The sequence below is a fragment of the Canis lupus genome, chromosome 7 (genome assembly GCF_003254725.2).
Source record: "Canis lupus dingo isolate Sandy chromosome 7, ASM325472v2, whole genome shotgun sequence".
Classification (NCBI taxonomy): Eukaryota; Metazoa; Chordata; class Mammalia; order Carnivora; family Canidae; genus Canis; species Canis lupus.
Window position 1 is genome coordinate 77,383,854 of NC_064249.1, and position 137,373 is coordinate 77,521,226.

General features: G+C 47.2%; 2 protein-coding genes, 2 long non-coding RNA genes and 1 pseudogene across 6 annotated transcripts; 3 read left to right on the top strand and 2 right to left on the bottom strand.

Annotated features, from left to right (window-relative positions):
* Positions 1 to 4,577: 4,577 nt before the first annotated feature.
* On the bottom strand, positions 4,578 to 11,502 carry LOC112648096 (uncharacterized). The gene is made up of 3 exons (XR_003128745.3): positions 9,957 to 11,502; positions 9,522 to 9,598; positions 4,578 to 4,945 (listed from the first exon to the last, which is right to left on the bottom strand). It is a non-coding gene; the product is annotated as an uncharacterized LOC112648096 (long non-coding RNA).
* Positions 11,503 to 12,282: 780 nt separating this feature from the next.
* IMPA2 (inositol monophosphatase 2) lies at positions 12,283 to 57,764 on the top strand. 3 transcript variants are annotated; one of them, XM_025429561.3, is made up of 8 exons: positions 12,283 to 12,562; positions 29,475 to 29,608; positions 36,466 to 36,570; positions 39,749 to 39,794; positions 41,920 to 42,028; positions 54,786 to 54,894; positions 55,637 to 55,788; positions 57,215 to 57,764. In XM_025429561.3, the coding sequence occupies exons 1-8, from the start codon at positions 12,467 to 12,469 to the stop codon at positions 57,328 to 57,330; spliced, it is 867 nt and encodes a 288-aa protein (XP_025285346.1). In that variant the 5' UTR covers positions 12,283 to 12,466; the 3' UTR covers positions 57,331 to 57,764. The 3 variants fall into 3 exon arrangements, with proteins under 3 accessions (XP_025285346.1, XP_025285347.1, XP_025285345.1); XM_025429562.2 differs by lacking the exon at positions 12,283 to 12,562 and adding an exon at positions 13,738 to 13,764; XM_025429560.2 differs by lacking the exon at positions 12,283 to 12,562 and adding an exon at positions 25,452 to 25,586.
* LOC125755355 (uncharacterized) lies at positions 36,685 to 39,216 on the top strand. Its single transcript, XR_007411681.1, has 2 exons — positions 36,685 to 36,894; positions 37,131 to 39,216. It is a non-coding gene; the product is annotated as an uncharacterized LOC125755355 (long non-coding RNA).
* A 4,963-nt stretch (positions 57,765 to 62,727) lies between the features above and the next one.
* LOC112648098 (T-complex protein 1 subunit zeta-like) lies at positions 62,728 to 64,648 on the bottom strand (annotated as a pseudogene).
* A 31,806-nt stretch (positions 64,649 to 96,454) lies between these two features.
* On the top strand, positions 96,455 to 114,326 carry CIDEA (cell death inducing DFFA like effector a). Its single transcript, XM_025429563.3, has 5 exons — positions 96,455 to 96,596; positions 104,915 to 105,059; positions 105,874 to 106,020; positions 111,660 to 111,841; positions 113,725 to 114,326. The coding sequence occupies exons 1-5, from the start codon at positions 96,559 to 96,561 to the stop codon at positions 113,870 to 113,872; spliced, it is 660 nt and encodes a 219-aa protein (XP_025285348.1). The 5' UTR covers positions 96,455 to 96,558; the 3' UTR covers positions 113,873 to 114,326.
* The last annotated feature ends 23,047 nt before the right edge of the window (positions 114,327 to 137,373 follow it).

Genomic DNA, 137,373 nt, shown 5'->3' on the forward strand with positions numbered 1-137,373 from the left:
ACATAGACAATAGGGCATTTGAACAGAGAGCAGAGAAGGTTTGGAAATGTCAGTGAAGTGGGGGAGGAAAAGCACTGCTGAGCAACACCGATGTTGAGGAAATGCGAAGGAGCAGCCAACACTTACTGAGCACCTACTATGTGCCAGGTCTTTTAGACGTTACTTCATTTACTTCTCAAGACTGCCTTCTGAAGTTGGTATGATATCCACTTTATAGATGACCAAGTGAAGACTGAAAGAGGTTAGGTTGTCAGGTAAAGAAAAGCCTCCCCTGATGTCCTAGCCAGTGGCACACCTGGAATTTGAACTCAGGTTGGTCTGAAGTCGTATCCTTTCCAGTCTTCCACTCCTGGAGGTATCGGGACAGTTAAGGCAGTGTGAACAGGTGCAGGAGAGAAAGAAGTATGGACAGTTGAGACAGGGAGTGGAATATGGGAATGGATTGCAGAGGGGCCTAAGAGCCAGGCCAAGATGGCATGCGCGGGAGCCTGGGGAGCTGGGTGGGGATGGGCAGTAAAACACATTGGAGGCAGGAGATCAAGAACCTCTGAGTCTAGGGCGTGCAGTCATTCTTTAAAGGTTGACAAAATCAGGGCACCTGGGTGGCTCAGCAGTTGAGGGTCTGCCTTTGGCTCAGGGCGTGATCCCGGGGTCCCAGGATCTAGTCCCACATCGGGCTCCCCACAGGGAGCCTGCTTCTCTCTCTGCCTCTCTCTCTGCCTCTCTCTGTGTGTGTCTCTCATGAATAAATAAATAAAATAGTAAAAAAAAAAAATAAAGGTTGGCAAAATCTAGAGAACTGGGAAAGGTAGAGGTGGGGTTAAATGACTGTCATCCTGGAGACAGACTCTGAGGACAGTGAAGTGAACACTCCAAGGTTGGTGAAGTTGCTGTGTGGCAAAGATCTCCCAGGAGTTGGGGTCTGGCCTGAAGTCAGAAGAGTGAGGTGTGAAATGTGAAGGGATGAGGGAACACTAACTCCTTCTCCCCACTCCCATCCCTCCATCCTCACATGCCTCAGGCCCTGGGGATGTAGAAGATCTTCCAGAAGGGGTGCTTTATTGCTAGAGACAGCCAGGTTCCATTTGGGACCAAAAGAGAGAGGAAGAGCTTTCTGTGAAGATGTTGAGTATGTGTGTGTTGGGGGCAGGGATCTAACAGAGGAGTGGGTATGGGGAGCCTGGTACCCTATCAGCAATGGGAGGGGGTGCATGAGAAACGAGGATGGGCTCAAAGTGCAGAAAGCAAACAGCCTTCTACTGTGTTTTTGCTCTCAGGGCTGCTCTAAGCCTTGGACAGTACTGACCGTGAGGAGCTCAGACACAAAGCACCTCGTCCACACCCTTGTCTTCCTTTCATATGTACATGCACCATTTTTACCACTAATTGCTCTACCTAAGAACAAACATACTAAAGAGAAGTTACCCAAGCCCCATCCAAATACTTTGAAGTTTTAGAATAATTTATCACATTTATATCCAATTCGTCAACATCCTGAATCACTCTAAGAGGAACAATACTGTTTGCTGGATAAATCACATCTCTAGAAAGATTCTTTACGTTCTCTTCCCCCTCCCAGGCTTCATAGGGTATTTCTTCTAAAGACATTTGATTCTTAGTGATCTTAGAAGGTAGGGAAGCTATGAACCATTTTTGCTGCTGCCGTGTTCTGAGTACTGAGCAAATATTTCTCTCCCTGCCTCAGCCTTTTCCACAGAGACAATGTGGCAACAACTGAACAGAAAGACAAGCTGCCTGCACTGAGGGGAGCTAGGAATCACTCAAAGGGTCTCTTGTGCCATGAAGAGCCTGGATCATGATTTGAGTTCCTGGAAGTTGATAAGCAAGTCTGAGTTGACCCTGCTGTCCCATTTACCTTCCTTTCTTGCCTTCCTCTCCTGACAGTAAGCAAACCCACTGGAAGTCCCATTAGCCTTAGGGCAAGGTTGAGATCACACTTTCATAAAAAATCTGATCCTATCCTCTATCCTTGCTCTGTATACTTCCTTCATCTGCATTTTGCGCAGCACACCATTTGATCCAGAATACTTTGGTTAAAAACTAGTTAATCCAAAACAGTAATTTCATTTACACAAAAAAATATCATCTAATATTTTTTTTCAGTTTACTGAGGTATAATTGACAAAATTGTAGGATATTTAGAGGATACAACGTGATAGTTTGATACATGTACACATTGCGAAAGAGTTCCTCTTATTGAGTTAATTAACACATACATCACCTCATATACTTATCCCATTCCTTTTTTTTTTTTTTTTGGTGAGAATATTGAAATTTTACTCTCTTAACAAACTTCATTTCTTTCTTTCTTTCTTTTTCTTTTTTCTTTTTTTTTTAAGTAGGCTTCATGGCCAGTGTAGAGCCTAACATGGGGCTTGAACTCATGATCAGAGCTGAGATCAAGAGTCAGATGCTCAGGGACACCTGGGTGGATCAGCAGTTGAGCTTCTGCCTTCGACTCAGGGCGTGATCTCCAGTCCAGGGATCAAGTCCCACATCGGATTCCCTGCATGGGGCCTGCTTCTCCCTCTGCCTGTGTCTCTGCCTCTCTCTCTGTGCCTCTCATAAATAAATAAATAAAATCTTAAAAAAAAAAAAAAAGTCAGATGCTCAACCAACTGAACCCAGGCACCCCTTAACAAACTTCACTCCTATAATATAGTCTCATTAGCTATATTCACCACCTTATATATTAGATCCTCTGATCTTATTCATTTTATAGCTGAAAGCTTGTAACCTTTTACCAACGTCGCCCTATTTCTCCCAACCCCCAGTCCCCTGGCACCACTTTATCACTCTCTGTTTCTATGAGTTCAACTTTATTTTTTAGGTTCCACATATAAGTGATACCATGCTTTCTCTTTCTGGCTTATTTCACTTAGCATAATACCCTCCAGGTTCATCCATGTTATCAGAAATGACAGGATTTCCTTCATTTTAAAAGCTGAACAATATTCCATTCTGTGTGTGGCTATATATATATATATATCCACATTTCTTTATCACATTTTCTTTATCCATTCATCTGTCAATAGCGCTTAGGTTATTCACGCACTATTGTGAATAATGCTGCATTATTTTTAAAATTTCTTATTTGGATTCTTTTTTACCATTTTAAGCTAATTAGAATCTATGTTTTTGATAGTGTCTTCACAAATCTTTTAATTTTGAAAATCTGTTGAAAACAAATGTTTCTAATCATCTGTTCATGTTTGCATAATTTTTTTCTGCACAGTGGGGAGAGGAGTATTATATTTAGAAATGTTTATTTTTTTTGAAGATTTATTTATTTATTTGTTCATGACAGACATAGAGAGAGAGAGAGAGAGAGAGAGAGAGAGAGAGACAGAAGCAGGCTCCATGCCAGGAGCCCGACGTGGGACTCGATCCCGGGACTCCAGGACCACGCCCTGGGCCAAAGGCAGGCGCTAAACCACTGAGCCACCCAGGGATCCTGTATTCAGAAATGTTTAAAGCCATTGTGACAAAGACAGGTGGCGCAGGCTTAAGTTGACAGTCCAGTAAAGCCAAGAAAAGGAGATAGAAACTCCTTGACCCAGTTGGACTTCTGCTTATCCTGTGCTGGGCAAATTTCAGAATCCTTTTGGGTTACTTATTTTCTATGTGCTCACATTGCAAAATTAGGAATGTGCTCTCCTTGGCCCTGCTTGAATCTGGAGCCTGCCACAAACATGTACATTCTTCCAGAGGGTAGCTCAAGAGTGGCTGCCCAGGAGCCTGTGCTCTGCAGTAGCTCTGAGACCGGAGGCTTCAGGTTGGCCCTAACATCGCCCTTACTGTGGGTGGGATCCTGCAAAACCTAGGTAGTCAAAACCTGGCTTAACCTTAACAATGTGGCCTCAGAATGTGTCTCCTTGTTTCTGATTCTAAGACTTAGGGAGCAGTGGGTGGTCCCTCTTTCTCTTTTTTTGCACTATTTCCAGAAGACTTCCTCTTTAATCACAAAACTATTTGGAATCCTGCAGAAATACACTCTCATGTTAAATAAACCCATTTTATAGGACACAAAGTTAATACAACAGTCCACTGATGTGAAATAAGAAGCCTAGAACCCTAGTAACATGAGATTTGAAGTATGTCACTTGTTACAAATGTTAGAAAGCATTGCAAATAGCAAACAAAAGGCCAATTAAGTTCTGGAATGCGGATGACATGAGAACAATGTTCATGATATAAATATGAACACTTTTTTCCCCCCTAAGTAATGAAAAGTAGGATTGTCTTTGTAGAAGTTAACTTTAACAACTCCACGAGAGCTCTCTAATATGGGAATAAAAGAAATACCTTTGTTTTACTTTGTTTTCTGTGTCTGGTCTCAGTGATGGTCCTCCCACAACCATCATCACCTCCAAGAGAAATATGCTTGGAAGAGAGAATCATATGAGTCAGTGAATTCTTTAGTGTCCTCGAGGATGGTATTTGTGCAGATGAAAGGGGTGGCTTTGGTCCTAAGAATTAATATTTATTATGAAGTTTCTAGTTCAGCATAATTCATTTTCTGTTCAGCAAATTTAAACAATCACTTTTAAAAGAGCTTTTTATTATAATATTGTTGTTTTATTAAGTGCATTTAGTCATATTAGATTACATTTATGCATACAATACACACATATTCACAGATAATCCCTTAGTATGGAGATACTGCTGTTATGAGTTTGGTTCTCTTGAGTATTTCTTCACTTGATTCTACATCCTGCTACAGCTAATAGATGTTCATCCACTGAGGAACAATTCTCAACCCAACTCTAGGAAGACAAGGTGTCCACTTCAGGCTTTTGAACCTGATGGAATTCTGCATCATCTTCACATTCTTCCTACTGCTGGGACCACAGCTCTCACTGATTGACAGTGACAATGACAGCTGATTGAATTCTGCATCTGCCTCCTGGATTTTTGTATGATGCTACAAACCAAGTTCCAAAGACAATCTAATGACAATCTGTTGCTACATTCATCCACCAGTCCTGCCATCCTCTCTTGAACCCTCCTTAATGTATTTTCCCCCATGCAAAGACATTCCCAACTCAGTTCTAGACCCTCAGTCTGTTCTAGACCCCCGGTCTAGGGAGTCTAGAACCTTCCATGTGCTGCCTTCCATGTGCAAGGCCACCAACTGAAATAACTGGTAATACAGAACCCTAAATCACCCTCTCTTCTCATTGCCCCAACCCTCAAGAGCCCATACGCAATGCAGAAATACCTGTTGAATAAATGAATGCATGAATGAATAAACAAATGTATATGAGGATAAATCCACAGAAAAATATGAAATTTACCTTTGTTTTGCTTCCCCCTTAAATTGGTTTCCTCTCTTGGCAGAAAAGATTCAAATGTTAATGCTGATCAACATTCCTTTTTGTGACAGACAAGTAGAATGCATGTGTCTTATTTAGATCCCATATTCATCCTTCCAGGTTAAAAATATTCTAGTTTAATAGCAGTGGCTGCCTTAGAAATGGAAATTATTTTTTTTTAAGATTTTATTTATTTATTCATGAGAGACACAGGGAGAGAGAGAGAGAGGCAGAGACATAGGCAGAGTGAGAAGTCGGTTCCATGCAGGGAGCCCGATGTGGGACTTGATCCCTGGTCTCCAGGATCAGATCCCAGGTCTCCAGGATCACTCCCTGGGTTAAAGGCGGTGCTAAACTGCTGAGCCACCCAGGCTGCCCAGAAATGGAATTCTTAGTGCAATGCTATATTATTTTTTTAATTTTTATTTATTTATGATAGTCACAGAGAGAGAGAGAGGCAGAGACACAGGCAGAGGGAGAAGCAGGCTCCATGCACCGGGAGCCCGACTGGGATTCGATCCCGGGTCTCCAGGATCGCGCCCTGGGCTAAAGGCAGGCACCAAACCGCTGTGCCACCCAGGGATCCCTGCAATGCTATGTCAGCTAGCTTTCTTCTGTCAGCTATATATTATTCCCCAAAGGTGATGTGCTCTCTCTGTCTTCATGTGTGTATACACAAACACATATAAAGACACACATATATTCATCTATACTAAAAAGTGCTTTCTATGTTTAAGTTCCAAATAGACTTCTTTTTCTCCGAATAGATTTCTTAAAGCCTAAAATAAAACATTGCCTTAATGAAAACATGACTGATTTTGATAATTGCCAGAAACTCCATCTGCTTTCCAAAGGCTTGTGAACTTCTTAAAGGGCTCCTTGCAACAGAGCTGGTTCAGGAAGCTTGTTTATTTATTGTTTGTTTAACTCTAAGGATGGGAGTTGATGCAGACTATTAGGACTAAAGAGGGAGTATTTTAAACGAAGAAGGGGCACCTGGGTGGCTCATGGTTGAGCCTCTGCCTTTCGCTCAGGTCATGATCCTGGGGTCCTGGGATCCAGTCCTGCTCGGGCTCCCCGCGGGGAGCCTGCTTCTCCCTCCGCTTTGTCTCTGTGTCTCTCAGGAGTAAATAAATAAAATCTTTTTAAAAAATAAACAAAGAAGAAGGATATGTGAAAAAATGGAGAACTGTCAGGTGAAGAAAGGTCTGGGAGGACTGAGCACATTCATTGACTTCCCCCTTTCTGCAGTTATCAAAACAACCTGAAAAAGAAAGTGCAAGTATCAACACTTTCAAAAGCCAGTGTCTGTGTAATGAAGACATAAAGCTTCAAGATGAATTTCCTTCATTCGGGGCTGGTCATTGTTCCATCCACTTCAAAATGTCAAGTGTCTCAATAATTGAATTAAAGGCAGCAGAATCTCACTGTATCTTCCTCTCAAATGCTATTAATAACTTTGTAGCATTTTGTATGAACCAACAAACAAACTTTCTCCACCATAATGTAACAATGCTTTTTTAGGTTTAAAAAAAAACAAAACTTTGCAAATGGAACATAAGCTTTCAATAAAAAGGCAGAGAAACGTTTCCCTTAAAGCAATCCAGTTTTAAAATATAGGCAGATGGAAGAGTTTTTAGTAAGGTGGCTCCTCTCCATCCATTTTCAACCCCAAGAACCTCCCCCATCCAGCAGTGAGATCAGAGGGTGAATTACCCTAAGCCAAGAGTGGGGGGTATTCTCAGGAGAGCTCAGAACAAAGCTTACCCATTTGGTCAGTGAGGACAAAAAATAAATAAAATTTTTGAAAAAGATATGATAAGGCCGAGGCTGTGTCCCTCCCAACCCCAGTAGATGGAGATGGGGGAGGAGCGCTGTAAAGAAAGAGTTAATGTTTTAAGGCCACCCACTCTGCCCCCTCCTGCAGAAAGGCGGAGCTGGGGGTAGTTGGAGAGGAGGTCTTTTCCTGGAAAACTTTAGGAAGCTTGGGCCTCTTCCTGGCAAGACCTGGGAAGCAAGCACGACCTGATTTCCTTCCATAGGACACCAGCTTGGGGGAGGGTGAGCCAGCAAAGGAGAAAACGCCCAAGCTGGAAATACCAGGCTGGGAACCTCCCCTGGGGAGCATTCACTATCTGCAGTGCCCCAGAGAGGGGGTGCCCGAGCCCCGAGGGGGCCTAGGGGTCAAAGCGAAAGCCAGTAGGGCCTATTAGTACCCCATATCAGGATGGCCAAGGCTGTCAAAGGAAGGAATGACCATAGTGGCCTGGACGGGGCAGGTCCCACGTCAGCATCCTGCAGGTATAAGACAGACCAAGGATCAAGGGGCAGGTGTCTTCCCCCGGGGCTGAGCTCCCTTTGATTGGACCTACCTAGGGAAAAGGGCGACAACCCAAAGCCGAATTAATTGAATTTTGAACTTGAAAAGTCTGAAAACTCACTGACATATCTGAGTTGTCCTAGAAGGAAGTTTTCTGCCACTGACAGGAGGGGAAGCTAGAAAGAGAATCCAGTTATGGGGAAATAGAGAGAGTTGCAAGTAGTACCTCAGAGTCTATGGATTGCAAAATACGATCTGCTCTGCTAGTATCATTAATTTCATGACCTTCCTCATGAAGAATTTCTGATGCATGGAACTAGAAATATTGGGAATTTATTTTACAGAACTGAGGTCTTGCAGGTTACGTTAACAGAATGAATCATCAATGATTGAAGTATAATTTCATTGTCTCCAGGATCTACGATGGTGGAATCCACAGACATAGAATCCAGGTAAGCAGTGAGTGAAGAAAATAGGAAAGAAGAAATAGAGTCCCAGGAGAACTTTGAAAAATTCTGAATGCCAGGGACGCCTGGGTGGCTCAGCGGTTGAGCCTCTTGTCTTTGGTTCAGGGCGTGATCCCAGGGTCCCGGATCCCTCTCTCAATCCCTCATCATACTCCCTGAGGGGAGCCTGCTTCTCCCTCTGCCTGTGTCTCTCTCTGCCTCTCTCTCAGCATCTCTCATGAATAAATAAATAAAATCTTAAAAAAAAATTCTGAAAGCACACCAGGTGAATTCTAGGGAATTATCTGGTACAAGGTCATACTCAGCAGGAGGCATAATGCCCACCACTTTGCATTAACCCCTTCCTCAATGAGAATAACGACTTGGGAGGTTTTTCCAGAGTAGGAAAAAGCATCTCTAGTTTTACAGTGGAAGTAAATGAGGAGAAATAACCTTTGGAGAATTTTTTTTATAGAGAATTCCACTGGAGCAGAGCTTTGCAAGGACTCCTAGAATTGTTGTTTGTTGGGTGATCTTTAAATACAGAGCATTTTTTGGTAATCACCTGTCTGACTTAATTTAGTGAGAATGTGGTGATGTCTGACTCGATTATTGCATAAGTGATCCCCCCCCACACACACACACAGCTTGGCAGGGAGCTGGGTGGTGGGCAGAAGGGTTGGCTCTGTTGTTCCATCCTGGAGACCCAGGCTCCCTACTGCCTGCTACAAGGCCTCTTGGCTGAGAAAAGCTCCTTATAACCCTAAGTGTAGTGATGCACAGGCAACCCTCTTTGGCTCCCAACTGTATCAGTTTGCCAAAGCTGCTATGATAAAGTACCCCAGACTGGGTGGCTTAAAAACAGAAATGTATTTTCTCACAGTTCTGGAGGCAAGAAATCAAAGGTCAACGTATCCAAAAGTTTGGTTTCCTGTGAGGCCTCTCTTCTTTCTTTGTAGCTGACCTTCTCCCTCTTTATGCGTGTGCCCAAATTCCTTTTCTCTTTTTCTTTCTTTTTTAAGATTTATTTATTTGAGAGAGAGAGAGAGAGTGTGTGTGCACAAGAGGAGAGGGGAGGGAGAGAATCTCAAATAGACTGCCCACTGAGCACTGAGCCCTGAGGCTCCATCTCATGACCCTGAGATCATGATCTGAGCCAAAACCAAGTCAGACGCTCAGCTGAGTCACCCAGGCACCCCCAAATTCCCTTTTCTTAAAAAGACATCAGTCATATTCGATTAGGGCTCACCCTAAGAACCTCATTTTAGCATAATTACCTATTTAAAGGCCCTATCTCTGGTTACAGTCACATTCTGAGGTCTAGAAGTTAGGACTTCAACATAAGAACTTCAAGGGCAACAGAATTCAGCCCGTAAGACCAACTTTCCACACCTGAGGCTAAGAATGGTCAAATGTTACCTGGGGCCTACTTCTGGGGATTCAGATGAGATGAAACAACAAAGCTCTTCAAATGTCCCAATCAGTGAGTCTTGGCCCTGGAGAATAAGATCAGATTTCAGGGTAATCTGGGAAGCTAGAAAAGTGGGTAGAATAGAAAAACTTTGTTGACAATTTATTTAGACTTTGCTTTTTCCAGAAAGGATATGAGAAGGGACTCCCAGATTAATAAGGATATAAAGGGCAAGGCAAAAAGGAGATAATCTGTCCTTAATGCCCTTCTACCTTCTCACTGACTCCGACCCCACCCTCTCTTCTTTGGCTCCCTGTGCAGTCACCTTACATTCTACCTCCTGGTGACCAGAGCGCCCACTGAGGCTGTACCCTCAGGGTGGGGTATATGGGACAGTGAAGAAGTAGTTTTTCAAGACAGAACACTGTATTCTAGGGGCTTACCAAAGCAAATGTGATTTCCCAGGGCCTCTGAAAGAGATAACAACCAGAGTAGCATACAGGTCATCATGGTGAAGAACTATGTTGTTTCCATGGAGGATTGTCAGTAAAGCATGAGAAACTTGGATGATCTGTTAGACAAAGTTGATTTCAATATTGAATGATTAACAGGTAATTATTAAACACCTATTACGTGCCAAGCAATATGCTGATCACTTCAGGGTACACGAATAAGTCAGTCATTAATAATAGTAGCAAACACAAAACTGCCAAACACATGTATACTAACCCATATAATACTTAACAAAAAACAAAAATAAAAATTAAAAAAACACCATTTTTTGAGGAACAATTAAAACTGAAGCAAAGAAGGTTATTTGTAAGTTGCTCAAATCCACACAGCAAGGAAGAAATGAGGCCAATATTCTCACTTAGGAAAATCTGGCTGGCTCTAAACTTTGTACTGGCAAAAACCACATGATTCTACCTTAAGATACTTGAGAGTTAAGCAATGAAGTTATGAAGTCTTTTTCTCTAGATATTTAGATAAGCTAAACACAAGAGCTTATCTAAATATATAATTGAGCTCCTAGATGGATCCAGGACAGGGAGTAGGGGGGAGATATGTTCAGAAAGGGAAGCTAAGAAGGCACCAAAGAGAAATGTTCTAACTTCCTAATCTTGCTTGGTGTTGGAAGGGACCTCTAATGAAAACCTGCCATGAAGGTCAACAATTGGCTGCATTTAATTTTAAAGTGAAGCATTCAGAACATAGTCTTAAGTATGGAGTCTGAAGTCCAACTCCATAGCCTGAAAACCAAAAAGAATAGGAACAGAAAAGATGGAGCAGAGCATGTCTTTAACTGCCCCCAAATGGCCCTTGTGGGAGATGGGGCAATTCTTGGCCTAGTTTTCTGAGGGCAAGGCTAGAGTGCGAGACTAAAGCCCTGCCCAGCTCTGGCTTCCTAATTCCTCCTTATTGTTTGCAATTTTCATCTCTTACACCGTAGACCTAAATTTTCTTTACAAGATATTTCAACATTGAGCGCTCACAGATACAAAATCTAAAAACATTTAACCCCATCGTTAGGTTAACTGTGTAAAGGACGTCCCAAAGTTCTGGTACAAACTCCCACTGTTCTCCCAGACTAAGAAGTGACACTCCAGAATCAGTTTCTATGGGTCAGCATATTTTGTAAAGGAGCAGGCACAACAGCTTATGAAATTAAACTCCTGGACACTAGAGACACCCTCTCAGGAAGAGCCTTGTATTTGTGTTTAGGCGGTTGGTGCCAGTGTGCAGCAGCTCTAAAGAATCCAAGGTCTAAAAGGTCACGCCTCCTGACAAAGAGTAGTCACAGTTTGGGCTGCACATCGGAGTTCTGAGCACAGGCAGTTTGCAAGACCAACTGTCATCGTAGCGTGTGGTTTTTGCTGGGGTGAAGGCTTCTTTTTTTTGTTTGTTTTTTCTTGTGGGGGGGTGAAGGCTTCTCCTTTGCATCCGGACTTTCAGGAACACAGGCGCTTTGTGAAGACGGGCCCCCGCGAGCAACCCGAGCAACCCGAGCAACCCGTCAGCCGCTGAAGGCAGCTCCTCGGCCCCGCCACACCCGGCCCTGTGCGCGCCGACCGCCTGGCTGGGGCGAGAGGGCCGGGGGCACCCCCAGCTGGGGCAGATCCTGTGCCCGCTGGAGCCGGGGCCACGGCCGCGCACCGCCCCCGCCCCGGGGCCTTGCTCCAGTCCCGTTCCAGGCTTCCGTCCCAGGCCCACAGTCCCCAGCACTCCTTTCTCGTCCCGGGAGAGCGCAGGGCCGGGTCAGCGCGGAGCAGGCGGGGCGGGGGGGGCCGGACGGGAGCTGGGCTCCGCGCGCGCCGGAGTCCTCGCCGGGAGGGGCGGGGCCTGGGAGGGCGGTGGGGGCGGGGCTCGGGCGGGGGCGTGGCCCTGCGGGGCGGGGCCAACCTCAGGGGGGATCTGGAGGAGCGAGAGGCGCGGCTCGGAGGGGGCGGGGCCAGAGGCCGGGAGCTGGGCTCCGCGCGCGCGCGAGTCCTCGCCGGGAGGGGCGGGGCCTGGGAGGGCGGTGGGGGCGGGGCTCGGGGCGGGGGCGGGGCCCTGCGGGGCGGGGCCAACCTCAGGGGTGGTCTGGAGGAGCGAGGAGCGAGAGGCGCGGCTCGGAGGGGGCGGGGCCAGAGGCCGGGAGCTGGGCTCCGCGCGCGCCCGAGTCCTCGCCGGGAGGGGCGGGGCCCCGGAGGGGTGGGGGCGGGCCCGGGGCGGGGCCGGGGCGGGGCGCGGGCAGGGCCGGGGCGGGGGGCGGGGCGCGGGACGCACCGCGCGGCTCCCGGGGCCACGGCCCGCTCCCTGCCCTTCCCGCGGGCGCAGCTGTGGGGCGGGCGGAGGCCGAGACGCCGAGTGGCGGGACGAGGAGAAAGCGGTGCGGAGCCTGGCGTCCGGGCGGCGGGAGCCGGTGGGGGCCCGGCGAGCAGGGCCGGAGGTGGCGGGGCCCGGCGAGGCCACGATGAAGCCGAACGGCGAGGACGAGGCGCCGCCCGCCGGGGGCCCCTGGGAGGAGTGCTTCGAGGCGGCGGTGCAGCTGGCGCTGCGGGCGGGACAGGTGAGCCCGCGGGCCCCTCCCGGACGGCGCGGTCCTGCGAGCGCAGCCCCGGAGGGCCGGGCCGGGCGCCCCTCGAAACTTGGCAGAGTCCGCGCAGACTCCCGTGGACGGAGGAAGCCCTCCGGGGCTGGGGGAGCGAGCAGCTAGACGCGCGGGGCTGCGGACCGGGCGGGGCGGCCCGGGGTGCGGGGAGGCCCCCGTCCGGGGTCGGCGGCTGGGGGTGAACGAAGCCGTTGTTGGTGCGGCGCAGGAGCCGTCCAGGAGCCGGGGGCTGAGCGGGGCCGCCACCCCGGAAGCACGCCCCACGCGGCCCCTGTCCTGTGTCGGTGCGATGTCTAACTGTGGGTGACTTGACCCTTGCGTCGGAGGCCGGAGGCCCGAGGTTAGAGCGCATTGGCTGCGCGGACCAGTGCCGGGATTTAAAAAGCCCCCCGGGCATTGGGCTTGAATGCCGCGGCAGCTGTTTGTGTTTAAGGACCTTTGAGAAGAGCCTGCGGCCGGGACGTGGGTGCGCTTCCCCCACGTTGACACCCCTGGCGCAGGAGCTCTTGGCCCGCTTGCTGTTTGATGGTCTTCCCTCCAGCATCCTGAATCTGGACCTGGAGGGACTTGGTACACTGACCAGAGGAAGGATGAAAATCAAGCAGCAGAGCGAGAACGTGTGACTCGAGTTTGAAAAGGGAGTGCAGTTCGACTTTTCTCACTTTCAGTTTTGCGTGTGGTTACTACCCACCTTCTCCTCAGTACCCCAGTCAGTGCCTGGCGCATTGTAGGCTCCAAGTCCTTGCAGTGAAGGAGCCCTGGTGGTTGTCCCAGGACCATCATGGCCCGTGGGACTGGGAAGATGGCTTACTCCTGCCTGGCTTGTCAAGGCATACGATGCTTCCGGTGATTTGGAGGGTCGGAAGGACAGAAGCAGCACTGTGAGCAGATTGACTTTTTCTATCCAAGCATCATTTTCTTCTTCAGGTCTAGCAGTATGAAAATGCTCTGCAGGTTTTCCCGGGGTGTTCAAGTCAGGCTCTTACCCACCCTGAATTTGTCACGTGCTCAGGGGACAGTGCTTCACCTTGGTGTGAATCCTCTAATCCCCTTTAGAAGTTCATTTCGACACTGAGCAGACCCATTTTGTGTTGGAGGGCCCTCCTTCTGTGGTTTTAAAGATGCAAGATTCAGCCTGTAGGGAAGGCATGACTGAAAAGGTGGGTTGTGAAACTTCATCCTGTGGCTCTGTCACCTTTCCTTCCTATGGGAGGAGGACTCCAAACTTTGAGAGCTAGAATGCTGAGGTTTGTAGTTACGGGGCAAACATTCCTACTGGAAAGCAGATCCACTACGTGCAGGGAGCACTTGCTCTCGCCCTCCTCCCTCGCTCTGAGGCCCCTCACTTCCTTTCCAGAGTGAGCATCATCAGGATATTTAGTAACTTTTAGGTTCCACCATAAAACTCTTCTTCCTTGAGACTTTAAGGAGAAGCCAGCTTAGGATTCTGATACTACACTGTAAACCCTGGTGAGTTGTGATGGCTTTCTATGGTTTTTCAAATTGAAATCCTTGAAGACACAGAAGTGTCTTTAAAACCTTTATTTTATTGAACAGATGCTTATACAGAACTTGTAATATGGCAGGCACAATTCTAAAGGCCTTATTAAGAGATATCTTAAGTTTTCTCAACTTGCCAACAACAAAAAAACTTTTTGAGAGTGGGAGAGGGATAAAATAAAGATTCTGCTATTAGGAGTCCGATCAGGGAGCCCAGAGTCCTGGGCATTATGTGATGCTTCCTGCCTGCTGGGCAGTGGAGGGAAGAGTGGCCGGAATGGTCTATGCCTGGAACAAACAGAAGCCACACAAGGTCATTGCAACCTGTGTAAAAGTGGGACAGATCGTCTTAATAATGTTCTCACAGGAATCGAGTGCTGATTGGAAAAAAATCTGGTCTTTAGCCAGATACCCCAAAGAGGGATGAAAAGGTAGTTAGTGCTGATCCATTTCTGAATCCTCCTTAGCTAAGGAGTATTTGGCAGAGTTACAGTGGCCCTGTGGCCCAACATGCCCACCCCCTCACCAGTACCCAAAGTTCTATTTTATTAAGTTTGTTCCTCTCAGCTGCTCCTGGGACAGTTGTGTGTGCTGAATTCCTGAGTCTGGGTTCTATATGCTGAAAGTAGTGTTGTGGGTCTGGGGGGGTGGGGAGAGACCTCCGAAGAGATGAATGTCTCTGCCCTTCACCTTTCAGACATAGGTTTGGGATCAGGGCAGCCCTGCACACTTTGCTGCCACCTCCCCTTTACCCCATCCTGAGAGGTCTCTCTAAAAGCCACTTGCCCCAAAGTGCTGCCCTGTCCACAGTGGCTGCCCGGCTCCTCCTCCCTTCTTCCTCGCGTCTCCCCAACCCATTCCTTTTTTTTTTTTAAGATTTTATTATTTATTCATGAGACACACACACACACACACACACACAGAGGCAGAGACATGGGCAGAGGGAGAAGCAGGCTTCACACAGGGAGCCCGATGTGGGACTCCATCCTGGGACGCGGGGATCACACCCTGTGCTGAAGGCAGGCACTAAACCTCTGAGCCACCCAGGGATTCCCCCCCACCGCAACCCATTCCTGCAGGGCCCAACCACTCATGCTGGTGCTACGCAGCAGTGCGTCCCTGGCTGTGGGGCTTCAGGGGGAAGACAGTGGCTTTAGTTCCACCGCTGTCACCACCACAAATACAAATAGTAATATTCACTGAAATGGGTGCTTATTATCTTTGATGTATGAACAGAAGTATCTCAGAAAACTACTTCTTTTAATTGTCCCATAGAGTAGATCCAGGTTTTGTTGGACCTGAAGCTTAGACAATTTAGGAGCCTTCTTTAAGAAAAAAAATGCAAAATTACAAATTGAAAATTAGGTATAAACACTGTTTAGAATAAGAAAAATCACAACAGTATACATTTTTTAAAAAAAGATCTTATTTATTTGACAGAGCACACAAGCAGGGGGAGTGGCAGGCAGAGGGAGGGGGAGACAGAAGGCAGAGAGAGGCAGAGGGAGAAGCAGGGTCCCTGGTGAGCAGGGAACCCAATGTGGGGTTTGATCCCAAGACCCTGGGACCTGAACTAAAGACAGGTACTTAATTGACTGAGCCACTCAGGTGCCCCACAACAGTATAAATTTTAAGATGCTAACAAATATAACAAAATGCATAAAAATAATTCTTTTTTTAAAAAAAGGTTGTATTTATTCATGAGATACACATAGAGAAGCAGGCTCCCTGTGGAGAGCCGGATGCAGGACTTGCTCCTAGGACCCCAGGATCATGACTTGAGCCAAAGGCAGAGGTTCAACCACTGAGCCACCCAGGCACCGCATAAAAATAATTCTTTAGCTGCTTCTCAATCTTCTGTAATACTTTTTTCTCACATTTTTGGCTTCATATTTATGCCTTTGAATGACAAGGATTTTGTGGTATTTTTAAAAATATTTTATTTATTTATTCATGAGAGACACAAAGAGAGAGTCAGAGACACAGGCAGAGGGAGAAGCAGGCTCCATGCCGGGAGCCCAATGCGGGACTCAATCCCAGGACCCCGGGATCATGACCTGAGCTGAAGGCAGAGGCTCAACCATGGAACCACCCAGGCACCCCGATTTTGTGGTATTTTGAATGGAGCCAATAGATAAGTCCAGGTTTTCCTGTAGCATGACTAATTGAAATTGATTACTGATAGTCTAAACAAGTTTATTTAGGCTTCAAACTTATTATTGGTAGGATTATTGGTAGGATCCTATAAATTTTTAGGATTGCCGTCAAATTTGAGAATCCCGTCAATTTTCTTCTATATGTTAGTTGTAAGACATGGAAGAATTTTCTGCAGACTTCTAGTTCCATGTGGTTGCCTGTTTCTTTCCACCATCCCACGTGCCAGTTTGCACAGCACACACGCGCATGCTCCTCTGGCCCTGCCTGCCAGGTCCCCAGGCCAAGTCAGTCAGCGTGGTGGACAGTAGAAGCATTTCTGGAAGCCATTCCTCCACAGGATGGCTAATAATAACTTACAGACAGGTGTGCTGCAAACCCCACAGATCGTTCCAGTCAGGCCCAAAGTAAATTTCATGTCCACTCAACTTGCCTTTAGCCAAGTACGCCAGGACCCACTCCAGTGCCACCTGACACACAATTATAATGGAGGTCACGGCGGAAAGAGACAGTGCTTCCATCTGCAGTTAGAAAGCTGACTTTTGCAAACTTGCAAAAGGTGTTCATGTGCGCCCTGGTGAAGGCTGTGCTAAGGGCCCTCACTGAGCCTCAGGGTGGGCCCGAGCCTTGGAGCCTCAGCTTCATTAGCCTCACAGTAAATTCACCTCTGTTTGCGGTAATAGAATTTCGGGACAAGGCAGAAAAAGCAAAGCGCAGGACCCACCCTTGCTCAGTGCTGCAGGCCTCCGGCTCTCCGGCGGCCTCGTGTAGCTGCGGGTGCTGCTTCCCGAAGCCCAGTCCCGGGAAGCCGGGCTGCTGTCCCCACGGCCCCTGGGTGGAGCAGCCCTTTGGCTGTCCAGACTGAACTATCTGGCATTTTCAAAACACACATTGCATTTTCCTGCCTCTCTCATGCTCCTTGAAATCTATACTCTCCTTCCAGGGTTTGGTTCCGGACCCTTTCCTTCACACACCTCCCCGTGTGACCTTCCCGGTCATTCCTGCGCTTCCTCCCAGCCTTGTTTGTCCCCGGTCTGGTCAGGACCAGAAGGTGCTCTTCTGCCCACGTGCCTCCCCAGGGCAGGGAAAGCACGTCGGCAGGCTCTGGCTCCAGGGAACCCCCTTGTCTGGCTGGCCTTGCCACCACCGCGAGGTTTTTGATTCGTGATTTTAATTTTTATCAGTGATTCACACAGGGAATGTGACTGAGGGAATACTCCTGAGAGGACTGTGATGAAAACAGCAATGCCCCGTCCCACAACATCCTCATCCTGCTCCCTAGACATCTCTTTTTTTTCTGATCGTTGTGCCTGTCTTCTAAATCACAGGCTTCCACTGCTCATTCTGGAGCCTGTTGTAGACGTTGTGCTTGTTATGTTGTTGTTATGTTGTGTGGCTGCATTACCTGATTGGTCCCATCCCTGTCTGTGCTCACTTTCCAGTGACCGTACAGTTGTAATGCACGGTCGAGCCAGGTATATGGTGGTATTACATATTTTCTTTCTTACGCAACTTGTATTTTCCTTTAAAAAAAAAGGCATTTTTTTTTAATTTGCTTATTAGCTTTCTGTGTACCCATCAACAGTCATCAGCCCAACTTCCTGACAGAATTTTTCACAATCTCCTCAGTGTGGTCAAACTCATTGGGTCCATTGCTGCGGGGATGGGGTCCTCACACACTCACATGCATCCGAAGTACCTGGAATGCTTGTTAGGGTAGACTCTGTCCCATCCCCAGGGTTTCCGATCCACTAGGTAAGGAGTGGGCTGCGAACTGGTGTTCCTACCAAGTTCCCAGCTGATGCTTCTGATCTGGAGACGGCACACTTTGAGAACCACTGCTGTATTTTGTTATGTGTTAAATGACTGTTTATCCAGCTCTTGAGGAGAGGTTGGATCATGTCCAGTTTGGAGTTAACATGGACAATGTTGCTATGAAGATTCTTGCACGTGTCTTTTGGTTATGTATGTGTGCGTTTCTGCTGGGAATATTTTAATAATAGGAGTGGAGTTATTGCTGTGTCATCAGGTGTGAAAAGCTGCCAGGTAGTGTTCTAAGTGCATGTAACAATTCCCACTGCTACCAGCGTGTAGGCTTAGGGTTCCTGTTGCTCCACATCTTGGACAACACTTGGTGTTGTCTGTCTTTTCCATTGTAGACAGTTTTATGGGTTTGAGGTGTTGTTCTAATTTGCTTGTCCCATATGATTAAGGAACCTAAGGGCCTTTTTGTGTGTTCCTTGGCTTGGCTATCCCTGTTTTTATGATGGTGGTACTAAAACATCGATTAGAAATGTATTCATCCACCGAACAAATACTGAGTAACTCTGGAAAGGACTGTACCTTTACTCAGTGTGATAATGAGGCCCGGGCCGTCCTATCTGGGGCCCTACAGGGCAGTAGGGAGCCCGCCCTGGCTGCTGTGTGGGGCCCTGCAGCTCCACAGGGGACCAGAACTGGATATCTGAAAGGAAGCTGTTCACGTGGTACAATGAAAAATGAGGGTGAATTGACTGGGCTGTGGTGAAGAAGGTGGTAGAAAAGCTGCATTTCCAGGGCTAGGCTGCCAAGCTTGCTGTTGGCTGGGAGGCGGGGGGCGGTGTGGGGAGAGCAGGGATGCCTTCCAGGGTGTGCGCCTGCAAAACTGGTTGAATGGACTTGCCATCTCCCAAGGCGGGGAAACGGCAGGAGGAACAGGTTTGGAGGTGGAAATCAAGTGTGTTTCCAGCACATCAGGCTTGACTTGCCAGTGGGTTTCTAAGTGGACGTGTAGAGTTTGCATCCACAGTTCAGGGGAGAAGTTGATGGTGGCCACACCAATTTGGGAGCCCTTGGCCTGGGGTGGGACTTAAGGCCAGGTCCTTGGACCAGGAGAGAGCCAGTTTGTCCACCTATGGGCTCCACTTTAGTATGATCCCAAGCCAAGCTCCTGGATGTTCTCTGGGAGATTCCCAGATGTCAGTATGTGGAGGCCTCAGGTCACTCATTTCCTTCCGAAGAGACTTCCTGTTCCTCTCCCACCTGGGCTCAGTGTGCCCAGCTGCTGGAGGAAGGGAGGTGGTGGGTGGCTTCCTCGCCTCCGCTGGCCCCATGCTGCATTTTGTGCCCCAGGTCCAGGCCTTCTGTGTCTGCTTAGCTCCGCAGTGGTGGGGCGGGGGGGGGGGGGGCAGCCAGCACTTACAGTTGTAAAACCTTTGCCAACATTTGAAACCTCAGCCAAGAGAGGACTCCTGAGAGACAACTGGCAAGCGCAGAGTAGCAGCTGCCCTTGGTAGGGCACACGTGGTCCCAGTGTCCAGGGCCCACCCCTCCCTGACCTGTGTTTGAGGCCAACTGCCATTTTCCTGTATGCCACTGTAAGGAGAGAGGCTTGTTTCTTATGCCCACTCTTTGAACAGGAGCTGGGGTAGGGGGTGAGAAGGAGCGCTTTGTTTCAGGGGCATTTGCATCTGCACTGGCAGCAGGAGCTGTGAAATCCTGCACCGGACTAAAGGGCTTGAAGCAAAGGCTGGTGTCACTCCCACACGGAGGCGAATCGGCCCCTGCAGCCCTGAGAGATTTCCTTGCTAACCTAAACACAGCGCTCATTCGCGGAGGTTCCAGTCATTGGGGCTGAGGGGAGAGTAGGCTGAAATCTTGCCACTTAGCTAGAGAATGGAAGTGATGCTACTGAGTTCCAGCACCCCCCCACTTCCCCAACCCCCGGCCTAGCCCTAGAAGTTGCAGGGGGCTGGCTGGAGGAGCTCCGCCCTGAGACCCTGAGGGGCAGAGAGAGAAGGGGACTTTTTTCCCCCAAGAAACTGTTAAAGAAAACTTTTAATATTAAAATAATTATAAATTCACAGGTAATTGGAGAAATAGTACAGAAAGGTCTAGTTTCTGATTTCATCCAGTTTCTCCTGATGGTTATATTTTTACATCATGGAATATTACATAAGACTAAAAAAGGAGGAACTATTGATGCACCCAACAACGTGGATGGCTCTCTGAGTGAAAAAAAATCAGGTTTCAAAAGGTTGACTAATGTCATAGAAAATTCATATAACATTCCCCAAACAACATAATTACGAAGATGGAAAAGTGGTTATAAAGTGGTTGCTGGTGATTAGGGATCCCATGAGGAAGGTGGCAGGGTGAGGAGTGTGACTATAGCAGGAGGGAGATCTTTGTGTTGATGGAATGAATGGAATGGTTCTCAGTCTTGCTTGGGTGGTGGTTACATGAATCAACACATGCAGTAAAATGGTGTCCAGCTACAACACCCATTTTACCAACAGCAGTTTTTAAATTCTGTTATACTATGGTTATCTAAAGTAACTTCTCCATGAGAAGGGAACTTGAGCACCCAAGCTCCTCTCTCTCTTGGCCTCATGAGGCTGGAACCGAAGGCTGGCTGCTTACATTTTTCTCCTATGGGAGGTGAGGGAAGAATTCAGCTGAGGGGCAGTGATGTACCCAGGTGTTAAGCCAGTTTCAGGGTCTCCGTATCCACTGTCCCAGCTCCCAACCCCAGGGGGCCAGGCCAGTGCTTGGGCTACCTTCTGGTGCACTCAGCATGAAGCAGGGATTGCAGCCCCATCCCCCACCTTGGCCTCTTGGGACAGAAGCCTAAGCCATTAATCACCATAGAACATGGGGTGGCTGTGGCAGCCAACTTCCCGGAGCCACCTTCCTGGGAGGATCCATACCTGCACCATGACTCTCAAAGGAAAAGCAGGATTCACTGGAGAAGTTGGGGGACACGCTGGGGAGGGGAAGGGGAGGTAAGGGGCTCAGGGCAGAGAGAGAAGATGGACACCCTGAGGGGAGAAAGCCAAGGGCATCACTCAGGAATGCCAAGAAAGGCATCTTGGCTAAAGCTGAAGATAGAAGAGAAAAGTCAGGCCAGTGGGTGGGTGGGCTTGGGGGGCACAAGGAGGCCCTCAGTGGGGGGTAAGGTTTCAGGGGGGTCTCATGCTCAGACTGACCAAGGTGAGTCTCAATGGTGTGCTGGGCAGCCTTGGCCATGGACTGTCAGGTGACGGAGACCTTGTTGTGGAGAGCCCCTGGCTTCCTGGCTCCAGCTGGGTGAATTCCAGTGCTGGAGAACTCCACACCATGAGGGAACTAGGGAGTCCTAGGGTGCTGCCTCCAGGCAACAAGGCAAGATTTGGAGTGCTTGTTGTGGAACCTCTTTACCTGTACTCACAGCTGTGACCATGGGTCACTTTCCTCATTTCTTTGTGCCTCATTGTCCTCATCCTTCACATGAGAAGATCATTATTACCGTCAGTTATTGTGAGAGTCACTGGTTGGTATGTGTGACTGCTTGGAATGGTGCCGGGACAGAGTGAGCCCTCAGCAGGTGTGAGTGCCAGCAGGGTGATGGCCCGGCCATGGGCCAGTAGGTGGGGGCCAGGGACCAGTGAGCTCTTGGACACTTGTAGGGAACGGTCTGAAGTGGAGAGAGTCAGACAACACAGAAAAGGCCGCTGAGGCATGGGTGAGGGTGTCCTCAGGATATGACACACGAGGTGGCCAGGTGCCTGATGGAGCTTGTTCAGAGTCATGATGGGGTGCAAGGAGGACCATGGACAGCGGGGTGACGGGAGTGTAGAAAGTAGAAATGGCAAGTTGCAGGAAACTTAGCCGTGAAGCTAGAGAGGGAGGCAGTTACATGGAGAGCTTTGAGATTCGCTGGCCTGGGACCCCAGGAGAATCTGATGTCCATGGCCCTCCTCTGCTTTAACCAGCTCCTCCTCCTTCCCATGGCTAAAGGTCATTTGTGAGGTATTAGCAGATGTTACCTGCTGCCCCCTGTACCATGTGATAGCCAGGCAGGATTCACTTTGTAGGTTTTACTGATTGTCCTGTGTGTTAGGGTTCTCCAGGGGAACCGATGTTGCAGATGAAGTCCAACGGCATTTGGCGGGAGAGTTCTCTCGCAGAGCAGCAGCATCAGTCTCCCTCTGCTCAGGCCTGCAACCGATTGCATGAGACCTACCCACATTACAAAGGTCAATCAGCTTTACTGGTTAAGATGTTAACCTACCCAAAAACACCCTTGCAGAAAAACCCAGACAACCATTTGACAGAATACTTTGGGTACCCTGTGGCCCAGTCAAGTTGACGCACAAAATGAGCCATCACATCACACTCACTTGTGCTCAGATCTGTCTAGAACCTGAAGTGTAGGGACACCTGGGTGGCTCAGTGGTTGAGCATCTGCCTTGGGCCAGGACCCTGGGATCAAGTCCCAGGCTGGGCTCCCTGCATGGAGCCTGCTTCTCCCTCTGCCTGTGTCTCTGCCTCTCTCTGTCATGTGTCTCTCATGAAGAAGTAAATAAAATCTTAAAAAAAAAAAAAAGAACCTGAAGTGTACAGTCAGTATCACTAGGACTACGCCTCCAGTAGCCGCCTTTTCCCAGCCCAGCAGAGGAAAGACCCGTTGCATGTTAGAAGCCCCACTTCCGGCAGAGTTCTTCAGGGGTGCTGTTCTGTGGCTTCTGGAGCACACACAGGTTGCTCTGTAGTTCTGGGTACTTGCTGTACTGGGTACTTGTGTTACTGCTGGGGGCAGTAATACAAAGTCAGGACGGAGTGCAGGCAAGAAGGAGGATCAGGACAGGACCGTGTGTGATGCCTCTGACACTGTAGCTGGGGGCGACCCTTCCTTTAGTTTTGAAATGCAGGTGTCAGTGACTAAAGGCCCGTATTTTATGTATTACACAGTAATGGAATGTTATCTGGAGGGAAAGACCCAGGCCAGGAGGTCTATGAAGCATGCTTCATTAGTGAGCTGCTGAAAAAACATTAATTAAATAACAGCACATGCTGACTTACTGCTGGCAGAGTGAGAAAGTTTAAGTTCCCTAAGAGCAAAAATAGCTGTAGTAAAGGGCTTTAGCAGGGCCTGTCCCAGCAGCCCCGTGGGCCTTCCCCGGCAGATGGGCCTGTGGCCAGAGGCCCGGCCGCTTGAGTCTACTGGTGATTTATTGAGAAAGCACAGCACTCTCTCACCACCATTCCTTGCAGTGTAGAAACGTTCATGAATTACACTTTTCTTAACCCAGCATTTTGTCATCCCACCTGAGATCTGTACATTGTGCACAGGCTTTTGTTTTTTTTGTTGTAAGTCATGAAGGTCTGGCAGGATTTGCTCTCAGGAACATCAGGGCGGCACAGAACTTTGCAGGTGTGTATGTCATTTTGTGTTCGAGACCATTACCTAGGAGTCCTCTTTTCCTGCCTGCAACCTCCTGGTGTCTGAGGTGAGGCTGTTACTGCAGAGGAGGGCACTAGGGCTCCCAGGAGCTCAGTGACAATTCCCCGCCTTGGTCTCCCAAGTGGAGCTGGAATTCAGACCTGCGTGATTCCAAACTGTAGGGGCACCGTCTGTTCTCCCTACTGATGTTATGAGATGGGCCCAAGTAGGAATTGCATTCCATACAGGAATTTCTCACGTGCAGTTCCTCCCCGAAGAACTAGAGCTTCCGAGTCCTGGGCCACTGAAAGGAGGCTAGTTTACACAGCTTCCCCACACCTGGGAATCCGCTTGAGTGTAGAAGTCCCATTACGATGCCTTTTGCCTTGTTGGGCCTGGGGCCTGAGGGGCGGGGCAGGACCTGTCCGGTGTCCCCAGGGGCGCTCAGGTGGTAGGCAGAGCCCTCCTGCCCTCCAGAAGTGTCCAGTGGATGAGCCTCGGCAGTGCCTCCCCGTGATGGTGTGTGTGGTGACTGGGATGTGTCAGGTGCTGCGGGAACCCCTGAGCTGAGCAGAAGGGCCTCACCCGGGCTGAGAGGGTTGAGGGCTCCAGGGGCGGCTTCCTGGAGTAGTGGGCTGCGAGCAGGTCCTCAGGAAAGACGGGGTCAGCCACTACAGGAGGAAGGGACATCGCGTCCAAAGACAAAACTGTGGAAGGGAGAACTAAGAGTGACAAGGGGGATGAGTGCTGTGCAGACTGGCCACAGAGGTTCTCCCCAAAGGACACGGGCCTGCCGTCCTCTTGGGGGGCCCAACAACGCGCAGGGGGTTCCAGGACATAGAGCTGCTGTGCTTGAGGTGGACAGCGCTTCAAAGGAGCAAGACAGAGAAGGTGGGGAAGCAGAGCAACGTGGGCAGGTGATACAGGCAGTGCGGGAAGGTCAGCATAGTTTGGGGATGTCACTCAGAAATGGGATCTCGGGGCTCAGTCGGTGAAGCATCTGCTTCATCTCTGGTCATGATCTCAGGGTGCTGGGATGGAGCCCCACGTCGGGCTCCCTGCTCAGCGGGGCATCTGCTTCTCCCTCTCTCCTCACCCTGCTCGTGCTCTCTCTCTCTCTCACACTCACAGTCCTTCTCTCTCTGTCTCAAATAAATAAACAAACAAATACATAAATAAATCTTTTTTAAAAAAAATGGAATCTACATCCTTGAGTGTGTAACTGGATGAGAGGGAGGAATTAAGGTGTCCCAGTGGGTGGGATCCAGGCCCTGAAGGAGCAGCAGCCAGTGCGACAGGGCTGGCCCCAGCACCTGCAAGTTGCCGGGGAGCAGGGTAGGCGGTGTGGCCTGCTGTGCTGTGAGGGGACATGGGCGTATGGAAGCTCCGTGACACGTGCCCACATTGAAACAATCAGAGCACAGGAGTAGTAAACATTAATAGACCTGATCCTGGAGACCCAGGATCGAGTCCCACATCGGGCTCCCTGCATGGAGCCTGCTTCTCCCTCTGCCTGTGTCTCTGCCTCTCTCCGTGTCTCTCATGAATAAGTAAATAAAATCTTAAAAAAAAAAAAAAAAAAGAACATGATTAGAGACTCTCCTCCCAAATGCATAAATCTCCCCTTCCCCGATGTGATCTGTAGTGAGGGGCCTGGGTCCGCCGTGCCCAGATGACATCGGACACTGCCCACACTGCCTACACAGGCCCCTGAGCACGTGTCTCCTCCACACAACAGAGCCGGGTGTCTTCAGGATGGGGAAGACCAAACGCGTAAACACCAAGGCTGTTAGATACGGCTTCTAGAGCGCACTTGCTGAAGTCTTCAGCTTTCCTTACCTGTGAGCTCAGTGTGTAGCAGCTGAGAAATCGTCATTCAGATGTTTCCCAAGACCTAGCCCCTCCCTAGGCTGCAAAATCTACTTGGGGGAGGTGGATGCAGGGGCCAGGCGGGGCTCCTTCACCCGTGTGGACGGCTGCGGAGTCTCAGAGGCCAGCTGTGTGGTTTACACACTTGGAGGGCGAATGCCCTGCTCTGCCTGCAGGAGTCGGAGGCTTGTCATAGAGGAGGTGATATCTGAGCTGAGTCACAGAGAACACACGGGCAAGGAGGAGGCTGGCGGTTCTGTGGGGGCAGGCTTGAGGGTGAGTGATTACTTGGGCTGGGGCATAGCAGTCATGGAGTGAGGAGGGGCAGGACAGGAGAACGCAGAGCTTAGGTGAGACCCGTGTGGTAAGTTGGTGCTTTGGCTTCCTTCACAGACTGGTGACAGAAGCAAGGCTGGTTCCTTTCTCTTCCCCACAGCAGCCCAGTTAGAAGCCTGGGAATGGGGCTCTGCTTCTCCAAGTCACTCAGGTGACTGTCAGGTCCCTGCCAGGTTCCCTGTCACTTGTTGCCTTAAGGAGTTGCTCTCTTCCCATGTGACCAAAGCTGACCTCTCACCACACATCATCAGCTGGTGGCAAGGGGGGAAGGACAGGAGGGAGTAGTGTGCAAATAGTGGCCTTTTAAGGATGTGACTCAGAAGTTGCACATATCCCTTCTGTTCACATCCTCCTGGGCAGAACCCGGGGCCGGGCCTACCTGCACAAGAGGCAGACAGATGTGGACTGTTGACCTTGCTCAACCTGGGGCTTCTGTTCCTGAAAGGAAGAAGAGGATACTGGCTATTTGGGATCAAATAGTCTCTGCTAGGAGGTCAAGTCTCAGGAAGCTGTGGTTATACCACCATTGGGAGGGTTTTTTTGTTGTTGTTGTTGTTGTTTTCCATTGGGAGTTTTGTATCCTCAGAATGCTAGGGAGCCGCTAAGTGCTTTATGCTGGGGAGATCCGTGATAACGGGCAGGGGTTTAGCAAGCCCTTCTGGCTGCTGTGCAGTGAGTGGACAGGAGTGCCTAACGCAGATTTGGGCTGGCTCCAGGAGGTGGGGCTCGTGGATGGAGGCTGGAGGAGGAGATGCCAAACACATGTTAACTCTCACAGGGTAACCAAAAAGCCTTAGTAAGACAAAACAGAGACTGAGGTGGTCCGTGTTCATACAAACTAGTGGTCCAGTCGGGAAAAATGTGCAGTCTATTCAAGCAGGCTGAAGTGTATTTTCTTCACAATCCAAAAAAATTTTGTGCACCTGCTCTATGCCAGGTACGATTCTAGAGGCAAGGAGTATGTGATAGGGAACCAAAGGGAACAGCCTGCTCCCTGGGGAGACGTACTACCAACAGAGGGACAAACAAGATGACTTCAGATGGCATGAAATTTTGGATAGACTAGAAAATATGAAGTCCCTGGAACAAAAAGAAATTTGGTTAGCATCAGCCAGAAAACCGGAGTGGCCGAAGGATAGTGAACATGGGGGTGGCCTGTGGGAGGGGAGATTTGTAGGTCTGGGGTTTTTCCTAAAAGCCATGGAGGTCGTTGGGCAGCTCTAAGCATTAAAGTGTTAGGAGCTGACGTATGTTTAAAGATCACTGTTGCTTCGCCACAGAGACTACAGGGCGCGTGGTTGGAATTGTAACATTGAACTCTACATACAATACATGTGGAGAGGGGCAAGGGCAAGAGGAAACCCGTGTCCTCTCAGGGCAGAGGTCCCAGGACACCCCAGCTCCTGAGGACCTGTCCTCATTCTGGGGTTTGAGAACCTGCTCTCAGCCCAGCAACTCCTGTGTGGCCCACAGGACCGGTGTCACCACAGAACTTGTCAGAAATGCAGACGTCAGACCTCAAACCCCACACCTTCTTAACCAGTTTTCACTTCGGCAAGATCTCTGATGACTCATGCACAGTGAACTTTGAGAAACTGGTGGCATGTCCTCTGGTCTTCCTCTCTCCTTCCCTAGAACTATATGCATACATACCCCACACACAACCTTACACACTCCCTTCACACCTCCCTACACACATGTCGCACAGGTATCACACACATACACATATACAGACCACGCACATCACATGCACACATACAAACCACACATATATCACAAATGTGCACGTATAAACACACCACAGATACCCCGACATGCCACACTGAATTGTCATACAAGATACAAGCTCACTGCCACATGACCTGTGGAACCAAGGTCTGGACTAACCCAAGATTTAGGGATCCTTGGAGGACAAGGCCATGATACAGGGGTTAGATTTGAAGAGTTTCAAATTTATAAGCAAGGAACTTGTGGAGATTCCTTTGGTGGGAACTTACTGTGTGCAAATTGATGTTTTAAGAAGATTAGCCTGACAGTACTAAGCAGGATGTTGCGAATAGAAGGGACAGGAAGGGGATCCCGGGGCGGCTCAGTGGTTTGGTGCCTGCCTTCGGCCCAGGGGGGTGATCCCGGGGTCCTGGGATCAAGTCCCACACATTGGGCTCCCTGCGTGGAGCCTGCTTCTCTCTCTGCCTGTGTCTCTGCCTCTGTGTGTGTGTGTGTGTCTCATGAATAAATAAATAAAATCGTTAAAAAAGGGAGGGGGGGACAGGAAGGCCACAGTGGCAGTGTGGGGACTGGCACAGAAATATTCACAGATTTTGCAAGAGTGCTATATGCTTTGTCTTTTGCATTATTTACAAAATTACCCTTTAGATTTTCTGTCGTATGTGTCTGTGTGCCATCAAGATGAACAAGAGGAGCCCCCTGTCTAGGCCTAGCGCTTCTGGGGGCTGGCATTAGGAGGGGGCCATAATGTGAGCCGCATAAAAACAGGGATCGCTCCATGTCTCGGGGTCTCTTGCACAGTCTTTAAATTCCATGGGCAGCCCTCATCTCTACAGACTAGGGGGTCGTCTCCTCCTGCCATCATCCTCTTCGACAAGTGGGACGTGAAACAGGCACTCAGGAGACATTACCTAACATGGAGTCTAGGTTGCTGAGTGAGTGATGGTGCTCTGGAAGGAAAGGCGGGGTCTTGGGGTAGCAGCCAGTTTGGAAGGCAAGGTCTGAAGTCGTTTTTAGGTGTCCCGTCTTTGTCATCGTGCTGAGGGAAACACTGGGTCGTGACAAGGCCTGGGCTGGAGAAGGCGTAATTTTTATTACATAGAGTAGACCTGGTCCTTCTCAGGGTGCCCTGTGACTGATTAACCACTCCAGCTGCCCTCCCATCTGGGCCTTCCCGGGGTCCCTGGGGAGGCCCCCTCTTCCCTGTGCCTCTATACTTGCCCGCAACAGGTCTGGCCCAGGAGTGCTGGGGCTCGCACACCCACAGTCTACCTGTGAGCCCAGACCTGGGGTCAGGGAGGCACTGGCACCTGCGCCAGCCCACGTGTACATCCGCTTTGGCCGCTCAGCGGTACCCTGACTGAAGCAGCAGGGAGAGTGCCTTTCTCTTGGTGGAGTACCCCTTACTCTCTCCGAAGGCTCCCCATTTGAACGTTTATAATTTGGATGCAAGAGCATGGTCCACTCCACATGATGCAAGATACTTTTTTTTTATTATTTTTATTTTTTAAAGATTTTATTTATTTTTTTTAAGATTTTAATTTATTCATGAGAGACACACACACACAGAGAGGCAGAGACACAAGAAGAGGGAGGAGAAGCAGGTTCCATGCAGGAGCCTGACGTGGGACTCGATCCCAGGTCCCCAGGATCACACACTGGGCTGAAGACAGTGCTAAACCACTGAGCCACCCAGGCTGCCCAAGATAATGTTTTTATAATGAAATCAAATTCTTGGGACTCTGAGGGCAAAGGTTTGTCAGCGACATCATCTTTCATTGAGAGGAGCTTCATGCTCTTTAGAACCACTGTTTTTCTTTTCCTTCAGAGAAAAATTGCTCCACAGGTAGGACAAGTGAGCCTCTTTCTGGTGAAAGAATAGTGGATAGTTAGGCTCGCTAGATGCCCCGAGAGACGTTCTGGGGTGTGATGTAAGGCCCCGGCGGCCGCCGTGATGGAAGCAGCCCATGGCCCTCAGACCCACACCCACCGCCTACTTCGGTTCAGAGCTTGGGTGCAGGAGGTGAGAGCACATGTGTTGGGGGACCCGGGTGCTCGTCAGGTAACTGCCTCCTGTACTCTTCTGTACTTTTATTTCAGATCATCAGAAAAGCCCTTTCTGAGGAAAAACGCGTCTCAACAAAAACATCAGCTGCTGACCTCGTGACAGAAACAGATCACCTCGTGGAAGGTTTAATTATTTCTGAGCTGCAGAAGAGGTTTCCTTCACACAGGTAGGTGTGTCCCTCGGGAGGGGACTCAGTAACATGCTGCCTGCGGCTAACTCAGGGTGCCACGCCACTGGTTGCAGGGGGCAGGCGTGAAACAGGGGGCCTCACAGTCTGCCTCCCCTGTGTTGATTGCCATGGAAAACACAATGTTTTCATCCACCCTACTGTCATCTTGACAACACTCACGTCAATATGTTACCTTATAAATACCGAGAAGCCTCCAGTTCTGTAACATGCTCAGGGGAAGTGTTTTAGAGTGTTGCGCAAGTGTCCCCTCTGCTAGGCCACTTGGCTTATTTCTGGAGGGACTTGTAGCCAGTTCTATTCTGTTCCCTGTCTGAGTCAGCCTGGTGGCCCCAGGTCTACCACCTGTTGGTGCGCCCCCGCTGGTGCTCTGTGAGGCCTTCTTCCCGGCAGGCTGGCGTCTGCCATAGGGAAGGCTGCTCTCCAACCCTAGCAGGTCCTCATGAGGACTCCACCTTCTCCAGAGCAGAAGTGCTTAACCCTTTTGGGGTCACCGTGTGGAGACTCCAATGCAAACCATTAATGTCTTCCCCAGAAAAACTGAAATATGTATGCAGTATTTTGCATCTAGTTCCAAGGGAACCCTGGACCTCAGCGGAGGACTTCCCTTGAGCTCTCAGGTGGAGATGGGGGCTTCTCAGGCCCTCCCTCATCCCTGGAGCTCTACAGAAGAGAGTTGGAAAACCACTGCCTGGGTGGGAGGGCTCCCTGTCCTCACGGAGGAGGCTGGATAGGGACTCTTGGATTTCTAGGTATGTATCGCTGATGGGCTTACAGAGCAGAGACATGGAAGGCAGTCTCCCTCAGCATCCATCTGACACAGGGTGGACACAGTAAAGTTTTTCCCTGTGAATGATTAAATGAAAGAAGGGTCAAGCCAGTGTTCAAACATACCTCCTTTCTTCCCTGTTGTTTCCTCCTAACTGGTTAGGTCATCTCAGGGTCACCAGCTCTCCCTTCAAAATTCTCTCTGCCAATGGGTCGTGTTTGTTTTGTTTTGTCCACAACCTTTGTGTGTGAGCGTCTGTTATTTCCTATTTCCTTATTCAGTGTGAAGTCAGGATTCCTGACATCTGTTGTAATATTTTAGAAGCTCGGAAATGTTTATGATTTTTTAACTTTTTGAAACATGAAGTTAAATGGGAATGTCAAGCGAATTCTATAGATTGCTTTTATTCTTTGAGAGGGAAAGGCCGCAGTAACCAAGGAACTGTTTCTAGTTGAGGAGCTATTTTGGTACTTGAGGTTTCTGTGGTACTGGCCCAGGTGGCTGTGGCGGAGGCAAGGGCTGGCTCAGCTCTGTGGAGTCCTAGTAAAGCCCTGGAGGTCGCCGCAAGACCAGACGTAGTCATCGGGCTCCCGGCAGGTTTCATTTAGATCACTCTGGACAAACCAAATTCTGAAACGACATACACATTGTGTGTGTTGGCAGCAGTGGTTTGGGTCCACTCTTGTGTCAATATGGGACATGGATTCCATTTGACAAAGTGTATTTAAATATTCATTGCTGCATATCCCGGGACAAATATGTTCTATGAGTGATCGAAACACCTCCCCCAGCAACGCCGCTCCACCCTGCAGCCTGGATTCCCCAGAGGATCACCAAACTTTGAAGCTCCTTTGGAAAACCATTGACCCAGAGCACTGGCCCTCACCCAGGGTGTGTGCCAGGCCCACCTGGGCTTCTGTAGTCGGCTAATGCCAGGCCTCCATCTCTGAAAGAGCCCTGGGAGAGTCAGATGCACACACCTGACCAGGTATCTGTGATTTAGAGTGGTACTTCCCAAAGTGCCAGTCGGGCTGTGAGGGATGAGATGCGGCTGCCCCATGGTCACCCCTGGCTCTTTGCCACTTGCTTCTCAGCTCTGAGGGCAACACCAGGACCCAGAGAAAGGCTGGATGTCCTTCTTCTACTCTGTTCAGTTTGCCTAGAAAACTCAAATAGATAAAATAATTTTTCAACATATCTATGCCAAGTGTGGTGTGGTTTTTTTTGCCAATGACTAGGATTCAAAAGAATTTGGGAGGATTTAATTATGATTTAAATCATAGACAAATTGATGAATTTGCGATGAGAAAACTGCATACACATTGTAAAATAGCATACTGTAAGCTTTCTGTATTCAAAGTATTTACATATATCCCTTAAACAATGAATTAGCATAAATTTGCCTATCATCCTTTTTTTAGGAAGGACTCCGTGTTATTCTGAGCTTATGCCAGTCCCCATTTTTAGTCATTTATGAAATAATATTAACGATTGCGACTGTTTTATTTTGAATAAAATAAGAAATAACCTGGTGTAGGCTTCCTGTTATTTATTTGTTTGTTTGTTTGTTTGTTTGTTTGTTTGTTTATAAATATTTTATTTATTCATTCATGAGAGACACAGAGAGAGAGGCAGAGACACAGGCAGAGGGAGAAGCAGGCTCCATGCAGGGACCCTGATGTGGGACTTGATCCCTGGACTCCAGGATCACACCCTGGGCCGAAGGCAGGTACTCAACCACTGAGCCACCCAGGTGTCCCTGCTCCCTGTTTTATTATCTTATTGTACTCATTTGTGAAATCCAAAGTCTGGGTCCCCAATCTGGGAGACAGGAGTATGCTAAACCAAGGAACTGTAAGATTTCCATTTACTACTGCCCACAGCTTTGGCAATTCACCCTGGTTCCTGGGATCTCAGCCTCCTCCTCTAGGACTGAGGCACCCAGCCAAGGTCATCCTGTGGTGGTAAAGACATAAAACAAACGAGCAGGTCCAGGTTGACAGTTAAAACCCAGTATTGGCATTGACCACATTAGCCCGGTCTCCATCCAGGCCTGCCTTTGTGGGGTGCCTGAACCTGTTTCTAGTTGATGATTTTGACTCAGATCCAAGTTCTGCAACTTTGGGAATGTTCAGTAGTATCACCAAACCATATTTATATACACGTTGTCCATGTCCCTTTTGTCTGGGTTAGCAGAGGCAAAGGGAGGAACTAACTGCCCAGGACACCTAGCTGCCTCCTCTGTCCTGGCCTGGGCTCCCCTTTGCAGGCACGGCCTTGTCTATCGTGGTGACTCCTATGCCTTGCAGCGTGCCCTCTGTGCCCTGGACTTGGAAAAAATACGTTCCTAGCCACCACCGGCTATACACTTGTTTTCCACCCCTTTCCCACTGAGTTTTGTGCTGGGCACTCATGTCATCAGACAGCGGAGCCTGCTGCGATGCTGGCCAGGCCCACGAGCATTAACTGGCTCCCTAGTGAACTGCAGGGTGACCTTGACCTTGTCACAGAGTAAACAAACCAGCCAGAGAAAAAGGCCTCCATGCACTTGGCCGTCAGAATTATAAGAAGGGTTTGTTAGGACTATAAGGAAAAAAGAGTAGTTAAATTATGCAACAGAATATCATTCTCTTACCCTGCTTTGAACCTTGCCCCAGGGGCTGCTTTCCTCTTGTATGTTAGATAGGCTTGTGAAAGGGCCCTTGAGCTCCCTAAATTTAGGCACGTGGATTTTTTTTTCTATTGATGTTATGGATCTTATGTAGCTGTCCAAATGCTTTTATTAAGGTCTCTGTTATTTCGCACGTCCATCTGCAGAGAGCTGAAGAATGGTCTCGCCCATCCTGTAGGTGCTGGCTCCCCACAGCGAGAACAGTCAGGTTTCAGTGAATAAACTACATCTCTCCTCACATAACAGGGAGGTATTTTTGGTGCCTCAGAAGAGTCAACACAGTCCAGGGCCCTGCCCCAAAGTGCCACGCACAGGTGCAAAGCAAATAGCAAGATGACGGACACTCCTTCCCCTCTGTTGCCCCGGGCAGCTGAGTAGAGAAGAGAACTCTTGGGTGTGAATAATCAGTCAACTGCTGGGAAAGTCCAGAGCTCCGTGTGATTTCTTTGAGTGCTTATCGGAAATGCTGTGCAGAACAAAAGCTGTGTCAACAGAAGCATTGTGGGTGCTGCCTTCCCCGGGCCGCCTGGTGACCCTGTCGACCATGTCGGTCCCACCTGTTGGGCTAGTGAGCCAGCAGCCCTCCTTGCCTGTGTGTCCTAGGAAGCCCCGTTGGTGCACTGCAGGCTGTGCTACCTGACGCTTGTGTTAGCTGCCAGTCCTGTGAAGACTCCCCTCTTCCTTGCCAGGAGACCCCAGCAAGGGCTCCCCCCAACTCTAGTAGGTACCAGCTTCCCACTTAAATCAGGTTCAAAAAGAAATAAAACTCCACATTCCTCCTCAGCTCCTGGGAATTTTTCTTTGGATGTGAGTCACTTCCATTTCTATCTTGACCTCACTGCTTTATGGACCTTGTGCCCAATTTAAGATTTGGCACCTGATCCCTGTCTATGTGTGTTTTTAGGGTGTGATCCCTTTTTCTTTTTTTTTCTCATCCTTTTTTTGAAATTTATTTATTCATGAGAAGCACACAGAGAGAGGCAGAGGCACAAGCAGAGGGAGAAGCAGGCTCCCTGCAGGGAGTTCAATGTGGGACTTGATCCCAGGACCCCAGGATCACGGCCTGAGCCACCCAGGCATCCATCCCATGACCCCTTTTTCTTTAGAAACATAATCACAAGTCATGGCATGGGAGGAAAATCATGTAGCTATAGAAGAAGACATTGAAAGGAGATTTAATTCCTTGTCTTTGGCCAAGAAAACTGACAGAGCTAATGCCTTGCGTAATCATCAGTGATTCTGCATACCCATCACCTGCCTTCCTGCTGCAGTCAGGAGTGCAGGCTTCACTGCCTGGCTGCATCCTGCCCAGGTTGGCTTCTCTGACTTCATGTCCTTCATCACGCTCTGTCTACCATCTAGACCTGCCAGCCTGGATCACAGGATACAAATGACCCAAACCCCGAGGAGGGCGAATGATGGTAGGGAGGCAGTTCCCAGTGGAGGAGGGGAGGAGGGGACCAGAAGCAAACAGAAGCTAGAACTGGCGTCCTATGCATCTCTAGATTGTAGGCTTTTGGTTGCAGACTGTGCTCACCCAAGCGTTTTCTGCACGGGAGCCATTTGTTGGGATATGGATTTCTCAGGTGTCTTACTTCCCCATCCCTGGTGCTCTGGCTCTCCTGCATGGGTTCTCCAGGAGGCCGCACCTGGGTGGAGGTGAAATACATAACCTGAAGATGATACATGTCCACTCATCATACACACTGACAGATTTCAGATCCTTTATCAGACAGAGGGGGTAGATGGTTGTGTGTGTACACATAGGGCATGAGTTTCCTGATGTGTGGAATGGGAAAGGTGGTCCCAAATGAATTATGGGACATGTGACAGTGCTGTAGTGATGAACAGGGACGTCACAACGCATGGCACTGGTTCTTCCCTCTCAGTGTTGCAAAGACAACACTTGAGATGTAGCCAGTGGGAGTTAAGGAACTTCATAGCTTTTTGAAATTGCATTTAATTTCAATTATTTAATTTCAAACAGCCCCATGTAGCTAGGTGGTACCACATTGGATGGAGCACTTCCAGAGGTTTCTAGCCCAGTCTTTTTACTGGCAGTACAGTATCCATCTCATCTGCAAGCTTATTGTTGCCACATCTTAGGATAGGCGGTTCCTCTGAAGAAAGTGGTTCTGGGAGCATTTCGAGGCCCAGCAGGAGGGCCCCACTCTGGCCTTGTCGGGGGCTCAGCAGCTGCCTGATGGCCACAAGTGACAACACACCAGATACCAGCAGGAGGACAGAAAATGTTTCTTGTGTTTCACTCATTTATCCTTCTTATAAAAATATACTGCCTTCAGGTCTCCTTTTTCTCCAGTATAGACATGGACATAGCATTGAGAAGCTAATGGAAGGCTCTCCACAAGGCCTTGGGTTCACACATAAGCAGGTGTTTGCTCAGCACCTGCTGTGGTCTGGGGCCTGGTGCGACAAGGCGGTACAGGGGCAGAGGCCCCCCCTCTTAGTGGACCTGGGTTTGTTACATGAGTCATGGCCCAGACACTGTCATGTAAGCTTTGGATAGGGATGTGTTTTCCTTGTTCAGGTTCCTGACGGGAAATAGCCTGCTAAGTGTGGGTGGTCCCAAAGGGGCTTGTCTACAGAGGACTAATTATAAAGGAGGGGGCTGGGAACGGGGTCCACTGTAGCTGGTACAGGGCAGTATGAGCCTGAGTGCTGGGCTGGCCCTGTTCCTACAGGCTGTGTGGGTACCAGAGCATGAAGGGGAAGATGTGGCCTACTGAGGGGCTCGTAGGCCAGACACCAGGACGGAAAGGGCCTCTGAGGGGATACGGCTGCTCCTTTTTGAGCCTGAATGGTGGGCAGTTACAGTTGTCACCTTGTCTTCAGTTCAGAGGAGGCCAGGCTGCAGACAGACCTGGAAGTGTCAGCTATAGGTGACATCGAGTGCCTCAGGTCCAGTGAAGCAGTCCACCCCAGCCACAGCACTACCGACGGGAAGCTAAAGCCGCCGGAGCCCTGGGCCCTGCACCCTGGCCAGCCTTCCTCTATCATTTGTCTTCAACCTTTTCTCTTCCAGACTAGAGTGAGAGCAGAGTTTAGCTTTGCCTTAAAAGGTCTGTTTCTTTATTTTCTTAGTGTCCTTTATTCTTGTATTTGTTCGCCTGGCCCCCTCCCATGCCTTGATGTTTTCCCAAAACTCCTGCATCAAGGTGTCACTTCATGTTTTCTAAATCCTTCTGAGCAGGTAGGCCAGCAGACAGATCGAAAAATAGATGGGCTTTTACAGAGTCGGCCTGTGTTTGACCTAGAGAAACCATGATGAAATCTCTGCTGTGTCTGCTTTGTCTTTGATGGGACCGGAGGCAGCTTGAAGTACTTTGTGTTGAGTTCTTGGTGAGTTTTCTCAGGCTAAGCTCCTGCCCGCCACAGGTTCATTGCAGAAGAATCTGCAGCCGCTGGAGCCAAGTGCGTGCTCACCCCCAGCCCCACCTGGATCGTCGACCCCATTGATGGCACCTGCAACTTTGTGCACAGGTGAGCATAAGCATGGGTCACCCCTATTCTGGTCCTAACCCATCCTCTTCTTTTTTTTTTAAGATTTAATTTATTTATTCATGAGAGACACACAGAGAGAGGCAGAGACACAGGCAGAGGGAGAAGCAGGCTCCATGCAGGGAGCCCGATGCAGGACTCAATCCCGGGACTCCAGGATCACACCCTGGGCAGAAGGCAGGTGCTCAACTGCTGAGCTACCCAGGCGTCCCATACCTGTCCTTTTCTCTAAGACTGTCTTCCAAACAGCATTTTTTGAGGGAGGAGTATATAAACCTCTAGTAGGTTGATGGTCTCATTAAAAAGGTAATCATGGGGATCCCTGGGTGGCGCAGCGGTTTGGCGCCTGCCTTTGGCCCAGGGCACGATCCTGGAGACCCGGGATCGAGTCCCATGTCGGGCTCCCGGTGCATGGAGCCTGCTTCTCCCTCGGCCTGTGTCTCTGCCCCTCTCTCTCTCTCTCTCTGTGTGACTATCATAAATAAATAAAAAAAAAAAAATAAAATAAAATAAAAAAAAATAAAAAAAAAAAAAATAAAAAGGTAATCATGTGTTGATCTTTTTTATTTTTAGTTCATTTATTTTTTTAAAGGTTTTCTTTATTTGAGAGTGTGAGAGAGAGCACGAGCCAAGGGGAAGGGCAGAGAGAGAGGGAGAAGCAGAATTCCCACTGAGCAGGGAGCCCGATGTGGGGCTCAATCCCAGGACCCTGAGATCATGACCTAAGCCAAAGGCAAATGCTTCACTGACTGAGCCCCCCAGGTGATCCTGTACTGATCTTTTTCAAAAAGGTATTCCAGCGTAGGTGAGATGCTCTCACAGTATATAGGAAATACTCATTTGTTTAAAACTATTGTGTTTGTCAGCTTTAAAATGTTAACGTTGAATGAAGAAGGACCCCTTAAGAAAGCCCCTGGAGAAACAAGCATGTAGCAGCCGCAGGAGCCCGGGTGTAGACAGCAGCACCTGAGGGTTGGCGCTCCAGGGCTGCCTTTGGGGATGAGAGCAGACCTCATGCAATCACGAGGCGGGATGAGGAAGCCCCCACTGGCAGCGGGCCAGGCCTAATCTGACTGAGCAAATAACAGCCAAAAGCAGTAGGTTTTCAGGAGGTCAGAGATGTCCTTGGGGAGAGGAGAGGAGAGCTGCAGAGCTCGGGGAGGTGATAGGGACGTGGCCTCTGCTTGGGAAGCTCTGCCCAGTGGGGCGGGCATCAGAGCTGTGCAAGGACACGGGAGCAGCGAATGTGATGTGGTTTCCACAGATGGTTGCTTCTCCGACACGAACACACGTCAGGCCTCCTGGAGAGCTGGTTGGCACAGGCTCCAGCCCCCTCCAGGCTGGGCAGCCCGGGGCGTGCATTTCTCACAGGCACGCAGCCCAGACGAGGGGCGCAGGACCACATTTTGTAAGCCCCTTCTGCAAGTGGCTAGGAAATACTCCGTTTCCCAGAGTAATGTGAAAAAGCATGAGCACAGCTGGAATGGGGGGGCTTCGCTTCCAGTGCTGTCCTCAGTGTCTTGCCTCAAACAGCATGTTTATGTGTAAGTGTGTAAGGTAATCCTGATCCATCGTGTTAATCACCGCCCTTTCCTCAGTGGGGGCTGTCTTGAGAGTTTAATTTTTTTTATTTATTTTATTTATGATAGTCACACACACAGAGAGAGAGAGGCAGAGGGAGAAGCAGGCTCCATGCACCGGGAGACCCACGTGGGATTCGATCCCGGGTCCCCAGGATCACGCCCTGGGCCAAAGGCAGGCGCCAAACCGCTGCGCCACCCAAGGATCCCGGTTCTGCCCTTCTTACACTTACACCAGGGATCCCTGTCTTGAGAGTTTAGTCTGTGGTGCCCACACATTGCCTTTTGAGGCAATGGAAGAGTGCCATCTGCTGACAGCAACGGCATCAACAGACTCCTTTGAACTGCAGCGTGCCCACTGCCCCACCCTGGGTAGCGATTCCGCCCCACCCTGGGTAGCGATTCCGGGGACCCTCAGGTCTCCCCTCATAGGCGTGTGGTGCTGAGTGAAGCTGCCCTTCCGTCTGGCTTGTCACCTCTGTGTGCCATCCCTGGGCCAGGGCAGGCTGAGCCCTGAAACGTGCTGGAGCCCACACATCCACCTGTGGGCCCTGGTGGCCCCCAGGCACATGGGACCTGGGGACAGACAGGCAGCTAGGAGAAGAGTGTCATTTGGAAACCAGCTGTGGTGCTGGCGCTCAGATTCCAGAATACCTTCAAAGGGCCGCAGTGTCGCAATTCTCATGGCCCAAGGACATCAGAAGCCTTTGGCCACGGCAGCTCAGATGGTTCCTGTTCGTTCTTGTGTCCAACAGCGTCAGGGCTGAAGCAGGTGGGAGAGAGCTTTCCTGGGTATGAAGTGGAGCCTGGCGTGTGGTGTGCTTGCTCAGCGAGCCGACCACCGGTGACCGTGCTGGCTGCCACAGCCTTGGTCAAGGCTCACCTCCGGGCAGGCCTACTCTCAGAGCTTCCCTGTGGGTGAGTGGACCCACCTTCTCCTCCCTGCTTGCTGCTAAGCTCTGAGCCTCACATAAGAGAGAGATTATTTCAAAGGGGTACAGCAGCGGCAACAAAATCACAAAATAAAAACCACATACCATCTCCAATGTCACAACCTGCCTCCGATGGCTCTGGCGGTTGGCTGCCTGAGAGCTCACTCAGAAGACAGGGTGAGGAGGGGTATTGTCACGCAGACTTGGCCTCTGCATGGAGGCTGTGATGCCGCATCCTGAGGGCCTGAGGGCCTCTCCTCACCAGGGACATGGGTCTGGCCTTTTCAGAGTCTCTACTGTCCTTTTACGTCTGGAAACCAGAAAGCTGATGACTCAAGTCCCTCTCGACTGGGTACCTGATGGTGATAGTTGGATCACATCAGTCTTGCATGACTTTCAGAATACTGCTTTCTTTCAAGGCTGACTATCACACACCCCACAGTCTGCTAAGCCTGTTTGTCTTGGAAGCAGTTAGCGAAATTGTGGGAAGTAATTTTAAAAAAAACAAACAAACCCACCCACAGTGTAGAAAGGTCCTTCTGTGCTTTCAGTGACAATACTGCATAGCATACTGCACACAGGCTCCTGAGAGTTTACGTGAGACCCATTTCTGTTTTAGAGTGTGAACCATTCTGTTTTTCTTTGCAGATTTCCCACTGTGGCAGTAAGCATTGGATTTGCTGTAAACCAAGAGGTATGCAGTGGATGGGTCCCCCAGCCAGGGCTCCTGAGCCCCTTGGGCCTGGCTTAGTATTGTCCTTCAATACTAAGGGGGTTATTGGGTTCAACCCTTATACTCCTATTTTTCTTTGTCAAGTGCCTTAATCATGACTAGTAAATCCAAGCATCTGTTTTTCAGATATGAGAAAGTAAACAAATGAAAGCTGATTTGGGGGGTTGTGGGTTTGGAGCTCTGTGGCCAGCCCATCCCCATGGTGATGGGTCCTTGTTTCCACCACACTCTTTCTGTGATGCTGCTGGAGAAACGTGGGAGGGAAAGTTCTGAGCAAATGGTCCACGTTAGTGTCCCTCCAACCCCTGGGGCATGTGACCTGGTCACACACAGAAGAAAGTCCTATTTTTGGAGGACGTTTTGAATCCCAGTCTTTCACCAGTTCTTCGTCTTTCCCTGGCTGTTAGCATGAGAACATGGCTGCTTCAGGGTTCCCATCGCCCTTGCAGCTAAGCAACATCGTGGGACCTGCATAAAGGGCATTAATCAATTTAAGCAGTAATGCTTCAGAAAGCCCTCACTTCTGTGTGGCCACCACAGTTATATTTAAATAGGACTGGGGGTTCAGCATTTTCCAAAAGCAGACCTCGCCTAGGGCACTGTTTCCTCGCCTTCCTCCTCAACACTAACATCCACTCCCTACCTAGCATGGAGGCCGAGGGAAGTTCACACCTGTGTAAAAGTACTTAGGGTGAAGATAGGTAAAAATTTTAATATCAAAATCTCATTAAGGAGTCAAATGCTCTCTTGTTTCTCTGTTAGGTGTCATTGAGACCAATTAGGAGTTGAGCTGTAAGCTCCTGGGGTGACGCTCAGCTCACAGGGCTCATGACCACATGTCCATAACTGGGCAGGGAGGACAAAAATGCTGTGGGTGGGCAAGGTCTCTGATGGCAAGGCCTGCAGCGCTAGTGAGCCTGGTGTGAGTGACTGCATGCAGGTGGGCTGGCCATGTGGAGGGTTCTCCTCACCCTTCCTTCCTGCTAGCAAAGACCTCCAGGCCACCTTACCACCCGGGGGGCACAGGTCTAGAGGCCTACCTGGTTCTAGGGGAATCCCCTTAAAGCCAGGGTGGTGGGAAGGAGGGAAGATAATTAAGCATTGCTGGAAGGCTGATCCTCCCCAGAAATAAACCCTTTTCCTGCATTGTTGAGGAGTCCATTCTACTGTGGTCGATCTCACCCCAGGCCAGCTGAAACTCTCCCAAGAGCCTTGGGCTGGGTCTCTCTTCATTTTCCAGAGAGATGGAAACATGGCCAGCCCCTAGACCACACGAGGTTGCTCTCATTAACCCTGACTAGTGATGAGTCGGTAGAGGAAAGAAAAAACACATGAGAGAAGGCCGCATTTTTTCCCCATCCTCACCTTTTAAAAAAATTTTTTTACTTGTACTGTTTCCGATTGGGAGGCTGCTGTCCGCCCACTCCGTGCCGGGCACCCCTCCTTGGTGAATCACCTCCTCTCCTTGGCTCTTCTTGAGTTCTGATTCCATAAGCTTTACAGATGTATTCTTCATTCTTCACTTGTCAGCAGCTTTGAGGGTTCCTTGTGGGGATGCATGAGTCACAAGTAGCCTTCCCCAGCCCCCAAAACATAGGCTTTTCTGAAGAATTCAGCTTTTCAACAACTTTCAGTTACTAATGCTTGATTATGAGGTTAATTTTTTAAAAAGATTTTGTTTATTCATGAGAGACACACAGAGAGAGGAAGAAACACGGGCAGAGGGAGAAGCAGGCTCCATTCAGGGAGCTGGATGTGGGATTCGATCCCTAAACTGGGATCATGCCCTGAGCCAAAGGCAGACACTCAACCAACCACTGAGCCACCCAGGTGCCCCTTGTAAGGTTAATTTTTAATAAAGTTATATGAGTTTTAATATATGTTTAAGTATGTTATTTTCATAAAGACATGTGCTTTCATGTCCAGTTTTGAACTCAGACACTATTTTTTTCAATCCCCTTTGGAAAAGGAGTTTCCATCATATTGGTCATAACACCTCGAATCCTTCCCCTTTGAATTACTGTGTTATTTTCTGTGTCAAATAAGTGAAGCACTTTTGTTTTCCATCCTGCCCTGCACCCCGCAGCTTGAATTTGGAGTGATTTACCACTGCACGGAGGAGCGGCTGTACACAGGCCGGAGGGGCCGGGGCGCCTTCTGCAATGGCCAGAGACTCCGGGTCTCTGGGGAGACAGGTGGGGCTTCACGCGGCTCGGCTCATTTCAGGTTGAGAAGTATGAATGGAAAATGCCCAAATCACCATTCTGGGAAGGACAGCGCTGGAAATCTCCTGCTGAGGCTTCAGTTCCTTTAGGGACATTGCGTCCCTGAGGAACTGGAAATCCAGCCAGGTCTGTGTCTCCATGTTTTTGCGGATGTGGCCAGGAGCTTTAAATAGCCTCACTCTGCTTTACATGCACATCTTTAATCTTTAATGCTCAAAGAACCCCAGGCCCCAGTACACCTTGGCCTCTAACGATCCAGGGACAAGGCCAGAGTCGGAAGGCCGCCTCTGCCCTCAGAGCATCCAGGTGGGTGTCAGGCATCCCAACATCAGCAGGGCGGCTCCCCCAGGAGTGTCTGGGGCTCCCTGGGTGTGGAGTGTCCGCAGTCCGCTTCAGTTTCCCTGAGAAGACGGGTGGCCCTAGGAGTGAGTCGTGTAAATAAGTGATGTTTCCACATACTACAGCTGTGTCACTGTCAGTGTCATTCCTCAAGGACACCCAGTAGCTTTTATAAAGCAACTGTGGTTGTGTTAAGCTGCACATAACTACATAATATTTTGGGGGTTTGGGGGGTCTTTTTTTAAAAGATTTTATTTATGTAGTCCTGAGAGACACAGAGAGAGAGAGAGAGAGAGGCAGAGACACAGGCAGAGAGAGAAGCAGGCTCCATCCATGCAGGGAGTCCGATGTGGGGCTTGATCCCGGGTCTCCAGGATCATGCCCTGGGCTGAAGGCGGTGCTAAACCGCTGAGCCACACAGGCTGCCCCATAACTACATATTGTTAACAGTAGGCCAGTTAGGTTTTTCAGTCTTTTTGGCCTTTCTTTCACACTGATTAAGTTGGGGATATTTTATCTTGTGGTGGGAGAGGCACTATACTCTAGGGGCAGAAATAAAGAGCCCCAGCCTCAAAGCAGCTAGATAGGAGAAGACTTTGAAAGCTCCTGCATCTCCATATTTGGGCCTGAAAAGGTAGAAAGCACAGTTCCTGCCAACTTCTCACTTGCACTTTTCTGCAGTGGGACCTCATGTGGTATCCTTCCCCATCATGGCTGCAGTCTAGGGTGTCCGTGTACCCTCTTTTTTCATTCTTCCTTTTCTGCCCTTTCTTCCTCCCTGGATGACGTCCACGTGCCTAGATGGCCTATGAGGCAATGAAAGGAGTAAGGTATGTCCATGCCTTCCAGGTGAGACCTGTAGTCTGGTGAGAGTGTCGACAAGCAAGGAGCCCGGGTGGGTGGGTGGGGGACAGGGGCCCCGTGTGCCTGGAGCCAGCAGCCCGGCGCAGTGGAGAGACTGAGGAGGTTCCCTTGGGGGTCCCTGTGAGTCACTGAGCATGCCTAGTGGAAGGGGCAGGGGAAGATCACATGAGGCTTCAGACAGAGGTGGGACCAGCAGGACACACTAACCAGTTACCACTTCTGAGTCCCACAGAGATTCCAGGACAGACTCCAGCCTTGCCCCATGCCCCCCTCTCCCAGAAATGTTTCGTTTGGCTGCATGAGAAGTAGCTTTAATTGTAGGTACTCATGCCAAGAGGTAAGCACTCAGGCCAAGTTGTGTAAGTCAGTAGTGAGGAAACATGTCATTAAACACGCTTATGTGAACTTTGCTCTATATTCCATTTGATCAGAACACTCAGCTTCATTCACACACACTTGGCTTCCTGGGCAGCTGCCTGTGTGGCTCAGGCGTGCATGACAACTTCACGTCCTCCACAGGGCTCTCAGACCCACATGGGCAGGGACTTTGGGTCACCTCTGCATTTGGCCCAGCATCGGCCCTCTAGTCCCATGCAAACCCTGTCATAAACTCCTTCTGCCACACAGCTGGGCTCCCATCTTCACGTCTCTCAAATTGCCCATCTTCTGGAGCTCAGTTTTTAGAAATTCTCACTAAAAAGAGCCTGATGTGCTGCTTTCATTGCTGAATGTTTTGTACTGTGAGGTAACGATTTCTATGGAGACGATGGAGCAGACCCCACAGCACAGTCGATGGATGTCATGCAGACCTGGTTTCAGTCCCAGTTCTCTCACCCACCAGTGCTGGGAGCTGCTCAGTTAGCCTCCTGAACCTCTGTCCTCGTGTGGTAGGTGGGGTGATGTGAGGAGTAAACTGAGGAGTAAATGCAGTTCTGCGAGAGAACGCTCAGTGATGTCCCAGGTACGTGGCATCCAATAGTGAGAGTTGTTATCAAAGAAGAAACTTCAGTCTTTGCACAAGATCACTAACCCCCATTGGTAAGATCAGGACACATTTCTAGGGGAAACAGGACACCCACCATTCATCTTTCTCTCTCCTTTCCTTGCTCCTATTACACCTTTCCCAATGGCTTCTATTCACAAGGTAAAAAGCAAATAGAACAACCCTGGATGGGGTAAAGGATTGAGGCCAGAATTTCCTTAGTACTTTTTTCTTCACATCCCACCATGCAGAATTTCAAACGTGTATGGTAGAAAAAGCAGTGAACCCACATGACCCACTGTGTGTCCAATATTGTCAGCTCACAGCCAACCCTGTGTCAGCCAACCCTGCCTCATCCATAGCACCACCCTGTCCTCACCCTGCACTTCAGTATGGATAGCTAAAACATACACAGATTCTTTGAAAAGCATAACTCCAATACCAGTAACACACTGTTTTAAAAATTATCAGTTATCCCTAAAGTTAATAAATACCCACTGTTCAGACTTCCATTAGTCTTATCCTGTGGAAAACAGCCCTTCAAAGCCTCATTCTGAGTTCTCAGGGCTCCTGGGGGCTCCTGGGTCAGTCTTTGTTGCTCAGTGTTCTCAGTGGACACAGCTAGGAAGTTGTCTTTATTTTTTTTTTTTCTTATTCTTTTAAAGATGTTATTTATTCATGAGAGACACACAGAGAGAGGCAGAGACACAGGCAGAGGGAGAAGCAGGTTCCCTGCAGGGAGCCCCATGCCAGACTCCATCCCCAGGCTCACACCCTGAGCCAAAGTCAGGCGCTCAACCACTGAGCCATGCAGGTGTCCCGGAAGTTGTCTTTAAATACAAAAAACATAAGTTCATACTGGGGTTTTCAGTTCATATTCATGACTACAAGGCTCTCTACTCTTTGATTTATGTCTCTTCTCCCTGTGCTGGAACCCTCTTGTGCCCTGACACTGTGAATGATAAATTTAGTAATGTCCACACAATCACTTTTCCTCTTTATCCGACAACATACACCAGTTACAGTCCCCGAATAACAATACTAGCCCACTGTCAACAAACCATTACCCAAAGCAGTTGGAAGGAGTGTTGTGTTGTTGGTCTTCTGGAGCGCTTTTCATCCTAGTGTCCCACCAGGGTCTGGAGTCAGGATTGCTGTGAGAATCTCTGAAGTAGTTCCTGCTTCCCTTTCCTTATGCCACCAGCTGAGAATCATCACTTAGATACGTTTGTTTCACTTTGTTTTTAATTTAGGAAGATTAGTTTTTAAAAATCTATTTTAACTTGTAATTATAGAGAAGGGTACATTCTTACAAAGTCAGATCTATAAAACAAACTGTATTTGAAGAGGTTTAGCTTCTGTTTTGTCCTTTACTCTAGCCTCCTCCTTCCCCTAGAGATTACCATCTAAAAGTGGTCATTGTTCCATTTTTTATTTGGGGGGGGGGGGATGTATGTGTATTTTATATAAGCAGCTGGGGATTTTTTGGCTTCTATTCTCTGTTTTAGTATAATTTTTGGTATTTAGAAAGGTTTATATTTTTGCTCCAACGATTTCCTTTGTATGAAGATGTTTCCATACCATCCCTTGTCCTCTCTTTTGGGTTATTGTCTCTTGGTTCCCTATCAGTATTAAGTATCAGTAATACTTAAGTTAGCTTGTAACCTCTTCTTCCCCTCCTCATATACTCCAGTATACGATGAAAGCACAATAACCTTTTACTCTCAGTTATGACAAGGCAGTTGACTAGCTCATTCTACTAACCAAACCCTCTGCTGGTTCCCTTTCCCCCTTTGGATGGTTATGCTGCATGTATGTTGCCAGGGCAACCAGCCACCTGTATGATGCTCTTGCCCTAGGACTATCAGGGCATAGTCTTGGTTCCACAAATAAATTAGATTTAATACCCCCCACCAGTACTTTATGGTGATATAGCTCCAGTCGTTTTGATTGGGTGAAGTTAAAGCTCAAGCTCATTCATTAGTACAACATTTCTCAAATTTTTTGATCTTAGGACCAACCCACCCACTTAATACTAATGAAAAATTATTGAAGATCTCAGAAGAACTTTTGTTTATTTAAGTTATATCTATTGGTGTTTATGTATTTGAAACTGAAACAGAAACTCTTAAAATATTTATTTTAAAATAAACAACTCAAAACATGTTCACATGAATAGTGTATTTTTTTTTTTTAAGAGAACCATATTTTCGGGCAGCCTGGGTGCCTCAGTGGTTTAGCGCCGCCTTCGGCCCAGGGCATGATCCTAGAGACCCGGGATCAAATCCCACGTCAGGCTCCCTGCATGGAGCCTGCTTCTCCCTCTGCCTGTGTCTCTACCTCTCTCTCTCTCTGTTTCTCATGAATAAATAAATAAAATCTTAAAAAAAAAAAAAGAGAGAGAGAACCATATTTTCCAAAACAAAATAATTTTTCATGAGTGGGCTTGTTTTACATTTTTTCCAAATCCCTATACAATGTCTGGCTTAAGAGAGGACAACTAGATTCTCACATCTGCTTCTATATTCAATCTGTTGTAATGGGTTATCTTGTTGTGTGAAGATCTGGTCTTACATGGATAAGTAGTTGGAAGAAGGACGAGTGAGGAATATTTTAATAGACTTTTCAGATAATTGAAGATATATTTTTCTTTGATGCCAAACTCAAGAAGTGGTGGTTTCTTTTTTTTTTTTTTTAAGGTTTTATTTATTTATTCATGAGAGACACACAGAGAGAGGCAGAGACACAGGCAGAGGAGAAGCAGGCTCCTCACTGAGAGCCGGATGTGGGACTTGATCCCAGACCCCCAGGATCAAGCCCTGAGCCAAAGGCAGACGCTGAACTGCTGAGCGACCCAGGCGCCCCAAGAAGTGGTGGTTTCTAAAAGCTTAGTCACAGTGTGAAATCTACTGACATATCAATGAATTTTTTTACTCTGTGACCATGAAATCCCTTGGGCAGTCTCTTACTTTGAATGACTCTTTTGCTCATGAATGATTTTATAACATCATGTATTGGTCATTTGGGTAATATGAGTCCACTGAGATTTTCAAGCCCTTTTAAATATTGACCTATTTCATCTTAAAATAGTAGGAAACTCATATTCATTAGTATCACCACTCTTAGGAGAAATCTTTAAGTGTTGGGAAGGTGTCAAGCTTTTGGTGGTAGATATAAGTCTTCCCAAATTCTGATTTCCACTTGAAAGCTTGAATTTTATCATTGGCAATCTCAGCCATTGAAGTAATGGGCTCACTGCTTTCATTTTCAAGAAAATGTCTTCCAGATACCCAACTCTGAATAACTATTGCTCATTAAAACCCTTCATGTGTACTTCCCATTTCATCACATAGAATACTGAAAAGAAATGAGCCTAGGTTTCAAGCCTAATATAATTAATAATTTTTGCAGCTTTTTCATTCTTAAATAAAACTGACACATTTTCCACCAGAATGTGAGTGTATCAGAGAAGACTGCATTGACCACCGGAACAGGTGGTGCCCTGCCTCACTTTGTCTAGTCTGCACAAATGTTAGCACGGTGAAACAGGCAAATAATGCCTTAGTATTATTATGAAAATTATTTTAAGTTCACAGATTCCCGAAAGAAGCTCAGGGACCACACTCCCAGAACTTCTATTCCAGTTGGTTTCTCAGGAAGGCCTCCTGGGAATAAAAATCATCAACATCATCATCATCATCATCATCATCATCATCATCATCATCTTTTTCTGCATTCTTATGTGTCCAAAGCAGTTTATCAGTGGTCTTCATACTTGGAAATCCATTCTTCTGGTAATAAAACACATAGCTCACATTTTTGTGTGTTGACCATCTTAAATTGTCTCTGTCATCTCCTGGCACAACTATTTTGTTGAAAAGTCTGAAAACAGTTTCATTTTCTTTCCCTCATAAGGACTTCAGTTATTTGCTTGAATGCCCAAAGGATTTTTTTTTCTTTTTTCTTTAGAGTACAGTCATTTTAATAGAGTAGGTCTCAATGTTGTTTGTTTTCAGTTTCCAAAGCACATCGTGGTACACCATTTCAATGTGCAATTTCAAGACTTTTTTTTTTGCTTTCAGAAGAGTTTTCTTGAAGTATAGTTTTTAAGTATTTCTTCATTCCCAATTTCTTTTGCTTTGTTTTTATCTTCTGGGCATTCTATTGTAAGTATGTTAGATCTTCTCTACTTATCTTTTCTATGACAATTTTGCTTTAATCCTTTTTACCTGTTCCACCAGTTTTTTTGGTTCTCCATTCCTTTCTTTCTTTTAAAAAAGACTATTTATTTATTTATTTATGAGAGACACACAGAGAGAGGCAGAGACACAGGTAGAGGGAGAAGCAGGTTTCCTTCTGGGAGCCTGATTCAGGACTCAATCCTAGGACCTGAGATCTTGACCTGAGCTGAAGGCAGACGCTCAACTACTGAGTCACCCAGGCGCCCCTGCCCTCCATTTCTTATAAAGCACTGTTTATGTATTCCTTGTTCCTTTGATTTAATCTTCTTTGCTGAAATATTTTCTTTTCCAATTCTTCCTGAGTTCTGTCCCTCCACTTTCTAGGTAGGCTGGGTTTTTTATGTATTCTTAATTTCTTTACTTATTTTCCTACATAACGTTCCTTGTTTTGTGGACAAATCTTGCAGTCGTTGATTGATGGAGACATGTTGTTCTTCTCCTTACTCTTTTCATTTTTTTTTCCCATGTAAGTGTGTGTGGGATTCACTATCATCCTTTTTAATTACTTATTTCTACTTGAAATCTGTATTCCTGAAATTGAGAGGGGCGTGTGGAAGGTTATGGGGGGGGAGGAGGGTAATTCAGGACATTTTTTTGTGGCTTTTTCTAGTTCTAGAGTTCCCTCTTCTGTTGTTTTTGTGAAGTGTTCAAAAACTTGGCCTTAGCCTTACATATATAGATATTTTGGCTTTGTTCCCCTCCTTAACTGTTACTTGGATCTTCTCTTTGCCTCTATTATTCTTAGTAGCTATTGGTGATTTTGAGGTTCTCCTGTTTTGAGGTACAACAGATGCTCAGCGTTTCTCTCTTCCTCCTGATGCCCCATGGTCTTGTAGCTGTTGGAGGTTTGTCCTGCCCACTTGAGTTTTAGGGCTTGCATATGCCTTGTGGATATATATATTTTTGTAGATGTCTACAGTTGTGCTTTTTTTGCTCTCTTAGTTCTATTTTTATCAGAGGGGGTTTGGATAAGTTAAAAACTATGTGGCCATTACAGAGGTTTCCAGTTCTTTCCAGTTTTAAACAATACTTTTCCCCCCTCAAATTACTTGTTTTTTCCCCGCTGAGCAAGGAACCTAACACAGGACTCTACCTCACGACCCTGGATCATGACCTGAGTTGAAGGCAGATGTTTGACTGAGCCACCCAGGAGCCCAAATTACTTATTTTTTAAGAACAAGTTTTAAAATATTTTGAAACATTATATTGAACTGAAAGTCAAATACTATAATATTTACCATTTTATTTATTTATTTTTAGAGAGAGAGAGTGTGCACACACATGCAAGGGGTAGGCAGGGGAGAGAAAGAATCTTAAAAACAGGCTCCATGCCCAGTGCAGAGCCCAACTCGCAGCCTGATCTCACAATCCTGAGATCCTGACCTGAGCCAAAATCAAGAGTCAGAAGCTTAACTGACTGAGTCACCTGGGCACCCCTAAAATTAACCGTTTTAAAGTGAGCCATTCAGTGGTTAGTACATTCACAGTGCTGCACATTTGCTTGGCTTCAAGTTCTAACCCTGTGCCCACGGAGCCCCTTTGCCCTACACTCTGTCTCTCCCCAGTCCCCCCAAAACCACCAACCTTCCACTTGTCTAGTACTTAGTTTTTATCCTAGTATTTATGTTTTTAAGTTAAATGAAACTTTTATTTTCATATGACTAGCTGTTAACAGTTCCTAAGAAGTCTGAATTAGGACATGTATGTAAAAGTGCACACTGGTGTAAGCGCTGTCACGGTGGAGCTCTGTGTTCAGTAAAAGCACTTTGTGTTTATAGGGGATGTTTCCCAGACTTTAAAACATGATCGCCTCCTTTGAGGAGTACATATGAGTACATATTTCAGGGTATACAAATGACTTGCTTCTCTTAAGACAACATCACTCTTTGATACTTGGGATATTTTAACTTTGCTCAACCAGAAGAGTTTTCAAACTGTTGGAAATCTATTCATGGACAACATTTTTTTTTCATCCTAAAATCTGTTGAAAAAATATACAGAGATGCCCTACTTCAGAATGTATTGGATTTTTTATGGTGGTAAAATATCTATAACAAAATTTATCATTTAAAATGTGTAATTTAGTGGCATTAATTACATTTACAATGTTTTCCAACCATGACCATCTATTTCCAAATTTTTATCTCTCCAAATGAAGCTGTACCCATTAGGCAATAACCCCCATTCCCCCTACACACATACTCGTGAAAGCACAGAATATTTTAAATTAAAAAATATATACATTACCAGGGCACCTGGGTGGCTCAGTGGGTTGAGCATCCATCTGACTCTTGATTTCAGCTCAAGTCATGGTCTCAGGGTCCTGGGATTGCCCCCCACCTTGGCCCCATGCTCAGTGGGGAGTATGCTTGGGATTCTTTCCCTCTCCCTCTGCCCTTCCCTCTGTGCTCTCTCTCTCTCTCTCAAATAAAAAAGTCTTTGGGACACCTGGGTGCCTCAGCAGTTATGTGTCTGCCTTTGGCTCAGGGCATCATCCCGGTCCTGGGATCAAGTCCCACATCGGGCTCCCTGCAGAGAGCCTGCTTCTCCCTCTGCCTATGTCTCTGCCTCTGTGTGTCTCTCATGAATAAATAAATAAATCTTAAAAAAAAATAAGTAAAACTTTAAAAAATACATATGTATGTTAGCATTTGATTGAGCTAAAATATTATGGTAAATATAGTATAAGGGATCATAAATTGCAAAAATAGTGATTATGGATAACTAGAAATAATCATAAGATGTTCAGTAGAGGAGATTGTTTTATCTGTGGCAAAATGAAACCCTTAGAAAGTATTTTGCCTGTAAGTGGCAGCACTCAGGCTTCCTTTTCCCTTGTTCTTGATTTCATTGTGGGGGGAAGAATAACAGCCGATATCTAGATTGCAGTTAGAAGAAGTGGAAAGAACTGGACACAGACATATCTCTTCACAGATTTAAAAACTATGAGAAGAAATGCTTTCTTTCACATAATCCTTGGACAAGCTTGAGTTTAAGCCTGGGCCTCACTACCTAGGCCACATGACCTCATACAGGTCACTTCTCCAGGCTTGATTTCCCCATCTGTGAAACAAGGGCAGTGCAATAGTAAAGGCAAAAGAGGAATAGAGGCATAAATGTATCATAAGTGTAATGGAGGGATGGAGACATAAGTAGGAAGTGCTTAGCACTGGTCTGTGTGGAACAATTAGGAGCTTGGTGAATGGGAGCTACTGTTTCCACACTTTGCTTAGTTTTCCTTTGTGAAATAGCCTTCACTTAGTCTGAAACCACCTACCCTTCCTGGACTAGCCCTGCATGTAGGGGTGTCTGCTTGTCTGGGCTGGCACTCCAGGGATTTTCCTCTCCACTCACCCTACAGCCACCACATCCCTCTGATAAGGACAGATTGGGCTAGGCCTTGGCCTGAACAAGTAGTCACATTTTTTCAATGAGGTATAATTGCCATATAGCATTATGTTTCAGGTGTACAGGATCATGATTCAACATTTGTATATATTGCAAAATGACCACCATAGTAAGTCTAGATAACATCCAAGTAGTCACGTCTTATGAACCTGATTTTTAAAAAAGTAAGTGCTTATCTCCCTGTCGAAATTGCTTGGGCTTTCTAGTTCCTGGAGGGAAAATGTCAGTGTCTTCCTTAATATCCTCCCAGGGTGACTGAGATCCTGGGGCCAGGAAATGCTTTGTATGTAGGGATTATTCATTCTCTTGATCTTAGCTCTCTGAGGGAAGCAGTCTTTAAGTATATACCATGGAGTAAGGGATAGTGTTAGGGTCTTGCAAATAGTACAGAATCATACCTTAGTGGGGAGGGGGACCATGGTCCTGCTGATACAGCTTTGGGGGGGGGGTGGAAAAAAATTATTGAAAGCTAAAATACACATCCTCTTTGGTTTAGAAATCCCACTTCTATCAGTCCATCCTGAAAACCACCACTATGAGTGCACAAATCTATAGAGAAAAAGAGATAGCATTGTTTATAACAAGAGGAATTAAGGATGTTTACCTGAGGGGGGGTTGAAGAACCAGCGGCAGTTCTTCCATCACGTGGAGCAGCACGCAGTCCTCACAAGTACGGAATGGTGAAGAAGGATGTGCTTGATACGTTGTGTTATCAAAAGAGCAAGTAACAGAATTAACTGTTTTTAAAAATACAGTGTGTGGGTGTAAGGTTCGAGGTTAGCTAAGGAAATCAGAAGCAAGATCAGGCAATGTGCCCTGCCGCTTCACTTCCTTTTTCCTCCTCGGCCTCCCGGAGGGACAGCTCATCCTTTTTTAATTTAACAGTCACTCCCCAAATTTCAGTATGTTATCTTTCAATGATGTTTTGAACGAAAATATTGATCATTCAGAATTCACCCCCCTCCACGAAAATAGTGTCATCCTTAGTGATTAGATTCTTACACTAGCCACCCAAATTCTACTCGCCTCAAACGTGCCTCTCATACATTTAAAAATATTACTAATTGAAGAAATCAACCCAAACAGGAAGACTCTTAGCAAAGTTTCCTTAGTGCTGGTGTCTGAAGGAAAGTGCTCGTGGCTTTTTCAGTGACTATTTGTTGAGCCCTCACCCTCACCCTCCACCCCCAGCCCCCCCTTCTGTTGAGGTCAGTTTCCTCAGGGGCCTTGCTTCCCTCTGCCTCCGCCCCCCTCCCCGGGATAAATACCTTCTGGGTTTTGCAGTCCAGAGAGGGAATTAGGAGGGAGCTGGGGCAGTGACCTGTGCCCTGAGATCTGAGCAGTCACCCTGAGACCCCTGCTGTGGGCAGAGCCCCTTGCCTGCTCCCTGGACAGGCAGGAGACACGTCGTTAGCTAGGCCATGGTGCTGCTGTGCCAGGCAGGGAGTGGTCCACACCTTGTCTCCTGGGCACAGGACCTATGGTGGGGAGCCAAGCGATTTTCAGAAAGTGGTTTATTATTTTTTTTAAAAGATTTTATTTATTTATTCATGAGGAACACAGAGAAAGAGGAGGCAGAGACACAGGTAGAGGGAGAAGCAGGCTCCATGTGGGGAGCCCGATGTGGGACTTGATCCTGGAACCCCAAAATCACACCCTGAACCGAAGGCAGGCTGATGCTCATGCGCTGAGCCACTCAGATGTCCCTGTAGTGTTTAAAGTAGAAAATGAAAGCCTCTCGCATAAGAAAAGGGGGAATGGATATAGATTCCGTCTGAGAGGAGATGGCCCCCTCATGGTCATCCAGCCCCTCGGGGAAAGACTTTGCAGGGAAAGACTTTGCAGGTGTTGACATAGGATGGGCCCCTTGAGTGACAGAACTTGTGGAGTGTTTCCTCCACATGGAGGGCCTTCCTTCTGTCATCTGAACACCGTGGTGTGGCTGACTGCTCAACCAGAAGGCCTGACAACACATGACAGGATAAGTGTGGTTGTGTTTGGGCGGGTAGCAAAGACAAACCGCCTGTGAGTCAGGTGCGGGAAGGGAGCTCAGGCATGTCCACTGGCACCCTTGGGCCAGCTCCCTGCTCCTGTCCTGGAACCGAGTGCTTGGCCTGACCTGCCCGCCACTCACACTGAGGTGGCCGCACTGCCACGGTATTGGTGGGGTCACTCCTGACAACTCCCTTTCCAAAGTCTCCTTTAAAAGTTGCTTTCTCTGCAGGGATATTTCCATCTTCATGATCGTAGCAGTTAGAGAAAGGTTTTTAGGTTTTTTTTGTTTTTTAAGATTTATGTATTTGAGAGAGCGAGAAACCCAAGCTGACTCCACACTGAGCAGGGAGCCCGATATGGGGCTGGATCTCACCACCCTGAGATCAGACCTGAGCTGAAAGCAAGAGTCGCACACTTAAGCAACTGTGCCCCCAACAGGCCCCTAGAGAAAGGTTTTTAAAGACAGATTTCTAAGATGAGGCTTTTTTGGTCTTTCACACATGTGGGTGGTCCCAGTTTGGAGTCATTTTGTTTTTATTTATGACTGATGATGATTTTCACTAGCCACCTGACTCTTCCAGGTTCTTCAATGCTAACTATCCCTGAAAAGAAAGAGAACTGAGAATCTGCTCCCTCTGAAATCTGAAACAGAAAGCAGCCTTAAAGGAATGAGGATGGAATAGTCAGGTGCAGGTTTTGTTGACTTCTCTTTACCGTGTCCTTAAGTTTCAACACAGCTGTCAGAAGAACTTCCTAACATAAACCTCTCAACAGATGGTGCTCGTTCTGACTGGATAGGAGAGGCCAATACCTGAGGTTTGCTTCACAGGGTAACCTGACTATTCAGTTAGAACCGAGACTTGATTTTCCTGATCACGGGATATTCTTTCTACTACAGATATCTCCAAGGCCTTGGTTCTAACGGAAATTGGCCCCAAACGTGACCCAGCCACTCTGAAATTGTTCCTCAGCAACATGGAGAGGTTACTGCACGCCAAAGCTCATGGGTATGACTTCTCAGTTCCTGGGACACCCCGGAGCCAAAAAGGAAAGTGCCAAACACACAGGCTTGCTCTCAGCTCCCCCAAGGAAAGAGGAGAAGATCCCATGGGAGGGGTGATGGCCCACCGGTGCCCCATGTGGAGGCTGGGAGAGCCAAGTGATGTTCATGGGCCGATGTGCTACCTCATGCATCCAGCTGTTAGGAAACAGATGGGGGCTTTTGTTCTTTTCCAAGCAGCGCTTCCAGAATCCAAGTGATGGATCTTCAGGCACCCAACCAGTGAATCCTGTGTGGACTTAGAACCCTTCATAAATGACATCACTCCAGCAAACATTTAGGAAAAATAAATCCAAGTCCAAGTGGACCTGCCCTCGTCTCCCATCCTCCCTAGGTCTATGCTATACTAGCCACATGAGGTGATTTAAATTTACATTAAAGTTTAGTAGAGTTAAGACTTGAGTTCTTCAGTTGCAATAGCCACATTTCAAGTGCCCAACAGCAACCAGTGGCTAGTAACTTCCACGGTGCAGAAGGTTTCTATCCTCACAGAAAGTTCTCTTGGATGGTGCTGCTCTGCACCCCAGATCTTGAATCTAGAGCTTATTAGAGAAGCCCTGTGGCTCATTTTTAATGACTGGGAATGTCCAGTAGAGGGGTGATGTTGGATGACGTCAGCTATTTAAGAGAAATCTGGCTTGCACACAGTGCCACTCACAGGAATGTTTGCCCTCTTCCCTCTCCTCCAGGGTCCGAGTGATCGGGAGCTCCACCTTGGCGCTCTGCCACCTGGCCTCGGGGGCCGCGGATGCCTATTACCAGTTTGGCCTGCACTGCTGGGACCTGGCTGCTGCCACAGTCATCATTAGAGAAGCAGGCGGCATTGTGATGGATACCTCGGGTGAGCCCCTCTGACCTTCGGTCTGTTGTCCATCCCCAGGGGAATGACAACAGAGACTAGACCCAGTAATGCCACCAGACCCAACGTCCCCCAGTCCAGACCCCGCAATACCACCAGACCCAACGTCCCCAGTCCAGACCCAGCAATACCACCAGACCCAACATTGCAAGTCCAGACTCCGCAATACCACGAGACCCAACGTCCCCCAGTCCAGACCTGGTAATACCACCAGACCCAGCATCTCCCAGTCCAGACCCAGTAATACCACCAGACCCAACATCCCCAGTCCAGACCCCACAATACCACCAGACCCAATGTCCCCAGTCCAGACCCTGCAATACCACCAGACCCAACATACCCAGTCCAGACCTGGTAATACCACCAGACCCAACATTCCCAGTCTAGACCCAGTAATATCACTAGTTGCAATGTCCCCCAGACTAGATCAAGTAACACCACGAGACTCAATGTACCCCCTAGTTCCTCAGAGTCTGTTGATGAAAGACCATGTGAGGATATTGGGAAAACAGGGGGCCAGTGCTTTCTCAGCTTTCCCGCCTTCCTATTCTATGCCTCTAGGCTGGAAAATAGACCCCAGGATCAGGATATGGCCAGAGAGTAGCAACACCACCACTGTACACTTACATAACATTTGACAGACTTCTAGAATACACATTGTGACCACCAAATCCTGTGAGATGAAGGGGAAGATAACACCCCTCACACCCTGTAGCCCAGCATGGGGTCAGTGTGGTCAGCATGGTGTACAACACAAGCACTCTGTGACCGTTTAAGAGAATGGACCCATAAAGGTGACCTGTTCTTCTACTTCAAAGTCATCATGTCCCAGTGACTGACCCCCCTGGGGGGAGAATCCCGTAGCATATCTGCCCCCCCCATAACTCTGCTTAACTTCAGGCAGACCTCTCATCTAATATTTAGGAACAAGGAGTCTAAGACCAGGTGAATCTTTTTAGATCCCATTGTCTAGCTATTTAGTCACAACTTGTTAGGCAGCCTACATCGGGTCACTGCTCAGATGGGCCCCACCCAGACCTGCTCAGTTGGGACTTCCATCACATGGGGTCCCCGATGCCACCCAGGCAGCAGGTGTCTGAGAACTCCTCTCTGCTATATCTTGGTCTAACTGATCCTGTGAACCTCAGTCCTGATGGCTAGACCTCAGCCTATATCCCCCCCAGCACAGCCTCGACTGTGCTCTTTCGCTCTTGTGGGAGCAGCAGAGTGGAGGCTGCGAGGCCACGCCCGCACCTCGGCCAGGCTCACACCTAGACCTCACCCTTTGGTCCCACCTCCAGCCTGGCCCAGGAGTTTGTTTTCCTTGGAATGTGTGTGTGCCCAGTCCTCATTCAGGACTGTTCTGGCCCCTCCAGTAACTCAGGTGCCCTCTGTTCTCTGTCCTCAGGCGGACCTCTCGACCTCATGTCTTGCAGAGTGGTTGCTGCGGGCACCCGAGAAATGGCAACACTCATAGCTCAGGCCTTGCAAACAATTAACTATGGGCGGGATGATGAGAAGTGAAAGGGAGCAAAGGGGCCGAGAACTGCGACCCAAGGCCGGGGCCTTCCTGGGACTGTGGGGGCTGGTGGCAAGCCCCAGGGACGAAGCTGCCTCTAGCCGCCTGCACACGTCCTGCGTCTCTGACCACCGCCAGAGGGAGGTGTTATGCTCAAGCATGTGGCTTTCTGGGTAAATCCACGTCTTTCACCGGGACTCGGTGTTTAGCTGGTGTCTCTTCTTGATCTCACATAGCCTTTGTCAGGTTAGTACCAGTTCTTCTGTCAGGGCCAAGACCCAAATCTTGTATGGTGTACGTATCGAAAATTCAGTTTCAACTTTTTTTCCTCCAGAATGCAAATCTCAGGTAATAAGGCTTTAGAACTGCTGATAAAGTGGACTTGTTCTCAGGCCCTCCCCCACGGTACTTCGGAATGCAATAAATCAAAATAATGGCACTCTGCTTATCTGTTTCCCTCCATGAATGTGTCACCTCTTTCCCCAAATGACCCACAACCCTCCACAGCTGTAGATGCAGGCTCTTGGGGAAAGTTCTCATATTAAAGCCCAAAGTTGGCAGTGTTTGCTGTCTGCTGCCTTTGGTAAGCACTGTGAAAACTATTTCAGTAATTATCATGTGTGTGTTAGTAGGTAAAGTATGGCATATGAAAATTTTAGGAATTTATTTGAACATAAATCAACTCAAATCAAGCGGCACCAAAGAGAAGAGGCTGGAAGCACTCTGTCCACGGCAGCAGGGGAAAGCTTTTATAGAGAAAAGGCGAAAGCAAAGTAAGAAAATTATCAGTGGACTATAGTTTAAAACCTCTTTGCCTGTTTGTGATTGGTTGTCCTTAGATTCACCTTATAACCTTGAGAACTTACCAGCTTAGGTTTTGGTTTGCTTATGTAGGTGCTATGCTTGTGAGATGCGTTAGGCCTCCTCAGTCTTATGGCCTCATTTTTAATTAATTTAACAGTCCCCCTTTTTGGTCATCCTCTCATACTTGAGAGATTACCCAAAACCTTGGTGTTAGTGTTGCTCTGTCACCATCAGAGTTAAATTGCTCTTGTGAAACTCCTTGATTATGGTGTCAGATCCATGGAAGAATTGCTTTTGCTATTTTTTCCCATTGTTCAGCTTATTTCTGTTTCTCTAAGCGCAGTGGGACCATCTAATGTGCTGATGGCTACAAGCATGTAAGACCTTTGAGACAACACAGCTCACCAGATTGACTATGATACTGACTATGAGGAAGACAATACCACGGCACTGAAGTACATACCTAGCCCTGGGCCCCATGAACCAAACCAGTCGGTTCAAATAAATCAAAGAATGTATCAGATAAGGAAGGTATCAGCCTGTGTAAAAGGAGCTTGTTTGTCCATTTCTTGTATTGGAGTTTCTACAAAACCAGAGATGTTTATCTAGGAACAGCAGGAGGTATTTGCTATGGCACAGACTCCCCCTTGTTCAGTCAACAAGTAATCTAAAGCAATTCCACTGTCTAAAACCACCTCAGCAGGAGAGCCTGGGGACTTTTGTTGTGTGGCCATGGCTTTTAGACTCAGCAGTGGTTGCCAGAGTTAAGGGTAAGTGTCTAATCATATGTTCATTTGTAATAGCTCCAAGCCAAGGAAGAAGGGACCTGCCAAATGATCTGCATCCAGAGGGGTTAACATCTGCTAGTAAACTTCTTTTTGGTAAATTCAGGGGAATGGAACACTGTTGAGTTTCCAAGGTATTTGAAGGGATAATGGAGCAAATACAGTTAGGGCACATTGTTCTTTCATCCTCCAACTGTCAGGACAACAAATTGCCCAAGCATAGAAGCCATTGCCCAAACCTCCACATGTAAAGGTGTAGCAAGGAGGCACACATTGGGCTCACTCAAAGTATTAGCATCCATAGACCCATTGCTGGGTGTAGAGGTATTAGTGTCATTCATCCAAGACTCAAATAGTCTGTTATCACATGTTGTAAGACCACCCAGATGTATGGACCTAACAGCAAGCCTACAATCGACCTGATTGACATTGGCTGCTCTGCAGCATCTTTTTTATATGCATTCACTGAATCTTGTTTTCCCATTCTAGGATTGGGTTAAATTGAGGCAAGAAACAAGTCTATGTAGATTTAGTGTGTTAACTTTATAAAATGGACCTACAGAACAATTTAGGCATATAGGGGCCTTCAGGATTTCCTTCAAGTCCTGATTTTGGTTTAGTGTGACATCCAGTTAGTATAGTTTCCTACAGTAGCTATTGTTTGTGAGATCCTAATTATAGCGTTGTCTTCCCATGCATCAGTAGACAGAAAAGATAGATAGGAAACAGGCAAAAGGGATAAAGGTTTTGTACTAGAGATAAAGATTTGGATCCGTGAATTTGGGAGAGCTGTCCACCTCAAGCTGTCATATACTTCTGGGGAGGAACCTCTGTGGTCAATCTTAGCTTTACATCTCTGTCTGGTGTATAGTTTCGAGAATCTGGAGGATCCCTTTGAACTATGAGTTGTGGCCCGAGGGTTCAAGTTCCTGAAGTTTGGCTGCCATCTCGGTTGTGAGGAGAACCGATATGGTCCTTTCCAATGAGATTCAAGGGCAATCTTTCTTAGGTGTCGTTTCCAAAAGACCCACTCTCCAGGTTCTAAGTTGTGGAAAGTTCAACCATGTGCAGGAGGGTCATGAAAAGCTTCCTTTACCTGGTAGAAATACACTGTGGCATAATACATTAAAGCTTTACAATACTGAGTCACTGAGTCAGAATTTATGTGTACAGGAGACACATGTGGTTCTATCATTAAAAGCATAGGTCTTCCTATTAATATTTAATGAGATGCTAATTTATGTTTTCCCATAAGTGTTGATTTAATTGCCATCCAAACCAATAGAACTTTTGGCCCGGGCAGTCCAGTCAATGCTGCTCATTTAGCTAGCTTTAGTTTTAAGTTACCATGTGTCCACTCAACTTTACCAGATGACTGAAGATGGTAAGGACAGTAGTAATGCCATTGCGTCAGCAGCACCCTATTTGTTTAGTTATTTGCCCAGTGAAATGAGTTCCCCATCACTGGAGATCTCTCTGGGGATACCCTATAAAGAAAACTATCTTTTCTAAGAGTTTCTTAGTCATGATTGTGGCATCTGTGCTTCTGCAAGGTTTTAGTCTGTTCTGAGAAAATTCAAACAATGACAAGGACATATAGATAACCCATTGTGGAAGCAATTGAATGAAATCCATTTGTAAGTGTTCAAATGGCCCCATAGGTGGTAGGAGTGCGCCATCTAATGAGCCATCTTAATGGTCTTTCCAGAGTTAGGAGTTTGATCAGTCAGACATTGGTCATAAACCAGTTTTGCCTTGGAACAGTCACCCACCAATCCTTTTTCATAATTTAGGTCATTTTTTTCCTCTGCCATGATGAGTTGCAGAATGTAGCACTTCTAGTAATGGCATTTTTAAGGACTCAGGAAGAACCAGGAGGCCATCAAGGCCCCCCACATATCCTCGTCTAATACTAAATTTGCACTCTTAGTCTCAACATACGTTGGCCCAACTCAGGTGCCTGATTTTGTCTTCTATATAGATTGTCATAAATAATTTGGTTAGAATCAATCTGATGGAGTTCACTCAAGTTGTATATTGGAATATTTTTAGTGCTGGCTGATTTAGCTTGGAAGTCTGCTAGAACATTTCCCTGATACTCGGGTTCTGTTTTCTAGTATGAAGTTCATTTTTAGTAATTCCAGTTCACTCAGTCAATAGAATGGCAGAGAGCAGTTCATTTGGTCCAGTTTTCCAGAAGTGAGGAACTCTATTTCCATAATGTAGCAAAGTCAAATTCCACCCCAAAAGCATATGTGCTTTTGGTGTCTTTGGGTAGCTAACAAGCCTAAGTGAGGGCTTGTAATTCTGTTGGTTGCAGACTTAAAGTCAGGAAGAGTCCCCTTTCTAGAAGTTCATACTGAGTTATTGTAGCATTCCTGCTTGATACTTCCCTTCTACATTCTTAGCATAGGACCTATTGATGAAGAATATTAAATCTGGGCTTTCTAATGATTTGTCCTATAAATCATAACCATGACAGCACATCTGCACATTTACGAGGCTCTGTGCTATCATCAGCCCAGGGCAGCAGGGTTGAGTGAGCTGCAGCACAAGAGATGGAGGTTAGAAGGTGAAGAAGGGAGCAAGTTCTCACAAGATGTTCATCTACTTGCTAAAAATGTTGAATCTGATCGCAGTGTAATGGACTCTGACCAGCATGAGGTACTTGTAGTGTTGGGTCATGTCCTAACACCAGTTCAGCTGAGGCTCCCACCAGTTTAGGCACTGTGACTACCACTTTCCGGCAGTTTGGATGTGTTCTGGCCACTGGGTCTCACTGTAAGATGGGGTCAGCAGTAGGTCTGCGTTTTCCTCCATGCTCTAGGTTAGAATTCCTAAAGCTGGTTATCACTCTAACAGACAAATAAGGTAGATGGTCTAGTATGGTTTGGGAGCCCTAGGGCTGGAGTTTGTTGCAGGGCTGATTTTAGTTGGCTGCAGGCTTGTTCATGATTAGCTTCCCAGGATAAGGGCTCTGGAATTGAGTTCCTTGTAAGCTCAAACAGAACGATGCAATCAGAAAAATGTGTAACCCAAGACCTACAGTATCCTGCAAATCCAAGAAACTGTTATTAGTTATGGTTCTGGGGGAGTTTTGGGTGGTCTTTATTCTTTCAGGTGAGAGGGAAAGCCTTCTACATTCAAATCATGTCCCAGATAATGAACCTTGTCTTTTGAGAATTGAGTTTTTTTCCTTGAAAGTCTTATGGCCTTTACAAACTAACTGCTATAATAGTTAAACTGAATCTGAATCAATTTCTGAGTCCTCCCTTAGAGGGGAGCATAAAGATAAGGCATATATATATATGTGTGTGTGTGTGTGTGTGTGTGTGTGTGTGTGTGTGTGTGTGTGTAGCATTCTTAGAGAACTGTAAGCTCTTGATGTAAAACCTTTAAAAAACAGGATGGGGCTTCAGTGAATCCTTGTGGCAATATAGAACAGGTATATGTTGATTTTTCCAAGTGAAGATGAATAAATATTGATTCTTGCTGTCAACTCAGATACTGAAGAAAGCAGAGCAGATCTACCGCTGTGATGCATTTTACCTTAGATAACAAGGTGTTGAGATTTGGAACTACAGGGAACCTGAGTATCACAGTTTTATTGTTTGCATGCAGATCCTACACACCTCCAGCCTTGTCCATTTGGTCTTTTAATGGGTAAGGTTGGAGCATTACAGGGACTAGTGCACAGGATTCTAAATCCTTGCTTATTAGTTAAATCTTTTATAGATTCTGGTCTTAGTGAATATTGAGACAATTTAGGCAGGGGTTTGGAATGATCTATTTGGACTTTTATGGGTTCAGGACTTTTTTTTTTCAAGGAACATTTAATAACAAGGTAGATAACATACTTATTTAACATGGTACTTTTACATCACTGAAGCTAAAGCGAAACATCTGGTTCACTGGGTAAAAATAGCCTACTTAATGTGTGTACACTGCAGTGCAATTTAAAAAAATACTGTAATTTTAATTTCAGAACTTCAGAGTTTAAGTGTCAGTATTCTCTTTTAATATGGGAAAAGAAAATGCTTTTTAAAATTATTTGAAGCTTGGACAAAAATTCCATAGCTATATCCTTAAGGTCTCTCTGTAGTCTTCATGATTCAGATGACACAAAGGAAGCTTCAAATTCAACCTTTCAGAGAAGACATTCCAGCTCGCATGATCTCGTCAACCAGGAGGATGTTGGTGGCAATCACAGTGCAAGAGTGAAGAAGCTGTTTCTTTACACAATAGTTATCCCATATGCCTACTTCGGCGGCTACCATTGGCTCACCTGTGTTCAAGTCCACACCCACAAGTTGACCTGATTCTGAATGTTCTGCTTGAACTTTAGTGTTTCCTGAAGGTCAAAACCAGAGTTCTGAGCAAGAACCTTGGGACTAATGAGCGATGCATCAGCAAATGCTTGAACTCCCAGCTGGGCCCTCCCCTTTACACTGGGCTTATATTTAATCAAGGCTTCTGCCATTGCCACTTCCGCTGCACCCGCACCCGGAACTACACAGCCATCATCAATAGCATTTTTAACAGCCCTCAAGCCATCTCTTATTGCATCTTTGATTTGAGTGAGTGTGTGCTTATTTGGTCCTTTGATCAATAATGTGACAGAGCGAGGATTGTTACACTTCTCAATAAAAGTGAATTTCTCTTCTCCCAATGTATACTCATAGACAAGTCCTACATGTCCCAAACAATCAGGATTTAGGTCATCGAAAGAATTTAGAGCTACTCCACCACAAGCAAGAGTCAGCCTTTCCATATTTCTCCTTTTAGCTCTACGCAGAGCTACTATGCCTTCTTTCGCAAGAGCATCTAAGGAAAAGGAGTCAATTCCCTTTTGATTAATAACAACAAATCCTTTATCTGAATCACCACAGACTTTCTTTTTCAGTTCTATTATTTTTTTAACTCTATCTTCAATGAATTTTCTTTCAGCTTTTACGAGTTTCTCTCTCTCTTCTGCACTCTTGTAAAAAAAACCCAGAATTCACTTCTGTTTTTTCATACTCTAACGACACATTGCATGTGAGGATGTATGCATCTTCTCTTTTTTTTCGTATCAGGATGCCGTGCCCCATGGTCCAAAACAAGACCTCTGATTAAGCTTGTATCAGTTTCAGATTTATGTTTCATCTCCATGATCTCAACCATGAAGAGATCAATAGGTTCATCTGTTTTTTTAGTGGCCAAAATCGAGTCCACTACAGCCTCTGTTAAGACATCAGCAAGTTCAGCATGCACTTTTGTACGTAGAGATGTTCTGGCCACATCTATAAGTGTTTCCCTGTCCATTTCTTTGCTTACTTTGACTTGTTCCAAAAACTGAAGTGCCTTTTCCTTTGCAGCTTCAAATCCTTCTGTTATTATTCCGGGATGAAGACCTTCAGAAATGTAGAGATCCGCCTGTTTCAGTAGCTCTCCAATGATTAGGACATTGGATGTGGTACTATCACCAGTTATGTCATCCTGGGCTGTTGCTACTTTGGCTATTAGGGAGGCTGTTGGGTGTTGAATTTGCATTTCATGAAGCAGCACATTGCCATCTTTAGTAAGCTTGATGTCTCCAGCACCAGACACGAGCATCTTCATGGTGCCCTTAGGCCCCAAGTTGGTCCTCAGCACATCCTGCAGCCCCCCGGGCCGCGCTGATGTTGACCGCCAGCGCCGCCTGGGCGTGGGCCACCTCGGCCTTGGGGCTCAGGGTCTTCACGGCCACCATAGCTGACCAGAGGAAGAAGAGGAGGTACAGCGCGCTGAGGGCCCGCAGCTGGCTGGGCCGGGTTCAGGACTTTTAATTTTGCCTGTGTCAGTTGAGGAAGAAGCCGGTAGGCATTTAGGCACTTCTGAGAGATCGGGGCTCTCACACTTTGCATCTCAATTTCATTAAGTCTTGCTTGGACAGAGCAGAGCACCTCAGGTAATTTCTTCTCCTAATTACATTTTATCTGACTCCTCAATTTAGGAACCCAATCTAATAATGCTGGGGCAGTGCCGCACAAAAGGAATGTATGGTTTCCTGGAAATGGCCCTAATAGCATCTGGACTGGTTTAGATACAGGTACACTTTGAATTTGGTTAAAAACCCTTACTACAGGGCAGCCCGGGTGGCTCAGCGGTTTAGCGCCGCCTTCAGCCCAGGGCGTGATCCTGGAGACCCGGGATAGAGTCCCACATCAGGCTCCCTGCGTGGAGCCTGCTTCTCCCTCTGCCTGTGTCTCTGCCTCTCTTTCTCTCTCTGTGCCTCTCATTAATAAATAAATAAAATCTTAAAAAAAAAACCCTTACAACACAAAAATGTTCTTTACTCTGAGGGATTTGCTATTTTATGAAAGTGGGATTTATTGTTGATCAAACTTAATGTATACCCACCAATACTGTATAGGATTCTCCATTGATTTTTATCTTCTTTTTTATCTTCTTTTCCCCATGGGGAGCAATTTCCTGGAGGATCCCTTGGAACTCCATTAATGCTTATTATTATTTTGATGATTAAATTTTTTAAGCCTTCCCCCAATGGAAAAACAGTGTGGATTAATAGGTGGAGGTCTATAAAATGATAGGTTCAGCATCAGGCATTCCTTTCCCAGTGCCCTTGTTTACAATGAAAGACACAGTATTCCATTTTTTTTTTTTTTTTTTTTTTTTATGAAAGACACAAAGAGAGAGAGAGACAGAGACACAGGCAGAGGGAGAAGCAGGCTCCACGCAGGGAGCCCAATGTGGGACTCGATCCTGGGACTCCAGGATCATACCCTGGGCCGAAGGCAGGCGCCAAACCACTGAGCCCCCCAGGTGTCCCAGGATACAGTATTCCTGAATGGAAGACGTCTGAGTTCTGGCTTAAAGTTCATATGTTGAGGTCCTCAGCCCTTGGAGCTGTTGTAAATATAGGGCCACAAGTTTATTGGCTTTTGAGTTTTATCTTGGCCCTGAGGTTTTTCAAAATGCTCAGCTAAGGCTGTAAATTCAGCAAGAGGGGCTGTTGCCCACCCCAGTTTGTGTGTCATTAGGCCACTTTAGGCTGATACCCCCTAATAAATAAGGAAGTCAGGGCATTTTCTAGGTCTGCATTTAATGAAGAAAGCACAGAATGTTTTACAAAAAAAGGTCTCCAATCTTGTCTATAGTCTGAGACTGGGTTCATCCTTTTTTTGTTTGTTTGTTTGTTTGTTTGTTTGTTTGCAAGACTGAATGATAGATACCAGTCGGTCCTTGGAAGAAATGCCTTATCAATACTTTCAGGTAGGTCTTTTCCTAGTGCATTTTGGTCCATTCCTGGCAAAGAAATTAGTATATGGGTATTTAGTATTGCCTCTAGGATTTTCCCATTTGGCTTCAGCCACCCATTTGCTAATGTCATATGAATAAATCAGTAGAGACTCAGGAGCCCCAGATCATAAGCTCCAGTTAGAATTCCAAATTCCTCGGAGGACCTGGCTGGCTCAGTCGGTAGAACATGCAACTCTTAATCTTGGTGTGGTGAGTTCAAGCCTTGTGTTGGCTATAAAGATTACTTAAAATCTTTTTTAAAAAAAAATTCTGAATTCCTCATAAATTTTTGAGGACTCCCTTTAGTGTTTGGACAATCTTTGAATCCTCAGCCTTTGACCATGGAGAAAAGTGGTTACATCTGGTATTGCAGGCTCTGCAGAAGACCTCACTTTCAAAGGCATTGGTTTAACCTCAAGCTCATCTTCAGACTGGAAAGGCAATGGAGGGAGGGACTCGTAGATTCAGAATATCTAGGGAAGGAGCACTCAGACAGTATACACTTCTTTTTAGATTCACTGCCATTGTTGCATAAGCTTATCATTTGCCTTTTGTACAGAATCTTTTAAAGAAACATTTTTTTTATTCATTCAGTTTCTTAGAAACTTCTGTATACCAATGAAAAAATGTATTCCATTGTTTTGGGGAAATTCAGAAATTTCTTTCCTCTAGAGCACTTCATAAATGGATACACTTATCTAGGTTAAAAGTTCCCAAATCATGGGATCCTTGGGTGGCGCAGCGGTTTGGCGCCTGCCTTTGGCCCAGGGCGCGATCCTGGAGATCCGGGATCGGATCCCACATCGGGCTCCCGGTGCATGGAGCCTGCTTCTCCCTCTGCCTGTGTCTCTGCCTCTCTCTCTCTCACTGTGTGCCTATCATGAATAAATAAAAATTAAAAAAAAAAAAAAGTTCCCAAATCAACTACTGTAATGCAACGAGATCTTGGGTACATATAGTTAGCCAGGGTCCCAGACGGAGGAGTCCCAAATTGTTGGGACTCAGAGGAACCCATTTTTCTCCTCCTCCCATTCCCTGAGGCCTCACTGGGCCCAGTCTAGCTTAAATTGGACCTAGGCTGACCCTAGACCTGGTGTGGTTTCTTCTGGGTGATTCTCAGACCCAGTCTGGAAAAACAAATGCTCAAATAAATGCAGAGAGCTCTTTCAAATGTAGAAACTGCAGAGCTGAGATCTTAACCACCGGCTCTAGATGCAGTGAGAATGCAGTGAGGCCACTGGGCTCCATGGGCATGTAGGCCTGGTTGCTCCTTGCTCCTGGAGCCGTGGGAAGGGGGCTGAGGGTCACCTTCAGATCCCACTTCTGACACCAAAGATGTGAAAAGGTCAACTGAGCATGTTAAATTTTAGTTTACTTGAGCAAAAATGGATTCCAGCAGGCAGTTCAAACAGGAAGTGGTTAGGAGAGATCCATTGACAGGAACTGATAGGTGGAACCTTTTCTAGGGAAAGGGCAGAAGCAAAGTGAGGAAATATTGCCTGGCTGTAGCGTAAGGCCCAGCTGTCTGCTTGTGGTTGGTTGTCCTTGGGTTTGGCTTTTGTAACCTTGAGGCATTTACAGACTTAAGACAGTTTGGTTGGGTTTGCTTACCTGGGCCCTGCAGCATTAGAGCCAGTCAGTCTGATGGCCAACATGTTAGTATTTGAAATCCAAGACATGGGCTGAACTGAAGTAAAATGAATACTTCAAGAACAAATCTCTGAAGTAATGTTGTTTCTGTGATCCATTTATTCGATGAGAAGAAATTGTATTTTCTGGGCCTTATTTTTCCCTTCGTAGGAGGTGGAAATACATATTTGCTGACTAGCCAGGTACCCTTTCTCAAGTTGAAGAATTGAGAAGGCCAGGGATGCCTGGGTTGCTCAGTCAGTTAAGTGTCTGGCTTTGATCTCAGGCTCCTGAGTTCAAGTCCCGGGTTGGGCTCCACTCTGGACCTGGAGCCTACTTAAGATTTTAAAAAAACTGAGGGCACCTCAGGTGGCTCAGCGGTTTAGCGCCACCTTCGGCCCAAGGTGTGACCCTGAAGACCCGGGATTGAGTCCCACATTGGGCTGCCTGCATGGAGCCTGCTTCTCCCTCTGCCTCTCTCTCTCTCTCTCTCTCTCTCTCTCTTTCTCTGTGTGTGTGTCTCTCATGGATAAATAAAATCTTTTTAAAAAATAATAAATAAATAAATAAATAAATAAATAAATAAATAAATAAATAAATAAATAAATAAAATTGGGAAAGTCAGTCTTAGCCAGATGCCTTATCCCCTCTTCCCTTTGGGTTATTAATTGGTAGATTTGCTATCAAAAAGACATTTCTGGGATGCCTGGGTGGCTCAGGTGGTGATCCCAGGGTTCTGGGATCGAGTCCCACATCGGGCTCCCTGCATGGAGCCTGCTTCTCCCTCTGCCTGTGTCTCTGCCTCTCTCTGTGCATCTCTCATGGATAAATAAATAAAATCTAAAAAAAAAAAAAGTTTCCTTTTCTGATCTGAATGAGGTGACCAGGAGAACCCCCAGAAGGTGCACAGGTACAGGGTTCAGATGTGTGAGGACTGGGATCTCCTTTGGGACTAAGTCTCAGTGCAGGGGCACCCTCACTTTTGGTACGTGCAGCACGTTGGCACCCAGCATGTACAGCCACAGAACTCCCGGGTCAAGGGCCTTTGCTACTTGGTGCTTCTGTCACCCCGGGCATCTCGAGTGTCCGGCATGCCCTGCTGACCAGCACCCAGCCTCTTGCTGACCTCCAGGAGATGCATACCGTTCCTCCAGAGAGCACCCCTCACACCAAGATCTTTCATATCATTAAAATGTTCTGTGTTCAAGTTAACTTGGGGCAACTGAAATACGTAAGCGCTCACCCAGGGTTTCTGAATGAGGAGGTTAGTTTTAATACATTTTAAAGATTAGTGACGTGGGGCACCTGGGTGGCTCAGTCAGGTAAGCATCCAACTCTTGATTTCCACTCAGGGCATGATCTCAGGGTCGTGGGATCGAGCCCTGCATCAGGCTCTGTTCAGTGGGGAATCTGCTCCTCTTCCTCTGCATGCATTCTCTCTCAAATAAATCTTCAGGAAAAAAAAAAAATTAGTGACATAAATGGAAGCAAGCTAGTCAAGCGAAGGCTATGTAGACCTGGGCGGAGGACAAACAGGACAGGGTTCCAGGGTTCCGGGAGACTTCAGAGCTCAGACTGATAGAATAACTGCCCAGAATAGAACTTTCACATTATTACTAAAAACAGTTATGTAAGCAAATGAGACACTTTGTAAATTTAATTTTCTAAGTTGTGTAGCTAACTTAATTTACAAAGTTTTCCATAGGAGAAGATTACAGTCACTTTTAAAAACTGCTTTAGTGAGCCCCCTCCCGAAAATGTGCCTCATGCCATGACCCACCCGTGCTGTCCCTGTCACAGGGACAGGCTTCTCTCCTCCCGTGTTAAGCAGACGCTTAACGACTCAGATGCAAGATACCAAAGACGCAAGCTTTGGGGCCGCACAGTCGGGGTGTTCCCATTGCCTTAACCAGGAACCTGAAGAAAGGCGTATAGCTCAGTGGGCTTCAGATATGGATGTGAGATCATTGCCTTGTGCAAAAACACCAGGTGTAAAAATAAATGATAATTGCATTAGGGGCATCTCCAAGTACAGCTGCCTCACCACCCTTGCAGTGACCGTGTCCATACTACAGACACCCAAAGGCAGTGGCTAATAAAAGCAAGCTCAACACACCTGCCCTCTTGATTCTCCAAGCTTCCTGGAAAGCTCTGTGCACTGAGGGCTGCTGGTGGTGTTCAGACTGCTGTTTTATCACCTGGGCTCAGAATGTGCGGTGTTGGAAGAGATTGTCCGGTTCCCCGACAGTGATCATTTAAAGACATTTTTCCTGGGACGCCTGGGTGGCTCAGTGGTTGAGCATCTGCCTTCGGCTCAAGGCATGACCCTGGAGTCCTGGGATCGAGTCTCACATTGGGCTCTCCCTGGGGAGCCAGCTTCTCCCTCTGCCTGTGTCTCCGCCTCTCTCTCTCTCTGTGTCTCTCATGAATAAATAAATAAAATCTTAATTAATTAATTTAAAAATGGATGCCTGGGTGGCTCAACTGTTTAGCGCCTGCCTTTGGACCAGGGCAGGATCCTGGAGTCCTGGGATCAAGTCCCATGTCAGGCTCCTGCATGGAGCCTGCTTCTCCCTCTGCCTGTGTCTCTGCCTCTCTCTCTGTGTCTCTCAGGAATTTATGAATAAAATCTTTAAAATAAATAAACAAATAAACAAACAAACATTTTTTTCCTATCAAGTCTCCTAATCTTTACATGTATACATGGACAACCTTTAGCCATTTTTATACCTTGTGGCAACCCACTTATGACATGAAGGTACTAGTAGAATGAACTGTAAGGGAGTTCTTCCTTGAAACCCACATGTATTGAAAGGGAAAAAAGAGAAACTCAAAAGCAATACCAAAATATTATGGTAAGGTTAATGCCATTCTGAACATCAATTAGTATTTTTTAGGCATACATTTGTGACTTTGAAAACACTGATGTGGGCTATTGAGCATACACATAAGATTCAAGGGGAAGTATATGAAGTGTGGGTAGCACACTGGACAAGGATCAGAACTGGTTCTGTATTCAAGTCCTGACTCTATACCAGCCATGTGACCCTAGGCAAACCACTGAAGGAAACCGAGGCCCCAGTTGATACCTAGCATTTGTACATGACAGTTCTCCGGGGCTTTTCCCGGATTCTATTTCCTCAGCCTGTTAACTAGTAAATACCAGGCCTCACCAAAGATCCCAGCAGGGATGGAGAAGAGGTGTGTGTTACCCAGCTGGGGTAGCAGATACATTTTGTTTTTAAATAACTCTGGGTTTTTTGTATATTTCCATAGGTTCACCTTATTGTGAGCACCGTATCTTAATTACACTTTGTAGGGCAGCCGGGGTGGATCAGCAGTTTAGCGCTGCCTTCAGTCCAGGGCATGATCCTGGAGACCCAGGATCGAGTCCCACATCGGGCTCCCTGCATGGAGCCTGCTTCTCCTTCTGCCTGTGTCTCTGCCTCTGTGTGTGTGTGTGTCTCTCATGAATAAATGAATAAAATCTTTAAAAATAAATAATAAATAAATAAATCTTTAAAAAATAATAATAATTACACGTTGTAATAGTTGTGTCTTTGAGGCTAGGAGCCTATTCCATGTCCGATCACCCTCCAGAAGACCCAGAACTGCTCTGAGCGCTCTGTGTTCCTGGGCCCCAGTGCCCTGGTCTTGCCAAGCTACTGACTAGGTACAGTCCTCTTTGAGGAGACAGGGTTTTCTTTCATTTCTGGAAACAGCCCAGTTTGCCATTTTATTACTTCATCGAATGGGACTTTCTAATACAAGGGATAGTTTTTTTGAATGAAACTTTAAAATATATGTTCATGTGTCACCAAATTGTCGAAGATCTTAAGCTTAGATTTGCAAGATTTTATTTGCTCAGGATATACTCAAACAGTTCTAAGTAACACACAAAATTCCTTATGTTTTTCAACATGCATTTCGAGGTCTAACGATCATTAATCACATGCTGTCTTTAAGCTCTTAAGTGTCTAATGGAAGGTTTCTTCAGAGATTTAACTCCCCACAGGAAAAGCCTTTGAGAGAGCACCCTATGGGGCAGCCTAAGTAAATGGCTGCAGGCACCCTGGGTGTCTCCACCTGTGTTTGTTTCTGCGTTCCGCACTTTCTGAGAGTCCAGAGCTGGGAACTCTGGGAAGTTTTTGACATGAGCATTGTCACTGCCTCTTCAGAGAAGTGGAGAGACCCCCTGGAAAACAGGGGGGTGCCAAGCTGGGGCACAGAACACAGCCACCATGGAACATGACGCTGGGATGCCACTGCCTGGATAAACCTCCCAGAAGCCAAGTGAGCTGCCCACTTTTGTGATCTTCAGAGTCAACCAAACTGTTTGCCATATCATTGACTTCTTTACAAAATAATGTTCACCTAGTCTTTGATGATCAAGCCCAAAATAGAAGGGAAAACTTGTCCTAGCACATCACTAAATGTCACTATCCAAACCAGGAGTCAGGAAACATGGATTCTGGTCCCAAGTTCACACTAAAGTAACTGTGTGACCTTGAAGTCACTTGCCCTCTTTGGAGCAATAAGTAACGTGGAACTTGTCCAGGGCTCTCCCTGGGCTATTGAGAAGATGTCACAGGACAATATGTACCAGCTGGGTGAGCCCAAGCCACTGGAGGAAGCTGTCTGGGCCTTTGTGTGAAACCAGGTCAAGTGCTGCTCCTGGGGTGGGGCGGAGTACATGAAACTGCGCACACATGGCTGCGTCAAGCAGACGTACATCAAACAGAAGAGCAGAGCACTTGCAGGAGCCAGAACACAGAACCCAAGGGCGAAGGCTGCCCACGCAGCTCCCTGGCCTCTCTCGCTGCCCCTGCCCCAGCCACGCTTCCCTTCCCGCCGGGAAGGCCTCAGGGCGCAGTGCCACTCAGCCACTCATACAGGCCTCCTGTACCGGTCACAGGAAGACAAAATCCTGGATGTCGGGTAATTCTGTCCGGTGTCAGTGGGGGTTCACCAAAAACACTGGAGACCCCCGTGGCTTCCTGGCATTAGCCTGGCCCTGCCCCCGCCCCTCAGGTGCATTCCATCACCACACATTCAGCACGTCGGCAACCCCGAGAGTAACCCCAAACAGTGAGAGAGGGGGTGACGGGAACTGAAGGCTGAGGACCCAGTGTAGGAAAGGAGGGGGATTTTTGCGAGAGGTCCCAATGACTGCTTTAGATCCAGGTGTGCGGATTGTAGGCCCGGGGCCCGTGGAAGCGGTCGAGGGGCAGGACGGCCACCACCATGGGCTAGAGGAGCCCAAAGAGCCTGAGCCTGGGGTTGGGAGGAAGAGGGAATCACAAGGGGGGACATGATTCTGGCCTCGGGGGATGTTGTGACCCAGAGGACACACGTTCACAGGCAAGGAGCAGCCCAGCCCTGCTTCCTAGTGCAGTAGGCGCTCAGGCCCCTGGAGCTCACAGCTTCCACTTGACATCCGCCTCTGGCTTGGCTGCACCTACTGCACGAATGAAGACCATTCTCGGCAATTTACGTTGACATCACTCCAAAAGGACACGCCGTTACTATGAAGGGCCCCGGAGGAACCTGCAGGGGGACTTCCATCACATCAGTGTAGAAGTCCATCTCCTTGAGAAGAAAAAGGAGAGGCTCGGGCTGACAGTCACCGGTCCAGGGTCCTGCACGGCCTCTGTTCTGCAGATCCTATCAGTCACTAGCCTGACGGTAGATTGCAGGTGTACCTGACACACTCACCCGCTAGAGGAGCAGTAGCATCAGACATTTAGCCTCGGAAGAGGAGGAAGTGGTGCAGGCTATGGATGGCTCAGGGCAAATTCGCAATCTCAGCATCCCTGCCAGGGTCCAGATGGCCTGACTCAGCATGGGCACGTCCTCTGTCTCCTCCCCATCCCCTGGGATGGCCTCATTTCTCACCCCCGAGTTGGCCAAGCTCTGTGCACATCTGGCACCTGGACCAGATTCACCAAGACCATCTCAGGCCCTTTTTCCTTGTTTTGGGTTTCAGCCTCCAGCTGCCGCTTCCCAGAAGTGTTTCCATGTCATGACTTCTTTGGTTCTCTATGTCTCAAGTGGGACGTCAGCAGGATGCCTCCGAGGCCTCTGCCACAGACAGGGAGGCAGCCCCCCACCCTCTCATGCTGTGGGCCCCACATGGCACAGAAGGCAGGGTCTGCAGCCTCCCTGGCTTGGAGAAGAGAGTGTGTCACTAAGACACTAATGACTTAAGGAGCACCTGAGTGGCTCAGTTGGTTGAGTGTCCAACTCTTGATTTCAGCCCAGCTCATGATCTCAGGGCGCTGAAATCCAGCCCCTCTGGGGCTCATTGCTCAGCAGGAGGAAGTCTGCGTGAGATTCTCTCCCTCTGCTCCTCTCCACCTTGCTCACTCTTTCTAAATAAATCTTTTCTAAAAAGATATTAATAACTTCAGGTCACACACACAATAGGTATGCGGTTTTCTTTTTCAGTGTTCAACAACAAAAAGTGAAATGAACTAGGGGTGGTGGAAGGGGAGGAGGGCAGGGGGTGGGGGTCAATGGGTGACGGGCACTGAGTGGGGCACTTGACGGGATGAGCACTGGGTGTTATTCTGTATGTTGGTAAATTGAACACCAATAAAAAATAAATTTATTATTAAAAAAATAATTTAAAAAAATTGAGAAAATTAAAAAAAAAAAAAAACAAAAACAAAAAGTAAGTCAAAATCCTTAATATGTGTTGCTATGAAGATAGGCCTCCCTGGGCAGGTCCCTGCAGAAGTAGCTTTTAGACCTACACGCAGAGCTTTTTATTTTCCCCGGTAGCAGTCTTCACAGCACGGCCTTTGGCTCTTTTGGGATTCCGATTCTGGTTTCCTTTTATTGAAATTCTGCCGGCACTAAGGCACCCAGGTGGAGGCAGGTGAGTCTCCCCCTCCCAACTCGGGTCACAGGGAGTGACCGAGCCCCACCCCCACCCCCAGTCGTCCCCCCAGCTCAGGGCCAGCCTGCCTGTGAGTCACTTATGCTCCAGAGCAGGAGGGTTTGGCCGCTGGAGAGAAATCTGTCCAGGGTGCGTCCTCCTAGGAACCAGCTGCAGCTGCGCCGCCAGCCCCAGGGCTGCGAAGAATGTCGCAAGCAGCTTGCATGGCCCAAGGGGCGTCCCGCGTGGTGGTCTCACTGCAAAGCACGCGCCCAAGAGCTTTTGCACGGCCGTCCACACTCATCCCGCACCCTCACGTCCACAGCCGTTCCCCATCCCCGTCGCGGAGGCGGGAGGGCCGGGGGGCGGGAGGCGGAGCCCCGCGGGGACAGCCACCGGGCAGTGCCTTCGGGGCCCGATTCCCGATTCCCGGAGAGGAGCTTAGCTCGCGAGGGAGCTGGCCCAGCCGCCCCTCCCCGTCCCCCGCCCCGGGGGTGACTCCGCGCCCCTGGGCCTGGGCCTGGAGGCTCGGCCGCCGACCCGAGGCCGCCCCCTGCCGTCCGCGGCCCGGGCAACCCCTCGGTGCGCAGTCGGCCCCGACCCCAGGGTGCGCTTGGAGACGCGCTCCCTGCAGGCGGCGGGCTAGACGGCGAGCGGCGGGGTGCGGGGAGCCCGCGCGGTGGGCCCGGGCGCTGGGCAAGAGGCTGTTTCTGGTGTCCGTGGCGGCGATACTCCCTTTGGAGTTTCGGGGCGACATTTCCGGGGGAACCGCAGCCCTGGCTCTGGATGGGCGCGCCCGGTTCTGTGCTGCTCCCTCCCGTGTGGCCGGGCGGCCCGGCAGGGGGCGCTGCCGCGGGGGGCAGCTCCTGGGGTGCCCTGGCCGCCCCGCCCCGGGCCCCGCCCCGCACCCCGCGGCCGCAAACGCCCACGCCCCGGGTTTTGCGCGAGTGAAGCTGCCCCCCGCCCCCCAACACTAGCGGCGCCATCCAGAAAGCCTTGCTGCCGTTTGTGGCCAAACCAGTGTCCCCAACAGTTGGTTCCTTCCTCCGGGACCTACGAAATGAAGCTAAAGAGGTCAAAACTGCAGCCACCTTCACAGCAGAGGACGGACAGACTCCAGCTTCAACCTTGATGGGAAGCCTGCTGATGACTGATTTTAAACTGGTCATCGACAAAATGCCCTGTGATGTCCAGTGCTCCCAGGAAGAGACGGAATTGGGAAAATGTGAAATCTTTGGTTCCCAAACTTTACCTGTACAATACAGGTACCTCTCAATACAGCTTTGCATTGGGAGGAGTTTCAGAAAAAGAGAGAGCACCATTGACGGCAGAAAACTGACCCCCCAGAAAACTGACAGCCCCAGCCTCTCCAACAGATAAAAGGTGAAGGGAAGCCTGCCCAGAAGCCCAACCCAGCAGCCGTCGGGGGGGCCTGGGTTGGCGCTGCTGTCCATCCTGTACTCCTGGGATGTGATGGAACCAGTGACAAACCTCATCATATTTGCAAATCCCATGGTCTTTTTTGCATACCTCATAGTCACTCAACAGGATTATATGTACTCAACCGTTAAGAGTAGGCCGTTTCTTCACTTCTTTTGTAGAAACCAAAGCAACGACATGCCGATGTGGTGCCATAAGCCGAGTGAAATGATCCTGCTAAGACTACAGAATCCCTGAAACAGAGATCCCTGAAAAGGAACTCACTGACAAGAGTGAATCTTACATTTTTAAAAGTCATTGAATTTTTCCAGAATGTGCTGATTCTGTAACTTAGAAACTAGAGCTTTTTGAGTCCCACAGTGCCTTTGAATTTGAGTCTTTCAAATTTTTGTTGGTTAAAAAAAAAAAAATGCCTGGAAAAAAAAGTGTCGCCCATTAAGTATTTCAAGGACAGGGACCATGACTTTTATTTATTTATTTATTTATTTATTTATTTATTTATTTATTTAGCTATTTAGCTATTTAGCTATTTATTTAGACATCTTTCCAGAATAAGAAAAACCTTTTTTTTTTTTTTAAATTTTTATTTATTTATGATAGTCACAGAGAGAGAAAGAGAGGCAGAGACACAGGCAGAGAGAAGCAGGCTCCATGCACCGGGAGCCCGACGTGGGAATCGATCCAGGGTCTCCCGGATCCGGCCCTGGGCCAAAGGCAGGCGCCAAACCGCTGCGCCACCCAGGGATCCCGAATAAGAAAAATCTTAATTCAACTTCATTCAACATGCTGATAATCATCTATTGAACATATCCCAACAACACTACTGACTTGCTGTATAAGACTATAGGCTTCTCATACTCTCTGTGCCTCAGTTTCATTATCTGTAAAGTAGGTAATAACATCGCCTACTCATAGGGTGAGGAGGAAAGGAGATGTATCTGTATGGCTCTCAGCAGTGTTCCTGGCCAGATGGAGGACTCCTAGGAAATGTTTGTCATTATTTTTACATCTACCACAGTTAAGTTCTGAGCTAAGTGCTAAGTTACTCATAATAATTACTGATGATTACTGTCCTCCTGATTACTGTCCTCAAAACATTTACCATTTGAAGTAAAGATGTATACAAACAGGCATGTAAGATTATAAATGACTGATGCTATAAAAAAAGGTAAGAGAGCAAGGTGCTAGAGGACGGTGGAGAGGAGGAATGTATTATGTCGGAGAGGAAAAACACCAGAAGGTCTTATGGGAGGGATTACATCTCAGCTAGATCCGGAAAGATGAGTTAGAATTTAGATGGACAAAGAGAAGCTGTCTCAGCAGAAGAAATCGCATGAACAATGATGCTGAGACAGTGACAGTGCCCAGTATAACCGGAGGGTAGGAGACAGGAGTGGGGGCAGCAGGCAGGGAGGCCAGAGAAATGATCGCCGTCAGCAGCGAGCATCTGGTAAAGGCTCACTCAATGCCAGGCACCACAGACTGGAAGAAGATCACAGGGCCTGAGGAGCCTTGCTAAAGGCTGTGATTTGTCTTATAGACCATGCGGCACCCTCAAAGCTACCTGAGCAGGTCTCTATTTGCAGAAGGATGGAGCACACAGCAGGCTCTTGGTAGACACCTGTCAGATTAAATTAAACTGGATGGCAGGAGAGTATAAATGGTGACCAGTCCGATACAGGTATGAAGCTACACAATAAATTCTTAGTAATGACGTAGTCCAGATGTCCTTGGTACCTAGAAGGGCTCAGTAGGTACACATTTAAGACACATGCTTGCTTTAGAATCAAGGGAGACTATAAAGCCAAGTAGGGAAGCAGTTTCTACCCCAGGTCACTGCTCTACAAAGCTTAAACATAACAAGTATAGAATGTCTAATGTAGTGTCTTATTCCTGAGGCAGTGGGGAGGAGATTAACCCCTGCACTACGACAGAATGCAGTCGTTTGGGGGCCGTGGCCAGAAGGGATGTGCATTCCCCTTTCTGGTGGTAAGGATATGGGGAAATGGTATTTCCAGTGGAGGCCAAATTCCTAGCTTCCCAGCCTGTAAGTGTACCTAGAGCCGGTCTTGCGCTCTCCGGCTGGCCTATAGGTCTTGTTCAGAAACACAAGAAGCTGTGCCTGTGTTGGGCCTGTGTGCAGGGCATGCAAAAATGACATGATTGCTACTCCAGATTCTGAAAAGCCCTAAGCGATCAGATTATGTTGGCCATAATCTTGTTCAAAACATTATAGAATATACAAGCTTGCACACCAACCTCAGGGCTTCCCCAGGGGCATCATCAATTCACCTATTGGCAGCAATGACTAGAGAAACTTTATGCAAAGCCTAGAATGTGAGAAGGAGGACTGGTGTGGGGCAAGAGAAAGGCTAGCAGATGGGCAAAAAAGCTAGTCATGTTGGCAGGACACTCTAGGTCCTGCAGTGCCTGGGAGAGTGGCGTGTCTACTGCCACCTGGTGGCTGGCAATAGCTACACACCTTCTCTGCAGGCTTTCTGGGGCATCTGGGGCAGGGGTGAGGGCCCAGCCAGGAGCCAAATGGGGCCAGGAGTTAGAGTTATTGTGTAAGAAAGTTAGAGCCACTATGCCTACAATCCAGAAGGTCTTGTCCCTGGGCGCATACAAAAGATGACCTTTGCTGTCTTTTGGCTTGAAATAACCTCCAACTGTCTTTCTACATTGCCCCCAGATACATTTTAGGCTTTGAGAAAAGCATGAGCTTTTGCTCACCCAGGGTCACTGTCGAGAGTCAACACGTGGTATGGGTGTCTTACTCTGTTACTGCACCAGCCTCTGATGAATTCCTGATCAGTGGAAAAGTCAGTGCAGAAAAGGGAGCAAAGGGTGACAATAAGATAGTCCATGCTACTCCAGTTTTACATTAAAAAAAAAAAACGCAATGCCACATTTTTATACTCATGTTTTTATAGCAGCATTATTCACAATAGCCAAGAGGTGGATGAAACCCAATTGTCTATTGGTGGATGAATAGATAATACAAAGTGTTATACATTCACACAATAGAATATTATTCAGCCTTAAAAAGGAAGGAAATTCTGCAATATGCTACAGCATGAATGAACCTTGAGGACATAAGCCAGTAAGAAAAAGACAAATACTGTGTGTTTCCACTTATCTGAGGTCCCTGAAGTAGTCAAATTTATAGAGACAAAGTAGAATGGTGGTTGTGGGGGCTGGGGGAGTGGTCGTGGGAGATTACTATTTAATGAATGTGGAGATTCAGTTCTCTGAGACGAAAAAGTTCTAGAGATCCGTTGCACAGAAGCATGGATATACTAAACACTACAGATCTGCACTCTTAGAAAGTGGTTAGGATGGTAAATTTTATATTATGTGGTTTTTTACCACAATTAAAAATATATTATAAAACAAGATAAAATCAGAAAGGGAAACAAACAGTAAGAGACTTTTTTTTTTAGATTTATTTTATTCATTCATGAGAGACTTTTTTTTTTTTTAGATTTATTTTATTCATTCATGAGAGAGGCAGAGACACAGGCAGAGGGAGAAACAGGCTTCCTGTGAGGAGCCTGATGCAGGACTCCAAACCAGGACCCCAGGATCACGACCTGAGCCAAAGGCAGAGACACTCAACCACTGAGCCACCCAGGTGCCCCAGAGGCTCTTAACTATAGGAAACAAACTGAGGGTCGCTGGAGGGGAGGTGGGTGGGAGGATGGGGTACCTGGATGACGGGCATGAAGCAGGGCACATGATGGAATGAGCACTGGGTATTATATGCAACTGATGAATCACTAAACTCTATATCTGAAACCAACGACACACTACATGTTAATTGAATTTAAATTAAAATTTTTAATTTTAAAAAATTTGATGCCTATTAGTCTTACTACTGTTCTCTCTTTTTTGCAGCATTATTATTTTTCTATTTTTGTATTTTGTATTGAAGTATCATTTACATACAATGAATCACACTGTTCTTATGTGTTCAGTTCAATGAGTTTTGATTACTCCAAACAAGATATAAATACTTCCATCACCCAGAAATTTCCTCATACCCCTCATGCTGTCAGCACTTACTGACTTCTTTCACTAGATACATATTTTTTTATTGAGGTTAAAGTTACATACCGAAGCCTGCACAGGGCTTAGGTGTACCATTTGTACTTTGACAGAGGTCTATACCCATGTAACCAACACCCTAATCAAGACCCAGATTTCATCATGAGTCTACAGCCTTCCCACTGTTCCTTTCTAGTCTGTGACCTCCTCTACCCAAGACAACTGCTGTTCTCATTTCTCTCCCCACAGATCACTTCATCCATTCTGGGACTTCACACAAATGGAATCCTGCAAATACATGCTCTTTCCTGCCTGGCTCCTTTCACTCAACATAATGTTTTTAAGAGTTACCCATGTTGCTGAGTAGATCAATACTTGGTTTCTTTTTTCAAAGAGTAGTATTCTATTGCATAAGTGTACCAAAATGTGTTTATCCCATCCTGTTAGACAGTAGAGCTATTTCTAATATGGGGCCATTCTGAATAAGGATCCTGTACAAGTCTTTATGTGAACAAATGTTTTATTTCTCTAGGGCAAAATACCTGGGCCTAGGGGATTCACTGGGTAATAGGACAAATGTACATTTAATTCTATTTTTTTAAAAACTGCTGAAATTTTTTTAAAAATTCTGGAAGAAAATTCCAGAGTGATGCCATTTTTCACTCTTACCAGTCTTCTTTTTATTGAAGTATGATTTACATACGGTAGAGCTCACCCTTTTTAATGTGCATCTCTGCAAAATTTGACAATGCATTCAGTTGTGTAACTACCACCACAACCAAGAGTTTCAACCAGTCCACCACTCCCCAGCCCCCACCCCTGGCAAATTCCCCGCTATACCTTTTGTAGTCATTTTTCCCTCAACTCCAGTTTCTGGGGTTGCTATATTTTTGCCTTTTCCAAAATGTCATATAAATGGAATTACACAGTCCATATTCTTTTGAATCTGGTTTCTTTCACTTAGCAAAATGAATTCTGGCTCATGCATGTTGTTGCACACAGCGGGGATACATTCTGTTTTACTGCCAAGCAGTAGTCCCTAGGTTTTTTTGTTTGTTCAAGATTTTACTTATTTATTCATGAGACACAGAGAGAGAAGCAGCCTCCCTGCTGGGAGCCCGATGCGGGACTTGATCCTGGGACCCCTGGGATCATGACCTGAGCCAAAGGCAGATGCTCAACCACTGAGCCACTAGGTACCCCTCTTCTGTTTGTTTGTTTGTTTGTTTGTTTGTTTTAATAAACTCCACATTACACATGGGGCTTGAACTCAACCCTAAGATCACACCCCCAGGCACCCGTGTCAGATTTGTTTTCAATTTTTAAATTTCACACATCCTGGGGCACCTGTGTGGCTCAGTCGGTTTGGAACCCAACTCTTAATTGCATCTCAGGTCACGATCTCAGGGTCATTGCGCTGAGTGTGGAGCCTGCTTGGAATTTCTCTCTCTCTCTCTCTCTCCCTCCCTCTGCCTCTCTCCACTCCCACCCCATCTCACACTACCCCCACTAGCACGCATAAGCATGCTCTCATGCTCTCTCTCCTCTCTCTCTCAAAAATAAATAAGTAAATGATTTTCACATATCCCAATAGGTGGTATCTCATAATTCTAATTTGCATTTCTCTAATGCTAATAATTCTTTTAATGTGCTTGTTTGTAGGTGAATTATCTTCTTTAGTGAAGTATCTCTCCAAATCTCTTGCCCATTTTCTATTGGGTTGTTTGTTTTCTTGTCTCTGAGTTATTTATTCTAACAGTTTTTTTTTTATTGTTGTTGTTAAGATTTTATTTATTTATTTATTTATTCATGAGACACACACACACAGAGAGAGAGAGAGAGAGAGAGGCAGAGACACAAGCAGAGGGAGAAGCAGGCTCCACTCAGGGAACCCGATGTGGGATTCGATCCCGGGTCTCCAGGAATCACACCCTGGACTGAAGGCAGCGCTAAACCGCTGAGCTACCCAGGCTGCCCTGAGTTATTTATTCTAGATAGAAAACCTTTATCAGATATGTGATTTGCAAATATTTTCTCCAAATCCATGGCTTGACTTTTCATTTTCCTCACAATCCCTTTTGAAGAGCAAACATTCTTAATTTTGATGAAATTCACCTTATCATTTTTTTTTTTTATGGTTCATGACTTTGACATTGTAGCTAAGAAATCTCTCCCTAACCCAAGCTCAGAATATTTTTTCTCCTATCTTATATTCTAGAAGTGTTATAGTTTTAGGTTGTACATTTAGATTTATGATCCAGGTTGAGTTAATTTTGTTTATTTGTTACAAGGTATGGTACAAGGTATGGATCAAAGTTAATTATTTTTAAAGACTTTATTTATTTATTCATGAGAGACACAGAGACATAGGCAGAGGGAGAAGCAGGGTCCCTGCAGGGAACCCAATACAGGGTTCGATCCCAGGACCCCGAGATCACGACCTGAGCCGAAGACAGACGCTCAACCACTTAGCCACTCAGGTACCCCTCAAAGTTCATTTTATCATATGGATATCCAACATTCCAGAATCATTTGTTGAAAGACTACCCTTTTTTCGTGGACTTATCTTTACATTTGTTGAAATTCAGTTGACCATATATGTGTGGATCTATTTCTGAAGAATATATGTCTGTTCTGTTTTGATCAATGTTCCATTTTGATCAATGTGTATTTCTTTTCACCAGTATCACACTGTCTCAATGACTAGCTTAAGTCATTAAGTCCGAGTGATTCTTTCAATTTTATTCTTCTTTTTCAAAATTATTTTGGCTCCTTTCAAAATTATTTTGGCTCCTTTGACTTTCCATCTAAAGTTTAGAATCACCTTATTGATTTCTAAATGAAAAAAATCCTGCTAGAATTTTGGTTAGGATTGCAATAAATCCATAGATCAGTTTGGAGAGAATTGGCATCTTATCAATATTGAACAATATTATATTCACAAATAAGATATCTGTCTGTCCCCATATATTTATATCTTCTCTGATTTCTTAGTTTGTGTTTTGTGAATTTCAGAATACAGGTCTTGAACATACTTTGTTAGATTTCTACTCAAGTATTTTGCTGTTTTTTCATCTATTTTTTATTGTAGTAAAATATATATAATGTAAAATCTACCATTTTAACCATTTTTAAGTATGTGGTTCAGTGGCATTCATACATTCACCCTGCTGTGCATTCATCACCAGTAGCCATTTTCAGAACCTCATCATCCCAAACTGAAACTCTATATCCATCAAGTGTTAACTTCTCACACTTAATCATGATGGGCACTGAGTACTGCATAAGATTGTTGAGTCACTATATGTACACCTGGAACTAACACTGTATGTTAACTATATTAGGATTGAAAATTAAAAATTAATTTAAAAATAAAAAGTCCCCCATGGGCACCCCAGTATCTCAATCAGTTAAGTGCCTGACTTGTCCTTGGCTCAGGTCATGATCTCATGGGTCCTGGGATTGAGCCCCATGTCCTGCTCTGCACTCAGGGAGTCTGCTTGAAATTCTTTCTCCCTCTCATTCTGCCCCTCCCCTCGCTTGTGTGCTTGCTCTTTCTCAAATAAATAAATCTTAAAAAAATAAAAAGCCCCCCAAAAGAATAACTTTTCATTCCTTCCCATTCCCTGACCCCCGGTTACCTCTATTCTACTTTCTGCCACTAAGAATGTGACTACCCTCAGTATTTCATACAAGCTGAATCACATAGTATTTGTCCATCTATGACTGGCTTATTTCATTTAGTGTAATGTTCTCAAGGTTATCCCATGTTGTAGAATGTGTTAGACTTCTTTCCTTTTGAAGGCTGAGTAATATTCCATGGTATGGGTATACCACATTTTACTTATCCAATCGTCCCTTGACAGATACTTGGGTGGCTTCCACTTTTTGACTATTGTGAATAAGACGGCTAGAAACATAAATGTACAGATAACTGTTTGAGTGTTTGAATTCCCGCTTTGGATTCTTTTGTGTTTATACACAGAAGTAAAGTTGCTGAATCATCCAGTAATTCTGTTTTTAATTTTTTGAGGAACCACCATACTGTTTTCCACAGCGCCTGTACCATTTTACATTCCCATCAACAATGCACACAGCTTCCAATTTCTCCACATACCAACACTTGTTTTCTGTTTTTCTGAAAGTTGCTATCCTACTAGGTATTAAGTGGTATCTTGTGGTTTTGATTTGCATTTCCCTAATGTTTAATCATGTTGAACATCTTTGCATGTGCTTTTTGGTCATTTATATATCTTCCTTGGGAAAATGCCTATTTATATTCTTTGACTATTTTCTAAGTGAGTTATTTTTATTGTTGAGTTGTTAAGATTCTTTATATATTCTGGAAGTTAGACCTTTATCAGATATATGATTTATGAATATTTTCTGCTATTCTGTGGGTTGTCTTTTCACTTTTCTGTCAGTGTCCTTTGATGCATGAAAGTTTTAAATTTTCATGAAGTCCAGTGTAATTGTTTTGTTTTGTTTTGTTTTATAGATGCCCTTAATCAGCTTGTGGAAATTGCTTTCTATGTTCATTTTGCTAAGAGTTTTTTTTTTATCATGAACGGGTATTGAATTTTGTCAAATGCTTTCTCTGCACCTACTGAGACCATTGTATGGTTTTTCTTCTTTAGTCTATTGATATGAATTATCCTGATTGATGTTCACTCACTGAAACCGCCTTGATCATTAATGACTAGTATCGTTGAGCACCATTCATGCATTTACTAGCCATTTGTAGATCTTCGTGAAGTGACTGTTCAAGTCTCATGTCCAATTTTATTTGGATTGTTCATCTTTTTATTGTTAATTGGTAGGAGTTCTCTAAACATGCTGGTTAAAAGTCCTTTGTCAGATATATTTTTCCAAATATTTCCTCCAGTTTGTAGTTTGATTATCCAATTTCTGAAGATTATCGTTTGATAAGCAGAACATTTTAAAACTTAATGAAATGCAATTTATCAAATTTTTGTTTTATAATTAGTGCTTTTTGTCATGTCCAAGAAATCTTTGTCTATCCTAAAGTTGCACGATTGTTTCCTATTGTTTTCTTCTAGAAGCTTTATGGTTCTGGCTCTTTTTTTTTTTAAGATTTATTTATTTATTTATGACAGACAGAGAGAGAGAAAGAGAGGCAGAGACACAGGAAGAGGGACAAGCAGGCTCCATGCTGGGAGCCCAACACGGGACTCAATCCTGGGACTCCAGGATCGCACCCTGAGCTAAAGGCAGATGCTCAACTGCTGAGCCACCCCGGTGTCCCAAGCCTTATATTTTCTATGTAAATATCAAGCTGCCCTGGCCCCATTTGTTAAAAAAGGATTTTCCTTTTACCTATTAGACTGATTTACCATTCAGTCAGTCTTAGTTTTCTTCTTAGGATTTCTCCATAATTATGTCTTTATATTTACACAGAAACAACTGAAGAGCATTTGGAGCTAAATTTTAAAAAACACTGATCGGGGCAGCCCAGGTGGTTCAGCAGTTTAGCGCCGCCTTCAGCCCAGGGCCTTAGAGTCCTGGAATCAAGTCCCACGCCGGGTTCCCTGCATGGAGCCTGCTTCTCCCTCTGCCTGTGTCTCTGCCTCTCTCTCTGTGTCTCTCATGAATAAATAAATAAAATCTTTAAAAAAAAATAAAAAACACTGATCAGGAAGCCTGGGTGGTTCTTGATTTCAGCTCAGGTCATGATCTCGACTCAGGTCATGACCTCAGGGTTGTGAGATGGAGCCCGTGTTGGGCTCTGCACTGGACATGGAGCCTGCTTGGGATTCTCTCTCTCTCCCTCTCCCTCTGCCCCTCCCCTGCTGTTGTGAGTGTGCTCGCTCGCTCTCTCTCTCTCTCTTTCAATTAAAAAAAAAAAAAAACACTGATTGGTTAATATTTTGAATTGGTAATACACTTATGTGTTCTATGTTAAAATGTACAAAATTCAAAAGTTACAAAAGGTTATAGAATAAAAATTAAATTTCCTCTTCATCTCTGTCTCTCTTATCCCTAGAGCCATCCACTAAGGCAAATGCTATTAGTAGTTTTCTGAGCAACTTATAAAGATAGGCTCATGTAATTCAATACAAATTCTGACTGAGGCCTGTGAGTGTGTGAGTGTGTGTGTGTGTGTGCATATGTGTGTGTCACAGGTACAAAGTATGATTTGGATATTACAAATCGTTCCCAGCTCATTTTAAGGGAGTCACCTAAGACATTATAGTCCTAAGAATTTTTTACAGGCCTTATTTAATTCTCTTCTTCACACTTAGGTAGATAAAGAGAAACGTGGTATGACTGAGTTTTAAATTCATACAGAAGGAAAGGTGGCAAGCTTTTTCTCTTCTCTTTTCTTTTTTTCCTATTTTTGCCAATATTTCTTAGGACTATTCATCAGCTCCATATACCAAACAACTGTCCCAGATTGGAAATTTAATAGAAAAAAAAATGGAGGGGCTCAAGAAGACAATAATAATTAGGATACATTCATTAAAAAAAACAAAGAAAAATTTGCATGTTGTATATAAATTGTGAATGCAACCTATAGACAACTTTTATTAATGGATTCCTGGGTTTTTTCCTCTCCCTTAAGCAATTACCATCTATTGGCATGATCCTTGGGATTCCACAATCACAAATTGGCTTCATTATAAGATGGAAATGTAGGAACTGCCTGTTTCTAGGCCAATCCTAGGCATTATATAACAATGAAATAGAGAAGATACAGAAGATTCTGCTCCAGCACAACTCCTTCTATTATTATTATTATTATTATTATTGTTATTATTATTATTATTGAAGTGTAGCTGACATACAAGGTTATATTAGTCACATACAACACAGTGATTTGCCAGCTGTCTAAGCAGTGCTCACTATAAGCGGGGTCACCATCCATCACCACACCATGTTATTAGTCTTATTGACTAAATTCCCTAGGCTGTGCTTTTCACCTCCTTGATTGATTGATTTTAGCATTGGGAGTTCATGCATCTTGGTCCCCTTCACCTGTTTCAGCTCCCCACCCACCCCCAGCCACCTCCCCTTGGCAAACACCAGTTTGTCCTCTATACATAAAAGTCTGCTTGGTATTTTGTTTGTCACAATTTCTTTTGTATGAAAGCTTCCCTCTTTCTGAATACTTGGCTCTGGAATCAGACACCATTCATTTGATGAATGCGCTGACCAATTCATACGGTGATAGAGCTTGAAACACATGCTTTATTTATTGCTCTACTATAAATCCTCCTAAAGTGTCAAAACTGCACCATTTTCAACAAAGTCTTGTTCTGTCCCCAGGGCTGCAGTAAGGACTTGGCTCTCCTCACCTACAAAGGTAGAGTCTGTCCTGAGAACATTAACAATCCCATGAATGTGCTGAAGCCTTGAGTCCTCACAGCCAAGGTGCAACCTTCCTGGCAGGGGGTGCCCCAAGTCCTGGAGCACTTGGACATGCAGGAGCTGAAGCTGCCCCCCTCTCCAGGCCCAGAGATCTGTGTGCCATCCTTCCCCTGAGACACTGAACCACTCAAGGAAGAGGCCAGAGCAGGTATCCAGCCGGGGCCACCTCAATCAGACAAGGTCATAGAGGATCATTCCTGCAGAGCAGAAGTGGAGGTGGTGGGCTGCAAAGGGTGAGGCCTCAGTCCAGGGACCCACTGCAGGGAAGCAACAGGGCAACCCAGGGGTGTGGGTGCATCTCCTGAGCTGCACAGCCGTGACGGCATCCCCCTGGGGCACTGGTCTGCATGGGCTGCAGGGAGCTTATGGACTGATGGAGAAGAGAAAACATGTATAAAGGATGCCAGTGTTTGCCAGAGTAGATTCCCTGAAGTGGAATGAACAGATGAAGGGTAATGATCATTTTTCATGTCCATGATACATGTTCTTTTCTTTAAAGATTTTACTTACTTATTTGACAGGGAGAGAGCACACTCAAGCACAAGCAGGGGGAGCAGGAGAGGAAGAAGCAGGCTCCCCACTGAGCAGGGAGCCTGGACACGGGGCTAGATCCCAACATGGGGTTCGATCCCAGGACCCTGATATTACGACCTGAGCTGAAGGTAGACACTTAACCCACTGAGCCACTCAGATGCCCATGATACATGTTCTTGAATTATTTTCCAAAGAGGTGGAACAGTTTCTACACTGACCAGCAGGAAGAGTATAAATTCCTATTTTACTGCTCTCTCACCACTCTTGGTTTTTAAAAAATCTTTAATTAAGGACAAGAGGCAGAAGATGACATCCAGTTACTTTTAAAATTTATATTCCTTTGATCATTAGTGAATTTGGACATTTTCTTTTTTTTTTTTTTGGACATTTTCTTAAGCATATTCCTACAAGTCACTCTTTCCATTTTTAGAAACCATTCTTACATGTTTTGAAAAGGTAAGTGTGTGGTTTTTTTTTTAAGATTTTATTTATTTATTCATGAGAGACACACACAGAGAGAGGGGCAGAGACACAGGCAGAGGGAGAAGCAGGCTCCAAGCAGGTTGCCCAATGTGGGACCCAATCCCGGGTCTCCAAGATCGTGCCCTGAGCCGAAGGCAGACGCTCAACCGCTGAGCCACCCAGGTGTCCCGAAAAGATAAGTTTTTGAATAAGTTTTGAAGGAAAGCATAAATGGCAGCTATTGAACTATTATTGTAATAATAACAGTTATAATAGAAGTGGGAAGAAGGACCGTCCAGGGAGGCCTAACAGCCAGCTTAATGATCGGTGCAAGAAGGACAAGGACAGGGCCTGCAGAGGTGCCAATAACCTGTTAGGAATAAAAAAGTAGTAGCTACTCACATTTTAAAATGTGCATACCCAGGGGCGCCTGGGTGGCTCAGTGGTTGAGCGTCTGCCTTCAGCTCAGGTCATGACCCCGGGGTCCCAGGATCGAGTCCTACATCAGGCTCCCGTGTATGGAGCCTGCTTCTCCCTCTGCTTGTGTCTCTGCCTCTGTGTGTGTCTCTCGGGAGTAAATAAATAAAATCTTTTAAAAAAATAAACTGTGCATACCCTGGGGAGTCTAGCTGGCTCAGTTGGTGGAACATGTGACTTTTGATCTCAGGCTCATGAGTTCAAGCCCGAGTTGGCCTCACTATAGCTATGGAATCTACTTTAAAAACATATATATGTGTACCCTAGGAGCCAACAATTCTATTTCTTGGTATTATACTCCCGAGAAACACCCATGCACACAGGATGCATTCATGAGAATGTTTAGCACAGCACTGTTTCTACTCACGAACTATTGACAACAACTCAAAATGGAGCAAGATGGGAAATGTTGAGAATAATATGTTATATCTGTGCTGTGAAATATTATGCAGCAGTTCAAAAGTCTGAGGTAGGTAGATGCATCTGAAGACAGGAAGAACTACATATTGGTGAATGAAAAAGCAAGTTGCAGAGCATTACCTATAATCCAACACCAATTATGTAAACAAATCACAGAGTAATACTTACTTGTATGTAGTTACATAGAAAAAAGGCATAAGGATTCAGGACCAGGATTAATGACAGTGGTCTGAGATTTTTCCCTATCTATAATGTTTTAATAAAAACATCTCATAATGACAAGGTATTTGGGTATGATTTACAGGGTTAAAATTTTCATGAAAACCTTTTAAAAAGATCAGGACGCTGAAGAGTCCGGTGCTGGTTTCTCTAGACATGTTGTTGTTGATGTTTGCACAATCATTGCAAAAAGCAGAGTTCTGCTTTGCCCTTCTGCCCAGTTGGGAAAGGCAAGGACCATTCACCCTGGAATTAGCCCCAAACACAGGCTTGTCTGGGCACTTTCTTTAGAGAGAAAAATTCAAATCAAAGTCAGCAGAAAAGAACATCACCTTTGTTCTGATATTTGGAAAGCAAAGAAACATCCATACCCTGTAATGAGAACAGCCAACACGGGTGTCGGGCAGGGTCTGGGGGCGGATGACCCCAGGTTGTCCCCAGCCCGGCACAGCCTGCTCACGCAGGGCCGGGGGGGCCAGGGGAATAAGCCGTTGCCCCCAGCTGAGCAGGCTTCACAGCCTGTGGTACGTGGGACCCCATAAAGTGGGTTGATCATATGAGACTTTCTGGAGAAAAGGTCTATAGCTTTCCTCAACTGTGTCTGGGATCTCGAGCCCCAAAAGGTTGAGAATCACTGTATTGGGGTGACATGGTGCCACAGGCAGGCAGTAACTCCACACTGAAGTTTCCGTGCAGGCAACACATGAAGCCAGGAGAACCTTAATACCCATTCCAGAATTTAGAGGCACTCTAGCTTTTAATTGCATCGGAGAAAGAGTTGTCTGGCCTGAGGGCTCCTCAGCCCACAGCAGTGGCCCTCCGGCCCAGCCTCACTTCTTGGGGTGCCTTGCTCAGGGCTCAGATCCCTGGCTCCGCCTCACCTCAGCCAGACCTGGGCAACTCTTCTTGGCCTCCCTTGCACCAAGTGGCCAAGTGGGAACACGTCCCACAGTGTGCCTGACATTCAGCCCTGGTTACGGTTCCTCTGGGATGGCATGGAGGCTGCTAGAATACTGAAGAAAGGCCATGGCCTGGCTCTCTGACCCCCTCTTCCATACTGCGGGGCTCGGCAGCCCCTGGGGCTTGACAGTGTGAATTGACCATTGCCCCTCCTCACTACAAACACATCTGTCTGACCCCCCAGTCCCTCTTTCCTAATTGCGATTCCTGGTCTCCTTAGTTAAAGCATGAGAAAAAAAAGACAGTGTAGTCGATCACAAGCAATGTTCCCCAATTTTGCGAAAATTCACCTCGAATATTTGTCACCTGATTCAGGGCCAAGGCATTGTTCTCTGCATTCATGACTTGGTTTCAGAGGCACCAGAACCCCAACGTGTGCTGGTGAAATGTAGATGCACCGGCCAGACCAAACAGACAAGCCCCAGGTCACACCTCCAGGCTTGTTCCTGAGACGTGGCTTTCCATCAGAACCACACAGCTTTTTTCTAGACAACTCCCCCATTCTGTCAAGACTCAGCTCCTCTCTGAAATCTTCCCTGCTTTTCTAGAGGGGAACACGGATGCTTTCCTCCTTCCTCCCATGACACCCTGTGCTGTGATTATCTGTGGACATGTCTGCGCCCTCAGTTAGGGTGAGCTCCCAAAGGGAGGCCTGCCTCTGACTCATTTCTCAAGCCTCATTCCAATGAGAGAAACTGGAATACACCATGGAATTCTACTTGGTTATAATAAAAATGAGCAAACTACTAATTTATGCAACGATGTGAATGAATTTCACAGACAAACATGGAACAAATAAAGCCAAGTATAAGAGAGAAGATCCTGCAGGATTCAGTTTATCTGAAGTTCAAGAGCATGCAAAACTGATCTGTGGTGATAGAAGCCAAAATAACGTTATAGCTATGGGCAGGGGGGTGTGGGGGATGGAGGGTAGGGAGTGGGTACTGCCAAGAAGGGGCAAGAGGAAGCCCACTGGGGTGTTGCAAATATTCTATATCTTGATGTGAGTGTCTTATAAACATACAAATTCTGAGTTGTACAACAAAGAACTATGCACTTTATCATATGCATATTTTCTGCAATACAATAGTTTTTAATTTTAAAATAAGGCAACCAGTACCTCCCATTAATGAAATGAATCAGAAGCCAAAGGGCAAGGCACCTCTAGTGCAACCTCAAGGGTCAGCATCCTGGAGCCCAAGGCGGGGTGAAAGGGAGCAGAGAATGGATTGGGGTGGGGGAATAACTAGTGATGCTCAGTAAATGTTTGCTGAGTGGATAGCAACCATTATACCCTAGTGTAAATAAATATATGGGATTTTTTTCTCTAATAGTAAAGCAATATGGAAATAGGAGAATACTGCGCACTTTGGCTACAGGAAATAATGGAGCAAATTGAAAGAAATTCTTTACCTTACCGGCATCTGCAGAAGATGCCCTGGTTATATGGTCAGCATAATTCGAGTTAGCCCATTTCCAGAGCTCAACTTCCTTATCAGTGCCATAATAAGACCTAACACTTCCTGGTGCTTGACAGCTGACAATGTATTTCAAAAGCTTATCTCATTTAACCCTCATTGCAACTCATTGAGAGTTGGTAAGGAATACAAATGGCCAGGGATTACTAGAAATAAAGTGAAGCTCATAATAAAAGAAATGCAGGGGATCCCTGGGTGGCGCAGCGGTTTGGCACCTGCCTTTGGCCCAGGGCACGATCCTGGAGACCCGGGATCGAATCCCACATTCAGGCTCCCGGTGCATGGAGCCTGCTTCTCCCTCTGCCTGTGTCTCTGCCTCTTTTTCTCTCTCTCTGTGACTATCATAAATAAATAAAAATTTTTAAAAAAATGCAAAGAAAACTTACCCACTATCACAGAAACTGGAGGTTGCAAGAGCAGACTCAGTGTTTATTGTTTTATCCACTTTGTTATAAAAAACATAAAATTGGGAATGCCCGGGTGGCTCAGTGGTTGAGCATCTGCCTTTGGCTCAGGGTGTGATCCTGGAGTCCCGGGATTGAGTCCCACATTGGGCTCCCTGCTTGGAGCCTGCCTCTCCCTCAGCCTGTGTCTCTGCCTCTCTCTGTGTCTCTCATGTATAAATAAATAAAATCTGAAAAAAAAAATGGGTTAGATGCTTGCTCAAGTGTCTCTGAGAGCTTTAGGCATCTGCATTCTCCATATTGTAGTCCCAATAAATGAGAAGCAGCTTCCATATCAGGTACTGACCCTTGGCTGGGAGCTGAGGTCCAGCTGTCCGTCACCTGCAAGGCGATGGCCTTGGTCACCCACACGATGAAGCACTGTGCCAGGCACTGTATCTACACGGCCCTCCCCTTACAGGACGTGATTCCCCACCCACCTGAGAGAAGGAGCCCTGCACCTTGTTACGGATGAAGATCTGTGGCCTGAGGGACATTAGGTGACCTGCCCATGGTCACACTGGAATGAGGTAAGGCTAGGAGCCCAGATTCCAGAGAAGACACTCAGTCAGGACTCTGAAAGGAAGAGGTGAAGCCCCACGTGGGAGAAAGTGTGAGACCAGGCTGCGTGGACTCCCAGATGGAGCTGCAGGGAGCCAGGGAGGTCAAGTGCTCACAGATGCTATAGGGACTCTGTCAACAAACTGTGAAGTCTGCACAAAACATCGGATTTCCAATCTCTCAGTTACCCTGGAACATAGTAGTTGCTAAATAAAGATGTATTAAATTATGTTGCATGAGAAAGGAGCTTATCTGCATGACAACCAGAGGTTGGAAATGTGCTAGAAAGGCACCTTCCCCCACAGCTGGCCCCTGCAGTTTCTCACCTGCTTTTGTCTCCACCGTCTCCTGGGCTTGGCTGCCACACGCTTAGGAGCAAAACATGCCTCTGCGCTCCCTTCCTTCTCCACACACCCTCCTGGGATGACCCCCCCACTCGTATGTATGGCACAGTTCCGTCTTGGGAGCAGACAGGTAGCTGGCCAGCCTTGGCTCCCAGCCGGGACCTCTCCCGGAGGGCCATCGGAGTGTGGGCCATGGGCCCAGGGTCCCGGTGTCCTTCTCTGCCCAGGAGAGCCCATGGGCCAGGGGGTTTCAGCATAATGTCAATCTCAGCTACAACCTTGCTTCTCCACCTGTTTCTCCTCTCAGTGAGGGCCTTGCTGCCTCTCCAGCTATCCAAGCTAAAATCATCAGAGTCTCTCCAAGCTGCTTTTCTCTCTGTCCATCGCCGGGTCCTGCAAAAAGTTCCCTGCCCGCTCCGCCTCCCTCCACCACCATCAGTGCCCTTGACATCTGTCAGGTGGATCACCTGCAGGCCATCTGGCCCTGTCTGGCTTCTGAGCCACCCCAGAGTGGCCTTCTCAAATCTACATCTGAATAGGTCACCCTGCTGGTTCCCCTCTGAGAGCAACAGACACTGTACGTTCAGAGCTGTGCAAATTCACTCCAGCTGGCCGCCCTGAGTGATCATTGGGCATGCTCCTCTGGAAGCCCCCACATACCCACCCAGGATGCCAGATACGCCAAGCAATGCAGGGTAGTGTCCCCGTGCTCCACTTGCTCTCTCACGCTCCAAGCCTCAACTCCAAGGAGCCTTCGTGGACACCCTTCGGGCAGAAGTCATCACTTGGTTCCCTTTGCAATTAGCATTTGCATGTTACTCCTAATATAGCACTTCATTCATTCATCGGTGCCTTGGGATCCCAATGCATGTCTAGACCCTAGAAATAGGTAAGTTAATTGCACCTGTTGCCCTGATTGGCCACTGTGGGGTCAGGATCTCCTTCACTGTTCCAGAGCAGATCTAATACATTTGTATCTCAGCACAAGAAAAGTGCCTTACATGTAAGGTGGGAGTGTTTGGAAAGCTTGACTATGGACTGAGTATCAGGTGCTAGTAAGAGATCATTTTTATTTTGTTAGGAGTGCTAACGTCACTGTGGTAAGCGTGAGAAAGTCAGTGTTGCTTCAGAGATGCAAGCTGAAGAATTTTATGTGAAGGGGTTTGATAAAAATACAGATAAATAACAAGCAGTTATATCAAAATGCTAACAGCCCAGGCCCCAGGCGTAAGGGTATTCATATAATGTTCTGCTGTGTGTCTTTACATTTGAAATTTTTCACAATAAAAAGTTTCCTGAAAGGTGAATTGAGTTGACTTGCCTGGACCCCTTTCTCATCTATCAGACTGGGAATATTTCAGTCTGTGTGGGCTGCTATCACAACATACCACAGGAGGGATAGCTCAGAAACAACAGAAGTTTATTGCTTCCAATCCTGGAGGCTGGGGGCTTGAGATCAGGGTGAGAGCTCTCTACCTGGTTCATAGCCGGCACCTTCTTGCTGTGTCCTCCCCGGCAGAAGGGGGAATCTCTCTGGAGCCTCTTTCAAAAGGCACTAATCTCATTCGTGAAGGCCTCATCCTCATGGCTGAAGCAGCTTCCTAAAGTCCCACCTTTTAAAATACCATCACATTGGGCATTAGGACTTCAATATATGAATTTGGGGTTGGGAGACAAACTCTCAGTCCACAGCAAGGTATCAGTGGGAGGAGCCCTGTTGATCTCTGAAGGTACAACCAGCCCCCCATGGTGTGGAGCAGAAAACAGCTGTGCTCTGGGGCTGGGGAGTTCCCAGCAGGCCCTGTGGAGTCCAGGACTCTGGAAAGACATTGCTTTCAGCTTGAACACCCCTTCAAGCAAGTCAAATGAGGTTTGTTGACCCCAGGGACCCTAAAGGGGAAGAAATGTGTGTTGTTTCTGTGAGCTAAACTGAGGAATGAAGACAGAAGGAGACATGTTTTGGGTGACCAGGTCAATGTGCTAAAACCGAGATGAGTCAGGAGCAGGAAGGCACAGGTCAGGCCACAGCTCTTTGGAAACACCACTCACAATAGGACAGTCGGCAGTTACTAAGAATTTACGGAACCAGTCACCTGACTATGTGCAGGATAGTCTGCACTAGCAACTCTATCTATATCCTAGAAAGTTTCTGCTTTTTAAAGGGCTGGAAGTAAGGGACTGATTCACTACCTAACCTACTCAAGGGACTTCTGCTTTGCTTGTGTAGGTAAGAGCTCCTTGGAACCCCTGGCAAGCCCCCTGCCCCCTTCTGAGGTGGAAAACAAGCCAGAGGTGCACCTTCTGGTACGGTGACGCTTGCAAGCAGGCCGTGAACAAAATCTGCCTCTGCCCTGGCTTGGTTTTTGTCCTGCCTTTCTTACTCTGAGAAAGTCTCTTACCTATAGCCAAAAGACTAACAAAGTGCAACCGTTCCCTTACCCCTCCGTCCTGAGTCACTTCTCACTGCCCCAAATGTCCATGATACAGCCATGAAGCAACCTAACAGCAAGGCAGCCGAGGCTCCCGAAGCACCTGTAGGGCTATGCGTCCAGGTGTCCGCAGCAACCTTCTCACCTTGCCAACTGGCTTGCAGAGCCTGGGGCCGAATGGGGACGGCGGAGCCCGGAGAGGGGGCTGCAGTCCTGGCGCCAACCCAGCGCGACCAGGGCGGGGGACACACCTCATCCTGCACCTCATCTCCCCCGCCCGGGCCTCTCCCCCCATGGCCTGGCTTTGAAAGCGACACATCTACCTTTTCACTGTCAGCACTGCGCAGGCTGGTGATGTCTCCAGTCACCCCGTCTCGGGGAAGCGCGAGGCAAACCTGGGCTCCCAGTGACCATGGGGGGAGGGGGACCCGCGTAGCTGCTGGGGGCCGAGAGTCGCGGGCACCATCCTCTGCAGCGGTCTGGTCTGCGAGGGCCGCTCCCCCAGGGGCCCCGGGCTGCCGAGTTCCCCGCTGGGTGCTGGGCGCTGGGCGCTGGGCGCTGGGCGCTGGGCGGGCCGGCGGGGCGGGGCTGGCGGCGGGGCTTTAAGAGCGCGCGGGCGAGCCGGGCCGAGCCCGCGAGGGGGACCCAGCGATGGAGACCGCCCGGGACTACGCCGGAGCCCTCTTCAGGTGAGTGCGGCGCTGGCCCGGCTCGCGGCCACGCCTGCGCCCCCCGCCCCGCGCCCCGCGCCCCCCGCCCCGCGCCCCGCCAGCGCCGCAGCCTCCGCGCCCCTCGTGCCCCCTGCGCCCCGCATCCCCGAGCGTCCTGCGCCCCGCGTCCCTGTGCCTGGCACCTCCGTGAGCCCCCTCGTCTCCCTCCATCCGGGGTCCGCCGGCACCCCTTGCGCACCCCGACCCGCGGCTCCCCGAGGCCCCGTCCCAGCCCACGCAGCCCCCGGTTACCTCTGGTGCCCACGCCTTGCGCAGCGGGGCCGACCCAGCCGCAGCCCGCCGCGGCCCCTTCCCTCCCCCGCTGGCCGCAGCGCCAGGTGTGGCGCCCCCGAGGCGCACGGGCATCCACGGAGCAGGTGGCAGTGGTGAGAGCGGGAGTGGCTGAATTTCTCGCTGCTGCTCCTGCGGCAGCAGGTGCAGATGAGGGCCTCGTGCTGGGAAAGGCGGGCGGCGCCTCCACGGGGCGCGGGCCAGGGCTTCCAGGGTCCCCGGGATCGACGGGAGCTGGGGCGCCGGGGACACTCCGCGGCTTTGGCAGAGTCCAGGCTTACCCCTAAAGATGAGGGAGGCCTCTGGGCTCCACCGGGAGGGCGGACTGAGCCAAAAGCACCCCTTGGGCTCTGAACGCGCCCGACCCCTGCTTGATGAGCCCACCGAGGCTTCCCAGGGGGTGTTTTGGGGGAAAACGCTCCCCGTCCTCACCGCATTCGAGAACGAGAACGCCACCCTGGGCCCGCAGAGGCCTGTGGAGTCCTCCTCCTTCCTGGGCTTTGCCACCCCCTGGGGGCTGAAGTCACCGCAGCACTTCCTGCCACCCCAACCCAGCTTCCACTCATCTTCCTATCCTGACATACCCAGGCCTGTCTTTGTTGATAAAATATCTCTTGGAAGTAACTTTTAAGTATAGATTTATGGAAGGGCCAGTGCTTCTTTGAAGATCTTCAGAATACTTCAAGAAGGATAGAGGAACCCTTGAGTTCTTTAAAATGCAAGTTTTCAGAGGTGACTAATCCCACGTGTACCACAAGGCAGAGGGGCAAGGGAGGTGAAGGGAAGGGTGGCAGGGGAGAGTCACTTTACAAAACTACTGTGATCTGTAGGCAGCTGCCCTTGCTGTGTGCAGGACTCAGTACTTAGAAAAATAGCTTCCAATACGTGAAGGTCGTCTGACTGAACAGTACTGGCTTTCTCTTTAAAAACAAACAAAAACAGGGTGTTGGGGTGACTGGGTGACGGGCACTGAGTGAGGGGCACTTGACGGGAGGAGCACTGGGTGATATACTATATGTTGGCAAATTGAACTCCAATTAAAAAAACAAAAACAAAAAAAAAAAACAAAAAAAAAATAGAAGTCAAGTGATAGGAACCAGGGAGGATGAGAAACTTGTTTCATGCATCTTCACTAACACATGTGAGCATGAAGGGAAAGCCTTGGGTTTCTTGCTTTTTTGGTTCCTCTCCTCCTCCCCTTATAATCCCGCTCCAGGGGACGACAACTGTTAACAGTCTGGAGTGCAATTCTCAAACATGCAAACACCCCCATTCTGCAACTTTTTGTGAGCCCTGGGGAGGTGGTGGGCTGAGCTTTAAGGACTGGTAAGGAGGCTCTCGGTCCTCCCTGAGACTGCCTGGAGCACCGAGGAGGGAGCAGAGCTTGCAGAATTAAGGCTGACCCTGCCCTTCCACCTGCCCCCGCCCCCAGGATACCAAAATCCAAAATGCATGCATGTGAGGTTTCCACCAGGTCAAGTGTGTGTGGAAGCGACTTGCTTGAAAAATGGTGGCAAATCAAAACCTAAGGAAATGTCTACTTGAAGCCACATTCCCTCTGAGCTTGGCAAACTGAAAGTGAGTGATCGTTGGTTGGGGACACTGTGCAGTTCTTTGAAAAAAAAAAAAAGAAGAAGAAAGAAAGGAATCTACCTGCTTCCCCACTGAACTGGAAGAAAAGCAGTCCATACTACTCCTTGAAGGACAGCCCGTCTCTTCCCTGTCCTTCTTCAGAACCACGTCCAGACTAATGACCCCTGTGAGCCACAGCGAGGTGACAGGTGACGGCCGTGTTTTCTGTCTCCTCGGTGTTCCTTAATTTAACCCAGATGACCCCAACGCTGTCTTTCATCAGTAGATAACTGCATTTTGCCAAAGAAATAAGTCAATTCACATTCACATCTTTTTTTAAAGTCAGCAGTTCTGAAGTCTTAAACTGGTCCTTGGTTTGTTAATGGCCTGTGATCCCTGCTCATGGTGAGAGCAGCCTGAGGTCTCTCAGCCGAGCTCTGGAGGTCAAGGATGTCCTCGCCAGTGCGTGTGGCCACAGACAAAGCTGCTCAGTCTGTGTCTGTCGGTGAGAGCATGCCCACCGACCTTGAAGTTGCTACAGAGCTGATAGACCTTACGCTGTGTGCAAACATCGCTGCTTTTGTTGCTATTTCGTACATCTTCCCTTTCCCTGACCAAGGAACTCTATGTCCTGTCAGCTGGCATCTCAGAACACATTTTGCCACCTACCACCTTCTTATTAGTGACATAAGCAACGGAGTGCATTTTCTACAAGTGAATCTCCCAGGTTATTGAGGCTTCCTCCTTCCAGGGCCTATTTGAATGATATACCATGGTCTATTTCAAAGTGTCCAAAGACTTCATGGTCCTACACTGAATCCTCTTACTACATCAAGCATTTCGATAGGGTGGCCAAGGCCTAGATTGGAGCCGGCAGCAGTCCCTGTGGGGTAGTGGTGCCCCATATGAGTAGCCCATAAGCCCATAACGAGGCTCTGGAGCTGCTGGGGAGCAGGAAACATCACTAAGGCCGACACTCCTCCAGCTGCTGCCATTGAGTTAGACCCTCACACTGTGCCTACCACTCACCCAGATCCAGCCAGGCCTGATGACTGCTTTTCAGTTCTATTTCTCTGCACTGCTGGGTTTGACATTATCACTTCCCTCCCTAATGTCCTTGTCATCACCAGGCTTTGGAGGTAGTGCTCAGTTGACTTGTCCTACCTGCTTCTGCACTTGCTTACTCTTGTGTGGTTCCTCCTTTCCACCTAACAAGAAAATGTGGGGCCACTCAGACACTGAAACATTCATTTCACTCCGGATCTTCCCTGGGCAGGCGCTTAGACGACCTTACAGAGCCACCTCATCATTGCTGACCCCAAAATGTTTCTCTGGGGAAGACTTTGTTCCCAGGCCTATCCGATTCCTCCTTATTCCACTTTTGGAATAAATATCAGTCCCTCAGATGGCATAAAAACTTGTTTGTTTGTTGTTTTTTTGTTTGTTTGTTTTTTAATGCCCTGTGGCAGCTAGCTTCATTTTCCTGGAGCAAAAAGCCATGTATGGCTTTATTTGCCACATGTTTATTAGTTGAGACTCCTCAGTTCCCTCTGGGAAAAATACAAAGATTTCTCTGTTTTCCTCACTTCTGGGAGATATGCCCCTTCCCAGTTTTTAAGAATGTTCTATGAAGCCTGACTTCTCTTTTTGTCTTGATTTCCCTGAAACAATCTGCTTCCTCGAACACCCTGTTTCCTGGTTTTTCTTTTCCTTTTAGTGAGCTGTTTCCTTCCTGCTTCATATGCTTGTCTGCACTTTCCCAGGGATTAGAGGGTGACTCATGTGTGATGGATCTAATCCAAAGCTTTTCAGAGCTCCTCTCTCAACTCTGACATATTAAAATATTGAGGGGAGACTGGCAACAGGTGTTAGGCATCATACTGATGGCCAGTGACATAAATCATCCTATTAAGAGGATCAGGAGTGAATTGGATCGATATTGTTTTGCTCATTAGCTAGCTAGTTAATCCTGCTGTTCCTTTAGTAAATACTCCTATAGTAATTGTTAAGTTGGCTTAGTGTATATAAAATTTCATTTAACCCCTTTTTATGTTATCCATAAAAGCCTCAATTTTATATAAAATAAAATCATCAAATCCCTTATCTTGTTCCTTAAGAGGAGTGGCAGGATTTAATTTTCATGTCTTCAAGGATTTTTTTAGTTGTGCTCCATAAGCCTGTTCTCCAACAATGATCCAGTTCCCAGTTAGGAAACGGAACGGGTACGGAGAACAATGGACTGTATATCCTTTTTTCTTGAGGATGGCTATCTTGAGGGCAGCATGGAGAGGGAGGACCAGAAGTGGCTGCCAGCACTTATCTTGTCCGAAGTTAAAGGACCATAAGGATTTTGTATAATCAACTATACTGGGTGACTGGAGCACTGGTGCTTACTAAGACGTGCTTGTTTGCATCCAATGAGGAGGTGTAAGACCACAACTAACTAGGTCAAAGCTGTTCGTGCCTACAAGGTGTGCCTTTGGCCTCTAGCACCTGGACCTGAGGTTCCAGGACGTGAACTTTGTTCTCCCATTTCTCTGATCTTGTCCTAGCCAGTCTTTTACTTGGTGAATAAATTGCATGCCAACAGCAGGCTAGGTGCTATGGGGAAGTCAGAAAATGTACAGAGAGATCCTGGCCCCAGTGAGTACAGATTCTAGAAGGACTCATGGACAATGGCAATGAGTTCCTGCTTTGTGGGAAGAAGAGGGGCCCTTGCTGGTGAGGGTCCAGGGTGGCCTCATGCCATCAGCGGGTTTTCACCTTGTAGGGCAGACGTGGTGGTACAAAAATGGGAGCTGGATTCAGACCCCTATTCTAGCACTTGTTAACTCTGACCTTATTCGTTTCTTAACCTCCTGAGCCTCACTTTTCCTCATCTAGCAAGTCTGCTTTGTCAAGTTGGTAAGTAATGTGCTAATGTGCACAGTTGTCTGGCATTGGGTGGAGCTAGGATCTTTCTCTCCTCCTCAGAGGGACTTCGCCAGGGAGGAGGTTTCAGGTGCCACGAACAGGTTGCCAACAGAGCCTGCTCCTACATGTAAAGCAGAATATGGAAAGTCCTCCCTCCCCCGTCCACCAGATCCCCAGAGGTGGAACAGTGGGTGGGTTTTCTGCAGCGTCAGCTCAGCAGAACGTGGGCATCTTGTTCATTGGTTTGTGTAACCGAGGAACCTGGTGTAACTTCTTGCAATCAAGGCAAAAGTTCAGAGGCTGTCTGCCAGCCCCATACTGTGTTGGTTCAAGGCTTGGATTCCCTCGATGGGTCTCGGCTCAGTCCAATGGGGCGTCTGCATCCGAAGCCAGTGACCTGGTGCAGCCCCCTTGCCGTTGCCTCACCAGGAACACATAATGCGTGCACTCTGCTGGCAGAAGGGGAAGGGGCTGTCTTTTCCTTCCTAACCGACAGACCTTGAGAAACCATTTTGAGCCTCAGTTTTCCCATTCGAGAAATGGAGTGATGCTTTCCCTGTAAAGTTCCAATGATCATGAGTTAATATGTTAGGAGCTAGCACAAGCTGGCCAAGGTGAGTGTTCAGACGTGAGCAGGTGGGAGGCACTAATGTGAAGCTGGCTGAACACACTTTAGACCAGATCCATGCTAACAACCTGGGTCTGATTCCTAGGATGCCAGTTTGTAGCTGGGGCATAGGGACGCTCATTCTTATAGAAACCTTCCTGAAACTGGCCTCTCATGCTATGAGCATGAACTTAATCTGAAAATTTTTTTTAAGATTTTTTATTTATTTATGAGAGAGACACACACACATACATACACAGAGGCAGAGACACAGGCAGAGGGAGAAGCAGGCTCCCTGCAGGGAGCCTGATGTGGGACTTGATCCCGGGTCTCCAGGATCAGGCCCTGGGCTGATGGCAGCGCTAAACCACTGAACCACCAGGCTGCCCTAAGCTGACAGTTTTTGAGAGCTGGTTTATTCCTATACTATCAGTTTTTCATATAGAAAACTACTTGGCAAATCATTAAATTTTCACTATGTCCATTTGTAGAGCTTCAAGTTAGACCACATACTATTTAAAACATATATGCCTAGTGCTAGTCTAGGCATTATGGGAGATAGAACAAAGAAGCCTTGTCCACAAGGAAATTCCAATCTGCTTGGGAAAATAAAACATAGACAAATAAATGACAATATATGCGTATGTATGTGTGTGTGTACAGATATCTATAAAATACTAAATCCAAGGTGATAGGCATTCCCAAAAAGTCCAGAAGTCCAGCAGCCCAGGTAGCTCAGCTGTTTAGCGCCACCTTCAGTCCAGGGCGTGATCCTGGAGACTACATGGAGCCTGCTTCTTCCTCTGCCTGTCTCTCTTTCTGTCATAATAAATAAAAAAATAAATAAATAAATAAATAAATAAATAAATAAATAAATAAATATAAAATAAATAAATAAAATCTTTTTTAAAATTATTTTTAAAAAGTACAGAAGTCTCTAGAATGTTAGCCTTCATAGGGCAAATCTAGACAAGCTACTATAAGCATCAGTGATGTCCTCATTCTGTATCTTCGACAAGGTTGCCCTAAAAATAAAGCCCTTTGTTTCATTCTCCTGAATGTCACTGTACAATTATTTGTCCAAATTGTCAACAATTGTTTGAACACCTGAAATTGTTAGGCACCATTCAGGTGAAGGGAGAGTGCAGCTTGCTATTCCCGCAGGGGCTGGGGGATTAAATGAGGTCACATGTCATTTATCACAGCACCTGACACGAAGCAAGAGCCCCCTGAAATGCTGCTAACTTATGTTTATGTTCTTTTAAATAATTTCTATGTGGGTTAATTCCTAAATGTAAAACAGCCCCCAGTCCTAGATGCAAACTATATGTTCCTAGACTGGTCTCCAGAGAGACTGAAGCCCTGCCTAGTGCTACTGACAAGGTGCATCTGTTGCCACTCATGGAGTTATTTTTAAGTAACTTCTTGTATGTTTGTTTAAAAGCATATGGTAGTATGTCAAAGGTGGCTTTGCATTTCTTTAATTGCTATCAAAAGCCTCATATGTTCCCCAGTATGTAAACTTGTGTTACTCTTTAGTGTGTGGCATCTAGATAACCTTTATGAAGCCAAGAAGAAAGAGGTACTTGGGTCATAATCCCAGCTCTGGCTCTTACCGTCTGTGGGGCAGCTTTCTGGCCTGATTTCCCTCATCTGTAAATTGAGAAAAACAGGACTATGTTACAGAGTTTCCTAAGGATGAAGTGAATTAATATTTACGAAACAAACTAAATGTTTGTTGGGGCTGCTGGCTGGCTCAGTCAGTGGAGCCTACAACTCTTGATCTTGGGGTTTTAGGTTCGAGTCCCTCAATGGGCATAGAGGTTACTTAAAATTAAGATCTTTAAAAACAGGGCAGCCCTGGTGGTGCAGCGGTTTAGCGCCGCCTGCAGCCCGGGGTGTGATCCTGGAGACCCGGGATCGAGCCTGCTTCTCCCTCTGCCTGTGTCTCTGCCTCTCTCTCTCTCGCTCTCTCTAAATGAATAAATAAATAAATCTTAAAAAAAAAATCTTTAAAAACAAAAGTGTTAAATAACTACTAAAGGTGTAAGCTTCTCATTTATCCCATATATATAAAATGTTACATAAACAGTATTTGTGTGTGTGTGTGTGCACGCGCGTGCGTGTAGTATTTGCAAAGTAAAATTTGATAATCAAGGATTAGAGATCCTTTTCCTCAGGAAAACTGTCTTGATTTAGTTTTGTTATTTAACTCCTCCATGTTTTTTAATATGTAAATTTTTGAATGAATTCTTTGTTAAATGTGGAACTTACTCCAGTGTCACGTGACATATGGCCCAGAGTTCTTTTCCTTCTTGTTGTTCCAACCACAATTATTATAGTGTTCTGTTGTTTCTCATTTATGCTAAGTTAATTTTTAAAAATTAGTTTATTTCTCTAGTGACCAATATCTGGTTTTTCAATTCTTGGCTTAGTCTTGCTGTACAGTATGTAACTTTTGTGTGTGTGCATCTAATTCTCTAACTCTGCTTGGCCACTTCCTGGCCTCTGGAAATCTTTTTCTTTCTTTTTTCTTTTTTTCTTTTAAGATCTCAGCTGTAAAAGCCACGTTTGCAGAATAGAATTCTTATTTCTTATTTGAGTGTGATACCTTACCACTTATTTCTCACGCAGTTACTATGAGGACTTTGAATGTTCTGGTAAAATAGGTGTGATAATGCTTGTGCTTTTAATTTATATATAGTACTTGTTTGTCTTTTGGGTACCAGGAGGTATATGTATATATACATATATATGTATATATAAAATTTTCAGTAATCCCCAACTATGGATTTTTTCTTTCAGATGCAAATATTAAAATTGTCTTAATTTTGTGTACTTCCAATCTCTCTTCAAAGACTCTTTTTGAAGATAACATCCAAGATATCTTTTTACTTTTCTCCTCCATTTCCAGGCCCCTGACATTTATGGGATCACAGACCAAGAGAGTCCTACTAACTCCCCTCAAGCACTCGGCTCGCCCCTTCCGGGTCTCCAACCATGACAGAAGCAGCCGTCGAGGGGTGATGGCTGACAGTCTGAAGGAGCTTCTCAGCAAGGTGCCAGGAGCCACAGCACCTCCCCTACTGCCCGCGGGAGGGCCCCGAACCACACACAGGGCTTGGGGCTTGGGTACTAGGCCAGTCCAGAGATAAATGTCACTCTTGTGGCCTCAGAGAGTCAGAGGGGAGAAGAGAATGAAAGGGAACTTTATCGCATCTCTCCTTGAACCATGAAAGATTTAGCTGCAGAAGCAAAGGCCTTGAAAACTGTCATCAGCTGACAATGTAGCCTTTCTTCTTTAACAAGGGAGGATACGGGGAAGCAGCAGGCTTTGGAAATCTGTTTTCAGTTATAAAGCTCAGGGAAGAATAGTCTTGAATCTGAAACAGTGTCCTAGATCACCAAATAAGGAAGAATCACAGACTCTCTAGAGTCTGGAGTTGGGTTATGAATGCATAACCCAGACCAAGACACCCATGGAAATAAGAAATGAGCATCCAACATGCAGATCCCAAAGCAAGAGAGATGTTCAAATATGTGGCATGAGACTACGGCTCTTTAAATATCATATTGCTGCGTTATTCATTTTATTTGTCAAAATAAGTAATTTTAGAAACTGTAAATATTACCTGATGTCTTCATTTGTCTCATGCCACTGAAGCCTCTGAAGAAAATAAATCCATTAAAAATCTTAACTTCTCTTTTTCTAAGCAAAGGCTGAGTCATAGACACCTGTTAAGTAGATCTCTACTGTTAAAATTTTAGCAGCTTCAGACAGTACTTCTGAAGCCATAACTTAATCAGTAGCTTTGAGTGGTCAGAGCAGAGTGTCCTGCTTTGTTCTATGTCTCCGATGTGTTGCCCACCTAGACCCTGGAGGCCTTAGTTATCACCAGCGGACTGGTCACTCTGGTGTTGGAGGAAGATGGCACTGTGGTGGATACGGAAGATTTCTTTCAGACCTTAGGAGACAACACACATTTCATGATCTTGGAGGAAGGGCAGAAGTGGACACCGGTAAGCAAAAACACATATCCAAGCAGCTACGGGGTAGACTTTTTACCCACAAAAGAGCGTTTCCCACTTTGGTGTTGACTTGCCCTCTTTCTAGATACGTACTTTGTATTCACCTGATAACCGAATCTGCTACCCTCAACAGGTTGCTTAAAAGTATTTCTAGGTAATTAAGCATCTTAGTGAGCCTGGGCTATATGATTTACAGCAAATAGTTCTTTTCTTAGAACTTAAATTCAATTAATTCACATATAGTGTATTATTAGTTTCAGAGGTAGAGGTCAGTGGTTCATCTGTTGTATAACACCCAGTGCTCATCACATCACGTGCCTTCCTTGATGGCTATCCCCCAGTTACCCCATCCCTCCCCCCACCTCCTCTCCAGTGACCCTCAGTTTGTTTCCTATGATTAATGGTTTGTCTCCTTCACTGATTTGTCTTGTTTTACTTTCCCCTCCCTTCCCCTATGATCCTCTGTTTTGTTTCTTAAATTCTACATATGAATGAGGTCACATAATTGTTTTTCCCTGACTTAGTTCGCTTAGCATAATACCATCTAGTTCTATCCATGTCTTTGCAAATGGCAAGAATTCTTTTTTCTTTTTTTTTTTTTCTTTCTTTTTTTTTTTTTTTATGGCTGAGAAGGATTCCATGGTATATATCCACTAAGATACATCTTCTTTATCATTCATCTGTTCATGGACATCTGGGCTCTTTCCACAGTTTGGCTATTGTGGGCACTGATGCTATAAACATTGAGGTGCAGGTATCCCTTCGGATCATTACATTTGTGTCTTTAGGGTAAGTAGGGTAGTTCTATTTTCAACTTTTTGAGGAACTTCCATACTTTTTTCTAGAATGGCTATACTAGCTTTGGAGAAAATAATTCTGAGGAACAGATTTAGGCCAGTAACTAGCTACAGATCCTGTTAAAGCACGCAGATATGACCTGGTGACCCTTCACTGTCTCTGTCCTGAGGAGGTCAGCAAGCTAACATAGCCAGTGATATTAAGTAGGGGTATCTGTATGACTGAAGAGTGATCTCAAAGGTACAGAGATTGAATAAAGGTTTCTATATCCAGGAAAACTATGGAGTATATATATCTTGGATCCCACCATAAAACACCTAAAAGCATAAAGCAACACATTAAAACTGATTTTATATGCCTAACTGACCTTCAAGAAAGGAAATTCCTCAGAGGCCAAAACTTTATGGAAGCCAGAATCTGGAGAAGTAGATTACCTGTGAGCATCTCACCTGTGGCCATCCACTCACCTCAGTGACTAAGTGCCACAGTCTTGACAGGTGCTGGCAGGACAGGAGACAAAGTCTTGGGCTGATACAAGGTAAGGGGCCAGATTAGAGATGCCCACACAAAGCAGAGAATCCTAAAGGTGTCTCCTAAGAATCTGTGGCCACAAGCTGCTCTCATGACGTTTTCAGGACTTTTGATTCCAAAAACATCCAAGCTGAGAGTTTAGTTTCCAGAGCCCTGGAGAGGGAAGCATCAATGGAAAGAGTTTATTCACTGAGTTCTCTTTACTCAACTGGTCCCTCTGTGACCCTCCCATTGACCTGGTGTTGATTGTATCCCCATGTAACCAGTAGTTGATTGTATCCCCATGTAACCAGGCTCAGAATGAGCCTTGATCTAGGTGCCAAAGAGTTTCCATTCCTAAAGTTCCAACAAATATGAATTCACAATCAAATCATAGGATGTAAGGACTTAAGGCACTGTATGTGAGATGAAGCAGAAATAATGAAATCAGACCTCCAAAGACTTCAGATGTTGGAGTCATCAGATACAAAGTATAAAATAAGTGTATTTAAAATGTCCAAAGAAATCTAAAAGGTAATCAAAAGTAAAAAGGAACAGGAGGTAATCAGAAAGGACAAAGTAGACTTGAAAGAATCAAATAAAATTTCTGGAAATGAAAAATATAACAAAGTAAGTGGAGATAGACAGCACTTAAGATATGTCTCAAGAAGTTTCCATGATGTGTAGCACAAGATGGTAGAGGTAGAAACCATGAAGGAAGTTGGAGACCTGACTGAGAAGGTCTAATACATGTTGGACATCCTTAGGGTGTTGTGTTTTTTTTTTTTAACAGGAAAATGCATAAACCATTTTTACTGATAAATTCCACTCTATTAAGAATTTTGTTTGTCAAAAGATAACAAAAAGTATGTAAAACAATAAACCACAAGTGGGTAGAAGGTGTTTTCAACATAGTCCAACAAAGAATTAGTGTTTGTTAAATTTAGGAGTCTTGCAGAAATCAATTATGGAAACAATGGACAATCTGATTGAAAACTGGACAAAAAAAAAGGGACCGGTATCTGTGGAATGGACAATAAAACACAGGAAAAACTGTTCAACCTCATTGGTGATTAGGAAAACATAAGACCACAAGAAGATAATCTTTTATATCATTAGGTTTGGTATTATTAGGCTTTTCCACTTCTTTCCATTTCTTTTTAAGATATGGAGCAGTGAACTCTTTTACACTCCCACCAGCAGCTGTTTAAAACTGTACCTCTATCCCATAGAACTGAAACACCACCATGACCTGGCAAGTCCTCTCCCAGGCATACACCCAGCGCACAGATACCCAGCCATGTGTTTCTTTGTAAATACACATGGATAAAGACACCAGTGTCTCTTTATTGAATGGGATGCTCTTGAGCTGTGAAGATGCATGGAGTATAGCTATCAGCATCTATATGAATAAATCTCATCAACTCTGTTGAGTGAAAATATCATATTAAGCCATATCCATTAAGCATGTGATCTTCAAACTTTTGACCTCGGAACCCTTTTATACTCTAAAAATTAATGATGACCCCAAATGGCTTTTGTTTATGTGGATTTCAATAGAACCTATAGATATCCATCAACCAGAGGTTCTGAACTGGGGAAAATCTTACCCCTTGAGAGGCATTTGGCAATGTCTAAAGACTTTTTGGTTGCCCAAACCAGGGTGGAAGGGGCAACCTAGGGCTGGACTACTTTTGTTTTGAGAAAGATCTTGTGGAAACAATAACAGCCTTGCAAAGATGCCCACATTGAAATCCCTGGATGTTTTGGGAGTGTTGCTTTACTTGGCGAATGGACCTACCAGGTGGTGGTTAAGTTAAGGATCTCGAGCTGGGGAGATGGTCCTGCATAATCCAGGGACCTGTGTCATCAGGGGTCCCTACAGCGAGACAGGAGAGTCAGAGTGAGGGCCAGAAGCAGGGTAAGAGGAGGGGAGTGGTGAGGAGCCAAGCAATGGGAGCGCCTGCAGAAGCTGGAGAGGGCGAGGGGGCCCCTGTCCTTCCTCGCAGCCTCCGGGAGAAAGCATCCCTGCTTGCTCACGGTGGACTGCCAACCTGTTAGGTCTTAGGTTCTGTTGCTTCAAGCCACTAAATTTGTGGTAGTTCGAAGAGCAACAGGAAACCAGCTCAGAAGGGAAGGGTAGTTTGTGTTTGGTTTTTATAACAGACACTGGGTTAGCGAGGGGAGACTGAGCCGGGGGGGCAGGGCGCCTAGAGGCCATGGGTGTAATAATCCTTCAGGGTGGTGTGTTCAAGGGGGTGGTGGGCCGCCCAGCCCCTACCAGCCTGCCTGATGAGCGAGTGGGGGTGGGTGTCTTCTCTCGACTTAGGCCTTTCAACCAGCTTCCCTCCAGTGGAAATGGGCACCTCGACGCTGATGATAAGACCCTACCCACCTTGTAGGTGTGTCTATCTTTTGAAATCAGCGAGGCCAGCTGTGTTTACCGCCAGCGGGAAGGCCGGCCAGAAATAGCCGCCAGGGGTCGCCCGTCCTCAGCCTGAGCGCCTGGACGCCTGGGTGGGGGAGCCCAACCCTAGAGCCCCCTCCCACCTGGCAGCTAGGCCTTCATTTCTTCCTCCTTAGCCAGCAAGTCAGAGAAACGCATGTGACCAGCGGGTTAGCTTTGTGAGGGCTCGATTTTGACTTAAGACCAAAACTTCAGGAAGACATTTAGGGGGAATAAGGTACAAACTTCTACAGGTCAGAAAGGAGCATGAGGCAGTGAGAAAGAACAGTGGCTGGATTGATTACAGGTAAAACTCTTCTTTTTTGGCAGCCCAGGTGGCTCAGGGGTTTAGCGCTGCCTGCAGCCCAGGGCCTGATCCTGGAGACCTGGGATTGAGTCCTGTGTCGGGCTCCCTGCGGGGAGCCTGCTTCTCCCTCTGCCTGTGTCTCTGCCCCTCTCTCTCTCTCTCTCTCTCTCTCTCCTCTCTGTGTATTCTCATGAATAAATAAATAAAGTCTTGGGAAAAAAAAAAAAAAAAAAAAAAAAAACCTCTTCTTTTCACTCCAGGATCTTTTTTTTTTAAGATTTTATTTATTCATGAGAGACACAGAGCAAGAAGCAGAGACACAGGCAGAGGGAGAAGCAGGCTGCCTGCAGGGAGCCCAATGGGGGACTCCATCCCAGGACCCTGGGGTCACGCCCTGCATGGAAGGCAGATTCTCAACCACTGAGCCACCTAGGTGCCAAGTGTCCCACTCTTAATCTCAGCTCAGGTCTTGATCTCAGGGTAGTGAGTTCAAGTCTCCATTGGGCTCCACACTGGGTATTGAGCCTATTTTTTAAAAAAAATAATGTTTCCTAAACGGGGGACCGTTAATACCCCATAAAGAGGCAGCAGGACCTCTTGTGCATTGAACAATGGGCCACCCCCAGAATCTCTTGTTGCGTATGTCAACATGTGTGGGAGGTAAGCAGGGTGGCTCCAGCAAGAAGGGTCTGGGTACTTTTAGGGGAATTTATGGTTTAACTTCACATATAGTCATTATTGTTATTGATGAATTTAACATTTCTAGCCTCAACTACTCTCAACCCCAGAGGTTCCTGAGACCGTAACACTGTTGGTTGTATACATTTGAATTCTGAATCTACAAGATCTGTGTGAGGAGCAAGCCCTAGGGAGACATTCGTACCTGGCACAGCTTCATTCCCTTGCTTTCGACAAAGCTTTCTGTGGGGAAGATGTTCTAGTGCTCCTTATAAACCTAAGGCTCGACAGAGGTCTCTGGCTTTCTCCTCTGACCTGAAGGCTCAGCTGATATTTCAGGAGGACCTACATGAGGACTATCCTGTGTCCCCAGGAGGTCTGCTTTTTGCCAGGGCAGTGACTAGAAAGCACAGGAAGCCCTGGGAGGTTTTCACCCTTGATGGTGAAGCTGTCTGCCTGGCAGCCTCTTGTGAAATGGAAATACTGCTGCCTGTTCCTCATTAAGCAGACTGTGCTACATTCATGAGATCGCCCATGTCAATCAAGTGACCACGGTGGCTCTGAGTGACTGGGCTGTGTGTGCTCCATACCGTGTGTCAGCAGCACAGCCATCCCGTGAATCCTGGATCCTACAACCCAGGCCCCAGAGCCAAACCGCACTCATCTCAAGTCACTAAACTGAAAGTAGCTTAGGGAAGAATACTTTAAGGGTTTGGACATGCACATTGGAGCATATTGATCTGCTAAAAATATCCCTCAGGCAATTAGCAGCTCTGTCACTAACAGATTTTAGGACAGCAAAGTCAAAACTAGCAAAAACCCAGAATGATAGAATTTGCACGTCCAAGCTGAAGATGCTCCTAAAGTCTCTCCCTCCCCTTATGATTCTAGGGTGCCAACTACACCCCAGCTCGCCAGCAACCAAAGAAGGCAGGAATAGCAAGAGTCACCTTCGACTTGTACAAGCTGACCCCCAAGGATGTCATTGGCTGCCTCAACGTGAAGGCCACCATGTATGAGATGTACTCGGTGTCCTACGACATCCGCTGTACTGGAGTCAAAGCCCTGCTGAGGTAACGGACTTCAGGGCTCAGCTGGGGTCTGGGAGCTGCACGTGGCCCTACCCGGGTGGCCCGTGCCCCGCCTGCTGCTCTGCATGGCCCAGCCCTGCCCTGCCGAGGCCCTGACCTGAGCGGCAGCTGCTGACGTTCACTAACTCGTGTTGTTCTGTAGTAGGTGTATGCCACAGACTTAAGTCAGAAAACAACGTCCTGAGCCAAAATATGGCTTTTTTTCTCCAAGGACCATCAAATACTGAATGGAAACAACTAACGCAAAAATATAGAGAAGAACTGAATTTCTTTTAAAAACTTAGGGCTGTACATTTGAAAGCCTTTATTCTAAGCAATGGCAGCTGGAGTCCCTGCGATTTGGGCCTGCCACATACTGTCACCTGCGGTGGGGGGGGGGGGGGGCAGGCTGGCAGCATGGCCTCCCAGGGCGCCTGTAGAACACAGACCCTAATCCATACCCCGGATCAATCTGAACACGTTCTGTACATTCCCCAGAAATGTTCTGTAGTTGTGACCAGGCTGGACAGCCCACCCCCAAGCCCTGGACCGAGGGGGCCACCTGCAGGCCCTCCCAGCCTTGCCTCTGAGCAGCCAGCTATGTGACCTTTAATGGGGCCGCTTAACCTCTCTGAGCCTCTTTAAATACCTAATTGCCGTGGAGGGAGGGATGGAGGGGGAGACACAGTGACAGGAGGCCTCTGAAGCTAGTCTGAAATGATTGATTGTGGCCCTGACAAAGCGCTGCTCCCCGCACAGCTCCTGCGGGTGGCCCCCCAACCCCTTGCTTCTCAGAGGGCGCTGGTCCCTTCTCTCCATGGCCCAATGAGCACCACTCTGGGCATCCTTGAGCCTAGTGTGGGGCAGGAAATGCTCTGGAAAAGAGACTGGCCTTTTCTGAGGGGGCTGCGGGCCTGGGGATAGAGTCGGCTCCCAGTGGCCTCTGTTTCCTGCTCAGACCCACCAGTTGCCAACTCATAGACAACTGTCCCTGTCCCCGTTTTGAAATCTGGACTCCTGGGAGAGCTTCCTCTTCTTGCTGAGATGGGAGAAAATAGCTTGATTGCTTGATTTTCTAAAGTGAGATAAGAACATTATGTATAATGAAGACAGTAAATCTCCCCCAAAATCCTGCCTCAGCAAAGTCTTTCTCGAGAGGCAGATTTGGCCCTCTTGTCCCTAATTCTTACCCTTTGAGATCTGATGGCACCACAAGCAGCCACACTGAAAGCATCACACCCAGGTGTCACCCGGGGCCAGGACCCCTTCCCACCCTGACCAGTGCCGCTGACCCCCAGGGCCTTTAAAACTGGAATGAAATCCTTTTGCTGTGGACTCCAGAGAGTAAGAATTCAAGTTAAAGCCACTTTTTTCATCTGAAATAACAGGAATGCCAGGCCTAGCCTGAGGGCTTAGATGCCAGGAACAGGCCACAGTTGGGATGTCCCAGCCACCCTAAGCAAACTGAGTCACAGGGTCACTCCTTCAGCCTGGCTTCTCCTTTCATGCCTGACTTGCCTGACTTTAATAACAAGCCCCACACACCCAAAGTGGCCAAAGTAAGCAAGCAGCCAAAGAGCAGGACACACCATGTGCTCTCAAGAGCATGGTGTGCCTACTTCATGCGTCCTAATTACTGAACAACAGGCCACGTTTGAAAGTGGCTCGAGGAAAGGTGGTCCCAGGCTCCTGGATCAGCATCTACACATCTGCCAGCCCTGGCAGGCTGGGGAGCGGGCCCTTAAAGCATCCAATGGGAGCAGTGCCTGCTGGGAGGGCGCGTTGAGGGGGGGGGGGGGTGCTGCTGAGGAATTCGTGCACTGTCTGCCCCCAGGCTGGCCCAGAACTCCCAGCCCAACACTGCCTTTGTCTCCTCTCTGTTGCAGGAGCCTGCTGCGGCTGCTGTCCCACGCCGCCCAGGTGACTGGACAGTTGCTCATCTACACCAGCTCGTACATGCTCCGAGTGCTTGGTGACACGGAAGAGCAGGCTCCTCCCAAGTCCTGCTCCAGACGGGGGTTCACATGCAGATAGGCAAGCTGCAGGGGACCCCTCAGGCTCCTGACCCAAATGTTCCCTCTCAAATGATGATTTTGGAGATATTGCTGTCCTGAACCACATACACTTGTACACTGTGGGTCACTTGTGCTCAGGAGGGTCACCCAAGGGAAAGAAAAGGAATCAATGCACATGAAAGGGAGAGCTGCACAGCGGGATGCCCTGAAGGGGCCTCTGTGGGGGGAGGACTGAACAGCAGGTGTCTTTGGTGGCTTCTGAGCAACACAAACTCGCATGAGGCCATACAGCTCCTCACCTCCTGCAGTAAACTGACCATGAGAGCTACTTTTCACACAGGTAATGCTTCCTTGTGTCTCTTTCATGTTCCAAACAAACAAAACTTCTATATATAAGCAAAACTCAGGGGTGCTCTGCTGATGGATATAATCACTTTTAAGTCTCTGTTAAACTAATGAGCTGCCAAATGTTACTGTGTGGTTGTTTTGTTTTTTTTTTTTTTTTATGTGAGTCCTGAATGACCCCAAAGGGATCCAAAGGGCTTAAGAACCTGAGGTTCTAGAAGTCTTCAACCAATATTTATAGCCTTTAAAACAAAACACATACCCCTGCCCCAAAACTGCTTGAAATTCAGGCCTGATGCATGGCGCTCGTTGCTAATGTGGCTCCGGTTATCAGCTGGGATCCGTGGTTGCGAGTGGCAGGTCACCCAGGCAGCTGTGACCAAGGAGTGGTGGCTGTAGCTGCAGGCACTGCTGGGTACAGGCGTCCAGTGAGGTAGCCAGGCATCTGTCTAGCTCTTGGTCCTGTTTTCCTCTGAGTTGGCGTCATCTTCCGGCTGGCCCTCCCCCATGAAGGTGAGATGCAGGCCCCCCTCCCCGGGAGCAGGAAGTCCTGGGGCTGCCTCCCGGGGGCCAGGGAGGGCGTGACTCGCAAGGCCACACTCCAGGTCCTGCAGATACAGAAGGATACACCCCAAACACCGAGATGGGATGGGGGCAATGTGGCCTAAAGGAAATGGGGGCGCTGCTGCTAGAATAAAGGTGAACACGGGCAGCCCCGGTTGGCCCAGCGGTTTAGAGCCGCCTTCAGCCCAGGGCATGATCCTGGAGACCCGGGATCGAGTCCCACGTCGGGCTCCCTGCATGGAGCCTGCTTCTCCCTCTGCCTGGGTCTCTGCCTCTCTCTCTCTCTCTCTCTCTCTCTCTCTGTCATGAATAAATGAATAAGATCTTAAAAAAAAAAAAAAGGTGACCACAATTTGCCTCCTAAGGTGCTGGAGAAGCATGTCCTGCTGCTCAGATCTGTGGTTTTCCTCCCCGGGAACGTTACCCTGCAGGCCCTCATCGTCTCCTGGTCTCTGCCGGGCGCGCCGCGGCCTCCCCGACCTGCAGGCACAGGCAGGCCCGGCGGGAGCGCCCTTTCCGGGCGGGAGCCGCGCAGCGGGCCTCAAAGCACAACCTCTGCTTTTAGCATCGAGACAAAACAGGCGTTTGGTAGCCCCTTCCCCCTTCTGTTTCTGTTTCTAGAATAGGAGCTGCTGCTGCAGAGGTGGTTCTACAGAGAAGGCTCGGCTGCGGTGCCTGGGCTGCCTCAAAGGCCTCCCTGCTAGAAGTTTCCTATATAAGGAGCTCTGCGGAACACGCTGCCTCGGCGGCTGGGGCCGGGCCGGGCCGGGCCGGGCCGGGGCTGGGTGGGCCCGGCGCTCGGGGAGGAAGGACGGCCCCAGGGGCTGCTCCGTCTCTCCCAGGCCGGCTCCCCGCACCTCCGGGGAGCGCGGCCGGCCCCTGCCTCTCCCTCCCTGAGCGCTTGCGTCACTTCCCGAGGATTCTGCGGTCCTGGAGACAGACTGCCCGGCTTCCAAAAAAGGAATTTTCCCTGATGTGCTGATCCTGTTGACTCAGCGGGCGCCCTCGCTCGCGCGTCCTCTTCCTCCTGGGGCACCCTGGTCTGTGGGGAGGTGGGGACTGAAGCAGAAGGACGGTGGACGGGCCGCCCCATCATCAGAAAGAGGGTTTGTTCCGCAAGCCTTCGTAGGGCTTGGGGGTTCCCTTGCCTTCATCCCGGCTGCTGCTTCACGGGCGCCCTGGGATGGCGCAGCCCCGCGGAGCTCTCGGGGAAGGCCCACCCGGCCTCCCGGCTCTGGAGCTCCAGGCCCACGGACAGGCCGGCAAAGGCTGATTTTGTGAAGATCAAAGGCTTCAGGCCCCTGCACGAGGCTTTGATAGAAGAGAACTAGCAGAATAAAGACCTGCTCCATGTCTGAGCAGGGTCCCAACAGGTGCAGCTCCCTCATGGCTCTGCTTAGAGTTAGGCGACCCGCATTCCAAATAGGACACTTCCTTGCTCTAATCTTAGTACCTCCACACCCCACATGGAGTCCGCTAGCTGGGAGACAGGTGTGATCCCCCCGGTTGGCAGGAAGGGCCACTGGCTGCTGGGCTGAGGTCCACCCAGGGTGCAGCCTGCAGAGAATCGGCTACAGGGCGTGGGATGTCACCAATAACCAAGTCACTAGCTGAATCCGCTCCGGTGGCGTGTGTCCTTTCCCAGGGCTCGAGGTCTCTCCAAGTACTGTTGACTTACTGACTTCTAGAAGCACAATTCAGGAAACAAGAAATCATCCCTATGCACTCAGAGCTCATGACCTCTCATTCCTGGGTGCGTCCCGATGTTTACTAGTGAGCCCCTTTCTCAGTCACACATACACAGCTCCACGTCCCCACACATGCTGGCACCTCCTCTAGGGAAGCAGGTGAGCAGGGGACAGTGTGCAGGCCTGCTGCAGACTGAGATCGTTAGCACGAAATACTTCTGAAGCAGTCACCTCACCGCCCAACAGACTCCAGTTCACTCCCTGCTGTGAAGAGACTTTGCTGTCACAAGACTCCTCCTTCATCTCTGCAGTTAGGATTAGAGCAGGGTGGACCAGGAATTCCATTCCACACAGACGTTCTTGGCACAGGTGTAAAAAGTGTTAACAGAGCACCTTCAGTCAGCCTGTCACTTTCCAATTCGCTACATTTCTATTCTTCCACCCAGGCCTCGGCCCCGAGTCAGTGACCCTGCTTGTAGGCTTTGTCACATGGGGATCTTAAAACAGGAATCCAGTTTCTTCCAAGGAAAGTTCTCTTTCTCCTCTTACACAGTGGAGGTGTGCATGGCCACCCTTCAGAGCGGCTCCTCTCAGAGGGAGCCAGAGCCTGGCCCTGCCCCTGACCCTCCTCAGGAGGGACATGGGTGGCTTTCCCTCAGCGCCCAGGCCTGGGAGAAGGTGGCCTTTCTCTGGAAGCTATGCATGGCATGCTCATGGCCCAAGGACAAGCCATAGTGACTTGCCCCCAAACCTTGGGTTCCCGACTCCTCTGTGATAAATAAACCATATGTAAATAAAACTCTGGGGAGCATCCCTCTCCTTTCTCTTGTGGGACTCCTGTTCATTGCTCCAATTATCTTAGTTTCTACAAGAGAGTTGGAACCACCCTCACATGAATAATTGCAGACACCAGGCTTGTTCTGGGGGTCCTTATGTTTGTCACACCCCGAGAAAAGCCCAGCTCCCAGATGGCTCCTTCCCTGGCCTTAGAGACAGGACAAGGTAGAAACGTGCCTCAGACAGCCTCCCAGCTACACAGCTGGCCCCAAACTCTTAGAGCAGATTTGTTTTTATTTTTTTAAAGATTTTATGTATTTGAGAGCGAGAGAGAGAGAGAGAGAGAGAGCACAAGCAGGAGGGAGGGAGAGTCAGAGGGAGAGGGAGAAGCAGGCTCCCCCCACTGAGCAGGGAACCTGATGCAGGGTTCAATCCCAACACCCCAGGATCATGACCTGAGCTGAAGGCAGGTGCTTTACCCACAGAGCCACCGAGGCGCCCTTTAGAGCAGATTTATTTTATTTTATTTTTATTTTTTTAAGATTTTATTTATTTATTAATGAGAGGCACAGAGAAAGAGAGAGAGAGGCAGAGACACAGGCAGAGGGAGAAGCAGGCTCCATGCAGGGAGCCCGACGTGGGACTCCCGGATCCCGGGACTCCAGGATCACGCCCTGGGCTGAAGGTGGCGCTAAACCACTGAGCCACCCGGCTGCCCCTATTTTATTTTACTTTTAAGATTTTATTTATTTATTTATTCATGAGAGACACAGAGAGAGGCAGAGACACAGGCAGAAGGAGAAGCAGGCTCCCTGCGGGGACCCCAATGGGGGACTCGATCCCAGAACCCCAGGATCACACCCTGGGCCAAGGGCCGGCATTCAACCACTGAGTCCCCAGGCATCCCTAGAGCAAGTTGAAAGCCCAGGACACAGGCAGCCCCAGTGGCCCAGTGGTTTAGCACTGCCTTCAGCCTGGGGTGTGATCCTGGGGACCCAGGATTGAGTCCTGCATCGGGCTCCCCGCAAGGAGCCTGCCTCTCCCTCTGTCTGTGTCTCTCATGAATAAATAAATAAAATCTTTTAAAAAAATAAAATAAAGCCCAGGACACAGATGAGTAGACAAGAGAGGAGCTCTTCCCCCTCCACTTTGTAGGGGTGGGGACATGAGACATACATAACATTTAGACAAGTGTGGCTTTTAAAATCTGTCAGTTCACTACTTTTTACTTGAAGCCTCTGTTCCACTGAGTGGCCGCGCCACCTCACTCCCCAGCTGTTCGTGCCCCGGCTCTGGGGGCTAATATGTCCGGGCAGCCTGCAGGGCTGGGTCCCACCCAGGTGTCCCTCCAAGATGCCCACTGACTTTGGAACTCAGCCTATGAAGGTCATTCTGCACATTTCCTGCCCCACTTGCGCAGAGTCTCTGTGCCTCCACTGCTGGGAAACAAGGGAGCCCTGAGGACCCCCCACCATACAACAGTTGTGTGCCTGGCATGGACTATTGCAAGGTGTGCTGGCTTCCCGGCTCCTCCAGGAGAGGGAATATAGGTCCACGCACGTGTCAACTCCCTGGCCTCTGGCTCCAGGATCCAGGATCTGACCCTTCCTAAAAGCACTCCATCTTTTCTGAGTGAACCTAGCCCTCTATTTCTGTGCCCCACATAGCAAGCACAGGGTCATACTACAAACCTGGCCCCCTTCCTGGAGGGCTGCGGGGGCGGGGGTGTGCAGGAAGACTGCCTACGCGTTGAAATCACCACCCTGGTCATACATGCTGTGCCCCACATCCTCCTTGTCCACCTGGCCATGATTCATGGGAACTCAGTGAGGGGACAGTGGGAATAGGGTGACACTCCAGCCTGCCAACACCTGTCTCATAGGTGTATAGTTAGACCTCAAACATACAAACAACATAAAATCTGAGAGGATGTTGCTTCCACTCCTTCCTGTCCCACAGGAGGACAACCCCAAATAGCATTTTGCTTTAGAAAAGATGGCCTTTCTCCTCAAGGGATGAATCATGCCCAGATGAGGGCACTTGGGTCAGGAGCATGGCCCCTGAGGGCCAAGCTCTTGCCTCCACGTAAGTCATTGATGACACGGTGTCCTGGGTGTGTGCAGAGCCCTACCCACCCCACCCAGGACCTTTGTGCTCTGTCCTCATCCTTGGGTCACATCCCTCACAAAGGCAGTGTCTGGGGCCAGGGCAAGGAGGGGGCGTGCAGGTGGGGGGGACTCTTGGGGGTCTGAGCTACCAGTGCAGGAAGGATATCTCTAGGATCCTTCCCCGGGGGGCTTCTAAACCTCTGGGAGGGTAAGAAGATCTCCTGCCAGGCTCCTGGGTCCTGGGGCCCAGAGTGCCTCTGGCCCTGCTGGAAACCTCAGTGAGGCCTTTGGAGTGTGTGCACTCATGCAGGCGTGTGAGTGCATGTGTGTGCTTGTGTATGTATACGTGTGCATGCCCTTTGCACGTGTGTGTGCACATGCTGTGTGCATGTGTGCACCTATGCTGTTAAGGGAGGGAAAGCCCAAAGAAAATCTGTTATTTTCATTAGAACATTATTTAAATATGTACAAACAAAATCAGATATGAACCCTTTATTCTGACTGCTTCTATACAACTTTTTTTTTCAGATTTGCATAACAAATACAAACCGGAAAAATAACACTAAATTCAAGTTAACAGCATTAATTTAATGTAGATGATGCTTGCTGAAGTTAAATGGCCGCTTGCAATGGGACTCTGACTCGCCCTATGAGAACCCTGGGTTTGCTCAGGTCACTGCAAAGCTTCCCTTCATACAGTGCTGTGCCACCATCTGCCAGCACCTGCTGTGGCATCTTCACATAGAAAGTGCTCAATAAATGTTTGTCGATTAATGGGATAAATAAATCAAGGAAGGAAGTCCCCTTCTACTCTTTTCTTAGGAGAATTATATTTTACACTACAACAATAAGCACAAAAATACACAGAAGACTGAAATGCACATATGATGCTTCACATGATCATCTAAATTAAAATACAATTAAAAAAATAAAAAATAAATAAAATAAATAAAATAAAATAAAATGTAAAACTTCTCAGAATGAGACTTAGACTCCCACTCAGAAGCTTGGCTTTAGTGGAAACTGCCATGTGAGTTCCTCTCCCCTCCACCTAGCCCACCTCCATTCTGACTCAGGGCACAGCCTCCCTGAGCAATATCTTGATCCTATATAATGAGAAGGAAACATCCACTCACTCTGAGTCAGATCTCAGGCTGATTGCAAGGGTGGAACTTCTCAAAGAATGTGAAGATGTTTTTCTAAAGTAATGGGAGCTATTCAGTTGCAAATGACTCAGGTTTGTAAGTTCCCCTCCTGCTGGAGAGAGAACTTAAAAAGAAAGACAAAAACCAGTATCAAGTGCATTTTTTCCAATTCCCTTAAATTTTATTTTTCGGGTGAAAATAACAATCATTACAACAACAACAAAAAGTGACTTATTATTGATAGACACAAATCTTGATTCATTCAAGATAAAAATACTAAAAACATATATATCTCAGCATGGCAATTGTGTTATGTCAAAGCTCATAATTAAAAGAAAACATATAATTGTTGATAAGGAAAACCATTCACACTCTAAGCCATTTATAATAATGAAAACTTTAAAAATGTAATTAAAGGAAGCTGATAAAGCAAATGGAAGGCATTTAGAGGACACCAAAGTTCTTAGGGTTGTCTATTGTATGGTTAAAATAACAAACAGATTTAAAAATTAATTTAAAAAATTAATAATGATAAAAATGATAATGGTTATATTCCCCAAAAAACTCCCTACCTTCTACAGCTACAAACTGAAATATTTACAGACAAAGTAAATGATATCTGGGATATGCTTCAAGATACTTGGGGGTGGAGCAGAAAATAAATGAGAATATAGCTGAAACAAGGGTACTCAGGAACTGACCATTGTTGATATGTCCATGGGGTTCATTACACCATTTTCTCTTTATGTTTAACTTTTTCCATAAGAGTGTTTAAAAATCATGCATTTTCCGGGCACCTGGGTAGCTCAGTCAGTTAAACATCTGCCTTCCACTCAGGTCATGATCCCAGCCCCGCATCCAGCTCCCTACTTAGCAGGGAGCCTGCTTCTCTCTCTCCCTCTGCTCCATGCCTCGCACTCTTTCAATCTCTCTTTAATAAATAAATAAAATATTTTTGAAAAATCAAGCAGGGATGCCCGGGAGGCTCAGCGGTTGAGTGTCTGCCTTCAGCCCAGGGCATGACCCCAGGGTCCTCTCTGCAAGGAGCCTGCTTCTCCCTCTGCCTGTGTCTCTGCCTCTCATGAATAAATAAATAAATAAAATCTTTTTAAAAACTAAAAAATTTTTAAAAATCAAGTATTTTCAGACAGAACTTCAAGAAAACATTTATATGGATTATGTTCTTCCAGTGAAGTGTTTTCTTGACTTGGTTTTTATGAGATGGAGATACAACAATTTTTATTAATGTTCCTATTTGTTCTAAAAGGTGTAATACACCTGACAAGCTGGGAAATAAAGTAAGAAGACTGGTCAGGCCTCAATGGTCATTCTGTGAAAACCACATCATGCTTTGTATATTCACAGTAATACAAAACTGGAATGAAAGTCCTTAAAATTTTGGAAAAGAAAAACACTAAAAAAAAAAAAAAAAACACCTAAAAAAGACATTTGGAAACTATACATTATAGCCTAGGAAAAGCGCCAATATTCTTTTCCTTTCATTGTATCAGAAAGAAAATGTTCAGTTATTAAAAATGACAGATTAATTCCATAAATTATAAAAGTGATCCTATATTTAAAATAAACTGAGCTTGAAGGAGAAGACACTCTCAAAATGGAGGTACAGGAAAAACCATTTGCAGATACACACAATGAAATGTCAACTCGAGGAGAAAACCATTTTTCCCATTGATGATGTCTAACCAATTACATTACAATGGACTTGTGGTTTGATGACAAAAGTGGAAAATCTAACAACGTTTTTCATTATTTCAAGTTATTGAATTATGTTCCATGGCTTGAAAATGAATAAAAATCAACAAGATGAAGCCACTTACTAAATAATGGCATTCTAATAAAGTGTTTTCACGGCTTGGTTAATGACGGAGACATTGTATAAACCCTTAGGCAGTATTAGCGAAGTCTAGAAGTCCTTTGAATGGAATTATGGTTAGTTTTGTAGAACTCATGAATACCAGGAGCAATACCATTGATGTGAAGAGCAGTTCCCCATACAAGTCACCCAATGTCTACCGACGTCATTCCCTGTGTCAGACCATGGCTCAGACAGTGGCATCATTTAGCTAGCAGCCACCAATTCATACAAGGAGATGAACATTTCCTAAAAATTGAAAGTGATTGAAAATTGCTAAAATGATTTGACAAATTATGCTACAAATTATATCACCTGACTGGGAGTTTTAGAATATATAGTTTTATTTAGCTAGGAATAAAATAAATCATTTTTATTTCTTTTTTGAGGGAGAGTGTGCATACACATGAGGTGAGGAGGGGCCAAGGGAGAGGATCTTAAGCAGACTCCCTGCTAAGCTTGGAGCCGAACTTGGGGCTCAGTCTCAGGACCCTGGGATCACGACCTGAGCAGCAATCAAGAGTCAGATGCTTCGCTGATTGAGCCACTGAGGCTTCCCTCATTTTGTATTTTGTTTTTTATTTTATTGTTTGTTGTTTTTTTTTGAAGATCTTATTTATTTATTCATGAAAGACAGAGAGAGAGAGGCAGAGACACAGGCAGAGGGACAAGCAGGCTCCCTGCGGGGAGCCCTATGTGGGACTTGATCCCAGGTCCTCAGGATCATGCCCTGAGCCAAGTACAGACGCTCAATGGCTGAGCCACCCAAATGTCCCTCTCATTTTGTATTCTGATTGATTAATTAAAGTTTTATGATTCTAGCTCTTGCCATATTTTAAAATCCCCCTGTGTTTAACAGACATAGATGTTGTCTTGAAGACTTCTACAATATGTAGGTGCTAGCTCCAAGTCCTGCTATTTTGCCAGCTGTAGTGACCTTGGGGGAGTTCAATGATATTGCTAAGATTTAACTTCTTCATCTGTAAAATGGGTATAATGTTATTTTTCCTTCCTAAAGCAATGTTATAAGATTGCATTAAGACAATAGGTGAAAAAAAAAAAAAAAGACAATAGGTGTTGGGGCGCCTGGGTGGCTCAGCAGTTGAGTGTCTGCCTTCAGCCCAGGGCGTGATCCTAGAGTCCCGGGATTGAGTCCCACGTCGGGCTCCCCTCAGGGAGCCTGCTTCTCCCTCTGCCTGTGTCTCTGCCTCTCTCTCTCTGTCTGTCATGAATAAATTAATAAAATCTTAAAAAAAAAAGACAATGGGTGTTAAAAACAGGCACTCAAGCTCAGCAAGGAGTCTGCTTCTTTCTCTCCCTCTGCACCTAACCCCGCTCTTACTATCTGTCTCTCAAATAAATAAATAAAAAATTTAAAAACAACAGACACTCAGATTAACTCAATTTATCAACCATGAGAAACGATTTCCTCACTGTGGCTATCAAGGTAGACTCGTGTCTTAAGCTCCTGGGGAGACGAGGTATTTTCCTCGTGGGGTGTAAGGTCCTGCGGGGTGCTGGAGCCCCACGATGGCAGGTTTGGCCTTCAGTGTGCATGCCCGGCCTGCCCTGGGCGCTCTCAGGGTGGTCCAGAACCTGGCCAGGTGGCCTTCGGCAGGCCCAACATGAGGCGTGTGGCGCAGGATGGCCTCTGCCCCATAGCCTGGAGCCGCGTGCAAATGACCTGCAGCCCCAAGCAGACCTGCCAGCCAGCCAGTTGGCAGCTGGGCAAGAAAAGAAATGCCCGTTGTTCAAATCACTAGGTTTCAGCACGGTTGGTTGTACCAGGTCTTTCAGCAACAGCAAACGCGTCCCCTAAATGCCAGAGTCCAGGGCCTGCCTCTGCTGTCTTGGCTATGCAAGTCTGTGGTGGGCGCTCCTCCTCTCTGCAGAGCATCCCTCCTCCTCCTCCTCCTCCTCCTCCTCCTCCTCTTCCTCCTCCTCCTCCTCCTTTTTCTTCTTCTTCTTCTTCTTCTTCTTCTTCTTCTTCTTCTTCTTAAGGTTTTATTTACTTATTCATGAGAGACACAGAGAGAGAGAGAGAGAGAGAGAGAGAGGCAGAGACACAGGCAGAGGGAGAAGTAGGCTCCATGCAGGGAGCCTGATGCAGGACTCGATCCCGGGACCCCAAGATCAGGCCCTGGGCCCAAGGCGGCGCTAAACCACTGAGCCACTCAGGCATCTCTCCTTCTTCTTTTTTAATACTTTATTTATTTATTTATTTATTTATTTATTTATTTGAGAGAGGGGGAGAGCATGAGCAGAAGAGGGGGAAGGCAGAGGGAGAAGCAGGCTCCCCTCTGAGCAGGGAGCCTGACCTGGGGGTTGATTCCAAGACGTGAGCCAAAGGCAGATGCTCAACCCACTGAGCCACCCAGGTGCCCCCTTTCCTGTTCCTCAGGTGAGACAAGCAAACCTTTCTTTGAGGAACAGCTGGTACTGGACCTTACAACGTCTGGACAGAACTGCCAAACACAAAACCTCCTTCGTGCCACACGGCCCAGGCTGGTCCAAGCAGCATCCATGGTCCCTGCCCCCCAGAAAGCCCAAGTAGCCTGCACAGAGACCACACCTGGTAGAAACAAGAAGAAGACTTCAGGGGCAGCTGCGTGGGGGCCCCATCTGCTCCCGGGCCATGCCCCTTCCATTCTCTGAGGCACCGCTTTAGACAGGGTTCAGGGCCTGCGGCCTACGAACACTGCCCTCCACACGCCCACGGGGCCCGAGGGGGCCTGCCCGGCCGGGTGGGCAGGAAGAGCAAGACAGGGAGTTCTGCTTCCAAACCAGCCCCCGCCCCGGCTCCTCACTGACCAACAGCCATTTGCTACCAGAGTCCTTGCAGGGAGGGGGCGGGGTGTGTGGCAAAAATCCAGTTCAATTTTCCAACCCCTCCTTCTAGAAGGAGGGCAGTTTTAGGGGCCACCAAGAAGGATTCTGACCCTTCTTGGGTCAGTCACGTTCAAATAACTCTAAATTTTTGAATGTTTTTATCATTATGAAATACTTCCATAGTTCAAAGATAGTTGTATTTGATTTTCATAACAATAAAGATACTTATTATCATGATTACCCTGCAGATGAGGAAGCCTAGGCTCTAGAATTTAGGGGTACCTGGGTGGCTCAGTTGGTTAAGTGGGTGCCATCTGCTCAGGTCGTGATCCCAGCGTCCTGGGATCGAGTCCTGCACTGGGCTGCCTGCTTCTCCATTTCCTGCTCACCCTGCTTGTGCTCTCTCTGTCAGATAAATAAATAAAATCTCAAAAAAAAAAACAAACAAACAAACAACCTAGAATTTAAGTGCCTTCCTCAAAGTCCCACCAGTGCCCTCCCAGGGTTCCAGATGCCTCTATCCACCTCTTCCCGGCTATAGATGGAGAACAGGGAGCCTGGAATGGGGTTTGGCAGGTAGCAGGCATCGTAAATGCTTGGGAAGGAAACACCCTTCACATTGAGGAGAAAGATGTAACAGAAATCCAATATACTATCTTCAAAATATCAGACCCATTTATTTTCCCATTTCTTCCTGAAAAAGGCAAATTAAGCCTTTACTATAAATCTGACACAAACACACCCTTTTTTCTCTTCTCTTTTATTGGGAAAGAGGTACACTGTCAAGATTTGTTTAAGAAATGCTTCCACATGGAGGATGTGGAGAAAGGGGAACCCTCTTACACTGTTGGTGGGAATGTGAACTGGTGCAGCCACTCTGGAAAACTGTGTGGAGGTTCCTCAAGGACTTAAAAATAGACCTGCCCTATGACCCAGCAATGCACTGCTGGGGATTTACCCCAAAGATACAGATGCAGTGAAACGCCAGGATACCTGCACCCGATGTTTCTAGCAGCAATGTCCACAATAGCCAAACTGTGGAAGGAGCCTCGGTGTCCATCGAAAGATGAGTGGATAAAGAAGATGTGGTCTATGTATACAATGGAATATTCCTCAGCCATTAGAAATGACAAATACCCACCATCTGCTTTGATGTGGATGGAACTGGAGGGTATTATGCTGAGTGAAGTAAGTCAATCAAGTAAGTTAAGTAAGTAAGTTAAGTAAGTTAAGTCACCCACTTAACCAACTGAGCCACCCAGGTACCCCTAAATTCTAGAGCCTAGGCTTCCTCATCTGCAGGGTAATCATGATAATGAGTATCTTTATTGTTATGAAAATCAAATACAACTATCTTTGAACTATGGAAGTATTTCATAATGATAAAAACATTCAAAAATTTAGAGTTATTTGAACGTGACTGACAAACATTATATGTTCTCATTCATTTGGGGAATATAAATAATAGTGAAAGGGAATAGAAAGGAAGGGAGAAGAAATGGGTAGGAAATATCAGAAAAGGAGATAGAACATAAAGACTCCTAACTCTGGGAAATGAACTAGGGGTGGTGGAAGGGGAGGAGGGCGGGGGGTGGGAGTGAATGGGTGATGGGCACTGGGGGTTATTCTGTATGTTGGCAAATTGAACACCAATAAAAAATAAATTTATTATTAAAAAAATAAATTAAATAAATAAACAAATAAATAAATAAACTATAAAAAAGAAAGAAAGAAAAAAGAAATGCTTCCACATGAAGCTGGGTGCAGTATCTTATGTCTAACTTGCATATGTTTAAAATTTTCTGTATTGAAAGGGGGGTTTTATTGATTGCTTTTTTTTTTTTAATAAGATTTTATTTAATTGAAAGAGAGAGACGTAGAAGCAGGCTTCCCATTGAGCAGGGAACCAGATGCGAGGCTCGATCCCAGGACCCTGAGATCGCAGCCTGAGTCAAAGGCAGACACTTAACCGACTAAACCACCCCGGTGCCCCTTGTTGATTGATTCTTGATGCTTCCTCTGTCCCAAGGAGCTGTGAGTGAGACAAGCCCTTCCTCTAACTATAGGTCTGACGTTTGGGAGAAAAGCCCCACCTACCCCCGCGTTGCCGCAGGCTTAGCTCTCAGTCAGGGTGGGCTGCAGAGACACCTCAGGGTCTTATAACAACTGAGGCCCAAGGCTTTTCTTTGACTGCATCCCCTCTGCAGAGTGTTTTTGCTGTGCTCTCTCCTCTGATGGCTCTGAGGTCAGCAGGTGGCCCAAGCTTCTGCCCCACACGCTTGTGCTCCCCACCCGGCCCTGCCACCTGGGCCCTGGCACTGGCAGGAAAGAACTAGCCTTAGCTTGTTCTAGAAACAGAAAAGAAACAAAGGGCACCCTCACCCCAGGCTATGACATGACACGAAAAAGGCACTCTTTTTCCTCTTGATATCCTTGCACCACATTGCCAGCATCCCCAGAACAACAGTCGGGAGCAGGGCTGGGCATCCTCAGCTGTCTGGGTGTCACCCACCTGCTGTGGCATTCCTCGAGCCTGTTGCTGCCTGCCAGGCCTGCTCCAGAAGGCAGATGGCTGCATAAAAATAGTCAGGGAGCCCTTGAGGTGCCACTCCTCCAGCTGCTCTGTTGAGTGGAAGCCAGATGAGAGAGGGGACAAGGCCTGGCCTCTGTCTGGAGCAGAGGTCGGCTGCTCAGGGTGCATGTCTGGTGGGTGAACACAGGCTCTCGGCCAGCGAGGATGAAGAGGAAGAGCATGGCCAGGGGGAGAATTTCACCCCTCAAGGAAAGCCTTGTGTATCCCAGCTCTGCCTAGAATAAACACTGGGCAAAACAGTTGTTTCTGTTATATCAGTTTCCAATCAATTCTACTGAGGCTGAAACAGTTCTGTTGCATTAGCCAGTGTAGATACAGACAGCGGGTTTCTTGTTTAAGAAGCTGGGATCTAAAAAAAAAAAAAAAGAAAGAAAGAAAGAAAGAAAAGAGAAAAAAAAAAGAAGCTGGGATCTAGACAATGGGGAGTTACTAATCAGCAGGCTGAAAGTTTCAGTTGAGCAAAATGAGTAAGTTCTAGACATCTGAGGGACAACCTTGTATCTATAGTCAATAATGTTACAGTGTATGCTTTGCTCAGAGGGTAGATGTCACTGTAAGTGCTCCTACTAAAATACAATAAAATATCAAAGAAGAAAAGAAAATGCAGCAGCTAGAGTCCAAGAAGCCAGAGGCCAGGACAGGTTACTTGGCTTTGTCATCTGTAAAGGAGTGACCAAGACCCGCCTTGGGAAGGACAGTCCTTAAATGAGATGTGTTGCATAAAGCACCGTGCTCTCTGTCGGGAGCACTGTGGACACGGCACCAGATGGCTTATCTCTCCTGATCAAGTGAGGGAGCCGGATAGCATATATTTGGCGGTGAGTCACAGATACACTGTAGGACGGACAGACTAAGGAACTGGGAGGTGAGCCCGCAGGGTGGGTGGACAGCGATGCTTCCTGAATCACCAGGCCAGCTGAGAAGCGAGGGAGGGGCTGCCACAAAATTCCTGAGGACAGCTGAGACAGCTGGGAGCGGGAGGGCACCAGTCTGAAGTGAGCTGAACTCTCCAAATAGCTGTTTCTTATGATAGAGAAGGAACGAGAAGAACGTCACATTGCTTTGGTCTGGCACTTTCGGGTTTGCAGGCGTCTTCATGCAGTTACACCAGGTGCTCCTAGCCAGCCGGTAAGGTGGGAATACCCACCCCGCTGCAGAGCCCCGGAGCAGTGGCCGTAGGGCCTGTCCCCCCGGCGTCCCAGATGGCCCACCCCTGCAGGAGCACCCAGGGCCAGCCCATGGCTAGCAGAAAACTCAGTCCCTAACTAGCTCAGTGAGGGAGAACGAGGCGCAGAATTCAGGCATATAACTGGTTGATCATAATCAGCTGTAACCATTCTGACTCTGCTTTTAAATGCCATCTGAAGCTGTGGTCTATGTATACAGTGGAATATTCCTCAGCCATTAGAAACGACGAATACCCACCATCTGCTTCAAGGTGGATGGAACTGGAGGGTATGATGCTGAGTTAATCAAGTCAAATGGAGAAGGACAAACATATGGTCTCATTCATTTGGGGAATATAAAAAATAGTGAAAAGGAATAAAGGGGAAAGGAGAGAAAATGAGTGGGAAATATCAGTGAGGGTGACAAACCATGAGAGACTCCTAACTCTGGGAAACGAACAAGGAGTGGTGGAAAGGGAGGTGGGCGGGGGGATGGGGTGACTGGGTGACGGGCACTGAGGGGGGCACTTGACGGGATGAGCACTGGGTGATATGCTATATGTTGGCAAATTGAACTCCAATAAAAAAATTAAAAAATAAAATAAAAAATAAAAAATAAAATGCCATCTGAATTTATATTTAATTCTTTTTAAAAATTTTTATTTATTTATTCGTGAGAGACACAGGCAGAGGGAGAAGCAGGCTTCCTCCAGGGAGCCCAACGCAGGACTCGATCCCGGGACTCCAGGATCATGCCCCAGGCCGAAGGCAGATGCTAAACCCCTAAGCCACCCAGGGATCCCCTGAATTTATATTTAATTCTGAGAAAATTCTGGTGGACACCTCTTTGTTCAGGGAGGAAATACTAAATTTTTCCTCGTTTCCCATCATAATATTCTGGGTCCTCCCTTCAGAAAAGGAAAGTCCTCTGCGCAGATGACTTTTGCACATTTTCTTCCACTCCACTCTCGTCACTTACAATCACTTCCTGGGTGCAGGTGCATAATCAGCAGTATGCTAAGCACTGTGGACAGCATACAGGAAGTTAGTCTCTAGCCTGGGGAATTTACAATCTAGTCCAGAAGGTAAGACTTCTAAATGTGGGACACCTAGACGGTGTGATCATGGAGACATCCAGAGAGCGCATGACCATGAGGTTGGGGCAGACACACAGGGCGGCCTGGAAGTTCAATCCTGACATACCTGTGTGGCGATGTCATGTCCATCTGGAGTCTGGGACCAGAAAAAGAGCACATCAGAGTATTCTAACCTCGAGGTGGGGGTGATGCACAGTAACTTAATTTGATCCAAGGCACAGGGGTAAATAGCAAAAACTCAAACGGTCCCTTCTGTGGGGCTAGTTGTGAAAATGCAACAGGGCTCTATCTTTCCCAGCACCATTTGATTACGTAACAGCTCAGTTAGTGATAGGAAGGGCTGGAAAGAAGATGAACAGGTCCAAACACCCCGGACGTGTCCCAGGGCAGGGAGAGGCCAGCTGACACACCCCAGGAGGAGGTAAGAGATGCAGCCTGAGGGCCTCTGAAGAGGCACAGGCGAAGTCCCAAGGGTGGATGGAGCATATTGCCAGAGGTTCGAGCAGACGATACAGGTAGAAGCGCCACTGAGGGGAACAGGAAAAAGTAGGGGCTGCACAGGGAGAGGCTCCAGCTCCTCAGGAGGCTCCGGCTGCATAGAGAAACCTCAGAGGCTCAGGCTGGGGAACCCACAGCAGTGTCCAAGTCACAGGAAAATGAAGTTCCATAGCGGGAACAAGGGTCAGCGTTCAGGGCAGGGATAAACTGAATTAAATCTTTTTTCCAGGAATCAATAGACACAAGTTCAGGCCTATAAGATATTTATCACCAATAAGTGTATCCTGTATGCATACAAATGCTCACTGGATTCATCACACAAGAGAGGCTAAATACTCTGGTCAACCTCAGGAAGAGAAGGCACAGATCTCAGGAGGTCCCCAGGAAATCCCACCTCCTGAATTTGGTGCGAAGGTCAGCTCCTTGCCCTGAAGGTGGGAGGCATCATGCGGCCACCCACCCTCACTGTTGGGGCCTCCCAGCCTGTTGGGAGGCCCCGAATCTCATTAGAACGGGCCCTTTGGGGGATCCCTGGGTGGCGCAGCGGTTTGGCACCTGCCTTTGGCCCAGGGCGCGGTCCTGGAGACCCGGGATCGAATCCCACGTCGGGCTCCCGGTGCATGGAGCCTGCTTCTCTCTCTGCCTGTGTCTGCCTCTCTCTCTCTCTCTCTCTCTGTGTGACTATCGTAAATAAATAAAATTTAAAAATTAAAAAAAAAAAAAAAAGAACGGGCCCTTTGGGTCGATTATTATCGTGCTTTCCTGGGGTTAGGCATGGGGGATCTGCTCTGCCGGTGCAAGTCCTGTTGAAATTCTCCTTCCGTGATGTTGCCCCCATACCTGCCCTCTCTCACACACTGCTGGGCAGACTCATTCATTCACTTCCATCAGTTCCTTCCTTAATATTAACAAGGGAAAAAAATCTGCCAAGTCATTTAATAGTAAGAACGATGGCAACTATTTATTCCCAGAGCATTGCATTATTATAATTGTTGCTTCTTTTTTTATCTGCTGCGGAAGTTGCTAAAACTTCATGACAATCGTGGCTCAGTGTCTGAGATGCAGTAAACGCTCAACATTTGTCCATGAAAAGAGTGAATAAATCAATGAATCATCAACACTCAAAATAGTGTCCTACCTCAGAACCAGACAGGACACACATTGTGGCTCTGACCTTGGAGCTTTGGTCGCCCAGGCCCTGGCAGGGAGGGGGCCCAGCACAGGAGGGGAGAGCCCCGGGAGAGACAAGTGTGGCTGCACCCCCAGGGGCAGATCCACGTGTGGAAATACAGAGCCTGTTTGCTTTGTTTCCCCTTTTCCTTTTAAGCATGGAGGTCTGTCTGCCTGTCTGTCTCCTCCTTTTTGTTCTCTTCCTGCCCTCTCCTTTCTCTTCCCTGACCAAGAGAGAGAATTGAGCACTTACTATTATATCAACCAGGTAAATATTTGCTTGATTTTTTAAAAGATTGTTTTTCTTTATTTGACAGTGAGCAAGAGAGAGAGTGAGCAGAGGGGAGGAGCAGAGGGAGAGGAAGAAATAGGCTCCCCGCTGAGCAGGGAGCCCAATGATGATGATAATGATGATGATGACGACATGGGGCTCTATCTGGGACTGAGCCACCCAGGTGCCCCTATTTGTTTGATTTTAAATAAAACGTAAGTAAGTATTCTCTCTCTCTCTCTCTCACACACACACACACACACAACCTTCCCATCCACACAGTCACTTATGTCGATTTCTATTTTACTTAACATCATTTTGTATAGCCCTATGGCTGCAACAGAACGAACTTGTCTCCTGCAGTTCTTGGACTAAGCGATTCATGCATTTATACGGCACCTACTTGAAGACATACGTGCTGAGGGGCTGCTCTATGCCAGGTGCTAACCAAGACCCTTTACCCACCCAATACACAATCTGCCCAACAATCAGGTAAGGCTGGAGTTGTGGCCCCAATTTCCCCATGCGGCAGAGCTGAAATTAAACCTGCTCTGTCCAATCCCGAAGCTCCACGAGGCGCTGATCCCAGCCATCTCACTTTCTTTTTTTGGGGGAGGGGGGCTCATCTCACTTTCCTAGCGGGGGAGTTATACGCTCTACCATTCCAAAGGAGAGGCCTCCGCAGAAGCCACATGGAGACAGAGAACACTTTCACGTGGAACGTCAGGCATGGTCCTGGGAGTGGGGTGCAAGGAAAGCGGGCCTGCGGGGCATACAGAGTTGTAGTGGTGCAGCTTCCATCATCGCACTGGGGCCGACTCTGGGTAGAGCTGGTGGGAGTGTCCTTCCCTTCCTCAGGGACATGCTGGGTCCCCCAGGGGCCACCACCATCACCTCTCCAATCAGGGCAGAGCTCCATACCTTCATTCACACACATCAGACCTCAGGTCTCTTCCAGCTGCGCCCCTAACATCTTCCTTCTTTAAGGGAAAAGCACAGGCTCGTCACTCTCAAAGAATTCCAGGCATCCAGAGACCAGGAGAGGAGGTTTTGGGGGTTGGTGAGGATCTCCCTCTTCACAAATAGATTCTCATCCTTAGGTTGCAATGAGCTTCTTCCTGCACTGCTACTCTCTGCCTTTCTTCTGGAAAGAGGACTGACAACATGGATAAAAATCCTTTTAGTTAGGGGCACCTGGTGGCTCAGTGGTTGAGCATCTGCCTTTGGATCGAGTCCCACGTCGGGCTCCCTGCCTGGAGCCTGCTTCTCCCTCTGCCTGTGTCTCTGCCTCTCCCTCTGTGTGTCTCTCATGAATAAATAAATAAAATATTTTAAAAATATATCCCTTTAATCAGCATTTAATCCAGTAATTCCACTTTTAGGAACCAATCTCCTAAATTCAAAAATATTTCATGCACAAAGATATTTGTTGAAGCATTATTGACAGTAGTGGAAAATAGGAAACAACCCAGATAGCCAAACAGAAGGGATTAGAATACTCTATAAAATGTGTATTAAGGATGTTTTTTATGAAGCACCATAGAAATGCGAAGAAGTTACATTTACAAAGTTCAGTGTTTCAAAGCCCACAGACAACATGAACTTAATTAAGTTTAAGAAAACTAGTTGTAGGGATCCCTGGGTGGCGCAGCGGTTTGGCGCGTGCCTTTGGCCCGGGGCGCGATCCTGGAGACCCGGGATCGAATCCCACATCGGGCTCCCGGTGCATGGAGCCTGCTTCTCCCTCTGCCTGCGTCTCTCTCTCTCTCTCTCTCTCTCTCTCTGACCATCATAAATAAATAAAAATAATAAAAAAAAAAAGAAAACTAGTTGTAGGATAAAACTGCCACAAAGGGTTGCTGGAGGAGAGGTGGGGCAAAGGATGGGTAGATGGGTGACAGGGATTAAGGAGGGCACTTGTGATGCACACCGGCTATTGTATGGTATGACGCATCACTAAATTCTATACCTGAAACTAATACTACACTATATGCTAACTAAAAAATAAACAAACAAACAAAAAAAAGACTGCCAGGAAATATGTCCAAATGTAAATTAATTCATTAATTGATGGTGTTTGGGGGGTTGGATTTTTGTCTTTTGTTTACTTTTCAGTCTTTTCCAACTTTTGTGAACATGGTCTATTACTACCTCACCCCTTTTTAAAATTGTGGTTTAAAAAAGTGCACAACATAAAATGTAGCATCCTAAATATTTTTAAGCACACAATTCAGTAGCATTCAGCATATTCACAGTGCTATGCAACAGATCTCCAGAATTTTCATCTTGCAAAACGCATCTAAGTTTTTACTGGGAAACTAATATAAAGATTATTTTTAAAATACAAACTGCCCAAGCCTAGCCCTGAACATTGTCCTGCTTCAGCTGGTTTTTAAAACCCGGAATGGAGTGCCTGGGTGGCTCAGTGGGTTAAGCATCTGCCTTGGGCTCAGGTCATGATCTCTGGATCCTGGGATCCAGCCCCCTGTAAGGCTCCTTGCTCAGCAGAGAATCTACTTCTCCCTCTCCTCCTGCTCCTGCTCTCTCTCTTGCTCATGTGCTGTCTCTCCCTCTCAAAGAAATAAATCAAATCTTAAAAAAAATAAAAATCGAAATCCTGGGATGAAGGTGCCTGTCCTTACTCCCCTGGGCCTCCAGCCTGTCACCTCCCCTGGGCAGGTGGGCATCAGGGCCTCTGCTGTCCCAGCACCTCCCTCCCCTCCTCCACAGCACCTGGGCTGATTGCTGTGGGCCTCAGCCCCCAAGCCCACGCACCCTGCAGCGGGTGTGCTCAAGGTAAGGGGCCAGGGTGAGGGAGAATGAGGGGGGAAGGACCTGGTCCTGGGGGTGCTGCTGGGGGAGCCCTGGATGTTTGGGCTCAAGGTCTTTGCATCTGGCCACTGGGCCCTCTCACATGGCTGAGAAGGAAGCGGAGACTTGGAGGCCACATCAGGGATCAGACCCCAGGGATCTGGCACCTCACATACAGCCTTCCTTCCAGAACAGAAGGAAGATGGCTACATTGTGCACAGTAGCAGAGGAAACAGTCAGGCCTGGAGCTGAGTCTGCGACTGGGACAATAGCAACACAGTTAGGTTGGGCTGGGTAAAGCCACTTGACCACAGCAAGTCCTGCTGCCACTGCCGTTCTTGCCTCGTTGCCACACAGCCTGGCAACAATTCCACACCATCTTAGATGGCAGGTCGTATTCGTCACTTCCTACGCTCAGTTCTGCACGTGCATGTTTATTCTTCACTGTGTACTTGATGGACATATGCTCACTACTTCCTAAGAAAGAGGTGAAATGGGACAACGGGGTCACATTTTAGAACAGCTGACTCGTGTTTGACTTATGGAGAGGAGAGGAGTTGATCAGTCACAGGACGTGAGAGCTGCAAGGGAATTTTAAGATCGTCTGGCCTTACTCACTCTGGTTGATGAGGAAACAGATTTCATCGAAACCTAGAACTTTGAGGATGCAGGTTAAGAGTCACAGTTAACTTTCCAACTCGTTCCCCATGTAGAACAGAACAGGCTGCAGGCAGGCCCACACCACCTGGTCTTCCTGTGGCCCTCCAGGGAATTAGCCATTCCATAAAAACAAAGATATTCTCTAAGCACACCTCCCAAACCGGTCTTGTCTAGCAAAGGTATATAAAAAAGGATCTTTATTTTTGTTCCCAACCCAAAACAAAAGGAGCTGGAGGGGCGGCATGGGTAGGTGTGTGCCATCACGTCACCCGACCATCACCACTGTCCATATGAATCCAATCACGGAAACTCTGAGCCGGATGGGATGGGGGCTGCATGTGAGAGCTGGGCCCAGCCTCCTCACTTCTTCGGCACATGTGCCTACCTTTCTTAGGTAGCGTAAGCAGCTTCCTGGCTCCCAAACCAACACGGCACCTGGCACACATAGCTGTTCGGTTGATGTTGGTGGGGTTGGATTACAGCCAGAGGAGCTGTGCCTCCAACTGCCCAGCCAACAGCGTAGGGGCACCCAGAGCTCTAGGTTGAATGGGGATTCACATCTTCCCTCTCTCTTCACACTGGACTCAGAATGGATGAGAGAGACAATGCTCTGTTTTCAAAAACCTCCAACCTTTGGAAGCCCTTCCCAGAGGTTCTCTTCCTCTCTTAGAGGGCCTGTTTCTCAGCCACATGGAACTAACTCTGTACTCAGCCATCCCGTCTCCATGCCCAATGAAGGCAGGACAGCTCAAGACCATACTCTTGGCAGCAGCTTTTTTTTTTTTTTTTTTTTTTTTTTTTTATGATAGTCACACAGAGAGAGAGAGAGAGGCAGAGACATAGGCAGAGGGAGAAGCAGGCTCCATGCACCGGGAGCCCGACGTGGGATGCGATCCCGGGTCTCCAGGATCGCGCCCTGGGCCAAAGGCAGGCGCTAAACCGCTGCGCCACCCAGGGATCCCGGCAGCAGCTTTTTATCAACAAAAATTGAGACTGTGGCCAGGCCATTTGTGTCCTCTGTTCACTGGGCTACTTCATTCGTGGGTCCTTCCCTGCCACTGTCACTTCGTTTGAGAAGTTTACAAACCTATAGGAAAGTTGACAGGTAATACAATAATAAAATGAACACCTATCTAGAGGTACCTATTGCTAATGTGTTGCCACACACAGGAGGGTCCCTGCCCTTGGGCTGCACCCCTCCCTGCACCGCTGCTGGGATGTGCCCACTCAGGGCCCTCACCACTACTTCTGCAGCCAGGACGGGAGGATGCCCCCCATAAACATCACAGCCTGCTCCCAGCACACCCCCCGCCCCCTCCATGGTTGACAGTGATATTGACGTGCAGGAAGGGGTGGCCTATCCCGGCTGTAGAGGGGCTGGGGATACTGGGGTGTTCACAGGAGCACAGAAGAGCCTTCCTAGGGTGGGATGGTAGAGAGAAGGGGGAAAAGCCTTCCTAGGGTGGGATGGTGGAGAGAAGGGGGAAAGAGGAGGGCAAGTTGAGAGTTGGGGCTGGAGTCTGGAGCCAGCACTCCCCCGCTGCCACTCTTGATGCAAATCCGCAGGCAGTTTGAGAAGCCTACGTTGGAACCTGGCCTTCCAGACAGGAAAAGGCAGGAGGACAGAATGCTCACTTTAAAACTTTTGTAGGCTTGATTTACAATTTTAACATCTTTAGACACAGATGTCCTCTTCTCCAGCCCCAGCACTGGAAGGGCCTTAGCCAAGGGATCGGATCCTGTCCCCCACTTGTCAGCAAGGTGATGCCCGCTCTGAGCCTCTGTTTTCTCATCTGCAATAACATCTATCACAGACGGTTGTTGTGATGATTCTGTACGTTCTGTGGAAAAGCATGCAGCAATGAGCCTAAGTCACCTTAGTCACCCCCACCCTTGTGATGTGGATGGTAGGCTGGGGTGCTGGT

Excerpts from the sequence above, each read along its gene's own strand:
- IMPA2 (XM_025429560.2), top strand. The coding sequence starts at position 25,467 with ATGCCCTGCTCTGCCTGCAGGAGTCGGAGGCTTGTCATAGAGGAGGTG. Across the intron at positions 39,795-41,919 it reads GATTTGCTGTAAACCAAGAG|CTTGAATTTGGAGTGATTTA; the intron begins GTATGCAGTGGA and ends TGCACCCCGCAG. Across the intron at positions 55,789-57,214 it reads CATTGTGATGGATACCTCGG|GCGGACCTCTCGACCTCATG; the intron begins GTGAGCCCCTCT and ends CTCTGTCCTCAG.
- CIDEA (XM_025429563.3), top strand. The coding sequence starts at position 96,559 with ATGGAGACCGCCCGGGACTACGCCGGAGCCCTCTTCAG. Across the intron at positions 96,597-104,914 it reads TACGCCGGAGCCCTCTTCAG|GCCCCTGACATTTATGGGAT; the intron begins GTGAGTGCGGCG and ends CTCCATTTCCAG. Across the intron at positions 105,060-105,873 it reads TGAAGGAGCTTCTCAGCAAG|ACCCTGGAGGCCTTAGTTAT; the intron begins GTGCCAGGAGCC and ends TTGCCCACCTAG.